We start from the raw sequence: 144179 nt of genomic DNA, 5'->3' as shown, positions 1-144179 counted from the left end.
TTGATTCTTGTCACACGACCTGCGGTGCGCTTGCGGCATTCTGAGAAGTTGAGAATTGCATGCGCGTCGCGACCGCGTTGATCCCATTATGAGCGCGCTTGCCGCGCGGCTACATTTGAAAATAATAACTGACTTGCACGCGGAAAAGACGCAATATGTGAACGGCCCCACAGAACTTCTTAAAGCAAAGCATCGCAAGCGTCTTTTGCTTTTCTGTGAGCACAGCTGTTCCTGTGCACTGCGGTGAAAGAAAGCCACGACTTTTCTCACGCGACCATGCAAGAGACTGACATGAGAAACGTTTAAACCTGCTTGCAAGATTCAATGTGTGCCCGAAACACTTACTGAACTAGAGAGCTGATTGAGACACACCATCTACGATAAATCGTTACACCCCTAATACTTATAGTAATTTAAAAATGTGGTAGCATTGGATCTGGACAGGAAGGATAACTCTGGGAGTTGGAAGGGGTGTGTCGCGATTCTGCCTTCTCACATCGCGATACAGGTTCGTGGACCTGCGTATCGCGATTTCGGTTTCATATCGCATATCGTTACAGCCCTATACAGTATGTATACCCCCCCCCCCCCCCCACATCTTTAATGTTTTTAGATGAGTGCCTTTGAAATGTATTGTAATGTATTGTTTGAAATGTATTAGTAGCATTTCTGATTTAAACATCAGCAGCAAAGATGGTAATAGAGGTGGGAAGTTTAGTTAATTTCTGAGAAACAGTTCTTTCGTTCAAAATTCATTATTTAAAATTCATGATTCAACCTTTTTTTTGCTTTATTACTCAGAAAAGTTCACAGATGTGCCATTTTGCATGAGTTTAAAATGTTAGTTCTAAAAATATTTTGATATAATAGTCTAGTATGTTTTCATTTTCTAAAGGAAAGTTTGCAGGTTCCCATATATCACAAGTTTCTCTTTTTCGTTGGCTAACATTTTGGTGCATTTCTAAAATGATTCTGTATTAGCTTAGTATGTTTAATGTATTGTTAAAATGAGCATATAAATAAAAATGATTAAATATTAGATCATAAGAATTCATCATTTACATACCCTAATGTGGTTCCAAACCTGAATGAATTACACATTCAATAATGATGGCCCCTCTTTTCAGATTTAAATAGTGGCGGTCATAAAAACAATGGATTTATTCAAATATACATTACATATTGAATAACAGGTTAAGTAAAAAATACAATCAGTATTGAATGTAGTGCATATACTCTAGAGTTTATTTTTCTGGCAGACTAATGTTTATGGACATTAAAAGGCCTTTCTGAGGTAAATGTAACATTATGTGACATTGTTTACTAGCGGTTGAAACACTGATTGAATGATTACATAAGACATGATATGGATTTTGGTAAGCTGTACTATATCTTTCAATATACCTTCTGATGTTCATTCATGTTTATTTTGCGCTGTAACTAGTAGTAAAGCTGAAGAGATGATCAGTTCACAAGCGCTTCGTGCTGCCGCTTCGCTTGAACTGAGGCGCTACAGCAATTGGTCAAGCCACATTAAAGAGTGCCAAAATGGTATTTATTGTATGAGTTTCGTAATAAAGTTGACAATTTAAAAGCTGAGACTTTGTTTCATATCAAAAGTAACAAAGCACAAAGCTTATTGCGATTTATTGGATGGGCGTTGCTACAAAGCTTTGTTCATTCAACAACTGAAAACACCATAGACTAAATGACTGATTCTTGGGATTTAAGAATCGATATTGGTTCATCAAAATGAGAATCGATTAAAATCGAGAAATCAATATTTTTAAACCAGCCTTATTAATTGTGTTATTCACTTTGAGTCATTTAAATGTTGAGTCAATTCAATTTAATAACAGTATTGATGGTGCAAAATCGTTAATTATGAAACTAAGTTGAAACAGCTATAAAGCATCTCTGCAGAAAACAGTGGTGTCATTGTCCAGCTCAGTTCTGTTTTTTTTCATCCAATAGTGTCAGTGTCAAATATTAATTACCGAATATTAAGTGTTCCTAACTAAGCAATGCCAATGGCAAGGAACCCAAACTCCATTAGGTGACAGAAATGGAGACGAAAATCTTGGGAGAAACGAGGCTCAGTCAGGAGACCAGTTCCCCTCTGGCCAAATGAGAAAACATGAGCCGCTTTTCCACCATAGGGCCGAGTGGTTCTCATTGCGTAACCGTTCCGTTCTGTTTCGATCCGGGCCAGCTGGTACGGCTACGGTTTCATTTTCCACTGTGGGGATGATAAGTTGTTACCTTGGTAATGCAACGATTTACTGATGATATGAGATGTAAATAATGACAGCGTTGTGGAGGATGATTAGATATTTCTTTTAATTTTATTATTAATTTGTGTTTACATCCCTCAAATATAGTGCTTAGCCAGCAACAGAGAAACTGGTAGCCAGGCAACAGACAAGTGTGACCAATCCTGAGTGGTGACGCCACTTCACGTATTCTACCAACATGATTCAGCACAGTTAGACAACCGTACCAAGAAAGGTTTGTTGCCGTGCCATGCCGTACCAGGCTCAAGTGGAAACAGAGCTGGAACTGTTCCATATCAGTCTACAAACCGTTTGGCCCAACGGTGGAAAAGCGGCTATGGTGTGGTTTCATTCCAGGCTGCATCACAAGTCAGATTTTGGATTGATATCATTCAAAATGTTTCTTCTAACTCTTTATGTTTGAAGATGGTGGGGTACATCATGCCAGCATTTGGTGGGATGAGGAGTTGTTATATTTGATTTTATATATTATACTTGATTTAGAGCCACAGTGCATATGCTGTTGACTTCTTTGATATATATATATATATATATATATATATATATATATATATATATATATATATATATATATATATATATATATATATATATAATATTTCACCCCATATTGACAGAAAATCACAGAATTGTTGACATTTTTGCAGATTTATTAAAAAAGAAAAACTGAAATATCACATGGTCCTAAGTATTCAGACCCTTTGCTCAGTATTTAGTAGAAGCACCCTTTTGATCTAATACAGCCATGAGTCTTTTTGGGAAAGATGCAACAATTTTTTCACACCAGGATTTGGGGATCCTCTGCAATTCCTCCTTGCAGATCCTCTCCAGTTCTGTCAGGTTGGATGGTAAACGTTGGTGGATGCTCAATTGGGTTTAAGTCAGGGCTCTGGCTGGGCCATTCAAGAACAGTCACGGAGTTGTTGTGAAGCCACTCCTTTGTTATTTTAGCTGTGTGCTTAGGGTCATTGTCTTGTTGGAAGGTGAACCTTCGGCCCAGTCTGAGGTCCTGAGCACTCTGGAGAAGGTTTTCGTCCAGGATATCCCTGTACTTGGCCGCATTCATCTTTCCCTCGATTGCAACCAGTCGTCCTGTCCCTGCAGCTGAAAAACACCCCCACAGCATGATGCTGCCACCACCATGCTTCACTGTTGGGACTGTATTGGACAGGTGATGAGCAGTGCCTGGTTTTCTCCACACATACCGCTTAGAATTAAGGCCAAAAAGATCTATCTTGGTCTCATCAGACCAGAGAATCTTATTTCTCACCATCTTGGCAAACTCAATGCGGGCTTTCATGTGTCTTGCACTGAGGAGAGGCTTCCGTCGGGCCACTCTGCCATAAAGCCCCGACTGGTGGAGGGCTGCAGTGAGGGTTGACTTTCTTCAACTTTCTCCCATCTCCTGACTGCATCTCTGGAGCTCAGCCACAGTGATCTTTGGGTTCTTCTTTATCTCTCTCACCAAGGCTCTTCTCCCCCGATAGCTCAGTTTGGCCGGACGGCCAGCTCTAGGAAGGGTTCTGGTCGTCCCAAACGTCTTCCATTTAGGGATTATGGAGGCCACTGTGCTCTTAGGAACCTTAAGTGCAGCAGAAATTTTTTTGTGACCTTGGCCAGATCTCTGCCTTGCCACAATTCTGTCTCTGAGCTCTTCAGGCAGTTCCTTTGACCTCATGATTCTCATATGCTCTGACATGCACTGTGAGCTGTAAAGTCTTATATAGACAGGTGTGTGGCTTTCCTAATCAAGTTCAATCAGTATAATCAAACACAGCTGGACTCAAATGAAGGTGTAGAACCATCTCAAGGATGATCAGAAGAAATGGACAGCACCTGAATTAAATATATGAGTGTCACAGCAAAGGGTCTGAATACTTAGGACCATGTGATATTTCAGTTTTTCTTTTTTAATAAATCTGCAAAAATGTCAACAATTCTGTGTTTTTCTGTCAATATGGGGTGCTGTGTGTACATTAATGAGGGAAAAAAATTAACTTAAATGATTTTAACAAATGGCTGCAATATAACAAAGAGTGAAAAATTTAAGGGGATCTGAATACTTTCCGTACAAAATTTAATTTTCTCAAGGTGAAGCACTATTTCTGTGTGCTAAGTGGAAGGCAATAGAGTGACTGTGTCCAGAGAAGGTGAAAATACTGAGAGGCAGTAAGTGATATGTATGTGTGAACATTTACGAGGACTCATCCTGCTCCTGCTGTGCTCCAGTGCTCCCTTCTGCCTTTAGATTTATGACCCCACGGCTCCTCCTCAGTCCTGATCAGAGCCTAAGCCAGAAGCATGCACACAACAAACCACACATGAGAAATAACATCTGCCACTTCTCATAACCTTCACTGCTTACACTAAAACCGGCACCTTTTCATTCCCCCAGCCCTCCTCACAACGTACCATCCATCTCAGACGCACCCTCACAATACAGTTATTGCCCAGGCTGATCTTAGAGTCACCTCGGCATCTCCTCAAAGACTCTCTAAACAGCCTTTTTTTGCCTTTTTTTTTTTATTTTTACTTTTTTTAGGCCCCAATTGTCCAACACAATATTTGAAGGCGCCTACATATACACTAAGATATTTCTAGTCTCAGCCTCAAATGTCACGCCCATGGACCGTTGGCTGAACGCCTGATGCATATGGCACACTTATCTGGAAGCACTTCAGGAGTTTCGAAGTCGTGTCTGGTTGGTTGAATTTTACAGGATGTCTGGGAGATGTGTGTGTTGCGTTCTTTAACAGTCCGCCTGGAAACAAATGCCGTGATGCAAAACCCCCTTGTGGAAGGAGATCGCTGTAGTGTTCAACTGTGTCAACAAGCGCTTACCAGGATCAACTAAACCTTCACATACTTTTGAAACTGGATTTTCAAAAGTATGTGAAGGTTACGGCTCTATTGTTGCAGTAAACTTGCACAACGTTCTTGAATGAAGCATTTATTAGATGCACGCCAGTCTGTTATTGTTGGGACATCAACTTTATATTTTCACGCCCCTAAAGCTGATGTGAAACAAAATGAGCTGTGATTGGTTACGTTACATGTCAGTCAAACGTCCTCTTGGGCGGTCCTTGGCCAATGAAAGCTACGATAGAGTCCAGACCTTCTGCCGTCTTAACAAGATATTTCCTGTATTTCTGCTGTAATTATGACAAAACTGCTTGTTTTAAAACTTCTTTTATTGATATATTGAATTAAAGTGGTTAATTAATTTAATATATTAAATTGACCACGATTCATTTTGTAATTCATACAGTTATATTCTGTATTCCAGAAATCTGTTCTTCAGTAAAAACAACAGTTATTGAGGGAAAATCCATCTATCCATTCTCAAAACTGCTTTATCCTCTGCAGGGTTGCAGGGATGCTGGAGCATATCCCAGCATCTCGGGCCACAGGTGGGTGATACCCTGGACAGATGGCCTGTCCATCACAGGGCTCACAGATACACATTTGCACTGTCATTCACACTTGTTTTTTGGATAGTGGGGGAAACCGGAGCCCCAAGAGGAAACCCACTCAGATACAGGGGAAACATGCAAACCCCACACAGAAAGGCCTCTTGGCTCAGCTAGAACTCTGGGATCTTTTTGCTGTGAGGCAACAGTGCTTGCCCATCAAGCCACTGTGCTATCCTTGAGGGAAAATATAAAGAAATATTATATATTATAGAGTTATATATTATAGAAATATAATATTAGAGAGAATGTTACCTATTTAGATTTTCAATTTATTAAAGGCGTGGTTCATTGCGATTTCACTTTTTTAACTTTAGTTAGTGTGTAATGTTGCTGTTTGAGCAAACAGTATCTGCAAAGTTACAGCACTGAAAGTTCAATGCAAATGGAGATATTGTCTTTTAAAGTTATTTAATGGCAGTTTAATGCCTACAATTACGACTGGTTTGGACTACAGTGAGCTTCTTTCCGGTTTGGTGAACCCTGCAATTAACATAAACCCTGCCCCCATGAACACGCAACAAAGTGGCATGTGATGTGTCAAAAGATAATAGAACCCATTATAATCAGTGATATTGTCTACACTATATGCGGCACGGAAGACAGCTTCCAGAATCTACTCGAGTTTAATGCTGGATTTGCACAAAGGCTATTACTGAAAGATGTAGCAGTTACCACTTTAAAAGCAGAAGCTGGTGTTTATCGGCCCCAAAATGTAAGTATGTTTTATTGTTTGTACATGTCTTTTAAATGTATAGTTCTGTTGCTATTTTTTGGTTGCATCAAGGATGCAAACAAAGACCAACGCGGTTTGGCTTCGCTAGCCAGTTAGCTAAATTCTATTGCATACTTCTCCAACAAACACCAACAAACTTCTATGTTCATAGACAAACAGTTGTTCATGCTGTAAATTAAACAATACCTTTACAAAAATGCTACTACTCAGGCTACAGTAAAGATTTTAATCAGGATAAAACCATATATTGAAAGCTAACATAAACGGCAGTAGCAATTACATGTGACAGCATATCTAAACTCTTTGACACTAATACAAACGGAAATACTTAGCATTTAGAAACGTCCTTTTAAAGCCATGCTTGCAGAGGTTCTGCTTGACCCTCTTCATCATAACTGCTATTTGGGTATGATTCAGGCTCAATTTGATATGGCAATATAGACGCCATTATTTACATTTCCACCAAAGCACATGTAACAACTAATGGTAATGGGCGTGGCATTTCCAGACGCTTCAGCAAATCACAATACTCTGGGCCAGCTAACCAATCTGAGCCCATTGTGTATTTCAGAGGGAGTGGTTTCATAGAATCAGGAAGTCATACCGGCCGTTCAAATGACAATGGAAACAGCGGTTTTAGAATAAAGGTAAAATACATGAAAAATATGGCGCTTTTTTTTTTATTTTTTTTTATTAAGCATTAAGACATGTTAAACTGTGCCTCATAAACACAATAAAGCCTAGAAAAAAAAAACAGAAAAAAAAACAGTGAACGACCCCTTTAATAATAATTTGCATACTTTTAAGTCATCTTGTGGCCCCCTTGGAAGTATGTTTAAGCCCAAAGTATACTTGTATAAAGTGTAAAGGCCGTCCGTTTTCCACTTTGGTTCGCACATTGTCTGTGTGATGTAATTTTTGTTATTGGGAGGGTCCACATGCAGCCCAGTAAACAAAGCAGCATATCCTGCTCCATCGTTTTTGTTTTGGTTCTTGCACTAAACTTCCGCTACTTTTATCTTTTTGAGCAAACGTCCTGTAAATGGCACAACTCAGTGCTGCCCTATGGAATTACATTTGATCCAAAAATAATGAACGTAACTTTTCAAAAAAACTAATAAAAATATAATTTGAAACTGAATAAAATGTCTTTGAAACTTAAAAAAATAAATCGCAGGCAAAATGTTTGACTTTGTTTTTAATACACTGCATGTTTTGCTAACAGTTTATTTTCTTTCTTTCACTGATCTTTACTTACAAAAGCATTTCCAGAGTTTTCATTTATGCTTCTGAAGTTTTCGTTTACAATCCCAGAGTTTTCGTTCGTCTTTCTGGCACAAATCTCTCGCGGGGGCGGGGACAGCAGTGGTGTGTTCTCATTGGCTACTGAGTTTTTGATTGACAGCTTCTTCTTGACCTGGAAGTGAAGACGTCAGCGTTGTGTTTACAATTACATGTGTGGAGGTGAGCATCTGTAAGCGGATTCTTATTTCATTTAAAGATATGAGTTTTGTTTTTGAATTTTATCTGTATTTATCTGCGGCTTCTACTTTGTCGACATAAACTTTTAGGAGCGTGAGAGATCAAACACGAGAGAAAATGAATGTCTTGAGGTTTAATTGTACATTAAAGGTTATAATACTGAAAATATTGCATAATGTCCAGTGTTTTTGGAGAATATTTGATTATTTATTTGATGATTCTTCTCTATTGTTGGGTCTGATTAGGTTGTGCTGTTACAATTTAAAGAGAATGCTAGTATCATATACACGTATATATTCAGCCGTCAAGAAAGTCTCACTCCAACCAGGTAATCAAGGTTGGCAACCATGGCCATCACTCTATCCATTGTTAGCATATGCACATACACCATCACAATTAATGATCACTCAATTCTGAAGGATTCAAACAATATGAAAATAACATTTGTGGCTTGCTATAAGACAGTATAGACCTCAAAGGGCATTTCAGTACTCCACACAAAGAATGATCTTGTTGCCATTTTTTATCATTCTAATAATTTTATTTAGTTATTTTATTTAGTTAACATTATCATCTAACATATAAAAGTAGATTTTTTTTTTTTAACAATCATCAACACTTTCAATTGTGACTTATATGAAAAAAAACAGTTGAATAAATGTAAATGAAAATATGAATCAATTCAAATAAATTTAAATTCTTTATTGTCACTACAGCATACACACAGGTATCAAAGTGAAAGTGTTGGATGCAATTATGTTGTGAAAGGAACGACCAGAATCCACAAAACATATGTTGTTGGTATGCTAATCCAAGATCAGTATGGACTAATAAGAATAAAGTACAACCTCTTGTGTGTTTGTGAACTGTGTCTTGTTTTAATCTAGAGCTCCAAAAAAATTAAAATATTTGCATAATATCAGGTGTCTGAAGATCAAGATCCCAGTCAGTCAAAGCTGATGTGTCTGAACAAAATAAGATTCTTGTCTGATGGGGACAGTGGATCTCTGGGGCTACCACTCCCTCCTCTGGGTCAGCATTAGAATTTTGTTAATGGAAAAGTTGCTCCACTCCCTGGAAAATAAGAAATCAGATGTATTATAATCTAACAATACAAACTGCTTTGAATTCCCACATAACAAATTATGCAGACTTAAAATATTTATACTTGGGTAAAGTTGGTTTTATATTCGCACATTCGGACATCCATATTCAATAGCCTTGTTAATCACACTACATTGGACATTCAGTGGACATTCACAAGTAAATATGCCATTAAAACAATACTTGCCTATTTTGATCGACTGTGAAAAATGTTGTAAGTTGACAATCGTTGGTTGTCAATATCATGTTGCTGCTTAAAATTCGCAAACATTAAATTATTGTACATTTATTGGAAAGTCTGAATTTATCAGAAGTCCGAATGTGCGAATATAAAACCAACTTTACCCAAGTGATATTTATTTCAAACAAATTATATATAATTTCAGCCATAATTACTTTCATGTATTAGGTTTTGCATTTGGCCATACAGTACTGTGCAAAAGTTTTAGCTTTGTTGTTTTAGCAATGTTTTAATGACCATCCATGTTTATTTTTTGGTCTTTATTACAATGCAAACAGAAAATACAGGAAATATGCACACAAAAAAATCAGAACAAAATTGATTCTATAAGCAAAAATCAGTATTTAACGTGACCTCCTAGACTTCCAGTTTTTTCAAAGGAGAAACTTCTGATCAGATTTTGAAAGTTTTCTTTGCCTTCCAGTCATTTTCCATTCCATTTAGGTTTGAGAGAGCCAGGTTCTCACTATTACTCAAGTGTAAGGAGAGGTCACTAAATACTTGCCACTTTAGCCTGTAGAAGTCTTTTTTTTCCTGTTTTTTAATAATGCTTACAAATTTAAAGTTTTTCCTGGTCATATTCTAATAAGAAGTCTGAAAAAAAAAATTATATGGTCACTACCATTGCTAAAATAACATCTAATGGTGTCCTAAGACTTTTGCACAGTACTTTATATGTATTATTATTAAAAACTACCTTTTCCCCTTTAAATATGATCTAATCCAAGGCTGTATGTACAGTACATAACCAGATCCTGTAATGATTGGGTTAAATCAAGACAACACTGCTGTATAAAGTGGGCTGTAAATGAGCTCTAAAATACCTTTCCATCTGAAAAAGCAAAAGCAAGTAATGTTACTTATATTGATTTTGTAAACGTAAAAAATACTGACTTACCGCGAGAGTATTCAGATAACAACGATGATTGATGATAATGATGATTATATCATTCGTCTGTGCTAGGCCTAAGAAATCATCTCACCATAGTAGCAGCAGACACAGATAAAATAATAAAAACGCCTATCTTTACATCACTAAAATGAAATAAGAATCCCCTTACAGACGCTCACCTCCACACATGTAATTGTAAACACAAAGCTGACGTCTTCACTTCCAGGTCAAGTAGAAGCTGTCAATCAAAAACTCAGTAGCCAATGAGAACACACCACTGCTGGCCCCGCCCCCACGAGAGATTTGTGCCAGAAAGACGAACGAAAACTCTGGGATTGTAAACAAAAACTTCAGAAGCATAAATGAAAACTCTGGAAATGCTTTTGTAAGTAAAGATCAGTGAAAGAAAGAAAATAAACTGTTAGCAAAACATGCAGTGTATTAAAAACAAAGTCAAACATTTTGCCTGCGATTTATTTTTTTAAGTTTCAAAGACATTTTATTCAGTTTCAATTTATATTTTTATTAGTTTTTTTGAAAAGTTACGTTCATTATTTTTGGATCAAATGTAATTCCATACTGCCCTCTGATTTCTGGTAGAGTATAAAAAAAATTGTACTACGCGTGTGTCAAACGCAACCATCCGCGCTCATTAGGGCTGTAACGATATGCGATATGAAACCGAAATCGCGATACGCAGGTCCACGAACCTGTATCGCGATGTGAGAAGGCAGAATCGCGACACACCCCTTCCAACTCCCAGAGTTATCCTTCCTGTCCAGATCCAATGCTACCACATTTTTAAATTACTATAAGTATTAGGGGTGTAACGATTTATCGTAGATGGTGTGTCTCAATCAGCTCTCTAGTTCAGTAAGTGTTTCGGGCACACATTGAATCTTGCAAGCAGGTTTAACGTTTCTCATGTCAGTCTCTTGCATGGTCGCGTGAGAAAAGTCGTGGCTTTCTTTCACCGCAGTGCACAGGAACAGCTGTGCTCACAGAAAAGCAAAAGACGCTTGCGATGCTTTGCTTTAAGAAGTTCTGTGGGGCCGTTCACATATTGCGTCTTTTCCGCGTGCAAGTCAGTTATTATTTTCAAATGTAGCCGCGCGGCAAGCGCGCTCATAATGGGATCAACGCGGTCGCGACGCGCATGCAATTCTCAACTTCTCAGAATGCCGCAAGCGCACCGCAGGTCGTGTGACAAGAATCAACCGATCAGCTATGGCCTTTCCGTAACAAAACATCAAAAGCTCAGCCGAACAGCTGATCATAGCTGTACATGGTGGTTTTTATATCTTATCTCCATCAATATATCTCGTAGTAAAACTAATGCAAGGGCTAGAAATCATTTATCCTTAGCAGAAACATCCTGATCCTCTTGGAGAGCTCAGTTCATGGTTGCATAGCAACGACCGACGCCACGGGAGCGCAAGCGCTTTGGAAAGAAGGAGAAGCGGTGCGGCCGCGCCTTCCACGCGTTTTTAGACGCGATATGTGAACGGCCCCTATTCATAATTCTAAGTTCATGTTAAATTTAACATTTTTTTTCAGTGACAGACAGCCCTATTCAGCTGTTAATTTGAATACAGAAGGTTTTTATTAAAATTTTATATTTATTTATTTTATTGAAATGTGATCTTGTATGTACAACAAGGAAAATTATTGAAATTTGTTCATGTTTTTTAATAAATCTTGTTTGAATTTCAGTTTCATTTTGTTCAAAATATCGTGATACGTATCGTATCGTGAACTCCGTATCGAGATACGTATCGTATCGTGACCTGAGCGTATCGTTACACCCCTAGCGCTCATCCATGGTTGAGTACTCTTTGAAAGCTGTGCGAACACAACTGTGTGAGACACAGAGCAGAGCGCTGAAAGTATACCTGGGCCTTTAGGCTCCCTAGCTGGCCCTTTGCCTGGTGGTTGAGAACCACTGTTCTAAATGGCACTCCTACCCTGATGCTTGTTGTACTGTCAGTTATGGTCATAACAACTACAGACATTGAGGTGGATGTGTCTCCTTAATATTCAGTTTGACTAAAATGTTTCAATTACCAATTCATAATCATTAATCTTTGGTAATTTTGAACATTTGACACCCTTACTGTCAATCACAGTATTTTCTGTATAGATAATTACATGATTACTGTAGCTGGTTATGTTTTCTAAATTAATGAAATGTTTGAGGTGCAGTTGTGTCTTTAAGAGTATGTTCATGAAGCTGAGCTATAGACAAGTTGATGACATTTGATTTCATCAGTCAATCACCATCTGTTGTAGGGTCCATGACACAAAGCTCTTTTCTGATTTTTTTTGTGATATCTATAAATTTATTTTTAAATACATTTTAAAAATCCATTCTCCATAATTATTCTCTATAATATGACTTGAAAAGAACTCTTTTATGATGTATTGCAATATTATAATTAAGAAAAAAAATACATTCTTTAAACCTTATTACATAGTTTGGTATAATCTTTACTATTAGAAACAAATGATCAAAACTGATTTTCTCTTTATTAATATTTAAACTTTTGTCCACAAAATAAAAAGTAATGGGATGCAACCAAAATTGAAGAATATGCAGAATGCGTAAACTTATAGTAGTAATATGTATATATATATATATATAATATAATGTTTCTAACTTTACTAATATACACCAACATATTCTTAATGGTTACACCACACAACATTTTAGAAGTCATTAAATGTAAACTTTTCTTAAAACTTGTATAAACCATTTGAAAAGAATATTAATGCAAAGAGTACATTTATAAGAATGTGTTGTGAACATTTTTTATTCTGTTTCTCTGTTGCGGACACATTTATATGATATTGACCCGGTAATTTGTCATATAACAATTTGACAGGGATACATTGTGAGGGTATTTTTTGGAGATTAATTCATCTGCTGATATATTTCAATCCAAAGCAGTGGTGGGTTCTATTGCCACCTTGTGTTACATAGAAGTCATTGCAGCTGAACATGTCTCAACTGGTCATGATGTATCAATGATATACATACTTTTGGCCTGTTCTATTTAGGTTAGACACTGACATTCGAGTGTTTTCATATATTAATTTGTTTTACATTGAGTTGTATAGCATACATTTGTGTCTTTGTATATTAAAACAGTCTGCATGATCCTCATAGTTGCCATTTGGGATAAAGGTTTCCATCCTGGTGATTATATACAGTCTGTGTTCCATCAACATAATCGTCCTTATGATACCATTCTGTTTGCTGACTCTTAGGCTTTGTCTCAAAACCTAGTGAGCTTGCCTAGCCTAGGGACTGCGTTTTTGGGTATCATAGAACGTTCAAACATGCATGCGATGCCCCAAACTGATGACTATATGAGCAGCTCACTAGCTCTAACTCCTTACTCCTCATTTTGTCCTATTGTCTGTCTTCTATTTATCCTCTTCTCATTGTGATGCAATTGTAAATTTGAAAGTCAACGGCAATTTGAAGTCAAACTTGTATTGTAATACAATGAGTTCAATGCCCCTCTGTAGGTTGAGTCGCTGGAATGCATCTTCGATGGGCCATCCACTGTAGTGAATGAGGAGAGTCCTCCGCCTCCTACTACTCCCCTCTCCAACCCGTACCCTCAAAGTCCTGTGACCGTCCAGGTAACAGTCACCTCTCCGACCTGTGGGCAAGCATCTTTATGTGCTTCTGATGTAGTATCTGTGGCTTGCCGATTCTGTGTTTGTCAAATGGCTGTCAGTCATGTGTGGTCTGGTGTCGGTCATCTCCATGTGATGAGCGTGGCTGGTCGATGCAGCTTTTCATCATTTCATGATGAGTCACATACATTTTATCGGACAGGCTTGATGCTGACACTAGGGGTACATTACAGTACCTCTCGTTTGTCCTTCCTGTTTGTATTTATGCAGTATGTTATTTTGATTGGTGCATGAGGCTGTAATCTACATATTTGGGTTCTAGTGAAATGATCAACTTGTGTTTTTAAATGCAACAGTTGTTTGGCTACGTATGTGGAAGTGATAGCTTTGCTGTTGCATTCGTTATCTGTTGGTGCATGCTGTCATGCATGGAAGCACCTTTGCTTCCACAGCGCATGGCCAGTGTTTTTTGTGCTCTAGATTCCGATTAAATCCTGCATTACTGCATGGAATGGTAATTTTATATGATGATGGCAAATTTCTTCTATACTCCTTTTCTGACTGCACATAAACAAGGTCTTGGGATATATGAGGTGAATGTATAAATTCAGGTCTAGAAACAGTTTGTAATTTCTTTGCCACATGCTTCTAAGAATGAGGCAATGTTGGTATAGGTTTGAGGTGAGGCTGTGTCCTTCAGTCACTTTTCTCATACAAATCATGAGCCTTGAGCTGCCTCCCATTTTCCGTCAGTGACGTCAGTACTGATAAATCTCCCCATGAGGCAAAGTTGAATGGCTTTATCGCACAATCAAGAAAGCATTAGGAGAGCACGACAAATGCGAAGAGGTCAAGGTGCCAAAGTGCAATCCCCCACAACCCAGGAATTTCCACAGGCACAGGAAAGGATTTTACCCTGCCTCATCTCCAAGGCAATGTGAGAAAGAAGGGGAAAGCATCGTCCTCTCTTTCATCACAATACAGCATAGAGACACTGCAGCCGTTTATCAGAGAGGCATAGCTTTGGAGTACTGTCTGCATCGCAAACCTCTGGACTAATTTCTTTCAGGCAGTCAGAGAGGAGCGCAGTCAGTGCTAGCCAAGTCAAGCACCCAGTCTCACTCTCTCAGCTTCCTGCTGACTCATTTTGAGCTGGAAGAGACGAACGCAGGCACCTGCATCCGACTGCACTGAGCTTGCATCCCACCACTGCACAGCCGCGATCGCATCAGCGTGCCAGGAACTGCATCAGCCACAGCAGTGAGAGAGAGAGAAGGTGAAACGAGTAGCGTTACTGGGGGCTGCACAGATTGTAAAGTGCTTTATTTCTGCTGCAGTTTACGTGCGTCAGGCAGCCTGTGTTTTTCTCTTTCCCTGCATGCAGCTCTTCGTAGGTACCTGCACCGTATGTTTTTGTTGCTGGCACTCACTATGTGCAGAAACTGGCTTTGAAATGCCTGCGTAAGAAGAGGTGGAGGGGGGCAGGTCAGAGTCGGGAAACCAGTGCTATTTTACCGGAGCCTGAACCCCACACACACACACTCCAGCCTCAGCCCACAATGCTCAACTCGGTGTGGTATGCAAAAAAGATGGGTCGCCGGATCATGGGTACCCTCAGGAGAACCAAGAGGCGGCGTCTGCACTTGTTGGTAGGTCTGGAACTCTGCAATGAGAAAATGCTGCGTGTCAGTCACGGCATTGAATACTTTTGGTAAAGCAGAAGATAAATGCTTAAACTTAGTTTTGGATGTTGACAGAAGTTACTTGATTTGCCTTGTATACAACAATTTATTCTACATCATTTGCAACTGCATTAATCTGATTTGTGGGAAGTAAGATGTGTTTTTTACCCAAAAGACCGAATCGACCATATAATCACGCCTTAGATTGTGAGCTAGGTGTATTTACAAAGCAGAGTAGCGTCATTTTTTTGTTAGTACGTCATGAAGTCTGAAAGGCACTGATTGACAGACTGTCTCGTAAGGCCACAGTCAATTCCTTTGTTTTGTTGTGTGAGATATGAGCATTGATCTGCATTTACATTGTGGCAGTCACCTGCGTGAATGTGTGATGTCCGGCACGTCAGTGTGTTTCAATGAGAAAATGTGAAGGCACATATCTCTTCCCTCTGCTGCCTGGCAACCTGCGTGCCTCTGTCATGCAGCAGTGCTCGCTGTGTCTTACACACACACACACACACACACACACACACACACACGGTGTGCACTGCACAAAGCGTGTACGTTACAGATGCGAATGGCAGCGGTGCTTTGCCACTGATCCAATCATGGTTGTTGAACACGCTGGAAATTTAACACGTCAGATTTACTGTTATGGTCCCTAGTCGCTAAATGATGCATGTTACATGTTTAAATACCCATGGTAGCTTTGGTTTTGGTACCTACTTCTTGGTTTGCTTGTTTGTGTGTATATACTTTCAGTCCCTATGAAAACACAATTGCTTTGCTATTGGCTTCTACATTTGAATAATTTAAATGTATACTGGACATTAAAACCCAACAGATAACCAGTCATTGTTCAGGTTGAAGAAGTGAGTAAATAAATGGCATTCCAAATAAGGTAGATATAAAATCCAAGCGTATGGATGTCCACGGATGTTCCATTAGCAGTAGGCCTATGTGGAATCTGCATACAAAAACTCCTTTGAAAACTCAACAGATATCCTCAGAATTGGGATGTGATGTGTTCAGGGCTGGTAATCAATACAAATTTCCCAATTCGATTCTGTAGCAGACTGTTTCCAGTAACTGATAACTTCATTTATAAATAATCATTCAAGAATTTATTTTTTATTTTTATTTTTATTTTTTTTTGAGCCATAGCCTTGTTGGCAGTGCTCCGACATATATATCTTATACACAGACATATCTTGTCATCGTTAAAAGATCAGTTTTGTCAGAGTCATGTTCAATACCGCATTTCAGGCGAGTTCAGTTATCTTATCTCTGTTTAACGCGTTTAAAACCAGATGAAACGGCACTGACATTCTCAGCAACACTGACGCTGAAAATGGGAGAAACATTGTGCCAACACGATCCAGTTTGAAGGTCTTTCAATCCACAAATCACCAACATTTACCATGGATTTATGTACAACACTAACTGTAACCATGGTACTGTGGCAGAAATGTGTGATATTCATGTTGAATTTTATAATTATTAAGGTTAATTAAATGAATAATGGAATATAATTTTTGTTGTTATGCTTTTTGTGCATTTGTATTCATACTAAATGTCTTTAGGCTACTGTTGTTTATAACAAATACCACAGAAGTCGTTGGTAATGAGGTGCTATGTGTGGTTTTACCTGTGGATATTGTGATCTTCAAATGTATGATACTATGGAAAACCAGTAGTTAATTTTAACACGACTGGTGTCCTAGCACTTACAGTCAGAAAGTGTAAATTTTAAAATGAGCTATTTTAGTTGAGTTATTTTATTTTAAATTTAGGTTGTTTGTTACAATTTTTAAAGATGTTACTGTTTTTGTTATTGAAAATCAATTTATATCCACATCCCAACTCAATCTGAAGCTACTGTCAACTCAAACTTCTGTTAAATGTGCATTTGTAAAAGACAAAACGTGCAGTAATATTATTATTACATGTAAGGTGCTACCTAAGCAGGTACTGGTGCCACCATCTGTACTCTGAACTCTCAAATGTTAGTCTAGAGCCCTGTAAAAAAACTATTGTCAGTTAGAAAGTTTAGCAAATAAAATGATATTATTACAGCATCATGATTTCCATATTACAATATTTCAGCTCTTTAGAACCTACATTAGACCAACCATGAGCACATAGGGAACCTGAGATGGGAACCTGTAAATCATTTTTGTGCATTAATGTATTAAGTATCACTTTTAATAAAAGTAAATTCATGGGTTATAGTTCTGGTCAAGATTGTCATCAGCAGCAGTTCTTTCATGCTCCCGGAACACAACAGGCTTTCATCAGAGACTGAATACAGAGAAAAGGTGGTGACAGGAATAGCCAAGACATCATTTGTGGATTCTGACTCTGCTATCAACATCTATTGAGAAGCTGACCAGTAGTCTGACCCTGTCAATAGCTGGCCTAATTTGTCTGCCATTGTGTGGCCTATGGAAGATTTGAAAACGGATATCCAGCATTAGGTGCCCATTCTAGCTGAGTCAGATACTACCTTCATGAAGTAGCTGTTTCAGTTGCACGAACACATGCTTTTTGTTATCTCATTCTTTTACTCTTAACATGTTAAGGCGGTTAGATCCATCAGTTACTATTATTGGTGTGGATTTTCCGTGCTGCTCAATGCTGCAGGGTGGTGGTTTAATTGTCAATTAGCAAGGTGACAGGATGGCTCAGTTCTGAGAGGCGGCTCTAAATGGGTTTTGCTGGCATCTCATTATACATGCACAGAGTGTATTCAGGGATAATTTGGAATGTATTATTGATGTCCTGCCATATCTATTGGCAATCTTTTCAGAGGGAGGTGGCGCTTTAGCATTGTTGTTTGGAATGCCATCTTATCCTTCGAATCAATAGTTAAAGCTAAATCCAGACAAGCCATTTCTTCAGTATAATTCAGCGGTGTTTATGTACAAAAGGCTTTATCTGATTACATGAGGGGATGCAACACTATCACAGCGCTTGAACCAGCATGGTGTTGACATGCGAATGATAATGTTTTTGTACCATCCAGTCCCTGCTGTAGGCTCTAGTGCACTAATGAATATGTCAACAGATGAAGCCGAAGAGCATGTTTACTGTGGCTTCTGGTGCGAGACAGGGGACCGGAGCCTGCATGGGAAATCCTGCTGGCTCTCTTAGATGTGCGAGCAGTTGCCATGGCTTTAAGCTCCCAAGAGAGTGGAGGCAGAGCCTGGTGACAAAATCAGCCAACTCATCCGGCACCTGTGGCACATCTACGGAACTGTTGAATGGAAGAGGTTCCTTTTGAGTGTCACTGTTAAAGATTGGGCACTACATCCACAGCAAATGGTAATCCAACTGATCCGGACCTGGAGAATACTTCATTATCTTTCTGTGCTTTTTCAAAAACAAAAAATCTCCCTTTTTGGTCTAATTGCTGACAACTACTACACTTTTGATGGTATGGGAAAGCCTTCTCGGAGGAATGGAGATTGAACTTTATTTTGGAATGAAGCATGTTTGGGTCCGATTTTCACTTTATACCTTCAGTTTCTAACACTTGGAAACATTGTTGGTTGGGCTGTGTGACATTCCCAATTGGACTTGGACAGGCAGCTGTTAATCATTCGATGGGCTTTAAATTTGGCATCTTGGAAGCACATCAAATTGCACAGATGGTTTCACTGGAACAAAGTATTGGCAACTTGTAATTTGTCCCGCTACTGATCAGCATCTTTGAGTTTGCTTCCCCAGCTTCTTGTGGTTGATAAAAGAGCAGATAGCTTTGCGTAGAATACTTACTTTCTTCTTTTCTTTCTAATCCTAATTTTTTCTGTGGTGCATCTGAAGCAAAGCAGTGTTGGATGGTTGTTGCTGTTTTGCTGAGCAAGTCTTGAATGGAATGGAATATCTAGGGTCATGAGTACAGAGTACACTTGGGGCTTTGTCCTGATGAAAACTCTTGATATGGCCAGCACAGGAAGCCACACTCATAATTAAGGAAGTTGTTTGAAAAAGCTCTTAGACTTTGGCTAGATTTGTTTTCCTGTCTTTGTCATCGACACACTCCTGAGAAGTGACTGGCTTGCCTCCATAGTACATTTGCAGTGATGAACTACATTTTCGGTGGAAACACCCTGTACTCCAGGGGAAGTCGAGGCAGCAGCACCAGTTCGGCCCATGGTGGCTCATCTGGACCTAAGCTCAGACAGTGGTCCATACGTAGTTCCTCAGAGGAGACTGCAAAACAGACCCCATCCCGCTGGCGCCGAGTTCTTGCTACCCTCACCCACCTCAATACCTTCACTGACTGCATCATATCAAGGACAAGTCAGGTAAGTTCTGCAAGCTCATGCAGAAGTGCCATGGGACACAGACATCAAGAGATAATGTAGGCTTTCAACTCTGGTTGGCAATGACAAGTTCTCTCTATCAAATAAACGTGCTACGCATATGTTTCAGTGTTTACTTCCACTCTGCAGTGTCAAGTTTTTTTTTTTTTTTTTTTTAATACTATTGACAGTGAGAGTTTTGTTTTTTGTATAATTTTTCCAAGTTATAAAATATTTCATATTTACTCAGATGTTTGAAATTGTTTTGGCTGTTTGTCTCAAGACCTATGATTATAATGACAGATTATTATGAAAGATTATGAACTTTATGAAGAGGAGTTTGTTAAAAAATTAAGCAGTTTAATTTAGAGCACACAAAACTCCCTATATTATGTTATGTTATGTTATATGTTATGTTATGTTATGTTATGTTACGTTACGTTACGTTACGTTACGTTACGTTACATTATATTATATTATATTATATTATATTATATTATATTATATTATGTTATGTTATGTTATGTTATGTTATGTTATGTTATGTTATGTTATGTTATGTTATGTTATGTTATATTATATTATATTATATTATGTAACACTTTATTTTACAGTGCTGTAGTTACACGTTACTACATGTACTTACTATAGTAATAACAGTAAATTATGCATAGTTACAAGTAACTAACCCTAATCCAAACCATAACCCTAAATGTAACTCTATAGTGAGTACATTTAGTTAATTAATAGTACTCAGTACATATTTGAGTAATTACAATGTAACTACGGCACTGTAAAATAAAGTGTACCCTTATATTATATTATTATATTATATCAGACACACCCAAATGCTAAAATACTTTTAAATATCGGTTATTATGAACACTGCTTAGTTTCATTGCATGAATTCATGGATGAAGTCAGAGCTCTGCATTATGTGAATTGTGAAGCAATTGAGGCTCCACTTTGCAGCACTGATGGTTGGAATGCTATTGACAGGAGAGTGTTTGCTGTCAGTTGACAGGCCATGTGATTAGTTATCCTATTAATTGTCTTTAATCACTGAGCTTTACCTTACACTGTGTGATCAGCACATATACTAATAATGCACAGTTAATACAACTACAGTACATGCGGTAGCATAATTTCTTGCCCAAAATCTCGTTTTTTTTTTTTTTTTTTTGTAATTATAGTCAGCTGAAAATGATTTGACAAATAACAGCAGTTTAGCTGAAGGTCAGAGAGATAATTGAACAGTTGAATCCACCTCATACAGTGTAAAAGAGAAACAGTCTCTGAACATGCATGAATATGTAAGTATTATGGCATGACTTTCAATTAACTTTTCATTTAAACTGCTTTAGGGGTGGGCGATATGACCCCAATCTTAAACACCATTTACATGCATGTTATTAACTATGGCAGTAATACACATCACCAAATAATAATTAGGATTTCCAGTACACCAAATTGCTATAAATTGAACAAAACCTCAGATTTCATAATCCCACATATCACCTCATAAAAAATTATTAACTGCCTACTTATAACTTCTAACCTACAGAAGGAGTGGATTCTTGAATGCACCTCCACTTCACTGTTAACTGACAAGTATATCTAACTTTATCAGCATACATACTGTACACTCACATAAAGCAATGCTTTAAAGCAAATCTCAATTTCTTTCTAGAATATAGTTTTATTTGTCTTAAAGCAAAATTTAATTTCATTTCTTTCTCTTTTTTTTCCCTTCTTTTTTTTATATAATGAAATATGACTCGGGCATACCTTGGTGATGTTCATCCTAGTACTACATCACCTGAAGTGATTCCCAGTAGTCATAATATTTGTGTGTGGAAAAACACTGTATGTATTGTTTTAAATTGGAATTCAAATATCCTTTCAAAATAATTTTCATACTAAATTGTAATTTACGTTTACAATTTACAGTTGTTGGTATTGTGTGTTAATAGAGAACATTTTATTGGTTGTGTGGCCAGTAGGTGGCACTGGAATTGCATTGTTTCCTAAGGTGAAATGGCTTGCTGTAAACTTGATCTGAATTCTGACCACATCCTTGAAATTTTGGATTTAAATCTCTCACACCTGAAATGAGCAAAGTTTAAGAAGATTAAACCGTGATTTACAGGAGCCTCAGTATTATTATTAATAATAATATCATTATACTGCTAATACAATTATTATTATAATATTTTTTGAATCATTCAAAGGGTTAAAAGCAGCACTTTTCAGATTACAAATAGATAGGCTGAGTCTCACTACTTCATTCGTAAAGCTAATGCTGTGTGCTTGGCACTGTAACATTACATCATTAAACTGCATTTTAACCTGCTCTTTGTTCATCCTAGCTGACATACATACTACTCTAAATGCGGAAGCAGTGGTTGTTAACAGCTTGGCACACTCAGACTCATCAATTCAAATCCACTTATAAAATCAGCCTCCAATCCAAACGCCCGAGTTGTCATGTCAACACAGCTATTCTAGGCCATTTATCTATTCATAATATCCCCAAAGGATAGATCCTTTGCATCTATACACTTATGGTAAGCCATCTGTCACAAAAGTGGTCATATGTAATATACATTATTTTGTGTTCTTTTGTATGTATTCTTTTTTTATTTAGTGACTGATTGAATGAAAATTAAATTCAGACCACAAACAAAAATTTGATGGACATTTCAGGCATCGAAATCCAGTGTAAAGTTGGCTTAAAGAGATTTTCTATAGATAATATTTTATTCATCCTGACTATGATCACACAGAACATCAGAGAAAAGCTCCCCACAAACGCCATGCTGACTCAAGGAACGCAAGGAGGTCAGATATTCTTAATTATGCAGGTCAGAAGCTGTTTGCTGTATGGATCCCCCTCATGCCAGGTTACAGTCGCTCTGTGTGTGTTGGCGCTGTTTCAGCAGGCTGGCTTTGTATGTGAATCGGAGCTCAGCATTGATTATTCATGCCAGGAAAAAGCCCCTCCACGCCTGATGCCTTTGCCCATTGGAGCTCTCTAATTGGCATGAGAATGCAAAGAGATGAGAGGAAGGGTGAAAGAGAGAGACAGAGCGCAAGAGGATCGTCTCGCACACCAACGCGTGAGAGACTGGGCTGAATTTCCCTCCAATCGTTTGTTGCCAAGGCACTGCACCAAAACACAGCAGCCTTCTCAACGTCGACCTTTTTCTCCTAAAATTTGATTCCGTCTCCTAACGTTTTGTCCACGTGCCGACCATGACGACCTTCTACTCCGGCCATGAGTATGGCTGCCGGAGAGCAGACAGCTGTGAGAAGAGGAACGACTCCCATGCACGAGTCAACCTCAGGCAAAACCCGCCATCCACCTCCATCCTCAAGCAACCGCAACTCCAGCAGATGGTGAGCCAGGAGGGCTCAATCCACCCTGTCTGCTACAACTCTTGCACCCTGCCCTTAAACATAGGAAAGACCAGGACCAAGTTCCTCAATCTGCGTGACAGTGTGAAGAAAAGTCCCACCAAGAGCACGGCCAAAGTGAGTGGGCCAGGGGAGAGGTTTTCCTTTTGGTCCTCTGTGTCATTTGAAAAGGTAAGTTAGAGCAAAGGGATGGGCAGTTCCATGCTTGGACCTGCTTTGATAATTGACTCGGGATGCTCTTCTGCTTCTTGGTGTTATTAAATTTGGTTCCTCCTTTACATTTGTAGCTGGTGTGCTCACATTTTTGTTGGTCTTGATGACTCAGATGTATCATATTCACTAGTGATTCTCTTTAATCTACAACACTGGATGTGGTATTTGTCACCCCTTTAGTGTTTCATTATTTTCCCTTAGTACCTCTGTTGTGTTACTGCATTTCTTTGTAGAAATGTTCCGCATTTGCTTTACTCTCTTAACAAATTTGTGGGTTGTTGCATATTATATATGCATCTTTTTTCCATTTCAAATGTTAGTTAGTCATCAGGATGACGCCACGCTTCTTGTATGCTAATGTGTTGTTTTTCCATGTTAAATTCATTTAGAGCAATTAATCCTACAATTGAAGGTCTATAGTGGGACACTAAAGTGGAACTCCAGTCGATGCTATTGACAAGCTTTTAGTTTCTGTGCAGACTGCGTGTTTAGGGTTTAGGCACCACAGCAATTAAAGTGGCATCAGTGTTGTTTAAAATCAAGCAAACCTAATATAAATCATCTCATTTAATACACTCAAATTCAAAAGTTTGGGTTGATTTTGAATTTGAGTGTCTCTTATGCTCACCAAGGCTGTGTTTATTTGATCGAAAATACAATAAAAACAATAATGTATTTTTGTTGGTAAAGTTTTCAGAAACATTACTCCAGGCTTAAGTGTCACGTGATTCTTCAGAGATCATTCTAATATGCTGATTTAGTGCTGAAGTAACATTTATTATTGAACCAGATGTGAAAACAATGATTTTTTTTTTTTCAGGATGAATAGAAAGTTCAAAAGAAAATAGTTTATTTGAAATAATCTACAGTATATTCTGTTTTGAAGTGTTAACAGTCACTTTTGATCATTTTGATGCTTTCTAGCTGAATAAAACTAAGATTTTATTAGAAAAAAGACCCTGAAACTTTTAAACGAAAGTGTGTAAAGAGTTATAGTTATGTAAATGGATTGCATTGGTTGACTAACTGGGATGTCTCGGGTTTCAGGCAGACCTGTACCAAATCTAAAATAAATGTGCACATTACATTTATTATTAAAAACTGCTGCTCAATAAATTGTCGCTATACTTTTTCTTATTACTTGAACATGTTAACATGTTAAATAATCTTAAATGTCTCACTGTACATTGCTGCTGAGTGTTATGCTAGAGAAAGTCAAACTCCAAGACATTCCCCAGACTGGATGTCAAATATATTCATGGACATCTGCCCTGTCATAGTGTTAAGAGTCATGCCCATGAATTTGTAGCTCATCGTTCTGCTTGTCGTCACACAGATCATTAAACAAGTAGCAAGAGTCTCAATAACAGTCTACGACCACAAACAAATGCAAGTACACAACTGCAGATTGATTACTTTTTTTTTCTGGATAATGGTTTGATTCCTAGAGTTTTGTCAAGAGTCTTGTGCATACCAAAGTGTAGTCATATCAGATCATGCTCCTTTAACTCTTGACTTGACGTTTTTGAGCTTGACTTCTCCTAGGAGAAATTTTTAATATTTCACTCTTGGCAGATGAGAGTTTTGTCTGCTTTATAGCAGATCAAATTTCTTTCTTTTTAAGCATCCATAAATTGGAAGACGTCTTAGATTCAACAGTGTGGGAGGCTCGTAATATGTAAGAGGCCAGATTATTTCTCGAAAGTGAAAGTTACGTGACTTGTAGCCAAGTATAGTGTCCGGTACTCTGAATTTGTAATCTGCATTTCACTGATCCAAGTGCACACACACACACAGTGAACACACACCCGGAGCAGTGGGCAGCCACCTCAGTTGCAGGCAATGAAAGTGGAAAAAAGCGCTGTTCATTTACTACCCCTACCTACATTTCCTGCCGGTACAGAGACTCACCGTCTCCTACACCGGACCTGTAGAAGTGTCTTAAAGGGGACATATCATGAAAATCTGACTTTTTCCATGTTTAAGTGTTATAATCAGGTCCCCGGTGCACCTACCAACCCAGAAAATGTAAAAAAAAAAGAAAAAAAGGAGAACCCAGTAACTTTGTTTTGGTAAGCCTTTCTCTGCAAGCATGTGAAAAAATTAGCCAGTTCAGATTTCGCTCCCTTTGTAACGTAGGGTCGGCGCAAAACTCTTCAGGACAGCAGCACTCAAGAACGACCGTCCCTAAGCTCTTGATATGTCTCAGCTATGTAAAAATTATCACTGATCTGTTAACGGCTATAATAATAAACATATGACTCTCCATAAACTCATGGCATCTTAGCCACTAAGGACGCAGTCGTGTAATTTTATTTATGAAGGGAATGTGTCCAGATAAATTCATATACCAATATGTGTGCCAGTGTTCCTCCATGTGATATTTTTTTAGAACCTGACAGGTGGCTGTGGCGCTAAAGTTTGACGTCATCACATTTTACGTCACAAAATTGGGATCAAATGGAGTTCACTTCTAAACGAGATGACATTAAAGAATTTCTTGAGTGGTTAAATGTACCTATGCTCTCTTCTGATGGAGGAGGAGGTGGCAGGAGGTGACAGCTGCCATCTCTTCCTTACAATCAAGGAAATCCCCAGGACCTGACGGTTTTCCATCAGAGTTTTATAAAACTGTCTCTGTCTCTTGGGATTGGGACACTTCCCCCAATGTTAAATAAAGCTTGCATTTCTTTACTACTCAAAAAGAATTAAGACCCCCTAGATTGTGCCTCATATAGGTCGATTTTTCTACTCAACTGTGATGTTAAAGTTTTGAAAAAAGGCTTGAGGATGTCCTCCCTACTATTGTTTTCCCTGATCAAACAGGGTTTATAAAGAATTGCCAACCTTTTTTCAATACCAGCTGTTAACGTAATGTTCTATATTTTCAGCGACAGGCAGTGTGTGGTCTCTTTAGACACCAAGAAGGCATTTAATTCCTACTAAGGCACCCCTTGTGGCAACTCTGAGAATGCATTGCATGTTTGCATTGTGTTATGACTTGGGGTCTGCTTATGAAGCTAGAAGTGTCTGTGGTTGCATAGAGTAGGTTACCAGGACTTCATCTGCATCCAAGTAGGACTAGAATTTAAATTCTGTCATTAATTACTCACCCCCATGTCATTCCAAACCCATAAGACTTTCATTCATCCTAAAATTGAGGTATTTTTAATGGAACCTGAGAGATTTCTGCACCTCCACTGAAAGTCCATTCCACCAAAACTTTGACTTTTCAAAAATTACATAAAAACTTTTTAAAAGTAGCCCATTTCAATTGAGCGGTTTACTCCAAGTCTTCTGAAGAGACAATATCACTTTATATGATAACAGATTACATTTTTGCTTTTATTCACAAATAAACATTGATCAACACACATCAAATATGGTCAACTACAGCTCAGCTGTACTTGCTTGCAAACAAACCTCACTTACTTACAGAAGCTCTAACGTGACGCACGAGAACAAACCTCATGGTTCTCGTGTGTCAAGCAAGCTTTAGCTTACTTGGTGTGCTCTATGTACAGTATTTGTGGGCATACTTTGATCTATGTTTATATGATTATATGAGAATAGAAGCCTAAATTAAATCTGTTCATCATATAAAGTGATTGTGTCTTATCAGAAGACTATTTTTAAACCGCTCTTTCCATATGGATTACTTTTTACAATGTCTTTATGAACTTTTTGAAGTGTGAAAGCTTTGGTGGAATGGATAGATATTTGGGTGAACTATCACTTTAAATTTGTCGTCTTTACAGTTTTTTTTTTCTTCGCAAAAGTTTTTTTTTTCTTTACAAATTTGTAACAAGCTGGAAATTATAAATACGTAATAGAACTCTAGAGTGACTGCATCTGCAATGGCTTTGTTGATTAGGTCAGGAGTATCTGTACCATGTGCAACTGTGTGGATTATGGCCGTTTTCTCATTCACATACTCATTTCCATTCTCCCCTCATCTGAATACTTCATTGATCACAAACAGAGCGTCTCGCAGCTCCCCCCCAACACACATTTTGATTTGCTTCAATCTTGCAAACATGCTCACACCTACTTGCATCCATCCCCCATGGTTGGTTCCTGTGCAATTCTATGCAATGTTGTGTTGTTGTGTATGTATATGTGACCTGACCTCTCCCCTTCCATGCTATTGTTCAGCAGACAGATGCTGTCCCACCCTCCACTCTCATAATCCCTGTGATCCCAATCTCCACTGTCCCTGCGGAGCCCGCTGTCATCTCTCCATCAACGTCACAGGTCTTTTTTTCTTTCTTTCTCTATTTTCCCACTATCCCCCCCCCCTCTTTTTTTTTTTTTTTTTTTTTTTTGCTCTCTTCCTGTTGGTCATTTTTTCTTGATCCCTGCCATTCCACTGCTCGTTGATGGGGCTGAAGGATTATCGGCCCTAGAGTCGGGTAAAGTACCACGGCTCCCCTCGACTAATAGCATCTGCGTGTCAACCAGCCGGAAGAAGTGGAAAGCCCCACTGAAAGACAGACAGAGAGACTGAGCGAGCGAGAGAGAGTGGATTTAATTTTAGGCTACTTTTGGCTTGTAATAGCATTCATGCTTCAGCATTGCATGTTCTGCAGTATAAAATGCCATGTACGTATGTATGCTGGCAGCGCTGTGTTAATATGGTATGAATGCCAGTGATGGTATATGTAACATCATGTGGAGAGTAAGTGAATATACCTTTGCTGTGTAGAATGCTGCAAGCTTAACATGGCTTTTCCTAGTTACTGCATCTACTAAACGCATCACATTCCAGGTCCAATTTGGATGGAACAGGAAATGTGCTGGAATCAATGTCTTAACTGGACTGTTTTCTCTTACAGGCAAATCCACCACCTGTCGTGGTAAATACAGAGAGCTTGGATTCAGCTCCATATGTAAGTGTTTTTTTCATTTATTTACACTTTATTAACTTTTTATATTTTGAAATTCAGAATTCTCTCAGACCAGCATGTCACATAGTTCTGTCGGTTTCCTTTTTGTAATCAAGCTATTGCCAAGTTACTTAAGTTACTTTTAGCAGAAAAAAAGGTGTAAAACCTTTAACATGAAATGGCATTCCATTTTGCTTAAGCAATGTCATGTATTTTTATGTATTTGATTGGATTGAATGGACTTTCTGTACCAATATTGAAACTGGAATGTAATGCCTAAGTACACTCTTAAAAAATGTGCAAAAATTCTACCTGTAGGGGAACAATAGCTTGTCATTGGCTCAGTACCCTCAATTGGGCATCTTTGTACCTCATTTACACCTAAAATGTTCATTATTAGAATTAAAAACAACTTTGTATTATAGTAGTACCTTAATAGTAGATAACTTTATAGTAGTACCCAGGGTGTGAGCTATATACTATTTTTGGCAGCTGTTACAGAAACATTTTTACAAAAGATTTGAAGTATTAGATAGCTTAGATATTTGCACCACTATCTACAATGACTGTGACACTAATAATTCTTAATTTCTGATAGAAATGCAAAATCAATCGGTAGTTATGAATAGAATAACGAGACACAAACCTCTACATTTAATCGCGTTTGGTCCCATTTATTTTTATTTATCACAGTGCATACACATACAAACTTTTAGTTCAAAAGTGCGCACATTTGTAGAAATACACGTTTACCTCAGATTTCATTAGATAGAATAAGCTGGGCCGTACGCAGGGTTTCATAATTACCGAGGTCAGAAAATGTTGTTTGCTAGGGGGGTATGGGGGCATGCTCCCCCGAGAAAATTTAGATATCCCTGGTGTACATATCTGGACATTTTAAGGCCAACAAATTAGATAACAATAGCTTTAAAACCATGTCTACAAATACATGCACGCACAGTTTTGAGGCAGCTTTAATCGCATGTTTGGTAATTTCATGACTTAATTTACAACAGAACAATGACGGTGCATGCTCGTTGTTTCTTTTGCGCTTTATTTAAGCTATAATAAAGTAATTACGCAGCGCGCGCCGGCGCATTTGCGCATGCAATTCTTGAGTGCGCGCCGCGAGCACAGTATAACGGCTGATTGGACAGTCGTGTTAATTTTTCTGAGTTTTACCAACATAACCAACATGTCATCTGACCGCAATTTACTGTTGTTCAAGTGAAGCTCCCTCGTAGTCACCTGTAGCCTACCTTTTCTGCACTCGTTTGACTTGCGCCTGGTGCTGAGGTGAATTTGGAATGCGCGTCTGAAAGTTGTCCCATTTGTTGTGGTCATAAAGAGACAGTTCTATATAAACGCAGCGTTTTACTTGGCGATGTTTTAAAAAAGATTTTTATTTTTGGTATTTTATATGCTCTGGTGGTGGTTTGTGGAGTAGCATCACCCAGGGGGGATATTTTAATTCAGATAAATAATTCAGCAGAGGCAGGGATACATAGACCAGAAGGGGGGAAATCCCCCCATCCCCCCCTAACAAATCGCACCCTGGTAGTACCTCATATACCTCATATTACTACTCCAGGGTACTAATATACCCCTTTAGGCATAAATAAGGTACAAAGGTGCTCCTTTAAAGGTAGTGCCCCAGTGACAACCTGTATAAATTTAGCATATTTTTCTGCAAAAAATACACTATTTCTGACAGCATGGCAATTTGGCTATTGCAGGGGTAGGCAAGTTCGGTCCTAGAGAGCCGCTGTCCTGCAGAGTTTAGCTCCAACCCTGAAAAAACCCTTCAGCTGCCTATAGCCTTAGTAATCCTGAAGAGCTTGATTAGCTTGTTCAGGTGTGTTTGATTAAGGTTGGAGCTAAACTCAGCAGGACAGCGGCTCTCTAGGACCGAACTTGCCTACCCCTGGGCTATTGCATTACATTATCCAGTAGCTCATGCAGCCTAGGTGACATCAGCAGAAAGACACTTCAGAGACAGAGCAGGTTATTTTGATGAAAAATTATGAAAACAAAAATGTAAATAATGTCTGAGGTACTATAAGTGTGGAAATTACTGTAAATGTGCACTAAGGGAGTCAATATCTTAAACTCATGTTGACAAGATATGTTATTTTCTTCAGTCATGTTTTATTTATTAGACTATGTACTATTACTGGTTTCTGTCACTGACTTTGAGTCAAGTACCAGAGTGGCTCTGGACCTTTGATGGCATAGTTAGCATAGAGTTTGGAATATTATTTCTAAAGCCCATTAGTCAATTGTGGTGTTCATTCAGCACTGACATCTCTTGGGTTTGTTTTCTCTTGAGTCTTCCTGTGGAGTAGTGAGGTCAGTTGTCTTGATTGTGCCACTCAGGGCCACTACGTCTGTTTTTCTCATCAAGCACCACACATTCAACCTCCACTTCAGCCTTTCTGCTGTATCAGCAGTGCCGCAGGATCTGGGTAGTATACAAAACCTCACGGGACTTGCTGCCGTTTTGTCTTATGTGATCGGGGACCATAATTGACTCCATGTGGAAATTATGTTGTGAAGGCAAGTGGGGTGAGAATAATGTTTTCAGGTAGGCTTGTTTAAAGGAAACTACATTATGTAGGTGGTGGTGCTGTGGCTCAGGTGAAATGAGAATTAAATTAGGCTAATGTCTCTATAATTTATTGAATTTGGTCAGATAATGTGAAGACTTGAAGATTTACTAGCTACCAAAAGGAATCTGCACACCTAGTCATAAATTAAATGGCAAATTCAAAGTAAAGTATGTACACTACTGTTCAAAAGTTTGAAAAGAAAAAAAAAAAAAGAGGTCTTATGCTCACTATGCTTACTGCGATAGTTGGTGTTATCAGTGTTACACAGTGTTCAGCCGCACACCGATTACATAATTTGCCCAACGCAGCACCGCCCCCCACCGCCGTTTTAGTAATAAAAATCATTTTTTCAGTTAACAAAACAGACACTACTGTTAAAAACTGAACATGTCTGCTTTTCAGTGTGAGCTGAACTAGAGTCGCAGTACAGATCAGCATGGTGTATGCCGTGCTTATTCGTTTTATTAATAAAGCTGTCTTATTTGTTTTGTTAATAAAAGTTCTGTTTAATATAAGCGAGTTTGTCATTGTACTGTTTTGGTGTTGTGTTTTTCATTAATGAACCCACCATTCAAGCAATTGCCGCCCTCAAATTGCTACTAATTTGGTGCAAAAGAGAGGAAAAACTCCAACATCCACCCCCACCCCAACCTAATCCGGTGATACCGGTATTGCTGGTGTTGTCATACGTCGATTATCTGGTGAGAAAATGTCCTCACCGTCACATCCCTAATGCTCACCATGGCTGCGTTTAATTAATCAAACATACAGTAAAAATGGTATTATTGTGAAAATTTATAAAAATTTAAAATAACTTCTTTGAATACATTTCAATAGATCTAATTTTCCTGTGATTGCAAAGCTGAATTTTCAGTAGCCAGTCCTCAGTGTCACATGGTTTTTCAGAAACCATTCAAATATGCTGATTTGGTGCTCAGTATTTTACTGTATAGTTGTATAAAGTTTACATCTGCTAAACCAAAAGGTGTACAGTATATTGTGCAAACAGTTTAGTCGCTGATTTGAAATACTAAATACATTCAATATAAATATAAAATCTAGAAAACTGCTAATCACAAATAAAGGGAAATCAATGAATGGAATTTTATTTCCTTGATCATTAGCTTAATGTTCAGGGCTTTGTCAGTGTGGCACCATCTATGGTGCTGAGACCAAACCAGATGCAGCTGGCTTCAGTGCTAATGAATACGCAGGCCCAATCCCTCTATGCATTACATAATCAAAGCTGAGTTCTTCTGGAAAATTGCTTTGACTGCAGTCACATATTGGATAGACACTGTGGTTTAAGGGTCATCTTTGTCATTTAAGTGTCACGAGGTTTAAATATACGTCAAAAGAGAATCTTAAAGCAGAGGGCTTAGAAGATTACTTCAAATTTTGTTCTAAAAACAGACAATGAACATCCATTTATGAGCACTATTCATTTATACCAAGCATTTAAGAACAGTGTACACAACAATCTCCAAGCTCACAGTGTCCTGGGCACCGAAATTTTAACAATTCAGAAATAATGAATCATGTAGTACTACAGCACACTTGAGTGTATATTAGCACCGTTTATTGCTTTTGGGATCTGAAGGAGCGTTTGGACCTGGAAATTGTGATGTGTAATGTCAGACTGATTTGCACTAAACAAATCTCATCAAGGTTAATATCGTTAGCTGTTCCTGTGTTCTCATGGACCACATGCAGACTTTTAGCCGTGTTTACTTGTGCTTGTGTGTAAGGGTCTCAGCTGCTTAAAATCAGCTTTTGAAGGGGCAGTGTAATGGGTTTATTCTTATGTTTCATTGCCTGATGTTAGCCGACCATGTCACTGATTTCATTTAATGGCTCTCTGCCTCAGTGGGCTCATCAGTCACACACACTTACAAAGATATATACACACATTTGCATTTTCAACCATAATCATAAACTCGTTCAGCCACTGACCAACTGACGTTATATCAATGCATACCTGTTGGTCAACATTTACACTCATACACATGCACACAGGTGATTTGTAGGTATCATTACTCGTGTATTCCTGCACAGAACATGAGCAGAACATGAACACAGTTTTTTTTTATTCATTGGTTAAGTGAGATTTTACAGAAGTGACAAAAAAGTGTGCACACACAGTACAATATACACCGTTGAGCCAAAACATTATGACCACCTGGCTAAAATGATGTTGGTCCTACGCATGCTGCCAAAACAGCGCTGGTCTGCCAAAGCATGAACTCTACAAGACCCTTGAAGGTGTCCTGTGGTATCTGGCAGCAAGACGTTAGCAGCAGATCCTTCAAGTACTGTACATGTAGGATGCGAGGTGGAGCCGCAGTGGATCAAACTTGTTTCAGCACATCCCACAGTTGCTCAATTGGATTGATCTCTGGGGATTTGGAGGCCAGGTTAACACCTTGAACTCTTCATCATGTTCCTTAAACTATTCCTGTACACAATGTGTGCAGTGTGCATGGTGCATTATTATACTGAAAGGCCACTTCCACCAGGGAGCACCATTGTCATGAAGGGGTGTACCTGGTCTGCAACAATATTTAGGTTGTTGGCACGTTTCAAATATACGTCCACATAAATGGCCGGACCCAGGGATTCCCAGCAGAACATTGCCCAGAGCATCACACTCCCTCCACCATCTTGCCGTCATCCCACAGTACATCCTGGTGCCATTTCTTCCCCATGTAAACGGTGCGCTTGTGCATGGCCGTCAATGTGATGTAGAAGAAAATGGGGTTCATCGGACAATGCGACCTTCTACCACTGCTCCAAGGTCCAATGGTGATGCTCACATGCTTATTGTAAGCACTTTCGATGGTGGACAGGGTTCATCATAGGCACTCTGATTGGTCTGCGGCAATGCAGCCCCAGACACAGCAGACACAGGGGTTCCTACCATAACCATCATTAAAATTTTGTGTGACTATGCATACATAAAAAAATTAATTAAAAAAAACTGCATATATATTGGCAGATACAAGATTATATAATTGTTCATTTCCTTTATTTTAACATTTAGATTATATCTATGCCATTAATGCTTTTGTTATTTATTTATTTATTTTTTTGTACATTTATAGTGATTTAATGCTTAATTTAAATTTAATGCTTAATTCACTTTATTTAAAATGGCTGATTATAGTTTTTAGATTTATTTTTAATTCATTTAGACAAAAAAGTATAGAATTTTATTATCTGCTTGTTCATCAGTTTTTGGCCATAACAAGAAAATTGTGAATCCCTAGTTACAAATGTATTTTCCAAAAAGTATTCATCACTAGGCTGTCTCCATAATCAAAACTGATTTAAAGAAAAGAAAAGAAAAGAAAAGAAAAGAAAAGAAAAGAAAAGAAAAGAAAAGAAAGAAAGAGAAAGAAAGAAAGAAAGAAAGAAAATCAATCAATCAAGTTTACAGGTTTACTTGGTCTGTTTGCATTTAAGTTTTATTTTCCTGAATGGACTCTCATCGCTTGTCTATATACTTAACATGCAGCAGTCTAAACAATCCATGAAATGAATGCTGTTCTCCTGTAAAAGATAATGAATTGTTGAGTATTGAAATATATTAAGAGTCTCTGACATGTTGTTGTGTTTACAGGTTAACGGTACCGAGGCTGACTTTGAGTATGAGGAGATTACACTGGAAAGGGTGAGTGGACTAACTAATACTGCTTTTCTTGCTTTTGTGTCTCCATACTGTAGTTACTACAGGCCACTAAGGGGGCTTTCACACTGGCAGTTTAGTTCAAAACAGAGCATGGTTCGCATGACAAATTGGTAATGTGAAAGCTGTCATGGCGGGAGTGCACTGGGGTACAGAACCCCAGACTACCTGTAAGAGGTGGTCTGAGGTGGAACTGTGGCACGATTTACATGAATGGGAAAGCAACTTGGACTTGGTTCCACACTTGTTCAGGAAATAAAGTAACCTGCATATGCATTTTAGCTGATGATGACATCAGGCTGACAATGGTGATGATTTACCTTGGATACCAGTGAGAGTGAGCCTGCAGTGCAGAGTGAGTATACAACCAGAGTACTTGTGCAGTGTGAAAGCCACCTAAGACATACAGTAGTACTTTGTACAGGATAATCTGCAGGTATGTTTGGGAACAGAAGTAAATAAAGGCCAGGACTTTTTATCCATTATTTATTTTAACCATTGGAAATTGATTGAATCATGAAAAGTGGTCATTAAAGGAGCTTACTGAAGGAGAGAGGAGCTTAAATTGCTCAATTGTGTAGTATCAGCTTTAATTTTAATGTAATATAACAAAGACAGACAGATTTTGTTTCTTTGAAATAAAATGAACCAAAAAGTAATTCACAGTAATCCTGTAAAGTAAATGTGGTTGGTTTTGATTTAGCATTGGTGAATAACAATTTGCACAGCATACAGGACAATAACAAACTGTAGATTAGAGCTAAGCAGTGTGCAGATGAATCTTTTTAGAATTATATATCAGATCTCGCTCCGTTATTTCCCCTCTGAACAGCTTGTGTAGCACTGACTCAGGTTACTGTGTCCTTCTCCCGCAGCCATTCCTAAAGTACAAGCGGATACACAGCCAAAGCTTTACATATTCCTCTGCAGTGACTCCATTTAACAACCCAAAGTCCATCAATTATAATGCAGTCAGAGCCATCAGTGCTCGAAAAAGCATAAGAAACACTCCCAACTAACCAACTCACTCTCTGCAGTTACCAGGGAGGAAAAAAGAACACCATCTTGCCTTCCACAGTTAAGACTTAATCCCCGACTCTGCCTAAGGCCTACCTCCCCCCCTTCTCATGAGCTTTTTTGTGACCCAATTCAGCACTGCTCTGTAGTGCACATTTATTAACTCTGCATAAATAAACAATGCTCCTCCACAAGCTGTTGTCAGCTCAACTTAAAGCCTGCTTCTTAATCGCAATAACGGAATAACTTGTCATTGCAATCCACAACTGAGCTCTGGAGGTGTTTTTTTTTTTTTAGTCTGGGCATCGTTTCTTCATGCTCTTTTGTCTTGCATGTTGGCTTATAGTGGTTACTGTGTTGCCTAAAAATCCACATTATTAGAGCCTTCATCTAAACATGTTTTGAGCATCACTGTAAAAGGCAGTGAAATAATTACTGTTGTATTGGTACTATAACAAATGCTGGTCCATGCATTGTTAGTAACTGTGGGTTGACTTTAACTGTGGTAAGAGCTATTTCACTGTCTAGGCCTGCATCAACTAATCAATAAAAACCAATACAAATACAATACATGTCAATGTGAAGCTAGTTGACAGCAGAGCAAGCTGTAGCCCTTTTTTATTGTGGCATTTATTTTAGGACTACTAACAATTATTTAGATTATTTCTTAATTTATTGGATAAAAATCTTTTTCTGTATTTTCTTAAAAATGCAAATCTAGCTCACTGTTCTTCTGCAAGCAATGTACAAATTAAAGTCCATAAAACAGTTCCAAATGTGTTAATGTTGCTGTGCTATACATGTGCTAAAATGTTTAAAATATAAACATTAAAAAAAAAACTTTCTCCACAATGTTAAAGCACCAAGACTAAATTAACTAAATTATAGATGTGGGATAAATATTTTAATATAAAGGTAAAATCCAAGTTGTAACATTTATGCACTGAGAGAAACTCTGGCACTTTAAACGGCACAATCCATACCATAACATTTTATTGGACATGTGACCTTTGGTGACAACAACACAACATATATGAAGGATTATTAGCTGAAATAGATGGATATTTTTAATTTGTTAATGCACTAAAGTTAGCAAAACAATCTTTTATATATAATTTTCCTTAAATTTTCCTTTACCCTCACAATTAACACATTTGAAATAGCATTTTTTTAACACTACACAATTAATGTAGCAAAATTGAATGATTTGAAAATGCATTGCACAACATGTTAATAACATCAATCTCTTCAGTGTGTCAGTGTCTTTAAGCAAAGGTTTTAAGCAAACCCTGTTGATACAAATTTAGTGTAGATTAAAATTATCCCACAAAATGTGGTTCATTGTTATTTTTGGTTCCTTGATATAATAATAGCCTAAATAAATGAAATGACACAATGTTTTGAAACGTTGCACATAAAATGTAATTTCAAACACATTTTGCATATCACATTGCCAGTTGAATTTAGCCGGCATTGTGTTCCCATAGTCACTGACCAAAGCATAGATTGATGTTTTAATTGATGTTCCTCCAGAATCTAACTTTGTTTCTTCTCCTCTGTTGTGTAGGGGAATTCAGGCCTGGGCTTCAGTATCGCTGGTGGCACGGATAACCCTCACATTGGTGAAGACCCCAGCATTTTCATCACCAAAGTCATCCCAGGGGGCGCTGCCGCTCAGGACGGGAGATTGCGGTAAGGCTACGGTTCTCACATGTTTTCTGGTCTCTTCCTGTTGCTGTTCATACGATTTGATATGATATAGCCAGCGATACGATATTTGCTGATAACGCAAAATTCTGCGTTACGATTCGATTCAGGGGTATATTGATCAATATATCGATATTATGTGCCTTTTTATAACTCACATATGCAACCAAAATATATAACATAAACATTTATTTGAAAATGTAATATCCTGCACCCTGATCGGGACATCCATAAATAAAAAAAAGTCAAGTCACACAGTAGATCAGTAATCTGGTGACAACTTATAACCTGACAACTGTCAAGAAAGCATTTAAGACTTCTGTGCTTAAAATGTGCTGTCAAAAATCTACTGAAAAACAAGTAAATATATTTATGCATAAATGGATACTATAAAATTAAAAGACATTTCTATTAAATGTATAGCACAACTTTTTAATGAGGCAACAATAGGACAGAACAAGATAGGCTATTAATATTCTTTCATTGCGCAAAAGTATCATATTATAAAAGGCTCCAATACAGAGTGGCACAAAGTGCCGATCAATGCAACAGATCTATGCAACAGTTTATTGAGCCTTTTCTTTTAAGTTTAAAATTCACTTACTGAGCACGTGAAGAACAATTTATAGCGCTCTCTACTTCAGTCTTGTGATCTAACAGACGCCCGGTAGAAAGTAACATGATTTAGAAACAGCAATAAACTCTAGCAAGATGAAGTCCTTTTATGCAAAACCATAGACCTTTATCTATTGAAGCAGAAAAAAAGTAAAAGAAGACTCCATTCAGTGGTCTATTCGTGCGCTGCAATGGTGTGTGTGCACTTTTCTTTTGTGTTATTTCTGCAAGGCTTTAAACACGAGCAACTGATAAACTTTAGTGGAGATTCAGCACTGGTCCAATCACGTCTTTCACGAGCTCTAAAAGGTAGTTTAAAAGAGAATGCATGCCTTGGCAGTAATGCATACTGACATTGCGTGAAAATGTGGAGAGTGTGAAAACAAAGGTACCTCTTAGATGTATAAATGGTATTGATTTTTTACATTTTTTAAATTCTTCATATTCTATTCTGTTGCGTAATACGTAAATTGTCTCTAAGACAAGCGTTTGATCAGGGACAGTTGACCACACATTCCTTATAACAATATATTTACTTACATTTTTGCTTTACTAGTGTAATTATGACTTTCTTTAAAATAATTGATCCTTGATTTAATGGTTTCTAATGCAGTGACATCCAGAAATGTTCTAAATGTGACTTAAGTGTCCAGATACTTGGATGTACATGAATACAGTCTTCAGAAAAAAAAAAAAAAAACTTTCTTTTTTAAATGTCTGTTAAAATAAATTCGATATGTATTTTGATATGAGATTGTATTGTATTGACCATTGAGCATTGCAATAGATTTCCTCCTCATACATGTTTTGTGTGGGGATGGATTTGTCCTGGTTTGGAGTAGTGTTACTAAGCGATAGAGCCCTCCAGTGTCTCACTGCTGTCAGAGGCTCATTAAAGCAGCGCTACTGAGGTCCTGACAGCATCACACAGACAGCTCGACACACACAGAGAGAGAGAGTTTAAAGAGCCAGCCCTGCCACCGACTGCTTGCTTGTTTTGTAAATTTAATTATGTGAAAGAGAGAGTTAATGAATGGTACTGTATGTCACAAAGGCTTTGAGATACTTACAGACTGTGTTATGTATAATTGTATAACTTTAGTTTGTTTTGATGGACTTGATAAGTCATTTTTAAAGTTTGTAATTTTTCATGTCCAGTTAGAGCACTCACTAAGAATTGAATTGTAGCCTAGGTCAGCGCTCAAAGTTTCTATACTCTATTCTTCTGTGAAAATGCTGTGTTGAAGTTCTGCATTTATGTCACCAGTTCAATTTGCATGCACACTGACCGAGCAGACAATATTCAAAAGATAGAACATTGTACACCTGGAGATTTTGTATTCAAATCAGCTTAACAAAGCAACCCTCAGCAAGATGTAAAGCAGTGTCCAAAGAAATCAGTGTAAAACATTAGTAAGTTCTGTGTTACTAGCGGCACTTAACAGCTTTGTTTACTCAATAAGATAGTCCCACCCAACCATTGGTTAATCAGAGTTGCTGTGTCTGGCTTGTCTGGATGCTCAAATAGCATTCTGATAGTGTCATAAAGTGACAATGTTTATACATTTCTGGGAAATCAGTTTACTAGTGGCTTTATTTATGGTTGCCTTTGCATATTAAAAGGATACTCCACCCAAGGAATGAAAATTCTCTTGTCATTTACTCACCCTCATGCCATGCCAAATTTTAAATGACCTTCCATCTTTTGTGGAGCACAGAGATTTTTAGAAAAATAATCCAACTCTGTGAGTCCATATAATGCAATGGGTGCGTAACTCGTTGATGCCTTAAAAAACACACAAAATGAACACATATGATCCCAGTTGATAAATCAATGTATTCTGAAGCAAAACGATACATTTGAAATGATAGAAAAAAGAAAGTCATGTAGGAGAAGTTACAAATTCAACTCTAGAGTTTGCTGTTGATGGACAATTTTGCCTTTGTGATGTCTTGGTTCTGTTAGCTGTACTTGAGAAACAACACAGAAGGTAACTTTTTGTCAACAGAGTAACAAAAAATGTAACACCCTCAGTATCAGGACACTTGATGATTCTTGACAGTTGAATAATGCAAGCAGTTAAATGGGATGGGGATGTCCACACACCTCATTGCTACTTGTGCATGTGTTTGACCTGTGCTTTATTTCAATCAGGGTGAATGATGTGATTCTGCGAGTGAACGAGGTTGATGTCAGGGACGTGACCCACAGTAAGGCTGTGGAGGCGTTGAAGGAGGCAGGGTCACTTGTCAGACTGTATGTCAGGAGGAGAAAGTCTGCATCAGAGAAAGTCATGGAGATCAAGCTCATCAAAGGACCCAAAGGTACAGTAACACCAACATACTCCTCATTACTGCTTGCTGATAGGTGCATCTTAGTTTAGACATTGTACCTGGGATATTAAAGGTCTTACCCATTTTACATGTTGGGTCAGTTTTGAATGTAAATGGGTAATCTTGGGTAGGCAGTTTTTGGGATTCTCTATTTTACACTGTTAAACTGTAGGTCAGTGCTTATTTATGTATGTATGAGGTTAATGACATTGATTGGACAATTGCAGCGTGAGGAGCTCGCAACCTCTTCGTGTTTGAGTCTCTTCATCCATCTGGTTAGCATGTTTTCCATCACTGTTTGATGTTTACTTTCATCTTCTGAGAGCTTTTTTTCCTGAGGAAATAAAATCACATAAACATTTCTGCAACTGAATAAAGATCATGAATATTTAATGAGTTTTTATTATTATTTCATTCTACTGTACTAAGAACATTGTGGCACCACATAGTTTCAGATGTTATAAATATAGGAAACAATGCTTAACTCAGGGTTAGAATCAACCATATCTCAAGGTTAAAAATTAGGCTAATGCAGGGTTAAGAAGAGCATGAAAAACCTGTAATTATAATGGTTTGAATTACACTGCATACAATACATCTTGCCAATCAACAATGAAAAAATATTTCTCCGAATTAATGTGCACCATGTTGCAAGTCTTAAAACTTCACAATTGACTTGACTAGGCTCTAATTTTCTAAATTGTTATGTATAAAGTTGATTGTAAGTTCATAGTTGATTATGTATAATTGACTCTTGCTATTTTAAAAAGGATACATAGCATACATCAGAACAGAGTTTCAGATTCAGCCAACCAAATGTGGCATTTTCTAGGTGTTTATTCTTTGTTCTTCATCTAAACCTTTAATACTTCCCAGCATTACACTGAGGAAGCAAGAGTGCTGCTATATCATTTCTTGTGGTCAATATCCGATCAGAGTTAAGAGTGTACTATTTTTCAAGTCACGCTTGAACTAGAGACTAGAGACAATGTCCCCTCCTGGAAAAAATGTGTGTGTGTATAATATATATATATATATATATATACTAAACTAAACAGCTTTGTTTACTTTAGTAGTAAGAGTACTAGTAAGATTGTGCCACCCAACCATTGGTTGATCAGAGTTGCTGTGTCTGGCTTGTCTGGATGCTCAAATAGCATTCTGATAATGTCACAGAGACAATGTTTATACTAAAGCTAAAGTGTTTTAAGAATGCTGCTAAATCATTTCTTGGGGTCAATATCCGATCAGAGTAAAGAGTGTACTATTTTTCAAGTCAAGCTTTAACTAGAGACCATAGACAATGTCCCCTCTTGGAAAAAAGTATATAATATAATTCACACACTCACAGACACATACAATACGCAATGGGGCTATTTTAAGGCCAGCCATGACGTTTTAACAACACTGCAAAGACTTTAAGCTGCTGTTGCTATGGAAATATTCCCCTCCCATGGCTTTGGACAGTTTGTTGTATAATTTATGCAGAAATTTAACTAATAATTTTTGTGTATTCAAATTTAAAGATTACTGCATGTTTCATTATGATTATGTTGTGTGTGTATGAGAGAGAATGTTCATTATGACAGATATCGTTGATGATAATTTAGCTACTATTAATAGCTTTTTTCTCATGTTGTATGGATGATTTTTGCACGTTTTGGGTATAGTGCCAAATGTATTAGAGCTGAATATAAATGTTGCTGTCACCATCAGTTAACCTTTTGTTTTTTGTCTGTATCTTTGTTTATCCCAGGTCTTGGTTTCAGTATAGCAGGAGGTGTTGGGAACCAGCACATCCCAGGGGACAATAGCATCTACGTCACTAAGATTATTGAAGGTGGAGCCGCACACAAAGACGGGAGGTTGCAGATAGGAGACAAACTTCTTGCTGTAAGGAAAAAGTATATTGCCTATTGTTGACCATGTGCTTGTTAAATAGACTAAAGCCTGTGTTTGTGTGTGTTTTGGTGGTCTTAGGTGAATAGCTCCTGCCTGGAGGAGGTTACCCATGAGCATGCCGTGACTGCCTTGAAAAATACCCCAGACGTGGTCTACTTGAAAGTGGCTAAACCCAATAGTGTCTTCATGAATGACAATTTTGCTCCTCCTGACATCACCAACTGTAAGTTCCACTATAAAATGACCTGACTAAAATCAAAGAAGTCACAGTTTATATTCTTATGGTATGAAATAGTGGTAAAAACAGTGAAGGAGTTGTTAGGTAGGCAAATATTTAAAGCACCATATGTTGCAAAGTTGCAAAATAGAATGAGGTAACTTTTAAAAAGTTATGGTAAAAAGTTATGTTATCCATTTATACATTTGACAGTCTCCCTCAAAACATCTCTCATTCTCCACTGCACGTAAAGCCTTGATGAAAACATTTGTAAAAGCTGTGAAATGTGGTGGTGGTTGGGATGGGATAAAGTGTCATACCTCTACAAACCAGACTGTTGCAGTGTGTGAGGCCCATGCCCGGCAGTGAGGGTATTGATCTGTGCTCTGTTCATAGCTCTGCCAGCAGGAGCACTAATAGGCCACAGAGGAGAGGACTAAACTACTATCGATTGCTCTTGTCTGAACGTGCCGCCCCCACAGCCATTAAAGCCTACGTTGTGCCTAAGTGCAGGGGAGGTGAAGGCACCACTGCACAATGCCCCTCCGTTTGTCTTCCTGCTCTTAAACATAAGACTAATGACTCAGAGTAATGCTGAGGGCTATGATCTGCCTGTGGAAGTATTTTTTTTTTTAAGAAAATATACAACTAGAGATGTGCAAAACACAAACAGTATGTTCAAAGTAGACTAGTTGGTTGGTTGCCTGAATGACTAGTCAAACAATTGATCTTAAGGAAGCCCCAATTAGGCTGATTTCACTCCAAGTGGATTTTTTTTTCTTTTTTTTTCTGGGGGAATTTACACAAGATGCATTCTTGTAAATAGCTAAACCAGTGGTTCTCAACCAGGGGGCTAAGGCCCACTAGGGTGCCTCAACAAATTTCCAAGGGGGTGCAGGAGGATCTAAAAATATTTAAATTAATATATTTTTTTTTTACTATATTAAAATAATCTGTAATCTCTAATAATAAGCTAAAAACACATAGGGCCAGATTTATTAACAGCTTGTGCCAGCGCAAACCCTCTTTTGGCATTAAACTACTGTCAGGATTTACTAAAGACAAGCAGTGAAAATTTTGCGCTGAATAGGCATGATCCGGGTTATTTTTGCGGCTGATCTTATTGCATATGCATTTGTAGAAGTTTCTCTATCAGACACAGTTTATGGGAGGAGAATATTGAAATTAATCATGCAAGGTGATTTACTATGGTTTGCACGCTAATTTGCCCTGTTTAGTAAATCTGGCCCACAGAATGATATCAGACAGGAAAATAAATATCTTCCTCAATATATATTGTTTTTATTGAAGAACACACAGTTATGGAATATGCAACATATGGCACTTTTTCACTGCATGGTACTACTCAGCTCGGTACGGCAGGGCTCGGCTCGCTTTACTTTCTGTTTGCTTTTCCATTGCAGTTTAGTACCGTTTCAAAGTGGGTGGGATTTTAGACTGATCATTATAGTTGCGTTGCCTCTACTGCCGTGGATCTGCTCCTCAGCTACCAATGAGTCTGCACCTTGTCTACTGACCACGATACAGCCATTTCTTTTTTTCAAGTTGTGTGTGATGGTAGTTTAAAGCAAGTTGTTTCGCTAACAATGATACTGCGGTGGCTGTTACTGACTATTTGAATCTAGCAGGGTTGGTGTCACGTGTTTCACATCCAATGACGCTGATAGTGACGATTCTCTCTGACCAATCAGTGATCTACAGCAATGGTCGCCAACCCGTTGATCGCGATCGACTGGTCGATCTTTATCACTGTTCCAGTAGCTCGCGAAAATAACAGAAATATGAGTACAAAAATACATTACATTTCTCCAGTCTTTGTACTGTATTTTTGTATTTATTTTTATGTTATTTTCTGGAGCTACTGGGACAGACAGATAAAGGTAAATAGCCCACATTATGTCTGAGGGTGTAAACGGCCGTTAACAAGAGGCCAGAGACGCTGAAGACGGATGCGAAGAGGAGAAAATTCTGTAGCAGGCAGAGCAGCTCACTTTTCACAATGCTCCAAATATAGGAAAAAATATATAAATATTGAATTGGGGGTGAGGGATTATGAATTCATCTCTAAAAGGAGATCAGTCTTCAGGAAGATTTCGATGGCAGTGGTATTTTATTTTCCTCTTACCTCCGAATAAAGTAGCTAATTATTAGCGCATTTCAGCTTTGTTTACAGCGGTAACCAAGGAAACGCTTTATCACTACTGCTCCATAAGCGCCACCTGCTGTCAGAGAGTGAATTTGCGTCTCATTCAGCCTGCTGTTTTTGTTTCATGCTTTTTTTGTGTGTGTGGCATTTATAATTTCACAAAGATAAAGTCAGACCGTTCTGTTTTTGCTTTAAATCTTGAAATTAAATCTAATTCAAATAAAAAACAACTGCTCATGCAACGTGCGTAGCATCTTTGTTTGGATTGTGATTAAAAAGCAGTGGTTCCTTCCTCTAATTTGAAATGGAGTATTTTTGTATACTCCAATACTCTATATGTATTTTTGTTTATTATAATAATATTAATAGTAAATATCTGCAACCAGTATCAGAATCGGCCAATTTGCTTGTAAAAATAAATAAATAAATCAGAATCTACATTGACCACGAAAAAAATACTAAATACAATCTGGGCTGTCTTTTTCTTGTTTCTTGTTCCATGTTAATTAATTCAATAAAAACAAGATTTAAAGGTGCCATAGAATGTGTTTTTAAAAGATGTAATATAAGTCTAAGGTGTCCCCTGAATGTGTCTGTGAAGTTTCAGCTCAAAATACCCCATAGATTTTTTTTTATTAATTTTTTTAACTGCCTATTTTGGGGCATCATTAACTATGCACCGATTCAGGCTGCGCGGCCCCTTTAAATTCTCCTGCTCCCCGCCCATGGAGCTCGCGCTTGCTTTTAACAGCATAAACAAAGTTCACACAGCTAATATAACCCTCAAAATGGATCTTTACAAAGTGTTCGTCATGCAACATGTCTAATCGTGTAAGTATGGTATTTATTTGGATGTTTACATTTGATTCTGAACGAGTTTGATAGTGCTTCGTGGCTAAAGCTAACATTACACACTGTTGGAGAGATTTATAAAGAATGAAGTTGTGTTTATGAATCTCCGTTATGTCTCCGTGAATACAGTAAGAAACGATGGTAACTTTAACCACATTTAACAGTACATTAGCAACATGCTAATGAAACATTTAGAAAGACAATTTACAAATATCACTAAAAATATCATGATATCATGGATCATGTCAGTTATTATCACTCCATCTGCCATTTTTCGCTATTGTCCTTGCTTGCTTACCTAGTCTGATGATTCAGCTGTGCACATCCCGACGTCCTGCTTTTGTGTAATGCCTTGAACATGAGCTGGCATATGCAAATATTGGGGGCGTGCATATTAATGATCCTGACTGTTACGTAACAGTTGAGTTTGAGACTCACTGTATGTCATTTCCATGTACTGAACTCTTGTTATTTAACTATGCCAAGGTAAATTCAATTTTTAATTCTAGGGCACCTTTAAAACAAACAGCTTTGTCATAATTTCAGCAGAAATACTTGAAATATCTTGGCATATATGGAGAACCACAGATAAACGCAATGCAAACTTTTGAGATGCTTTTTTTGTACGACTATTTAAAACATGTCTAACACATAGAGCATAATATACTATCAACATGGTAAATAAAGTTTGTGGCCTAATGGTTAGAGAGTCGGACTTGTAACCCAAGGTCGTGGATTCGAGTCTTAGTGCCGGCAGGGGTGGGGGGAGTGAATGAACAGCGCTCTTTTCCACTCTCTTCCACTGTCACTCCCCGGTCGCCTCAGCAAAAATGGCTGCCCACTGCTCTGGGTGTGTGTTCACGGTTTGTGTGTGTTCAATACTCACTGCTGTGTGTGCACTTGGATGGGTGAAATGCAGAGCACAAATTCCGAGAACGGGACACCACACTAGGATACACGTCGCATCACTTATCGACATGTCAGACTCAGTTGTTAGACCACTGATGGCTGGAATACACAACACACCTTTTAAAATGTAAACAGTTTTTAAAACTCCAGCCATCATACACTTGCAGACTTTTTAAATGGTAACAGAGGAAAAAAGTTGTTCCGAACACAACAAACTCAAGGAAACGAGCACCTCATTGCTAGGAGATGCGTGACAAATGAAAACAGTGTGTGTTCTAAAATCAGCTCAAAATATTCATCAGGATAGAATCATAGTCTAAAGCTGAAAAATCTGTGCCCATCTTACAATATGCAATTTTGTCTGTCAGTTCCGACTGCTGAACATCTGTATCCTGTCTCTGACTTTTAGCAACTAGTGTTAATGTGTTCAGACTGAAAATCTGGGCAAAAGTCACGTAGTGTATTCCAACCTTAATTCGCTTGTTGATCGTTGTGACCCATCCCTAGAGTCGACATGATTTGTCTCTTTTGATGGAAAAGCCAGGGTAAACACAAATTAACCTTAAGGCCTTTAAAACATGATTCATGTCAGTGTTCCCCAGTGTAATACGTCAAGCTATAGTATTACCTTAGGCACTGTATTGTGAATGCAATGCAATACCCAAAGTTAAACACTTTCAACTTTGACTCCATTTGTTGTTGACCTTTCAAAGCCCAGACAACAATTATCAAGAAAATCATGATGCATCAGTGTAGCTGATGGCTGGTGGCCCGATCCTGTAGATAGATGACGTTGTTTGACACATCTTTTAATAACATAAACTCAAAATGCTTATTCTTACTCCAGATTCATCGGATTGGAATTATTTTTATCTTAATGGCTCTGGCCAGTGGTGGCAGGTCAAGGATGTCCATCTGACGCATGTGGTCAAAGCACCACAGGATGCTTGTTTTGAGAGATGCATGCCTGATGCAAGTCATGTGAAAGGAACTTTAGCTTTGTACTGTAGCTTCAAAGGACTTAGTACGGTTGGGACTACAGCTTTTGACCTACAATATCTTGACTTTTGAAGATGGACAGAATAATTTTCCAGTAAGCTAAAGTCTGTTGAATGAAAGTTACCTCAAAGTTATTATACTTACCCCATGGGTGCCACCAGCACATTTACATAATCAACCACCCTTATTCTCCACGGCTAAGCCCTCCAACGGCTGTTGACCCCAGACACACAGTAACACACTTACAGACACAACACCACACCACCAAATCAGACACGCCTTTGTCATAAAAAGCTTCTGATCTCTCAACCTCTTCTGATGTGCCCCATACAACTCTCTTTAGACACACTCGTTTTTAATCCTTAAAAAGGATGTCTGCCATGTACCCCAATATGATGAAGGATGACTCCTGTCTCAAAGTCAAAGCCTGCACAACTCTGTTCATAGCGCTGATCCCCCTTGTGTATGGGGCAATTAGACAAAACCACCCCCATATCGGTCATAATTCGTGACCTATTAGACACAGATGAAGTCTAGAAATCAGTCTAGAAACCACTAGAAGAGAAAAGGTCCCTAATTAGGAGGATCACATGCAGAATACTGCAGCCAAGGTATGTCGGTTCCTTCATAACACATGGAAATGGTTGATGGAAGATCTAAAGAAGAGATACAGGCACTTGTTTCAGAACCTTATAAGCTGCCATGTTGGCTACGTCTGAAAACTTAGTCAGCTGACTTGTTACCTCGCTGCCTTATCAGGCATTGACCTTTGTAGCACACAAAGGTACCTCACGAAACTAATTTCGGACAGACTTCTGAAGCAGCTGTGCGGTTTAATGAATGATCTACGGCAAAAGAGAGCAAGCTTTGGTGATAACTAAGCAAATATTTCATTATTACAATAGTAATTTCTCGCTAGAAATGACATCAGAAGTGTAAAACGTTGGTCAAAAACTTACATTTACACACAAACTGACCACTAACTGCAAATTTCAGATGGCATCTTTATTTTTTTAGCTCAACTGTCACAGAATGGAAAGCACAGGATTGTGGGATATCAAAGGCAGCAGAGGATATGCTGCCTCTAAAAACTGATCAGATGAAGGTATCTCGATACAGGAAGTGAAGCTAATATTGGAATCTGACTTGTCTTGATGCTTTTTTGCCTTGGAATGCATCCTCCGAAAGCAATGGTTTTAAGTTTTCGAGCGGAGCCCATATTTCCTAAAGGGGCTGTAACCAGTCCCTCCAGGATTGCAGAATTTAATGGAAATTCATGCAAACTCCGCCATATTCGGAGAAGCTTTATTTCCTGCAGATTTGGGGTCTAGACATGTCATGTGATGTCATTGCAACGTGCTTTCAGCCACAGCCCACTTCGAAGTAGGCTACGTGCACACGTTACTACGGCAATGCATCTGTCACTCTCAGTCAGTCAACAACCGCAACCCCGCTCCCACTGTAAACATGCATGCTCTCTCTCTCTCTCTCTCTCTCTCTCTCTCTCTCGCACACACACACACACACACACACACACACACACACACACACACAAGCGTGCATGCTCTGAGTGACATAGTTTCCATCAGTCAGTTCTATTTATCAACACTGCCTGGTGCAACATGGAACGAGTGAAAATGTAAATTCACTCTCTGACAATAGGGGCGCTTATGGAACAGCAGTAAAACAGAAGTTTCCAGGGTTAACACAGCAGGCTACTTCACGTTTTTGACACCGCTTGTCACGGAAAAGAAAGGAAGTCAATGTTTTGAAGTAGCCATTCAGATTTGTGATGGTGTTTATCAATCAACACCAAATACTTAAAGACTTTATAGAACTTTATAGTTTTTATAGAACTGTATAGTTGCTTCGTTTCTTTTGCACTTCTGTTTGAAACATTTGTTTACTTTATACATTTTGTGTATTCTTCAAAAGTAGGCTACTGTTATGTTTTAAGTTCTTTTTGTTATATTATAAAAAATACTAACTTGCTAAATAATACTAAAATATTACTAATCAACCCTGTGATAATCAATAGAAAACCTGTAATACTAATCAAGCCTGAAATAATTAATTAATATAGTCAGACCTTTGGACACAATATAAAAGAAAACAAATGTTTTGACATATACTTGATACAGGCTTTTATGGCCCATATATATGATATAGTGAGAATATGGAGGAAAAAAACACCTCAATTTTATTCAGAGGCCAAACTGAGCAAAAATAGCTTAGTTTGGTGCTATTGCTATTTATATGCCCAAAAATGTACAGTATAGCAGATTACTTGCATAAAATGCATATAAATATTATTTGTCACTCTATATCTCCCAATAATATGTCTTTGTAAGATTTTTAAATGCTTAGTTTTATGACGAAAGCTCTGTAATTTTTAGTGTGGAGGGCAAGACATGATGCAATGCAAGAGAGATGAACAAATAAATGTTCGTTAAAAGCCTGTTGTTGTTGTTGTATCATATTTGATACATAAAATATACAAAATTCATTGATACCTTAAAAATATTCAAACTTTTCTAAAAAAGGGGAGCATCATCCATGCATATGTTTCTTTTTCTTTTTTCCTTGTGATGTGTACTGGATATCTCTGATAATTTCGTCCACTTAAACCCTGTCCCTTTCTTACAATAGACTCCAAGCTTGCATTAAAGGGATAGTTCACCCAAAAATGAATATTTTATGTTTATCTGCTTACCCCCAGGGCATCCAAGATGTAGGTGACTTTGTTTCTTCAGTAGAACACAAATGATGATTTTTAACTCGAACCGTTGCCGTCTGTCAGTCTTATAATGCGAGTGAATGGTAACACAATTTATAAGAGTAAAAAAATATGCATAGACAAATCTAAATTAAACCCTGCGGCTCGTGACGACACATTGATGTCCTAAGACAAGAAACAATATCTTTTTTTACCTCTAATATACTCTACTATGTCCAACTGCGTCTCGCGTGTATACTTCAATGAGTACTAGACATTACTTCCGTTGTCAGAGCGCGATCAGACCTCACTAAGCGAATGCTGAACGCAGTTGGGCATAGTAGTGTATTAGAGGTAAAAAATGATATAAATAATGTTCGGTTTCTTGCACAAACCGATCGTTTCATGTCTTAGGACATCAATGTGTCGTCACGAGCCGCAGGGTTTAATTTGGATTTGTCTATGCATATTTTTTTAATCTTATAAATTGTTACCATTCACTCGCATTATACGACCGCAACGGTTCGAGTTAAAAATCATCATTTGTGTTCTACTGAAGAAACAGTCACCTACATCTTGGATGCCCTGGGGGTAAGCAGATAAACAAAAACAAATTTTCATTTTTGGGTGAACTATCCCTTTAAGATTTGCCTCCATCCAAGCAACAACCATTGGTTAGAACCACATTCCTACTGTCTGTTTTTGTCTATTTATTCTACTTCCATTGCATCACAACAATATTACGTGTATCTTTTGGAGAGGCAACCACAGCAACAACTACGAACATTCAGTGCCAAAAAGTGTTGAGGGTTGAAAAAAGTTTCTGCCTATGTAGCACGTTCCAAATGAGTCACTTATGAGGTTTCTTACCAGTTAGCTGGTAAGCAGGCAGCTCATTAGGTTGTGGAAGATAGCTAGAGATGATATAGCTACAGAAAGACTCACTCCCTCAGACCCACACTTACATCCCTGAGACTCATCCATACATCATAGTGGAGCCAGCAGACAAGGATGCTTTGCTCTGCTTGACTTGAAAGACAAATAGCAAATTCAATCATGGCTAGGATCACATGGTCAAGTCTGTATTGCTAATCCAAGCAGCAATATCCTAATGCAGAGAGGGCAGCATGTGGAACGATGGCACACCGGCCTCAGAGAGCCAATCTGAGTCTGAGTTAATGAATGAAAAATAATTCTGTTAAGTGTGCACAATCATTCAGCAGCCTGACTCAGAATGGAAATAACACTGTTTATAGCTTGTAGATGGTGTGTAAGCACGTTTCTTTTTTGAGTGTGCTTTTTGGGCACACTGATCTGCTTTTTCTGGTTAGTGCGTTGCAGAGGGGGGAGACTTCGTGTTAGTAGATTATATTTTTGTCCCCATGAAGAGCCATAAAGCATGCATTTTACCATCTGTTGTGCTTTTTTTTTTTTTTTTTTCGTTCCACTCTGTTCCGCCCTGCTTCGCCTGAGGGTAAAGCGAGGTTTCTGCAGCTAAGCCTCTCATTCTATTATATGCCATAGTGCAGTACTGTAGGAGAGAAAGCTACTGCCACTGCTGCTCCCAGCCAACTGGGCCCAAATATATATCTCACAACCATCAGAGAGCTCACATCAGAGGACAAACAATAGAATAAGATCTGTGATAGACACATAGATGAATAAAATGCCTTAACATGGGTTTTGAAAAAACAAATTGGAATTACATTTCATTTTTATGACTAGCTAATTATATCAATTCACATTTTTTATTTAGATAGCTCTTTATACAATACAGATTGTTTCAAAGCAACTTCACATTAATGTAATAAACAGGAAAATAACAGTGTTATTGTGAAATACTTCAGTTATGCGACAAATTCAATTTCGGCCTTAGAGCAGAACCAGAAGACAATTGTGTCATTATTCAGCTCAATTTAGTTCAATATCTCTAATCAAATGTCACATATCAATATCAATATCACTCATCAATACATTAGGAGAAAGATATTTGCTTACAGCATGGGAAATTACCTTGATCTTTGCCAATGGATAACCAGATAATTCAATGAATTATACATAAATTGATGCTCATTTTATTTCAGCAATTGTATGTTATATTATATCAATCTATTTAATTACACAATGTGTCGAATAATTAATTGCAAATTAATCACACATCAAATTTGGCTGAAAAATAACCCCCAAAAGATAATTTCAAGTCATTGTTGTGTTAAATGATAAAAGCATCAAATAGATGTTTAAAAAATGTAGCTTTAGAAAGAAATATTATATTTGATTCAACAAAGAACTTATTACACAAACTTTTAGGCTACTATGACCATGAGTCCATGACTGTGATTAAATGATGACAAATTTTTCATTTTTTGGGTGAACAATTATTATTTTTTTTTTTATATGGTATAATATATATATATATTTTTAATATGGAATAAATTTTTATTTTTTATGTAATAATACTCTAAATAGGAAACTAAAACTGCCAGTAGGTGGCAGTAAATGTCTAAATGAGTAAGTCATTCATTTATTCGATTCGTTCAAACAGCTGATTCATTCAGGAATGAAGTAAATGGCTCTCTTTATGAATGGGCCATTAAATCATTGGTTCCCCTGATTCGTTCAAAAAGCAAATTAATTCAGAAACACTGCTGTGTTGCTCAGAAATGGAAATAGTTCTGCTGATATAAATAAAAACTCATACAGGGGAATTTTAGGGGCATATAACTGCATTCTATTGGCTCCACCATGCTGTGATGTTGTTGCCCTGTATCATGTTCATCACCATCGACTGTATGAAATATCAGATGACCTATATAGGTCTGGGGCGGGGCGGGGCGGGGCGGGCCGGGTGTGTTAATTGCGTTAATAATTTTAATGTGTTTTTTTCCATAACTAACTAAATTAACGTGTTAAATTGACAGCCTTAATTATATTATATTTCTAAGAAAGAAAAAAAAGTCCCTTTCTTTCTAAGTACATTGTGGTCTTGTATCTTGGATTCTGAGAGCACATATCTGGTCTCATCTCACTAAAGTGGTGTCACACCTCATCAGAGAGAGAGAGCAGTCTTTCATAAAGTGGACACTATAGGGTAGATGGGAGCTTTGTTACCCTGCCTCTCACCATTGCAACGTTTATCATGTTTAAGCATGCATTCCACACTGGTGGCATTACAACTATAATTATCGATGTCAAATATTGACAAACAGACATTAAAAGCTGTTTGAGGCTGTTGGGAAAATTATTCAGTTACTCGTCTTGGCCAATGTAATATCTATTATATCTATCTCTTATAGATATATCTATATATCCATCTCCTTCCCTCATCCTATTTACCATGATTCTGTTATTATGCAATTAGGGATCACACTTATTTCCAATCAACAGAGCTCATATGAGGATGCACCGTTACCCAGGCAGCATTTTATCATGAGCTCAGATAACTCTCTGCTTCAAATGAGACATTTACAGAGAGACAAAGACAGGTAACATAAGGATAGTTTAGGCTCAGTTTCACCCTGACCTCCAGGTCTTTTTCACCCACATGGATAGCTATGTAAGTGGAGCTGCCGTGGAGGCCCAGGTGGTAAAAGCTCAGCCAAAGGTATCATTTACTGACAACGCGTGTCTATTTGCAAACTACTGATTAGCATATAGTTGTGCAATATTGGAAGATTAGGCAAACTTCTTTGCGATCCTGGAACTATTTGGTGCAAGCTTCTAGGGTGATGCAGATTAAGATGTTGCAGACTTGTTTCAGTGACATTGACAGTGTATTAATGTTTGAACCCATTTTCCTCTTTCCCAGCCTATTCCCAACACATGGAAAATCATATCAGCCCTCCAAGTTATCTGAGCCAGCCGTTGCCCCCAGTGCATTCTGGACGCTACTCCCCGACCCCAAAGACCACAGTGGGGGAAGATGATGTTACCAGGTATTGTCTCAAAATTGGCTACATAAACCTACGATGGTGCTCATGCACAGACTATTTTGCTACAATGCAACGAGACGAAATGCAACATGCAATCTGTATGTATACATCAATGTGTTACACATTAAATAAACATTTTATTACACAAAACTAATCATATCCTTACTAGGGTATCAATACAAATTTCCTCATTCAATTCTAGTTCTGCATTTTGCTTACATGTAAGAGAAATTCTGTCAGGTAATGGTTTAAATTATAAAGGAACCTTGGTAAAACTACAGAAATGTTAATTTTTAAAATTAGCAACAATGACTACTGTTTTGCAGATAGTAGTAATCATCACAACCAAAAATATAATGTGTAAAATTATTTTAAAATTATATATTTGTGAATGCTTCATGAAAGTCTTTTTCAGTGATTCATTAAAAGGGCCAGTGCATAATATTCATGTATCAGACTACACCGATGGAGCTGTATGTTATTTTGTACAGCCTGTTAGGATAGAACTCAATAAAAAGAAGTGTTTCTTGACATTATTTTGTGGTACACTGACTTAGTATCACCTTATTGTTTGTGAGTTCAACAAAGGGGAAGCTTCAAGCTGTTCATGATTATTTTTATAATGTGTTACCAGAGCAGGTCAGTGCTCTGATGCTCACCTGTGATGTTCAAGAGGGTGTCATGAATAGATGAGAAGCTGTATGAACTTTGATAGAGTTCACTGGAATATCAAATTCCTATTAACTTTTGCTCCGGTGACAAACATACGTGTTGATTTTACAATCCATTTTAATTTTAAAAAGGCTCAATCAAAAACGGTAAATGGTAATCAAAAACTGGATGCAAAAAATTGTGCGGTTAAAACATTTATCCAGATGCAACAGCAGACCTTTAGAGAAATCCGACCTAAAATGACACGTCAATGCCGATTTAGCGATTTGATAAGCTCCAAATTTAGCCCAACCACGTCATGTGTTGGTTCATTTTCATAAAAAACGCACATCATCAAGCCTCTTAGCCAGCTTGCCAGAAAATGAATAAACAAGATTGTTGTAATCCAACAGAACAAACGATTCTATTAATCTGACCATTTAGGTGCGCAGGAGGATTTGAATTTTAGCACAATCAAGCATACAGTACAACGTAGCCTGAAAGGAAAAACATGTGTCCCATTCTAAATGTTATTGTGTTCAGTGCTGTTGTTGTTGTTTTTTTTTTTAGAGTAAATGTTCAATTTAATAGGCAAAACCTGACGTAATAAAATGGCGTTTGACTTTACAGTGTCAGTATTGTAGGATAGCCACAGGGATTTTTTTTTTATGGTGTAGTAGAACAAAGCTGTGTGCAGTAGAGTAGAACTTGACCAGCAGTGCCTCCAAGAGGCCAGTTATATAAATTGATCCTGCACTCTTAAAGGAACATTTATTGTGGCATAATATCGATTACCACAAAAAATTATGTTCTCAGATGAGACCAGATATGTGCTCTCAGAAAATAATGCCTCTCAGTTTGTAAATCACATATACTGTACAGTAATGCACTATAGACATACAGAAGCATGATATTCAAGGCACTTATATTCACTTAAAGGCTGAAATATGATGCTTGAACATTATTATAGTATGTTAAAGCACATTTATAGCACACATATATATATTTTGCTTCATGTGAAAAGTGATTTATGGATAGTTATATCACATCTTTTTATGAGATTCTTGCATGCATCATACAAAAATTGCAGAGAGGTCGTAGAGGTTGCGGATTCATTGCATTTAAAGGGACTGTATTAAAGTATTAATTCTGATTGCTGAATGAATAGTTTATGTACCATGATATGAGTCTGTAAGCTTAGTAGTTATGTTTTTTGTTTTGTTTTTTTCGGTTATGTAGGGAACCCAGAAAGGTGGTGCTGCATCGAGGCTCTACAGGGCTTGGCTTCAACATAGTGGGTGGAGAGGATGGTGAGGGCATATTTATTTCCTTCATCCTGGCCGGAGGCCCTGCAGACCTGTGTGGAGAGCTGAGGAAAGGAGACCGCCTGGTGTCTGTGAGTATTTCAGTGGCCACTGAAGCTTTACCCTGTTACATTCAAAATAAACTTTTAATTAGGAGAATTTCTAAACAGTATTCACCAGACATACTGAGCTCAGTGTTGAACAGTCTGCAGACCACTATCATACCGTTTGCCCTATTGATGTATAAACGACTGCATCTTTCTTAGGTGAATGGAATAGACCTACGCAGTGCCACTCATGAACAGGCTGCAGCTGCCCTGAAGAACGCCGGACAAACAGTCACCATCGTTGCCCAGTACAGACCAGAGGGTGAGTCTTTCTCAATGTAAGACAGTACCACGTCAATCATTTTGACCACACATTAAAAACAAAACAGAAATCAATCAACGATCAGCAGGAGTCTCTTGGCTGTGTTATTGCAAGAAGTAAAAAGCCAATAAACCAATACTCCAGTTATATAGCCATGAATTGACTCATTTGAGTCATTAAGTCAGGTCAGGGTCTTAAATAGAACTCATAAAAATTTGATTTGGATATTGAATTATCCAAGGCTGACTGTACAACTCGTCCTACAGAACATTATTATACTGTTAACAATGCCAGTAAATTTCTATTGCTCTTTCCTGCATTCCCTTTGAAATAAATTTTTGAGAAGATGTGCTTTTAACTGCAACAGACTCACTTATAGTAAATGTTGCAGTTTCATTGCATTTAAAGGGACTTTGAAATAGAGCTGCACGAAACACCCATGCAATCTTATTTTATTAATGACAACCATTCGTCTGTTTCTATTATACCTTTGACAAAATCATACCGGAACATTCAAATCTGTGTTAGTGCTGCCGCACTGAGCCAGAAAGAGCAGTTTTGAACTACACAGTAGTTATTTCAGTTACAAGTATTCAAATTATCACAGAAGTACTGGGATAAACACTGATGTCGACAATAGCGATCAAAATAGAGCAAAACACCTTTTGAAACTAACTTGGAACCTCAAATAACGGTTGTATCAATTACATCTTATGCCACAAGTGACATATTTATGTCAGAGTCATTCATTCAAAAGATTCGTTCAAAAACACTGATTCATCCAGTAATGAAACACGTATTTATTACTTAAGTCATTGAATTAATTTAAAACCATTTTTTTTAATAATTCATGCAAATATATTAAACATTTTTCCAGAAATTAGAGTCCAGCAATTCAACATTCAACAGCAGCTTTCTGGGAGATGGGTAGTATTGACATTTTTGGCCTTGTGTTTCAGAGTACAGCCGATTTGAAGCCAAGATCCATGACCTAAGAGAGCAGATGATGAACAGTAGCATCAGTTCAGGCTCAGGATCCCTGAGGACCAATCAGAAGAGATCACTATACGTCAGGTATTGGACAAATATCCACTAAAATGCTACAAGGGACTGGTCACCTGAATCTAAAGTCACAATGAAATCAGTCTTATCTTAATCAAATCTTATTTATTATATTTTATTATACATATCTAACAACAGTGATCCAACGGTTCAATCCATTCCTGATGGAAGTCAAGTGCCGCCCTGCATTTTTTCTCATTCAAGAAGCCATTTCACTCAGATAGTCATCAGTGTAGCTAGGGAAGAAAAGACCACAATTTCTGTATCATGTCAACTTTAAAGGCCCATGCACACCAAGAATGATAACTATAACAATAACTATTTTAGTGTCCACACCAACGGACAAAAATGTTCTGTTTTTTCTAAGCGTGCGCTGCAGTTTTGTTGTCTGCCGCTCTATAATGCTGGATCTCTTTAAACCAGGATGGATTCTTATTGGCTGTCAATTTTATCACCCATCAGCTGGACAAAATCGTGATTCCAGTGGACTCTGCTATTCTTTTATATTTAGAACGATTTTTAGAACTATATCTTATTGCTATTTCATAATCAATTTGAAATGAGATGTCTTATATTTACAGTTCACACACATTCATTTAAATCAGGGATGTCAATCTCAGTTCCTGGAGGGCCACAGCCCTGCAGAGTTTAGCTTCAACCCTAATTAAATGCCCCTTATCAAATCCACCAGGTTTATTTGAAAACTACAGGTATGTGTGATAGAGCAGGGTCAGAAGTAAACTAGGGTAGGGACTAGTAGGGACTAAGTTTGACACTACTGATTTAAAGGTGCCCTAGAACTTCTTTTTAAAAGATGTAATATAAGTCTAAGGTGTCCCCTGAATGTGTCTGTGAAGTTTCAGCTCAAAATACCCCATAGATTTTTTTTTATTCATTTTTTTAACTGCCTATTTTGGGGCATCATTAACTATGCACCGATATATAGGTTGCAGCCCCTTTAAATCTCGTGCTCCCCCGCCTCCGGAGCTCGCGCTTGCCTTAAACAGCAAACACAAAGTTCACACAGCTAATATAACCCTCAAAATGGATCTTTACGAGATGTTCGTCATGCATGCTGCGTGCATGGATCGGATCATGTGAGTATAGTATTTATTTGGATGTATTACATTTGGTTCTGAATGAGTTCGAGGCTATGTTCCGTGGCTAACGGCTAATGCTACACTGTTTGAGAGATTTATAAAGAATGAAGTTGTGTTTATGCATTATACAGACTGCAAGTGTTTAATAATGAAAATAACGACGGCTCTTGTCTCCGTGAATACAGTAATAAACGATGGTAACTTTAACCACATTTAACAGTACATTAGCAACATGCTAACGAAACATTTAGAAAGACAATTCACAAATATCACTAAAAATATCATGATATCATGGATCATGTCAGTTATTATTGCTCCATCTGCCATTTTTCGCTATTGTTCTTGCTTGCTTACCTAGTCTGATGATTCAGCTGTGCACATCCAGACGTTCTGCCCTTGTGTAATGCCTCGATCATGGGCTGGCATATGCAAATATTGGGGGCGTACACCCCGACTGTTACGTAACAGTCGGTCTTATGTTGAGATTCGCCTGTTCTTCGGAGGTCTTTTAAACAAATGAGATTTATATAAGGAGGAGGAAACAATGGAGTTTGAAACTCAGTGTATGTCTTTTCCATGTACTGTTAGATTTTGTTGTATTTGGCCGTGCAGTCGTTTGGGTGGCTCGCCAATGTATTAGATTTCTCTAATACATAAAATAAGTAAGCTTGACTAGAGTTCTTGTGGGGAGAAGAATTTATTGAAGGTAGTAGTGTAGCACAGTTCTTCAGCGGCAATGTTAGCGTCAGCCTTCAAAATACCTTAACCCAAAGTTCTGTCTGTGGGACAGAACTTTATACATGAAGACAAAAGGGTTACAAACAATAGAACACTGTTAGGACCTCCCACAGGAGATCGATCTACCCTGTGATCTGCTCTGAGCAATGCTGTTTCTTTGTCATTCACACCCATCAGTTTCTGTGGGCCATACGTCTGTATGGGCCATTTGGTTCACACCTTTACAAACACAGAGTTGATTGCATCTGAGGCACAGTCACAATGTAAATGCATCTAACTAAAGATAATGAAAATACACATAATCTTTCAGTACTGAACTCTTGTTATCCAACTATGCCAATATAAATTCAATATTTAATTCTAGGGCACCTTTAAATGATTTAGCAATTTGTAAAGCTTCTTGTCAACCTTACCACATGCACTCAGATAATGCATCAAGTATCTAGTCTATGTTTTATTTTGACTGTTTTCTGCAGGGCACTGTTTGATTATGATAAAACTAAGGATTCAGGGCTGCCTAGCCAGGGCCTGAACTTCAAATTTGGGGACATCCTGCATGTGGTGAATGCTTCGGATGATGAGTGGTGGCAGGCACGGCAGGTCACTCCTCAAGGAGAGGTGGAAGAAATGGGCGTTATCCCCAGCAAGAGAAGGTGAGAGATATAAAATGAAAAACAAACAAACGCACACACACACACACACACAGGTATTTTAAGGTTTACTTTGTAAACTTTGTACTTGTACCAAATAATATCACAATCACCGGTCCTCCAGCACCATTCCTCAAGAAATCCTCAAGTTTTGACTGTACCTGTGTGTTTAGCTGATAATTTACCCTTTGTAGCCTAAAGTGCATGTGTTTCCACCTGGTATTAAGATGCGTTTTGTTCGATCGGATCACAAGTTGATGAGGGAGACACATTCTCGTTTACACCTGGTGTTTTAATCCGTCTCTGTTGTCCACTTTTAGCCTCTTCTGTCCTGATTTCTTTGAGGGAAGTGTCTATGGGCGGGTAAATGTATGGGCTTTTTCAGATCTTTTGAACTAATGGACGAAATAAGCTCATGCAATTTACATATGAGCACACCCGGAGACGACAGAAAAACATACATCCAACAAAATTTAAATCCGGTCTGGCTAGCGTGCTTCCCATAATGTTTAAGCATTCAGTCAGTAGGTGGAGAGTAGGTGGTCTTTTGTGACTAAAGCAATCTGGTTGAATGCATTTTTGACTATACTGAAAGTAATCAAAAGTTGACAAGCTCAAAACGTTTTAGACCCAGTTTACACCTGTATTTAGTGTCGTCCACTTGTGATCAGATCAACAAAATACATCTTAATATCAGGTATAAACAGGGCATAAGGGATGTCCTGATGAAGAAGATTGCAGTATAACATGGATTAAAAGTTGATAACAGCTATTTTTATATGGGATCCTTTTGTTTTCTCTCTAGAGTGGAAAAGAAGGAGAGAGCCAGGTTAAAGACAGTTAAATTTAACCCCAAGTCACGAGAAAAAGGGGTGAGTGAACCATTTCATATGTGCATACAGTACTACTAAGATATGAACAATATTCTGTTCCAAAACCTAGTGAGTTGCTTTGATTTCTAAGACCACATCCTGGAAATCACTTCGTAAATGATTGACTTGCAACACTTTTCAGTGTCACATGAATAAATAACCACACAACCACACGGTTCAGTTTTGTTGTTAGCAAGTTAATTAGACAATAATGTAATAAAGAAAAAAATACCTAGCACACTTAAATATTGGGTAAATTTGGGATAAAGTTGTGTTAGGATTTTCTATACTTTTCTGTTAATCAAACATTTCTCTCAACTTGTCTGCCATCTTGAATAAAGTTTTGAGCTCACAGTGTGTTCTGGGATTGTATTCTCTGCAAACCAGACACTACTGTTCGAAAGTTTGGGGTCGGTAAAATTTAAACAGTAATATTGTGAAATATTATTACAAATTAAAATAACTGTTTTCAATTTATTGTATTTTGTAATGTAATTTTTTCCTGTACTGGCAAAGCACCTGTCTTCAATGTCACACGATCATTCAGAAATAATTCTTTGCTGATTTGGTGCTCAAGAAATATTTCTTACTGTCAGTGTAGAAAACAGATGTTTTTTAGTTAATATTGAACAGATGTTCTACATAATATATTATGATACTTAATTTTTTGATGCAAAAAATTTGACCCCAAATTTAATGGAAATGTAATGCTCTCCACTGACCCCAAAAAATTGCTTAATTACACTGGTAGTGTATATGTGATGCTGCCTTAGATTTTGGCCAAAACGAGGTATCTTAGAAAGCAGCATAATGTTGTTTCCTTCCTTATGGAACAACCTCAGGATTATGATGTCTAAAATGCTGTAGAAGTAGGCAACTCACTAGGGGTTAGAACAAAGCCTCTTTGTTGTTTTATATTGTGTATCTAGAATGACATTGAAATGCATTTTAAATTACTTTACAAATTAATGTTTGATAACGTTCCTACCTCTGTGAAAGTTTGACCATTTTATATTAACTCACATTTAATAATGCTCAGTCAGTGCATTCAGTGGAATGTAATATTCTGGATGACGTTTACTAATCAGTCTGCCATATGAATGGTCCGGTCTAAATTAACAGCATGCGTAGCTGCAAGTGTTGCAGGCCCAAAAACGGCCACATATAACAATGCTGTAATACATCTATAACTCATTTATGAGACATTGAAGTCAAAACACCAGGTTATCTAACAGCCCGACGAAATATGCATGATAGGAAAACGAAGGACAAATACGCTTGCCATTGATGTCGGACTGCTCGTCCTTATGTATGCCACACCTCCTCCTCTCCTCTCCTTCATCCTCACATTTTCCTCCTTCTACCTACCATGTCATGCTCTCCAGTAACCCACAGCGCTGCAGTGCAAACAACCAGGCTTATAACTGATTACTGCACAAGAATGGAAATGCACCTATAGTCCTGGTGAGTCATCACTGCCGAAGAACAGAGCCGTGTAGTTAGTATTACTTAAATAATTTCACATTCAGGCTCTGTTCACAGCAAAGGCTTTCATACTATATTTGGAAAAAGAAATCAGCCCAACTTGATTTTGTGGCGTGTTGCTGCTGATAAGGAAGCGGCCACAACCAAAGCAGTTATAGGCCTCCCCATGCTTCTGGCACACTCACAACGCTTCTTACCCTCTGCATGCAAATCTGAATGCTCCTCGTGTTCGAGATTTCCTGCTGCTTGCTTTTTTTGAGTCTTTGACTCAAATCCATTTATTTGTCCAATTCAGTTCATCATGCATTTCATGTACAATTCTTACTTTGTGACGTCCTCCACCTATCTAAAAGAAATTGATCATCAAAATGTAACTTGAATCACTTACAATACCAGTGGCGTTTGATTAAGCCACCAGAGGTCCACAAAGCCAAGAGCAAAACAATCATCTTTTTATTTTTTCCATATGGACATTAGACAGCCCTCTTCCCTTTCCCTTCTTTTCTTTTGCCCTCCCCTTCCTTCTCTTCCTCAGCAGTCCCTCAATGACAAGCGTAAAAAGAACCTCTTTTCCCGCAAGTTCCCCTTCTACAAGAACAAGGAGGCGAGTGAGCAGGAAACAAGCGATGTGGACCGTAAGTACAGAAAGCAGCACTCCAGTGTTGGGCAAGAATAGGGCAGCAGGTCATAAGGACAGAGGTGGGCACTGCTCCACTGGACACAGCAAGCATCAGAGCCTACTTTAGACACAGCAACACCAGTGGACAGAAAACGCTTGGTGCCTGCTGTGTCCAGTGGCTGGACCAGGCCTTAGAGTGTCTCAGTAACCCATGTACTCTTGTGGTTGTTGTCTCTCTCGTTGCTCCCTTCCTGACCGCTCCACAGGACAACCCAGATGACATGCTATCCAAAGGCCAGAGTAAGTTCCCCATGTAGATGCCCACTTGGTCACCTCTGGACCAGACCTCCATTCTATCTCTCTTTCTGTCGCATCTCTCATTCCTCACTCTCATCATTCATACTGATCTTTCTTTAGAGGGCACATTTAGTTTTTCCCAAAGTTCAAGAGCTTCTCCAGACACGCTTAAAGTACCAGACAAAACCGTTTTCTCTTTCAGTTGTTGATGGTGGAGGTGAAAGGTTGTTTTCTACTGTCTTCCTCACTGTTCTCTATGGAATCTTCCCTCATTCAGTTTCTGCAAATTTTATTTTCTCATGATGTTCTATTGAGAAAAAATTATCTATTGATCTGATATTTATTTGCCATCATAAACTCTAGATAGTAAAGCTACTATGTAATTACAGTTTACTGTGTTTAATGTTAACTCCTCAAATAGCCCATGTAATGGCTTGACAGCTGCGGTTTTCTTTTGTGTTGGGTCATTCTTCAATTGTGATGGCAAACAAGACAGAACATTTTTAAACAATAAAATGTATTGATATATATTTAAAATTAGTTTAAAATGCTATATCCAGTAAAATGAAAGCTTAATGACTTAATTAAGTTTAAATACTGATGCCACAACCACTTATATCTGTGCTTTTACCAGTATTTGAAGTACATTTCTGGTTTTTCTGGTTCTAAAATAAGTAGGATATGCAACTTTAAGGAATAATTAAGAAAAATAAATACCTTTGTGAATTCAGTTTAACTGCTTTATTAAAATTACACTTTTTAAAAGAAAATTGGCTCCTATTTCCAGCAAGGGAGAACAGTTTTTTTGCTTTTTCTTCTTTTTCTTTTTGGTCATAAATTTATTAAATAAAAAAAAAAAAAAATGAAAAAGACAGGAAAATGGTCTTTGGTTACCTTTATAGTATTTATTCTAAATCAGTTTAAGGTCTCAAAACTTTAAATTATATTATATGGCTCTGAAAGAAATAATTTTCGGATACATTTTGAAGTAACACCACAGACGTAATGTAACACCATAGACATACAACAAGGTCTTCATCTCTACGCTGTCTATAAAGATGCTGCTTTTATAACCGACAAGAGTGATAAAATTATGTGATTATGAATGTCCTAAAGCAAAGGGACATTTAATATTTTTAATAAAAATAGACTATTTCTGGTTGTATATTGTCTGTGGAGTTACTATGGAGTCATGTGGGGTTACCATAAAAGACTGTAACAACACAGACAATTTGCACAAATCTAGTCTTCCAAAATAGAGGCTGCTATCATGATGGTTTCAACGTCTGGGGATATTTTAGAATTATCAGTAAGACTGTATTTATCAAAATTTCATTACTGTAACACCACAGTTTATTTTTTTAAATGATTTAATTAAATTGTACTTGTTAAATTAAATCTAAATCACAATATATAAATCCCACGATACCTCTTTGAGGTAATGCAGGAACATGCAGATTTTGTTACACATGAAATCTCAAAATCAAATAATTAAAAAAAACTTTTAAGTGTGCACATTGTTTTCACCCTACAGAATATAAAACATTCTATGATTTATTGGTTTTAAAGTTTATTTTGACTGTTGCAAATTAGGGGAACACCACTTGCCACTGCAATTGAAGAATGACCCTGTTGATGGATTTTGATTTGAATCAGGACATTCAAAGTATACTGAGTGTTATCCCGTAGCTTTTTGTTTACATCACAACTCATTGAAACCACACTTATATGGATGAAGACACCTTCAGAATTAGTTCCACTTTCTTTGAAAGGAAATTAATTCTCAGACTAGAGAGCATTTTATTGGACAAATCTTAGAATATGCCTGCGTATGCAAGATGGGTAGTAAATATTTTAAATCCATATTAGTCTATGAAGACGGTGTGCAAGAACGTGTGATCACTACCCTGTTTCTGTTTAGATTAATATTTGCTGCTAGGAAGGATTCATTTGTTTACTGCTTTTTTTCTATTTTTATTCTAATTCATAGGTTATTTTATGTTAAAACTAATTTTAGATTTATAAACCTGCTAAGAAACATGAAAATATGGCTGGTAATAGAAAAATAATTGTGATTAAACTTATGATTTCTGATCAGTGTTTAGAAAGCAGAATGAAACAGTAAAAATGTCAAATTCTGTACTTTTAACTATTATTTTATTTGATGCATATTGTTTTATATGAAGCATAAGCTTGCATTCCCCTGGGGGTCCCCGACCACAGTTTGAAAATCTAGTTAACTTTTAAGAGTATATTAGCACATGACCTCAAAATTAACATATATGGACTAAAATTTTGATTTCATGTGGTCTTTAAATTGCACACAGCTGCCATGAAGATTCTTAGAAGGTGTACTGTGTCCCTCAGTGGTGTGTGTTTGTACTCCTCCACTTTGCTGAGACTCGGGATTGCTATATCTCTCTTATTTGAAGTCACCTCATGCATCATCATGTGCTCCTGTTCTTGGTTTTCATCATCCATTCCTCCTCTGTTATGATTTCAGAGCATGTCACCTCTAATGCCAGTGATAGTGAGAGTAGTTACCGTAAGTTCTTCTTTCCATTGTGTCCTTCATCCGTCGGTCTCGTCTGCTTTCGCATTTAACACTGTTCTCTCTCTCTCTTCCTCTCTGCTATGAATTAACATGTATGGGAGATCAATTTAATAATACAATATATATAAATAAATAAATAAATTACCAAACAATGTAATTCTAGACTTCTGAAGAGTTTACATAGCCCACCCCCTTCAACAGAGCAGCACTGCAGTGAGACAGGCTGGGTAATGTTCCAGAAGCCACACAGATACAATACCAAAATCAATCAGTGAGCCCTCCGCCAGCCCCTGACTCAGTCTCCATAGCAACAGTGCACCCCCATCACTTCCCAGCCCTTGCCCCTTTCTGTCAGAGACAGTCAGAGTCACAGTGGTGCTATATCAAAGCCACTCTAAAGATATTACTATGCTGTCTCATGGGGGCCAGATATTACACACCGCTGTGATCAGCACTACAGACTGTGCATTAGAGCAAGGCATTACCAGATACTGCATGATACAAGACACTTTGAGTCACAATTCTATACGTTGCAGCATCTTAAAGGGATTGCAAATGGAACTGCTGTGGCAAAGGCACAAGGGATATTGAATCTCATAAAAATGGCTTTGATCACAGAATTTGCAAGTATGAATATGAATGCAAAAATAAACAATAAAAAATTGATACAAGCAGGGCTAAACTTTTTTTTTTGGGGGGGGGGGGGGGGGTGGCAAGTTCTCACTAGTTCTGCTATAACACTGTTCAGAAGCTTGGGGTATTTACATGGGGTAAAAGTTTTTTTTTGTTTTTTTTTTTTAAAGAAATGCATTGCTTTATTCAGCAAGGATGTGTTAAATTCTGTTAAAGTTAATTACATTCAAATGTGACAGCAAATACATTTAGAATACCAAAATAGATATCCATTTCAAATAAATGCTGTTCTTTTGATTTTTCTATTGATTAAAAATCCTGAAAAAAAATGTATCATGGTTTCCCCAAAATATTAAGCAAAAGTCTTTTCAACTTTAATAATAATAAATGTTTCTTGAGCAGCAAATCAGCATATTATATTGATTTCTGAAGGATCACGTGACACAGAAGACTGGAGTTTTGTTTTCTGTGAAATGTATTAAAATAGAAACATAGTTATTTTAAATTGTAATAATATTTCACAGTTTCAGTTTTCATTGTATTTTTGATCAAATAAATGCAGCCTTGTTGAGCGCAAGATATTTATTTCAAACACATTAAAAAAAATTGGTAACACTTTAGTATAGGGAATACATTCACTATTGACTATTGATTTTTTTTTTTCCTCAATAAACTTCTAATTTACTGCTTATTAATAGTTAATAAGGTAGTTGTTAAGTTTAGGTATTGGGTAGGATTAAGAATGTAGAATGTTATGCAGAATAAGGCATTAATATGTGCTTAATAAGAACTAATAAACAGACAATATTCTAGTAATATGCATGCTAATAAGCAGCTAGTTAAAAGACCCTAAAATAAAATGTTACCAAAAAATCTTACCGACCCAAACTTTTGAACAGCAGTGCAAATAAATAAATATATCTATTTAATTTTGAAACTTTTTTTATGTCATTACTTCAGCATTAATGTAGTTTGCAATGAAATGGAAATGATATAGTGCGATATTGTTCCATGGCAGCAACTCATTCATAAATACATTTTTGCTGGAAAATGATATCATACGATGCAGGACCTGTTCTGACAAGACTTGTGATAGTATAATCAGTATTTGATTGTATCAGCACAGCCCTACAGTACAAAGGCTTGTCCTGTGAATCAAGTCTACATTGAAGTTGTAGTGTGATCTCCTTAGTTGTATTCTTTGTGATCTTTCATACATGTGAATAACTAACACTAACTTATTTCACATTGCTTTTTTGTGGGGAGGGAATAAATGCATAATATTTCATATTTTAAGTACACAGTACACTACATTATGATGCAGTATACAGAACAAGCATGTCACAGGCCCTTACAAATTCTGCCCTGTACTTTAAAGAACAATGTTCATTTACACCACATATCTACCTCTAACTCATAGTGCACAGGCGGGCAGTCAGCCTTAGGTAATCTGGCCTGCTGAGATCCACAGAAAAAGCTCCACTTTAATCATTATGACAGCCTCATACCAACCATGACGGAGGACTCCATTGCCTTAACACTTCATTTGTGCGGCATAGATGACCTCTAGTGGCCACAAGTGGATCTCGCATAGTTGTTGCTATTTCACACATTCAATAATAATGCATGAGCAGAAAACATTGCATTGATTTTAGTGTCTTAATATGCTTGGCTGGATTTGTTTGTCTAAAAATGATAACATAAACCAAATGATGAATTGTACAAAGAGATATTTTTCTAAGCTTAACTGTGTGTGTGTGTGTGTGTGTGTGTGTGTGTGTGTGTGTGTGTGTGTGTGTGTGTGTGTGTGTGTGTGTGTGTTCATTTCTCAGGTGGTCAAGAGGAATATGTGCTGTCTTATGAGCCAGTCTGTCAGCAGGAAGGTAAAATGTTAATTATTCTCTGTAACAGCAATATTAACCCATGAGATTTGACATGAACAGTTATCATTATTATGAAAATGTAACTGATTTCATGAATGGCCTTTCCATAGTGAACTACTCTCGACCAGTGATTATCTTGGGTCCGATGAAAGACAGAGTAAACGATGACCTGATATCGGAGTTCCCTGACAAATTTGGTTCCTGTGTTCCCCGTAAGTATCTGTACACTGTGTGTATGATCTGATGAGATCATATGATGTTACAGTGTCTGCAGTGGATTTTACAGTATAGTTTGCAAGCTTACCAGATTAGAAAAGCAGTTCAGACTGCATTGACATGGTTGAATATGTTTTAAATTTTTTGAGATTTTGAGTTAGATTTTGAGATTTATTGTTTTTGAGTTCTACTAGTAAGTAATGTTAATTATTATTCACAGAGGTCTCTTTAGTAGCACAATGAATCTGACCAGTTGGTCAACTGGGGCTGTTGAACTATGAATGTCTGTGATTTAATTACAGGCATAGTTCACTCAAAAACATTTTGTCATCATTGCCTCACCCATAAGTTGTTCCAAACCTTTCTTCTGTTGAACACAAAAGAAGATAAAAGAATGTTGGTATCCAGACAGTTGATGGTAGCCATTGACTTCCATAGTATGTTTTTTCTACTATCCCCACCGTCTGGTTACCAGCATTCTTCAAAATATCTTATTTTTTGTTCAACAGAAGAATGAAACTCATACAGGTTTGGAACAACTTAAGTGATAACAAAATTTTCAGGTGAACTATCCCTTTAAAAGTATGGATGAGCAGTGGACTCAGACTATTCATGGTGCGGTTTAATTAAAACGTGCATTAAAGGGTTAGTTCACCCAAAAATGAAAATTCTGTCATTAATGACTCACCCTCATGTCGTTCCACACCCGTAAGATCTTCATTCATCTTCGGAACTCAAATTAAGATATTTTTGATCAAATCCGATGGCTCAGTGAGGCTTCCATTGCCAACAAGATAATTAAAACTTTCAGATGCCCAGAAAGCTATGCAGATTCCCAGACATATTTAAAGCAGTTACATGTTAAATGTGACTACAGTGGTTCAAAACACTGCTTCATGAAGCTTCGAAGCTTTTCAAAACTTTTGTTTCGAATCAGTGGTTTGGAGCTTGAATAAAAAATGCCAAAGTCACGTGATTTCAGTAAACGAGGCTTCGTTGCGTCATAAGTGTTTCGAAATTTCAATGGTTCACCACTGGGGGGTGTGACTTTGGCAGTTTGATACACACTGATTCGAAACACAAGATTCGTTAAGCTTCAAAGCTTCATGAGGCAGTGTTTTCTAGCCCATCACTAGATATTGTTGAATAAAGTCGTTATTTTGTTTTTTGGCGCACAAAAAGTATTCTCGTCGCGTTATAATATTAAGGTTGAACCACTGTAGTCACATGAACTGTTTTAAATATGTCTTTAGTAGCTTTCTGGGCATCTGAAAGTGTTAATTGTCTTGCTGGCAATAGAGGCCTCACTGAGCCATCGGATTTGATCAAAAATATCTTAATTTGTGTTCCGAAGATGAACGAAGGTCTTACGGGTGTGGAACAATATGAGGGTGAGTAATTAATGACAGAATTTTCATTTTTGGGTGAACTAACCCTTTAAGAATACAGAAACACCCCATGCTCAGCTTATTTTGACAGTAAAGTTCCAAATATTTTTGCATGTATGGTCAGACAACTTAAAATGATTTAAATAAAGTTATCGATAGAAATTGTGACTTAAAAAATAATTTTACAGATCCTTTTATAGAATAAATCTTATAAAACTCATGGGCCTTTGAATATTGTTGCATAGCATAAACTGGGTGGCAAAGACTTGGTGTACTGAGACGCACAATAATAATAATAATGTAGCGTGTGGTCCTCTCTGTCTCAGATACAACGAGGCCGAAACGGGATTATGAGGTGGATGGGAGAGACTACCACTTTGTTGTGTCCAGAGAGCAGATGGAGAGAGATATACAGGAGCACAAGTTCATCGAGGCAGGCCAGTACAATAACCACCTGTATGGAACCAGTGTGCAGTCTGTCAGAGAGGTGGCAGAAAAGGTGAGGTTATTAAAGGTTATTACCAATACTGAGTCTACATACATAACATTTACCAGGCAACAAAAATGATTTGAATGTCATTACTCAATGTTTACAAAAGATGTTATTTAGGAATTGGAGCTTAGCATTATTTCTGGAGAAATAAGCACAATATGCATGCTACACCTGCACGATTGCTGACGACATAGGAGTATAATGCATATCATGCATCTTTATTGCTAACCAGATGAAAAAAAAACTGTCTGTGATATTCTCTTTAGGGCAAACACTGCATTCTAGATGTATCAGGCAACGCCATCAAGAGGCTGCAAGTGGCTGTGCTTTACCCCATCGCTATTTTCATCAAACCAAAATCAGTAGAGAACATCATGTGAGTAAAAGACAAGGAATCAAAATACATTAATATGGTGCTGATGGAATGGGTGGGATGCTTATTGGATGTCTTCTACTCTAATTGCCATTGTGTCATACAGTATGTTGTAAACTGTACCCAGTCAAATTTCTCACACGTTTTTTAATAGTGGATCACTAATCTATAAAGGTTATTCTGTCCTCCGCAAGCAATGTAATACTACACAGTGTGTAATTAGAGGGCAATGCGGTTTACTCTCTCCTCAGGGAGATGAATAAAAGACTGACGGAGGAACAAGGCAGGAAGACATACGACAGAGCCATGAAGCTGGAACAGGAGTTCATGGAGCACTTCACAGGTCTGTCTGCTCATTCTGTGTGTTTCTCTCATACAATCATCAAGACTACAGCCTACCACAACTCACATTTCTGATATTATAATACATTATATATGTAGCAATGGCAAGGTCATGGGTTTTGATTCCCAGGGAACCAGGGCTCTGAACTGGCTCAAGGAACGAAAACAAATTTGAACAGGAACATAACGAAAACAAAATCAAGTATAATCAATCTGAACTGAAACGCTTATTTGAAATTACCATTAAAGGGTTAGTTCACCCAAAAATGAAAATTCTGTCATTAATTACTCACCCTCATGTCGATCCACACCCGTAAGACCTTTGTTCATCTTCAGAACACAGATTAAGATACCCGGATGAGCCTGTGTTATCTGTTTTTAGAGGTTGTTATCGGGGAATAACATACCGCTGGATGGTGCCATTGACCAATCAGAATCAAGTATTCCACAGAGCCGTGTAATAAATCTTATTAAATTATAAAACTGTGTGGTTTTATGTTGACAAATTAATCTACCCAAAAAAGTTTAGAAAAAAATATTTTTGTTTTTGCAGAAGTTGCATTTAAAATGCACTTGTTTCAGAAATCTAGTGGGTATGTGAGTTCTCTGCTCTCTGAGAAGTTGAATCTCTGAATTCATCCCTTTTAAAGCACCACTGCTAAAATGTTAAAGCTAAAAAAAAGACTACAACAACTCCCTAATAGACCTCACTAATTGACTAGTTTCTTATTGGATGACACTTCCACTATTGCAACTGTAAGAATCTTGGCTTGTCTGTATGAATGTTGGCAGTTTATATTGTATGCATGAATTTATTGGCTGTTTTTCACCTCACTGTGGTCTTCTCTGCATTGCAGCGATTGTTCTGGGGGACACTTTGGAAGAGATCTACGATCAAGTCAAGCAGATCATCGAGGAACAGTCTGGGCCATACATATGGGTACAGTCCAAGGAGAAACTATGAGAGCCTTCAGGAGTTTATCGTCCCCTTTTCTCTGCCTGATTTATTTATTGATTCTGTCATTTTTGTTTTTCTTTTTGATAATCTCAGTTGGGCTTCTCCAACTGACAGCATTAACTCAACAGATTAATTCCTTAATCCAACATACTTCGATCTCTGTTCAGTCCTACATCTTCACCTCCTGACTTTTAGCTCTTCAGTAGCTATTTGAAGAGAAGATGATCTGTCCTCCTCAGTTCTCCACTGCTTCCATGCTTACAGAAAGCAAAGCTATGCCAGACCAGCATCTGTTTACCAGGGGGTTGGAAACGGTACAGTTCCTTAATGTTTAAGGGAGGTTACTTTGTAAGGACAAAGACAGCGATCTGGATTTTCCGACACAACTCTCTTTTTGTTTTACTTGTTCTTTTCTGTGTTGTTTTTGTGTAAATGGTAACACGGAGCTAGAGTCTCAGGCATCGGATTCATTAAAATGGTGAGAAACACACAAAAAGGCAAAACTTTGCACGTTGTAGCTTTTAAGACCAGGTGTTCTTGGGCCCTTCTTTCTCGTTGTTCATTTTCACCATAGTCCTGTATGTTCCGCACATTCATCATCATTGATTTACTTCTTTTTCTCTCTTGACTGTTGTATTGGCATGCTTATTGTTCTCCTCATTCTAATCGTCTGCGTTACAGAGCCATTGTGTTTAGATGATGTCCCACTGCACAGGTGTGAGACGTGTGCCGCCACCGTTAGAATGTTGGAGTCTACAATCAGTGTCTTACACAGAGTACATGTTTTCAACTCATTGATTTACATTTAGGAAAGTCTGCCATTTGTAAGGAACTGATATTTTTAAGAGGCAATAAAATGCCACCGCATATGTGGAAGAAATTTATTGTACAATGAGATCTTAACAGATATTTAACCCTCCATAAACTGCCTATTTTGTTATAATAAAAGTCTATATTGAGCTTTACTTAAGCACTATTATGATGGGAGTTATTTTCTTGACATTGTAAAATGTATATTAGAGCAAGAGATTTAACAAAAGAAATAGTATGAATATATTTTTCCTTTTTCTGTTACCACCCTTTATTTTCCCAAACTGAAACAAACGCAGGACAGCAGGGAGAGCGCAGAGAAAACAGAGCCAAGCTGATTAACACAATATTTGAAGCTAGTTCTGTCACTTCCTCCTCTCTGCCCGCCATTTCAACATCATCTGCTCCAAGTGTGCTGCATCAGAGTCATAATGTGTGTGGAGAAGAACGCCCCCCTCTCAGACACAAACCATCTCAGCTAGAAGAAGAGCTTCGCAGGGCTGACAAAGCTTTGGCCGCAGGAAGCTCTACAGAGACTCCTTTTTTTCTAAACCCATCCTGGAGAGGGGGTCCTGCCTGCTCTTCCTACGACATGATTGTTTTCTATACTAAGACTGCTTGTTCTACCACCTCAACACCTCTGCTTTTTAGGGACATTTTGGGACTGGAAAAAAGAAACCTGTAAATAACCTACTGATCTGATTCATTCCATTGATCAAAACGAACAAGAGAATGGTTAATTCAAAAATAAAACAAAATGTTTCTCATACAGCACAGTGCTGGTGTGAGTCTTCCTTCAGATGGAGGGCTGAAGTATGTTTATAAGGTGTGCCATTATGCACTTCTGAAAGTTGTCACATTAGTGATTATGGTAGAGTCATTATTACACAAGGCAATTTATGGCATATTAAAGGGATAGTTCACCCAAAAATTAAGTTTCTGTCATTGTTTAGTCACCCTCGTGTTGTTCCAAACCTGTATTGTTTTATTTCTTCTGTTAAACATAGACATTTTTTTTGTCTGTGGTCATCGAAATGGTTGCCAGCAATCTTCAAAATATCATCTTTTGTGTTCCACAGAAGAAATGAAGTCATACAGGTTTGAAAGGGTTAGTAAATGATGACAATTTTACAACACTGGCAATTCTTAACTATTTTACATTTTGATGAATTGGTGGTTAATTTGTATGAATTTGTATGAATCTCATAGGTTTTCATATGATCTGCTTACTCCCCACTGACGGTTAGGTTAGGGGTGGACATTCTTGAAATCATGTTTTTGTTCATATCAAATCATCACCTCATAAAAGTTATGTTTTCTCATGAGATTGGGTTGGATTTTTTAAGGTTATCTATCCCTTTAAAGGGTTAGTTCACCCAAAAATGAAAATTCTGTCATTTATTACTCACCCTCATGCCGTTCCACACCCGTAAGACTTAATTAATCTTCGGAACACAAATTAAGATATTTTTGTTGAAATCTGATGACTCAGTGAGGCCTCCATAGCCAGCAATGACATTTCCTCTCTCAAGATCCATTAATGTACTAAAAACATATTTAAATCAGTTAATGTGAGTACAGTGGTTCAATATTAATATTATAAAGTGACGAGAATATTTTTGGTGCTGCAAAAAAACAAAATAACGACTTATTTAGTGATGGCCGATTTCAAAACACTGCTTCAGGAAGCTTCGGAGAGTTATGAATCCAGCGTATCGAATCATGATCCGAAGCTTCCTGAAGCAGTGTTGAAATCGGCCATCACTAACTTTATGGATCTTGAGAGAGGAAACGTCAATTGCTCCCTATGCAGGCCTCATGGAGCCATTGGATTTCAACAAAAATATCTTAATTTGTGTTCCGAAGATTAACGAAGGTCTTACGGGTGTAGAACGGCATGAGGGTGAGTAATAGATGACAGAATTTTCATTTTTGGGTGAACTAACCCTTTAAATGTAGAAGCAATGTCACAGGAACTGATAATTGCTGAACAGCACGATTGTGGTGCATTTATTCATATAGCTGGCTTTTTGTTTTGTTCCACTAACAAAAATAATTTGTTTACATTGTTGTGAACCATGGAATTATGATTAATGTAGAACACAGACTGAAGAACAGTGAAACTTTCCAATGCTTCTTTTAACAAAATATCTGCACTATTGGAAAGGGTCCGTGTACCTTCGTATAATTTGTTTTTTTGTTTTTGTCTTCTAAACAGAAAAACGAAGAAAGCATTCATTTATCACATATTCAACCCTCCTCGTGAGCATAAATAAACAAATCTCGAGTCGTTTTTTTCATATTTTTATTTTCGTTTTAATCACACTTTGTTCTAATCCACCAAAAGGAAAAACAATAAAACCAAAATGGATAAACGGCTTGAATATTCGATTTCTACATGGGCGGGAATAAAACGCCCCTTTCCGCTGATTGGTCAACCAAAGATCAAGCCGCGCCATCAGTTCTCAGCTCCAGAATCAGCTCCGCGCAACAGTAGACTATATATCCGATACATTTGTACGGATTATTACAGAGTTTTTTGCAACTACATTTCATCTAGTTCTCATCAAACAGCCAGACTAATAAATAAACACAACCCGTGCCGGGGCAGAGCCTAGACAGAGCTTTCTTATAAGCTATTCATTCGCGTGCCGTGAAATACTAATTTATCGTAATAAATATTAGCTAATTTACGTGGCATCTGCTCTCACAACTTTGGCACACTTATTAGCCTCAATCTGTGTCCCGAAGCGCAGAGCAGAATTGATTCAAGGGTCAAGTCATCTTCATTTATATAGCGCTTCTTACAATACAGATTGTTTCAAAGCAGCTTCACAGTGATAATAGGAAATTAATAGACAGCGTTTGTTTTGGCTTTACAGCAGCTATTAAGTCTATCGAGCTAAAGTTTTTGATTGAATCACTTTCGTTGTAAGAATCAATAATTATTAACTTAAATGACGCTTAAATGACACATTTTTAACTGAAAACAGAACAGAAACAGAAACTTTTAATGCGTCTTGCCATTCATTACGTGTTTAAGGGTAGACTATAACATTTTGAACAATAAAGCCAGAGATGAATATATATTTTTATATTTATTGCCATCTATTACCATCAAAAAATTAATTAGTAAAATAAGCTATATTTAAAATAGCTATCTTATTAAAGGCATGCCATTTTTAATTTTAAATCTTAAATTTAGTCAATACATTTATATTTTTACATTATTTTGTTTCAACCAAAGGAATCTTGTGCTGCAGAGGTGGCAATGAAGTTGCTTTTAGATGTATTTACACAATTAATGCTGCTTAGAGAGGTCTGTAAATACATTCACACAGCAGAGCAAATACATAATGTAATTACATTAATTTTATGTTTTTATAAAAATTTACAAAAATAAATAAATTACAAGATGAAACGAATATAAAATATCGCCAGTAGGTGGCAGCAAGTCACTGTGTTAATGAACGAGTGATTTTATTCAATCGATTCGCTCGAAACGCTGATTCATTCAGTAATGAAAGGCTGTATGGCTGGTGAATCACTCAACCGATTTGTTCAAAGACTCGGATTCATTCACGAATTTACTACTATAGGCTACTCTGTGCACCTAATGTTGCGAGTCGCACAATGATCTGTGACTTTGCTTTAGAAATTTAGCTGGCAGAAAAAATAAAACATTGTTTTGAGGGACATACTCAGTGTTAATGAAATAAACTCGGTGTATTGCTCAAAACAACAGTCAGGACCGCTGATCTGCACGTCACTACAATGTAACATTCCCTCTGCGCTGTTTGTCGTGCATTTTTGGTGCACAGATTTCAAGAGTTGATCAGCTAAATAAAACAGGCGGTGTGCCAATTAGGGGTAGTTGTGACAGCAGATGCAATGTAAATAAATTAATATTTAATATGATAAACTAACTCCACCGCACGCAAATGTATGCGCAGGCAGAAGAAAGCTATGTCTAGTCTGTAGGGTTTGTGTCGAGCCATTCATTAATCTGGTTGTTTGAGGAGAAATAGACCTAGATGAAATGTCCGATACATTCTCTCCGAGCTGTCCAGCGCGCCGCGTTGCTCCAGCAGAGATTTTTAGAGTTGGTCAGCTAAATAAAACAGCGGTGTGCCAAATACATAGGCTAGGAGTAGTTGTGAGAGCAGATGCCACGTAAATTAATATTTAATATGATAAATCTGCCAAATATTAATATTTAAATTCACGCGAATGAATAGCTTATAAGAAAGCTCTGTCTAGGCTCTGCCCCGGCACGGGTTGTGTTTATTTATTAGCTATTTATTAGTCTGGCTGTTTGATGAGAACTAGATGAAATGTAGATGCAATAAACTCTGTAATTATCCGTACAAATGTATCGGATATATAGTCTACTGTTGAGCGGAGCTGATTCTGGAGCTGAGAACTGATGGCGCGGCTTGATCTTTGGTTGACCAATCAGCGGAAAGGGGCGTTTTATTCCCGCCCATGTAGAAATCGAATATTCAAGCCGTTTATCCATTTTGGTTTTATTGTTTTTCCTTTTGGTGGATTAGAACAAAGTGTGATTAAAACGAAAATAAAAATATGAAAAAAACGACTCGAGATTTGTTTATTTATGCTCACGAGGAGGGTTGAATATGTGATAAATGAATGCTTTCTTTGTTTTTCCGTTTAGAAGACAAAAACGAAAAAACAAATTATACGAAGGTACACGGACCGGAAAGCTGCCTGTCGAGTTAAATTCGTGAAGCAAACGTTTTGTTTTTTCCAGACATTAGTTTCTAAAAAAGAAGAAAAAAAAGTGTTCTGAGATGTCATTGTCAAAACAAACACCTGATTTCACCTCACTTATATATTTGCTTAATAGTACACGCAGTTGAAAGAACTTATAAGCATTATTTCAGCGTTTGATGACTGCTTTATGTATTACGTAAATCCACTGCCGACTCGGGGTAAAAGTAAAAACGGAAAATGTGAGAAAGTTTCAATTAAAAGAGACACACTGCGAGACATAAATTAGCTTTTTTACTCTACACATTGATCTGTATTTTCGCTTTAATCTTGTGACGAAGAAGTGTTATGAATTGCATAATAATCTTGATTTTACATTTTGAAATGGAGCTCATGCGCTTGCATTGGACTTCATGGAGCTCAATAAATCATTGTAGATTTGAAATGTCTTTATTTAATAATATGGCTACACCTTTTGTTTCAATTACGTGACATAACCAATGCCAAATACCCATTTCATCCTTCATCTATTTATCAAACAACATGGCACTTCCGGTCATACAAGCAATCTTTACAGTGATCTTTAAATAAGTCTTATGAGAAGAAGGTGCATAAAACTCCAGTCTGACAGTAGAACATTATGAGTCTTTAATGACGCTGTCACAAGTGGCATAGCAATAGCGCCATGAATATGAGGTCTCTTGTCACTTTCTGTCTTTTATCTGTCGGTTGGCGTCCCTCATTCCCTCTTTCACCTCCTTCACAAACGTATCCCGCAGTCTTGTAGCTCTCCGACCCAACTCTTGCACATCCCCGGGTATCTTTGACGTCTCCTCGCGTATTTGGCGAAAAGTGTCGGATCTGAGCAGCTTGGTCGAGGCGTCTTTCCCGGCTATCTGTGCTTTAGTGATGGCGAAGGCTGTGATTTGCGCCGCCCGTCTGATGGGTCGCGACTCCGCGAGCTTCTCCACCACTTGAGCGTTATTTATCAAGGCATAAAAGATCCGCCGCAGCACCATTTTGAACCTGTTACAAATATATACATTAGATTTTAATGATCTTAACCACGTTCATATTTAATATATGTATAGTTTAACTGATATTTTGTTATGTAAACAGCAAATTACCTTCAAAGGTCCCCAATCGACTACTCTGCACTGTATTGAGCGGGTCTTATCAACGCGATCTGGTGCAGTAGGATTTGCATCACCGTAGTGGTTTACACGTCACAGTGCCCTCTATAGGCGTGGGGGGAGTAATACATTTTAAACAGACAATCATGTCATTAACCTCACCATTACTTTAACTGTATCATGATTAGAGGTTTGATCTAAAGGCAACAGAAAAAAACAAACAAAAAAAAAACCCACTGTAATAACTACTATAGGACAAAAACTAATATGTATAGTCGTTATATTACCAATGTAATGCAATTATTGTGAACACGAGGCTATTCATTTTGAATTGGAGTACTACACTTTAATTGATAAAAAGCTGTCTTTGTGAGGTCAGTCTGTAAAGAGCTGATAGTGTATCTCCTGGAAACACTCCTCAGCGCGACGCACACACGTCCAAGTAGCCTATGCTTCACTTTCAGTGGGAATTGCATCATCCTCTGTGGGGGCGTCTTTTTTACGTTGAGGTGGGCCGAATTAATCAACGTGCTTGGTCTTCAGCATTGGCTAGGTTTATCTTCCATTCTTGTTTTTAGTTTTTCCCTCATAACAGTAACCTGTTTATGTAAAAGTCATTCCCCTCACTGTTTTCTTCATGCTCAGTGCTCTTCATGCCTTGCAGTATTACAATGCCTTTGGCCTTTTTTCACTCATTTCATGAAAATCATCTGCCAGATTAAAATCGACTATTTTGTGGAACACAAACTAAGATATTTCTTTGTCTATATAATGAAAGTCAATGGGGCATAGTGTTGTTTGAAAAAGTGAAAAAGCATAGCTCTATACTCAATACTTTAACATACTTTTATTACAGAAATAATAAAATTTAAGTGAATATACTGTGTGAACTGAATGTTATATTTTTAGACACTTAACTGCATGTAATTAAGTAAATCAAAATGTATTATAAAAGTATCCAGTACTTTACATGTGCTTTAGTCTGCACATCAAAATAGCCTAAGTGTACTTCTTTAAAGCATGGCAAAATTTTATTAAAACATTTCAAATTTAAAGGGTTAGTTCACCCAAAAATGATAATTCTGTCATTTATTACTTACCCTCATGCCGTTCCACACCCGAAAGACCTTCATTAATCTTCGGAACACAAATTAAGATATTTTTGTTGAAATCCGATGGCTCCTTGAGGCCTGCATAGCCAGCAACATTTCCTCTCTCAAGATCCATTAATGTACTAAAAACATATCTAAATCAGTTCATGTGAGTACAGTGGTTCAATATTAATATTATAAAGTGACGAGAATATTTTTGGTGTGCCAAAAAAAACCCAAAATAACGACTTATATAGCGATGGCCGATTTCAAAGCACTGCTTCATGAAGCTTCGGAGCATAATGAATCAGTGTGTCGAATCAGCTGTTCGGAGTGCCAAAGTCATGTGATTTCAGCAGTTTGGCGGTTTGACACCCAATCCGAATCATGATTCGATACGCTGTTTCATTATGCCCCGAAGCTTCATGAAGCAGTGTTTTGAAATCGGCCATCACTAAATAAGTCATTATTTTGTTTTTTTGCCGCACCAAAAATATTCTCGTCGCTTTATAATATTAATATTGAACCACTGTACTCACATGAACTGATTTAGATATGTTTTTAGTACATTAATGGATATTGAGAGAGGAAATGTCATTGCTGACTATGCAGGCCTCACTGAGCCATCGGATTTCAACTAAAATATCTTAATTTGTGTTCCGAAGATTAACAAAGGTCTTACGGGTGTGGAACGGCATGAGGGTGAGTAATAAATGACAGAATTTTCATTTTTGGGTGAACTAACCCTTTAAGATTTTAAGCACACTACAAGTGTACATTCAATACAATTAAGCACACTTCTTTTTCACAAGGGGCTGCATTAGTGTGAGTAAATGATTACAGAATATTCATTTTTGGGTGAACTGTCCCTTTAATCCTGATCACTTAGAAAACTAATATCACACCTCTCCTCAACATCCTGTGCGGTTTGAGGTACCATTGTGCAGCATGGGTTATGTGCTAAAGCATTAAGGGTTTGTTCATATCCCTAACATTAATTGATAGTTCACCCAAAATTGAAAATTCTGTCATACTCACCCTCCTGTTGCTCCAAACCTGTGTGAATTACTTTCTTCTCCTGAACACAAAAGTAGATATTTTGAAGAATATTGGGTAACCAACCAGTTGATAGGCCCCACTGACTTCCATAGTATGGAAAAAAGCATGGAAGTCAAAGGGGCCCATCAACTGTTTTTTCAAAAAGAATTTTCATTTTATTGGGTGAACTATCCCTTTAAGTATGAGCAACAGGAATAGTGATACATTCGCTAACACTAATAAGAGCACAATAATTTAATGAACAGATGGCATGGCTTGATGAAGAGTGAAAAAGAGAGAGTGTGTGTGTTTTAGGAAGAGAAAGAGAGAGTGTGAGTGAATGCTTAAGGTGGAATTCTGCCTACTTCAGCTGCCACAGCCAAACAGGAAAATCTTTAAATAAGAAAAATTTTACCACTGAACGTCTGAATTCACATGCACTTTCCATTAAACTCAATGAGCTCCATGTGAAGTTTCAGCATGTCATTGTGGTCTCACATTTACTGTAACAACAACACTTTCTGCTGTGAGTAAAACACTCTCACGGATTCACCTTTGACCAAACCAAACATAAAGAAATCTAAATGTTCTGAACACAATATCACTTAATGTAATCACTCTTCTCATATAACACTCTGACTGAGCAATGATCTTTGTTTTCAAAGAATGAAATATTTAGGTTACAATATTCTCAAAGAACAGTATACTTGAACTTGCCACACTTTAATTTGTTACTTGTAGGTCTTAATCTGCTACACTCTTAAAAATAAAGGTTCTTTATTGGCAATGATGTTTCCACGAAAAACCTTTGTCATCCATGGAAACTTTCCATTCAAGGATCTTTTATAGTGGAAAAAGGTTATTTAGATTGTTAAAATGTTCTTTACAGGAAGAGAAAATGGTTTGCTGAAAGATTCTTTGGGGAACCAAAAATTGATTCTTCTATGGCATCACTGTGGAAAAAAAAAAAAAAAAAAAAAAAAAAAAAAAAACTTTTGGAACTTTTATTTTTAATAGTGTAGTTGATGCAAAAATTTTAATTCTGTCACACTCTAAAAAAATGCTGTTGGGTTGAAAATGGACAAACCCAACAACTGGGTTGTTTTAACCCAGTGGTTGGGTTAAATGTTTGCCTAATGTGCTGGGCTATTATTTAAAAATTACTATATGGCTGGATTAAAATGAACCCAAAATAGACAATAAAAATCAGACACATAATTACTAGAGGCAACAATAATAATCAAAAGGTGAACATTTATTAATAAGCAATTTAATAAATGTTTATTGTTTAATTATTATTTATTAAACTTATTAGTATATGTTCATTTATTAAACATATTAATAAATGTTAATTTCTAACATATTTTGGGTTAATTTTAAGACAGCCAAATAGTAATTTTAATCAATAGTTGTTTTAAATAAAACTACCCAGTTTGGGTCAAACATTTAACCTAACTGCTGGGTCAAAACAACCCAATTGCTGGGTTTGTCCATATTTAACCCAACTTGGGTTATTTTTAACCCAGAATATTTTAGAGTGCATCATTTATCATTTAATTAAACCTGTCAGACTGTCTTTCTTCTGTTGAACACAGAATTTTTGAAGAATGCACTAGTCACCTGTGTTGGGGAAAGTTACTTTTAAAAGTATTGTATTACAATATTGCGTTACTCCCTAAAAAAAGTAACTAATTACATTACTTATTACTTTTTATGAAAAGTAATGCATTACATTACTTTTGTGTTACTTTTTCTTACCTGGGCTGGGCTTGCTAGTTTGTTTTTTAATAACATCAACAACAACAACAACAAATGTTAAGGCCCTTTCACACCAACTTAGATATTTTGTTGTAAATTGAAAAAGTAATGCGTTACTTTACTAGTTACTTGAAAAAGTAATCTGATTACGTAACTTAAGTTACTTGTAATGCGTCACCCCCAACACTGCTAATCACTATTTTTCATGAAAATACTGGAGCTTTTAAACTTCAAAAAGGACACAATAATAGCATCAATAAAATATCATAAAAGTAGTCCATAACACTCGTGTGCTATATAGTCACACAGGTTTGGATGATATTAGGGCGAGTAAATGATGACAGAATTTCCTTTTTCTTTTTTTCTTTCTTTTTTTTTTTTTTTTTTTTTGCATGAACTGTCCTTTTAAGCTATGTATAAGGATAGTCAGATGCATTGTGTCATGCTTTATATTGCTGTAGCTCCTGTTAATGCTGTTTAAATAATAGATTAGATTGTAATCAGAGAAAACTGCTGTTAAGGTGGAATTGAGGGGTCAGAGAAGGGCAAACCTGCATATCTTCCATTATTCTCCCTCTCTACGATCTCACTCTGGTTGAGTGCCAGACCTCTCCCCCTGCGTGTGGGACCCTGATAACAGGATCTTCTGAGAAAGTGAGGAAGTCCTTTCAGGCCTTGGGTGTGTGCCTCACCAGAAAAAGATGCGCCAAAGGATTGTGTACAGAAACTGTGTGTGCGCAGCAGCTGTAGGAAAAGTTCATACTTGAGGTGTGCGGCCATGGCAAGTATCTGAACTGCTCTTTGAAGGTCGTGGTGTTCTGCACTATGTCAGCAGAGTCTGGTGCACATATCCAGTACACAAAGACCTTGAAAAGAGTCTGCTGCAGCTGTGCATCACATGCAGCACAGGAGACAACTGTCAGCCTTCAACTAGTCGTACAGTAAGACACAAATAGTGTTATTCATAGTTTTGTTAAAGGGTTAGTTCACCCAAAAATGAAAATTCTGTCATTAATTGCTCACCCTCATGTTGTTCCACACCCATAAAACCTTCGTTCATCTTCGGAACACAAATTAAGATATTTTTTGATCAAATCCAATGGCTCAGTGAGGCCTCCATTGCCAGCAAGATAATTAACACTTTCAGATGCCAAGAAAGCTACAAAAGACATATTTAAAACAGTTCATGTGACTACAGTGGTTCTGTAACGGGGCAGCAGACTCAGTGGGATCCATATGCAGCTTTATTAAGTAATCGTAGTCGTACAGGCAATGGTCAGAAAACAGCAACAGGAACAACGTAGAACAGACTGAGACAGGGTCAATACCAGGCAGTGGGTCAGGACAGGCGGCAGACAGAGCAGAATAGTCCAGAGAACAGGCAGGGGTAATACAAGGCAGGCGGCAAACGGTAAACGAGGTAGTCAGGCAGTCCAAGATCATACACAGGATATCAACACACAGGGAAAACGCTCAGTAATGAATGCAATGCAAAACAAGACTTCGCGAAGCATGATGGGTTATGGAAGTCCTTTTATAGTCCAGAGAATGCACTGCAGGTGGGAGGAGGAATCAGTCCAGGTGTGTGTGTGGGAGTTGTAGTTCTTAGGTGGGTTAGTATTCTGGTGACGGCGCCCTCAGGTGGCGATCGGAGGGGACCACAGAGACCGTCTCTGTGACAGAGCCCCCTCCCTGCGAGCGGCTCCTGAAGCGAGGTTGCTGACGACGCCGAGGTCTACCACGAGGCCGGGGGGCCGGACGCTCCGGATGGGTCTTGTGAAACTCAGTGATGAGATTTGGGTCCAAGATGTCGTCTGCATTGACCCAGCACCTCTCCTCCGGGCTGAACCCCTCCCAGTCAAACAGATACTGCAAGAAACGACCCCGGCGTCTGGAGTCTAGAAGCTCGTTGCCCTGATAGGTCTCCTCGCCTTCCACGATGACAGGAGGGGGTCTCTGGTCACGGGTCTCCTCTAGGTCCTCCCCTCCTCTCGGACCACCTGCGGGCTTGAGCAGAGAAACATGGAAAGTGGGTGAGATACGGTATTCAGAAGGTAAGTCTAGACGGAAAGAAACTGGAGTGATCTGTCGGAGAATTTTGAAGGGACCCACGTACCTAGGGCTGAGCTTTCTGCATGGCAGGCGGAGACGGAGATCCCTGGTGGAAAGCCAGACCATCTGTCCAGGCTGGTATGGAGGTTGGGGTCGACGACTCCGATCGGCCTGTTCCTTGGTTTGGCGTACCGCCCTCTGCAGATGAACATGGGCCTCATTCCAGACCTCCTCGCTGCGTAGTAGCCAGTGATCCACAGCAGGTAAGTCCGTGGGTTCCCCGGTCCAGGGGAAAAGGGGAGGCTGATACCCCAGGATACACTTAAAGGGTGAAAGGCCGGTGGCGGGTTTGTGGAGGGAGTTTTGTGCGTATTCGGCCCAAAAGAGATATCTGCTCCAATCTGACTGGTTACGGTGGCAGTATGAACGTAAGTATCTTATGAGCTCTTGGTTAAGCCTCTCGGCCTGTCCGTTGGCCTGTGGATGGTACCCAGAGGTGAGACTGATGTTGACGTTGAGCTTCTGAAAGAACGAAGACCAGAGGCGGGAAGTGAACTGGGGGCCGCGGTCAGAGACGATGTCCTCGGGCAAGCCATAGAAGCGGAAGACATAATTACATAGGTGTTCGGCTGTCTCTAATGCAGTAGGGAGTTTGGGTAGTGGAATGAAGCGACAGGCCTTCGAGAAGCGGTCAATTACAGTGAGTATGGTGGTATGACCCTGGGAGCTGGGTAAATCGGTAATAAAGTCTATGGCAATGTGGGACCAAGGGCGTTGTGGAATTGGCAGGTGCTGGAGAAGGCCTGCGGGTGCGTGGAGGAGAGACTTTGTGGTCTGACAAACCGTACAGTTCTGGATGTAGGTGATGACGTCTGCAGACATGGTGGGCCACCAGAAATGATTGGTTAACAGCTGGACGGTTGCGGCCGTACCTGGGTGTCCCGTGCTGGGAGACGTATGGACCTCTTGAATAACTCGCTGACGAAGTGTGGAGGGAACATAGGTGAGGGAGGCTGGACAGTCGGGTGGAGAAGGCTCCTGCCGTTGAGCCTCAGTAATTTCTGTCATGAGATCCCACTGAATGGGTGCGACGAGAATCGTGGCTGGAAGAATGGGCTCATTGGACGGTGGTGTCAGGCTGGACTCAAACTGACGTGAGAGTGCGTCTGCTTTGGTATTTTTAGACCCTGGACCCTGGTGCCAAAAAAAATAAAAAAAATAACGACAACTTATTTAACAATATCTAGTGATGGGCAATTTCAAAACACTGCTTCATGAAGCTTCGAAGCTTTACTAATCTTTTGTTTCGAATCAGTGGTTCGAAGTACATATCAAACTGCCAAAGTCATGCCCCCCAGTGGTGATCCATTGAAATTTCGAAACACTTTAATGAAGCCTTGTTTACTGAAGTGACTGGCAGTTTGATACATGCTCTGAACCACTGATTCAAAACAAAAGATTCATAAAGCTTCATGAAGCAGTGTTTTGAAATCGCCCATCACTAGATATTGTTGAATAAAGTCGTTATTTTGTTTTTTTGGTGCACAAAAAGTATTCTTGTCACTTCATAACATTAAGGTTGAATCACCGTAGTCACATGAACTGTTTTAAAAATGTTTTTAGTAGCTTTCTGGGCATCTGAAATTGTTAATTAACTTGCTTTCAATGCAGGCCTCACTTATCCATCGGATTTGATTTAAAAATATCTTAATTTGTGTTCAGAAGATGAACGGAGGACTTACAGGTGTAGAACGACATGAGGGTGAGAAATTAATGACAGAATTTTCATTTTTGGGTGAACTAACCCTTTAAGAAAGATTAGTTTCTCAGTACATCAAACGTCAAAAACCAAAAGATGACATTTCATAATAAGAGTAAACCAAGTGTAGCCAGCTATCACACATAAAAAATAACTCATGCTATATAATATGTTATGTATATATTACCTGTACCATCATTTCCCTCTAATTTGAGTCTTATGCAAAAAAAGTTAAATATTACTAATAATAGTCAGCTACCAAAGTACACGGTAATAAGGGACAGTACAAAAAAAAAAAGAAGAAAGAATCTCAATTTCTCACCCACATGTCGTTCCAAACCTGTATGCATTTTTTTTTTCTTCTGTGAAACATAACAAAGAAGATTTTTTTAAGATATTTTAAAGAATGTTTAGACACTATAGTACAGTGTAGGTCAATGGAACGCCACACTGTTTGGTTACCAGCATTCTTCAAAACATCTTCTTTCTCTCTTTCAACAATGAAAGAAAATCATACAGGTTTCGAATGACATGAGGGTGAGTAAATGATTTTCGTTTTTGGGTCAACTATCCCTTTAATAAAGAAAAGGAGACATAAAGATTTAAAATCATCTAGAAAATGATTAACAGTGAAAGAAAAATATAAATAAAAAAAACATTATTTTATTATATTATATTGATTTTCCCCCTGTAATCTGACAGGAAATTTAAAATAAACACCTCCTTATAATTATTGTTTATTTGTCAGGACACGCAGATGTTCTCAGAGTGAGAAAGAAAACTGTTTGTGTTGCTCTGCAGGCCCAGGATTTGTGGGCAGATGTTTATGCGATCAGCGTGTGAACGTTGCACAGGTGGATGAGGGTGAGACTTTGTTATGAATTTCTCTGGCTGGTTCATCCACTGATATCCTGTCTCAGGACTTGCACATACTATGCAGCAATATTTACTGTCAAACAGAGATGGCTGCAGAGGGGGTTGTATTTGTTTATAATTATTTATCTATTGATCTGCATGTCTAACAGCAGACATGGAATTGTTCTCACTAAAATGAAGAATTACAGCAGAACCATGAGAATGTCAGAAGTACTTGTGTGGACATGAATTTTATTTCATGGGAAAAGGTAAAGAAATGAGAAAAGCAAACCAGCTTGCAGTTTAACAGCAGGGCAGTTCATGCAGTCTCAGTGATTTACTGAAACTAATTCAGAGTCTGGGTAAAAGAAAAAGACCATGTTAATGAAGCTTTAGTGTCGACATAAATAACAGTTAATTGTCTTCTTTTTCTCTGGAGACTTGATGCACTGAAATAACGCACTCTGAAAGAAAAGACATCTACTCACAGAACATTTGTTACCCCCTTTCTTGCAATGAAGAAGTACATTACACAATTTATTTACAGTGTTAATCATCGTGAAGAAAAATCTGAAGTTATCATACCTGGGTTATTTATAAAAGTTGTAAGAAATGGCTCAGCCTAGCAGTAGAGATGAAGGATTCACTCTGAACCACAGTAATAGTTAATTATAGGGGCATAAATCAGAGACCACCCATTGTGTCAAAGATTGTAAAGAAAACTGTTGTGGTGTCATGCAAAAATGGGGTTTCCTTAATACTAGCAACATAATAGTGGGTAAAAGATGCTTATGAAACATAAGCCACACTAAACAGTAATCAAGAAATAATATAATTATTGCTATCCACACACACACAAAGAGCTGCAGCTCTCATTATCACTGTGCTCTTGAACAAGACCTAATAACATCATGGTGACTGTCCCTGTCGTAAGCTGTTTCAGCTAAAAAGCGAATTGTTTTCATGAGCAGTATGAATTTGGAAAAGTGTGAGCAGTGAATATATTAATATAATCCTAATAGATGCTTATCTACTGTAATATTAGTCGGTCTGTCTCGTTCTTATCCTGAGGTTACTGTAGTCAGCCAGCTCTGGTCCATATCCAGATCAGATGGTGGACCTGCACCTAGAGACAACTACAACAGCCCTAAATGTAAGCGGAGACCATGACAACTAGACAAGCCCTAGAGACAGACCGCCTGTGAAGACCTTGTCGAATAGACAGCCATCGGCACAGATCCACAGTGAAGACCGTGCACAAGAACCAGAGTCCTCCACATTGACCCGCATGTCCTGATTTTGCAGAGTTAGATGCGTTCCTAGGTCAACATATTTTGTTGATCCTGGAACAACATTCCTGTTCAAAAATTCAGTCCTAATCACATAACCCCTAAACCAAACCCTATAAGTTATGCCTGAAATCAGAGGGAAAATAATAGGCGAATACCACTGATGCAGAAGCACTTAACCCTGGTTGTAAGCCTAAACATGACATAAACTGTAAACTTGTCCCTCAAATCGGATTGGTTGATTGGAATGTTGATCCAGGAACATGTTGTACTTGGTGAAATCAGGTTTTGCGCACTAACCTTATGGCCAGCTTTAACTCTCCTCACTCCAAATTCTGGTGTAATGTATCCCAATCTTCAAACAGAAGGAAATGTATGAAATATTCTGAATGATATCACTCCACAGTATGACTTGTGATGCAGCCTGGAACTATAATCACATCATGTTCGTTCGTTTGGCCAGACTGAGCCTGGTTTCCACAAGAGAAGATATTTTGAAGAATGTCGGTAACCAAACAGTTGATGGAGCCCCATTGACTTCCATAAGCATGGAACTGTTTTCTCCAGAGCTGCTTTATATATGAATTGAACGCATTCCATAATTGATTAACTTTATACACAGTTATTGAAGTAAACTGAACCAACACTGAACTGATTTCAGCTGAATAACACTATTTTCTTTTTAGAGCTGCTTTACAGCAGAATTCTGTTTGTATCATTTATCTGAACTTTCCTGTTTATTCCTATAAAGCTGCTTTGAAACAATCTGTATTGTATAAAGCACTATATAAATAAAAGAGACTTGGCTTATTGCTAATTGACATTTTATAATTTCATATTTTGATAAACAGTGTATTGATAAACATGACAACACACTACATGTAATGGCAACTGTGACAGGTAAGAAACAGTTGCTTAAATGTGCTTCAGCGTTCAGAGAATGAGGTGTCTCCAACATTTGCACACATGCACACTTAAAACTAATTCCGAGTTACCGTATTATTAACAGTATTTTCACAGGTGCTGCTGAATTTTGACGAAAACCCACATTGGTTATGTTCTTTACTTTCCTGAGCTCCTCCTGGAAAATGTCTTAGATTACTTTGGCCCAAATGTTCTTGTTCTGCCTGCTCTGTACAGATGTTGGCATGTGAATCTGCTGAGCTGACACTTTAAAAAATAAAGCAATCTTTTCATTACTTAAAAAAATTAGAATAAACATTCAAGACCTTCCTTATTGTGGGAGAAGTTAAATAAAATGGTTACATGTTATTATAATTTATTATAAATACGTTATTTATTGTTAATAAATTATTATTTATAATTAAAAATGATACATTTATATAATAAGCGTCTCAAAAGAATTAATATCAATTATATGCTAGTTAGTATTAATCAGTTCTATGTAGCTATTCAGTATATGACCATATTTTATACAAAATACTCTCAGAATGAGGACGACAATTGGAGATTAGGCTCAATTTTAAAATATTTTTAATACAACATAAACCTTCATCTGCTCTTGAACCCAGCTACATAGCCTACTGAATAGATAATTCTCTAAAATTGAAACCCGGAAGTGACACCAAAGCACCCGCCTCCCCAATATGAACGCTTCATAGTTCTGCAGGGTCTCCAAGGTTATTTTGTGTTCGTGAGGTGCTCGCGGTGGTCGTGACAAGGGTGCTGCGGTCGTGACGGGAGCTCGAGAGCATTGGTAAGATTTATCACAGATTTATGGTCTTTTAATATAAATGTGTTGTCTGCAGAATGTTACCTACCGGCAATTTCTACTGTAGTATTGCAGAAATAGGGGTGCATGGCTCTTTGAATCATTGAAGTTAGGATTATTCCTCACAGTATTGAATTAGAAGTAAAATGATTAGAATTATAATCTATAATCGCTTTTAATTCGTGTTGCAGCTACTGTAAATAAACTTTTACTTCATAGTTCACGCACGTGCTCTGCAAACCCTTGTCTACTGACCTTCACACAGATTGTGTCAAACTGAAATAAGACAGTGCTCGTTTCGCTTGTAAAATTAATGACAAAACTGACTTTAAATGGCCTCATAAATGTATTTAGTTTTAATATAAATGATTTTAATATGAAATATTTTAATAATAATGTAGTGTTTGCAAGTTCAATTTCCAAACCTTTTTTTAGTAACTTATATTTTTCCATTGTGATTTGGTGCCAGATATATGTGACATTTTCTTCAGGGTCAGCTCTGAACACTTGTCCTTCCCAGAGTTCAACCGAGTTCTTTTGGGTTGTGTGTGACACCTGTTACCACGTTCATGCACCTAAATTATCTCTACTAGTTTGAAAGGCTCAATATTTGCATTGCAGGAGAGTCACACTTGCAAATAGTTTGATGAAAATATGCAGTTATTACCTTGTATGGAGCTAATTCTAGCTAATCTGAACCTAAAAATGACTTTGAGTTGATGCACAAATATGAAGTAATATTTTTTTTTTACTTGAATAAAACCAGTTTATTTAGGTATTACAACATGAAGCACATTAGAGTGTACAGTGTTTTTACTCAGTGTGACCATCACATGATTTGCTACAGTGAGTTTTAATCCTCTCTGCCAGTACTGTAAAGATTAATCATCAATGTCTACACATTCTTGGAAACTTAGATTGTGATACAAAATAGTTTGATGTTAATCTGTAGGGCCAGAAAAATACAGTTATGCATTATTAACGTATGCGTCTAGAGAGGTTATTTTAAAATGTGAGTAAATGACACAAGTTTAGACTAATTCATCCATTTACTTCTCAGAAAATGTGATTCAAGTGGTAGGGTGGCACAGAGTCACATGATAAAGTAGCTTAGTGTATTGCATGGATGGATTAAACCAGCAGCACGCTTAACAAAATCATTGAGAATTTTGGCTAGAGAAGCTGCTCATGGAGAGTTTGTCTTTTTTTTTTTTTTTTCGTAAAAGAAAATTTCACGGGCTTGTACTGGAATATGACTGGCAGTAACAGACTGTCTCTGAACTTTAGTTTGTAGTATTTCCTCTCCTAGTGTGATTGTTATTGTTTTTTCAGTTGTTTTATCCATGATTGATAGAAGTTTTCTTTGTCTAGAGGTTTATTGGGCTCTCTTCATTCCAACAGTAAATCGTATAGTTAGGCACGAGGGCTTATGCACCCATACACTCAGACAGGGTATGTAGTTTCTGAGGAAAGGACAGTAGGAGGTTAAACGTGAAGCAGGCCCCAACGGATGTGAGAATTGGTTTGATCTGATTGTGTGCACGACACGTTCTTTCCTGGTAGGGTGTAGCCGAATACGTTTTCCTATCTCTAGCATGCATGTGTCCAAGCAAGCTCGCACAGGGCAGTACATTTGGCGGACTGCTTCAGTATGACTTTTTAGATTTCATCTAAAGCTGTTTTAAACAACGCTTTTCTAATTCTTGTATACTATTGACTATATATTTATATATATTTTAAAGAGAGAGTTCAATCATAAATAAATACAAATTCTGTCATTTGAGTTTTTAAAATCAATGAAACTTTTCAATGAAAAAACAAAAAACAAAAAAAACTTTATCACAATATTAACAATAATGACCATGAAAATACTTTGTAATTATTAAATAAAATAAGTAAAATGTATCACTTCTGACACACATATAACTTAATTATTTGTATTTTATTGTTAAATGAATTTTATGAGTCATGTACAAGAAATAAAGAGAGAAAAAGCAATAGAGTGCAACAGTGCCCGCCCCCTTTTTCAGCGACGCTTGTTCTGAAAGTATTTTTTCCATTTATTTTTTTCCATAGGGATTTCAAAAAAGTCTTTTAAAGTGTTAGTTCACCCAAAAATGAAAATTCTGTCGTCATTTACTCACCCTCATGTTGTTCCAATCCCGTAAGACTTTCATCTTCACACAAATAACGATATTTTTAATGAAATCTGAGTGATTTCAGTCTCTCAATTTATAGCTATACAACTAGCACTTTAATGCTTCAAAAAGTTCATAAAAAGATTGTAAAACGAATCCATATTAATTGAGTGGTTTAGTCCAAATTTTCTGAAGAGTCACAATCAGCAGAACAGATTTGATTTAGGCCTTAATTCACATAAACATTCATCAATGCACACATTATGGTTAACTCAAGCTCAAGCATGTTCGCTTGACGTGCGAGAACCAATGAGGTTCATTCTCGTATTACGCAGCACTTTTGAGCTTCCGCAAGAGGTTTGTTCTCGCGCATCAAGAAGGTTCGGTTGAGCTTCTGTTTATGTTAGCTGAACATTGTTTATATGTGAGTAAATGCCTAAATTCAATCTGTATATCATATAAAGCGATTGTGTTTCTTCCGAAAATTTGGACCGAACTGCTCAATTCATATGGATTAGTTTTACGATCTCTTTATGAACTTTTTGAAGAATCAAAGTGGTAGTTGTCAATGGAGGGACAGAAATCGCTCATATTTCATTAAAAATATCATCATTTGTGTTCCAAAGATGAACAAAAGTCTTACGGATTTGGAATGACATAAGGGTGAGTGGGTGGGTGAGCATCATGGGTAAGGTAATGTAGTTTTTCACCATGAATTCCGCTATTGAATACGATTATTTTAAAAATAAGTTGAAATAATGCATGCTAACCAATACCATTGATTAACCTCGGAGCTCACATTAGAACTGTCTTTAAAGGAATTAGAAGTTTTGCTGCACTCTATATAAATAAAATCAACTCAAGCCTTTTTTTTTTCTTTTTCTTTCTTGTATACAGTAGCTCAGACTAAAACAGTCAGATAACAAACTGATATATTCACTGATAATCTTTCCTGGTGATAGAGTATTTTCACACTGACATTGTAACAGAAAAATGTGATGTGACACACACACACACACACACACACACACACACACACACACACACACACACACACACACACACACAGAGGTGTCAAGTTAAGGACAAAGTTCAAGACCGCTGTCATATCAGCCAGAAAAACATAAACAAAACATTGTGTAGTGCACCTTCACCAACATTACAATATAATATCTGTTACTGCAGATCATTATACAGCCCTTTTTGTTGACATAAGGAATCTATCTTTGTTTTATGATAAATTTACCTCCTACAGAGTGATCTTAGATTTCTGTGTTCCACTAAACATTTCTCATTCTCTTGCTGCAGTTATTTGAGACCACGATGGATCAAGCCAGGACAACAATTTCAAAAATCGTAAGCCATTCTTCCCATTCAAATTTATTTTGCCATGGTATTATAACAGAATTATCTGAATCAGTTGCCATTTGAGAGATAACAAAGAAAAAACAGTGTCTTTATGAGATTTAAATGTCTGTCTTTAATCAAGCAGATTTTAGGCACTTCAACTGAAACCTCCTCAATGTTCCTGATATTACGTTTTACTTCTTGTGCTGAAAATCTTCTATATTGAAGAGAATAGCTTCATGACTTGCCCTTACATGTTTTCAGAGTGACAAGAACCCAGGAAAAGTGTTTTATTTTGGTGTTTTGTAACTATTTTTTTAGTTCAATGGGGAGCCGCGCTCCTATACTCGCTTTAACCTGACCCAGAACATGGAGGGTGACAACAGCCATGTGGAGATGAAGCTCTCATCTGACATGGATGATGAAATGGAGGCTAACGGTGTTGGGGAAAACCAACATAATCGTCCATATTACCAGAGCAAGCTGAACCAGCGTTCTCCCAAAACTGTCTGCGGATTTGTCATCGCCATTCTGTTCCTCTTCATTATTGGTAAGAAGATGTGTCAGTATATTTTAAAGCTTATTTCATGGCCCTCTGGAATACTTCATTCTGATTGGTCAGTCGTAGAATTCTGTGGTCAGATGCTTTCGTATTATGACCGCTAAACTGTAACCATTTCTGAGCATAAAAATAATAATATTTTTGTCTTTCAGGATACCTCATTGGTTACCTGTCTAATAAAAGCACAGACAAAACTGAAATAAATTCAGATTGTCCGATTCTTAATGAGATTGCCCAAGTGAGAGAACCAGTTTATTCATTGGACTGGAGCGATCTCAGAGCCTTGTTGAAAAAGAAACTGACGACTGACAACATTAACAGCAACCTCAAGTAAATAAACACAACTGCCCTTTTGCTTTTTCCATATAAGTTGAGCAGATACTCAAGTTAAACATGCTTTGTTTTGTCTTTCGGCTTCTCTTTCTCCCTCTTGCAGGGAATTCTCTAGTGCCAGTCACCAGGCGGGAAGCTCAGGTGATGAGGCGCTTGCTAATAAAATCATGGGAAAATTCAAAACTTTTGGAATGACCCCCTGGACCGACGAGCACTATGTGAAAGTCCATGAACCTGCTGTCTCAAAAAACAGAGTGCTGTTTCGTGGTAATGTTGTAGGAACAACCGAGGGATATTTGGCATACAGTGCAGTTACTACAGTGCAGGTTAGTTTTGAATAAGCATGTATGTTGACAACCAACTGACAAAAGAGCCCCATAAAAGTATTATAAAAGTACAACTTGTGCAATAAGTCTTTTGAAACGGGGCTGGATTTCATATGAGGGTATGCAAATTGTTTTTGCAAAAAACAACACTAAAAAGTTAAAAAAAAAAAAAAAATCAATATATGCTCATTTAAAAAATTCAGCTCTGAGAGAAGTGTTAATTTTCTTGAGTTTGTCTCACATATATAAGACTTAAAACCCTTAAAACATGTTTTAAAACATAAAAATGGTAAACGCAACAAGGTGATCAAACACATTCATGTAGCGCATATTCACATAACACTCAGTAGCCCTTTGTTTCAATTGTTTGTAGGTGAATATCCACTTCATCCAGCGCTGTTTGTTCTCTGTGTTCTTAAAGGGATAGTTCATCCAAAAATGAAAATTATCCCTTGATTTACTCACCCTCAAGCCATCCAAGGTGTACATGACTATCTTCTTTCAGATGAACACAATCAGAGATATATTTAAAAATATCCTTGGTCCTCCAAGGTTTATAATATTTGTGAATGGGGGGGGGGCGCATTTTGAAGCCAAAAATAATGCATCCATCTATAAAAAAAAGTAATCCATACGACTCCAGTGGGTTAATAAAGGCCTTCTGAAGCAAAGTGATGCATTTTTGTAAGAAAAATATCCATATTTAGAACTTAATAAATTCAAATAACTAGCTTACGGCAGACGACCATACGCAGAATGCGCAAGTCGACTTGCGCCTAATGAGTAATCCTCTGACGGGATGTATGGCGCAGGATGTAGGAGTATTAGATGCCTCTCGTGTTTCAAACAAATAAAATAGGGCTGTGCAACAAATTTAAGCTCCTCTTCTCTTATATCTAAATCAGGGGTCTCAAACTCAAATTGTCGGGGGGCCGTTTCTGTGATTGACACCTCATAGGAGGGCCATATTATTCTTCAAGCGCAAGAAAGCACAACATTTCAGAAAATTTACTTTCCTTTGCATTATTTCTCATTTAGCCTACTTCAAATTTCATTAGGCCTACTAAAATATTTTTTATACCTATACTATAAATATCTTATTTACCATACTAAATGTAAACAGCAGTGTCTCTCTCATTGTTACAGAGTGTAATATAATTATATAATACTATTACTAATATAATACTATAATTGAAATTTGACTTCTCACATCCAACAAGATATATGGAATAAAAAATCAGTAATTTAGGAACAAAACCAGCAGCACTTGTGGCGTGGAGGGGTCAGAAATAAACAAAAAAACTGGAGCTATATATCAACTTTATTTTGCCAAAAAAATACAAATCTCTCATTGTTACATACATTATTAGTTTTTAACATCTAGTGGAAGTATTTTCCCTTACTTTATGTTAGCTTAAATAACATTAAAATCTTGCACTGAACAACACTGTACTGAACAAATACAATCCCTGAATACATTTGTACACTCTTCTGTTTCTTGACAGACACCTGCAGCGCTTGTGCTCACACAGCTGGGCCACATTTGTCCAAGATGCCGTTTGAGCATCGGTAACGTTTAATGGCTGCATCGGCGCTCATGACTTAAAGTCGAGTGCTTTTACTGTAATTTAGGCAAGCGCGCTCATAATAGAAGCGATTGAGAGCGCGGCTCATGGTTGCATAGCAACGACAGACGCCACTGGAGCGAAAGCGCATTGGAAAGGAGAATGTCCTTCTCCTTTCCAATTTATGGAAAGGAGCCGCTTATGCCGCTTATGTGACGCGATATGTGAATGCCCCTTAGAACGGCGACTTTTTCTTTGCATATCAGACAGGTAGCAACTAGAGAATAATAATAATAATAAATATAGCTGCAAGCAGCAATTACGGGGCCAAGCACAAAAACAGCACAAGAAGCCAGCCAACATGGCTGTGAGCATCAGACCAACAGCAGCAGTGAGCAATTAAAGACCTATTAAGATCATTTTAGGTAAAAGAGCTGAAAAATGATCAAAAATGAGGATTTACTGTTTCATCACTTTCGACCAATAGGTGGCGCTGTGACCAAATTAATGTGGTATGGTCAGAGTGAGGTGATAATGAAACTTGCAAAGTTTGGTGTCAATATGTCAAAGCATTGCAGAGATACAGCTTCAACAGTCGTTTTTGCATCATGCCTCAAATTCGTTGCTCCGGTGTACGAAAACGGTTTGACATATCTACATACCTAGGAGGAGTTCGAAAAAGTATCATTTTAGGCAAAAGAGCTGAAAAATGATCAAAAATGAGGATTTACTGGTTCATCCCTTTCGACCAATAGGTGGCGCTGTGACCAAATTAATGTGATATGGTCAGAATGAGGTGACAATGACACTTGCAAAGTTTGGTGTCAATATGTCAAAGCATTGCAGAGATACAGCTTCAAGAGTCTTTTTACATCATGCCTCAGATTTGTTGCTCCGGTGTACGAAAACAGTTTGACATATCGACTTGAAATCCATAACTTTTTGTCTGCATGGTCTGAAAATGATACGGTTCGATTTTGGTGAAAATCGGAGCAACGGTCTAGGAGGAGTTCGAAAAAGTATGTTTTTAAAGAAAAACAATATGGTGGACAGGAAGTTCAGCCGACTATAGCAAATTTGATATCCGTGTTCTCGGCATGACCCAAGGAATCTACTGAGACCAGTTTCATTACAATTGATTAATATATTCAAACGTTATTAACATTTTTGTAAATTTCATAATAACTTTTGACCACAAGGTGGCGCTGGTCCGAAACTTGTCAGGCTCCTTCAGGGCATTGTGCTGATGACCCATACCAAGTTTCGTAACGATACTTGAATGCGTTCATAAAATACAGCATTTTAGCACAAAATTCAAAATGGCCGACGGCCAAAATGGTTAAAATGGGAAAATTGGATATCATTCGACTCGGCATGACTCCCCGAATCCAACGAGACCAAAGTTATGATTTTTGGACAAACCTATCTGAAGTTATAAGCGAAAATATCCATTTTTCATATTTCCGCACCAGTAGGTGGCGCTGCTCCGAAACACTGCATGATGCCTCAGGTCATGCTTGTGATGACATGTACCAAGTTTGGTCTGAATAAGATAAAGCGTTGCGGAGATACAGCTTCAAGAGTGTGTTTTACATCATGCCTCAAATTCATTGCTCCAGTATACAAAAACGGTTTTACATATCGACTTGAAATCCATAACTTTTTGTCGGCATGGTCTGAAGATGATACGGTTCGATTTTGGTGAAAATCGGAACAACGGTCTAGGAGGAGTTCGAAAAAGTAGGTTTTTAAAGAAAAACAATATGGCGGACAGGAAGTTCAGCCAACTATGGCAAATTTGATATCTATGTTCTTGGCATGAACCAACGAATCAAATGAGACCAGTTTCATTACAATGAGTTAAAAAAGTAAAAAGTTATTAGCATTTTTGAAAATTTTGTTATAACTTTTGACCACAAGGTGGCGCTATTCCGAAACTTTTCAGGCTCCTTCAGGGCATTGAGCTGATGAGCCATACCGAGTTTCGTAAAGATACGCTAATGCGTTCGTAAAATACAGCAGTTTAGCACAAAATTCAAAATGGCCGACGGCCAAAATGTCCAATATGGGAAAATTGGATATAATTCAACTCAGCATGATGCCCCGAATCCAACGAGACCAAATTTATGATTTTTGGACAAACCCATCAAAAGTTATAAGCAAAAATGTCAATTTTTTTATATCTCCGCACCAGTAGGTGGCGCTGCTCCGAAACACTGCATGGTACCTCAGGTCATGCTTGTGATGCCATGTACCAAGTTTGGTCTGAATACGATAAAGCATTGTGGAAATACAGCCTTACTTCTGTTTTCGCAAGCACTACGTACAATTCGTTTGCGAGTTTTTCGAAAACGGTTTCAGGAATCGACTTGAATTCCATAACTTTTTGTCAGCATGGTCTGAAGATGATCTGATTCAATTTTCATGAAAATCGGAGTAACGGCCTAGGAGGAGTTCGAAAAAGTACGTTTTTCAGAAAATTCAAAATGGCGGAAAAATTTTCATGACGGAAAATGACGTCATAGGGTGTAATCGATTCGTCTTGACCCAAGGAATCAGAGGAAAAAAGAATTTTGTTTCTAACCCTTACGGTTCAAAAGTTATTTGCATAAACATAAGTGCAACTTTGGACAGCTGGTGGCGCTAGAGGGATTGAGTTAGAGACTCCAAATTTGCTATGGACAAAGGTCAGACTGTCCTCTAACTGTGTGCCAAATTTCACAACTTTCCCGCAAGCGGTTCTGTGGGCTGCCATAGACTTCAAGAGCGGAAGAAGAAGAAGAAGAAGAAGAATAAAAAAAAAAAAAAAAAAAAAAAAGAACGCCAACAATAACAATAGGTGCCTCCGCACCTTCGGTGCTTGGCCCCTAATAATTTAGCGGGCCGGATTATGTTTTATTTTTGAGATCAGTTGCGGGCCAGGTAGAGAGGGTGGGCGGGCCGTAAATGGCCCGCGGGCCGGCAGTTTGAGACCACTGATCTAAATGTATCTAAAAATGATCGTTTTAGACTTATAATCAATGACCAATGATTTGTTTTGCTCTATCCTCTGCACCTCCGCGTTCATCATTATAATTTGAATTTAGAAAGCTTTAAATATGGATATTTTTCTTACAAAAACGCATCGCTTCTCTTTAGAAGACCTTTATTAACCCCCTGGACTCGTATGGATTATGTTTATATATATTTTTTTAATGGATAAATGCATTATTTTCGGCTTCAAAATGCAGCCCCCCTTACAACCATTATAAACCTTATATCTCTGATTGTGTTTGTCTGAAAGAAGATAGTCATATACACCTAGGATGGCTTGAGGGTGAGTAAATCATGGGATACTTTTCATTTTTAGGTGAACTATCCCTTTAAGCATCTCAAAAGACCTACTGTCTGTTTTACTGACTGAGAAACTGCTTCAGATGTTTCAGTGAGTGAATGGTCCGAACAAATGTGAATCGATTCATAAAGTTTTGCAAACCCATTTAGTCAATTCATTGGAAAGAAAGAACCGACTCAAAATAATGATTAATTCATGAATGGTCTGTAATTCATAATTCATGAATTACAGAACGCACATAATAACTGGTGAAATATTCGCAGGGAACAAGTTTCACAGGTCAGTTGGAGTGCTAATGCTTCTCAAGTTGCGTACAGCCATGATAGCTTTTTGAACAATATTCCCCTCCTTCGTAGTTCTCGCATCTTTTGCACTTTCACAAATTCAAATGGTATTGTTTACTAGAAATAGACAACCAATAGCATTGAGCATCAGTGACATTAAAGCTTGTATGATGTATGTTAACACATTTAAAATGCAAATAATAAATGACATATGAGAGCTCCAGAAAGCTCAAAGGGAAGATTTGTAGTAAATAACAACATGCGTCTTAGACTATTTCATATTCTTATTAAATTACGCTGATTCTGTTGTATAGGGAGCAGCTCTGTATGCCCATTATGGACGAGCAGAGGACTTCAGACGCCTGCAAGAGCTGAATGTTGATGTGAATGGAAAGGTTGTCTTGGTCAGAGCTGGACTACTAAGTTTCGCTGAAAAGGTTGGTGCTCTCACTCAGTCATATATTAAGACTGTTAAAGGTTTAGTTCACCCAAAAATTTGTAAGAAACCTGTAAGACCTTCGTTCATCTTCGGAACACAAATTAAGATATTTTTGATGAAATCGGAGAGCTTTCTGATCCCCCATAGACAGCAAAGCAATTAAGGCCCAGAAAGGTGAAGACATCATTAAAATAGTCTATGTGACTACAGTGGTTGTGTGCAAAAAAACCCCCCAAAAAGTTAAATAAATAAAATATATATATATATATATATATAGAATATAGAATATAGAATTATTTTTTTTTTTTTTTGCGCACAAAAAGTATTCTTGTCGCTTCATAAATTTAAGGTTGAACCACTGTAGTCACATGAACTGTTTTACATTTTTTTGCTACCTTCCTGGGCCTTGAAAGTGGTCATTTTGTTGCTTTCTATGGAGGATCAGAAAGCTCTCAGATTTAATAAAAAATATCTTAATTTGTGTTCCGAAGAGGAATGAAGATCTTACGGGTTTGGAATGACATGAAGGTGAGTAATTATTGACAATTTTCATTTTTGGGTAAACTAACCCTTTCATATTAATATTTACTTAATTATCCTCTGGTTTTCATTTGCTTATTACAGGTTGCTAATGCTGCTAACTTGAATGCTAGTGCTGTGCTAATTTATCCAGATCCTGTTAACTACAAGATTAATGAAGACACTGCTCTTTTTGGCCATGTAAGTTATGGAACCTTTCTCTTATCAGATCATTTGTGCTTTTCAAAGTTTATGTACAATTGATTCATGACCTTTCAAAACTTTTCAAAACTCTTTTCACAGGTCCATCTTGGCACCGGTGATCCCTACACTCCAGGATTCCCTTCCTTCAATCATACCCAGTTTCCCCCGGCTGAGTCTTCTGGCTTGCCCCGCATTCCGGCCCAAACTATCACCATGAAGCAAGCTGCTGAGATCATGAGGTGCAGTTGTGATCCCAAATTACATTTTTCTTGCTATTTACTATCACTGATGCGGTAACTAAAATACTCATTACTATCACTAATAGTTAGGTGTTTAAAATGAAATTGTGCTGTCGAGGAGTTGCCATTATCATTTTCATTTTTGCCTGTTGGATGAAAAAGCAGGTGAAAAAATCCCATAAACTTAGAGGACCTATTATGCTTTTTTATTTTTTTAACTTTCTTTAGTGTGTAATGTTGCGCAAAGGGTCTGCAATGTTACAAAGCACAAAGTCACTCCAAAGGGAGTTATTTAGTATGTCAGTAAGCACTGTTTCTGAACTCCATGATATGCCTTGATTGTAGTCTTAGAGTTTTCCATGGCATACTCAAAATGAAGAGGTGAAGCCTGGTTGAATTGTGTTGGTAGTGTGTTGTCGCCATGTCCAAGAGATGCTGGTTTTTCCACCCAGGATCTAACATAGGTATGGTAAGTGGCGTAACATTTCCGAAAAACGCGCTCGAAGTGGTTGACCAATCACAACACACTGATCCAGCTGACCACTAGAGCACGTTGCACTTTTCGGAAGGAGGGCCTTCATAGAGACCAGAGACCAGTGTTTCTGACAGGCTGGGAAGAGAGGTGCTGCAACAATGTTAAATATGTATTAAATAATGTAATGTAAAAAAAAAAAAATGTTTTTTTTTTTTTTTTTTTTAACTTTCAAATATGAAAACCCATTTTAGTAGACCGCAAAAACTAAATAAAGACTTATAATAGGTTCTCTTTATGATAAATTTCTTAAGAGAACTAAACATTTTGGAAGAATGTTCAAAGTGCAAAGGATATATATATATATATATATATATATATATATATATATATATATATATATATATATATATATATATATATATATATATATTATAAAAAGCTTGCCTGACGCAGCGTATTGCATTCATTCACACTCTCACTAGAGTCTTGTATCTGTGTGAGTGTGAGTGTGTGTGTGTGCTGTGAGTGAACACATCCTATGTATGGGCACTTTCATGTGTGCTGAATGTTGCCAAAAATTATGTCAGAATTATAAAACAAAAAACGAGGTTCATGTTTGATTTGTTTTTGTTTTTGAGTTGCTACTAAATTATGAATTCTGAAAAATATCACATTGTGTTTAATGATGAACGATCTTTGATTAAATTGTCAGTCAATGACGTCACTTCTAAGTACTTGTGCACATCCCTAGTAATAGTAATATGTCATTGACATTTGATGTTCAACAAGGTTTTTAATCTGCCTGCATCGACACCCTTTTATGCAAACTGAGCTGAGCTGGACGATGACATCACTGTTTACTCCAGTGCTGATATAGATAAATTAACTAAATTAAATAACTATTGATTCTTACAATGGAATAAATCAATACTGAATTTACTTAAAGGGTTAGTTCACCCAAAACTGAAAATTCTGTCATTTATTACTTACCCTCATTACACACCCGTAAGACCTTCGTTAATCTTCGGAGCACAAATTAAGATATTTAAGTTGAAATCCGATGGCTCCGTGAGGCCTCCATAGGGAGCAATGACATTTCCTCTCTCAAGATCCATAAAGGTACTAAAAACATATTTAATTCGGTTCATGTGAGTACAGTGGTTCAATATTAATATTATAAAGCGACGAGAATATTTTTGGTGCGCCAAAAAAAACAAAATAACGACTTATTTAGTTATGGCCGATTTTAAAACTGCTTCATGAAGCATCGGAGCACAAATGAATCAGTGTTTCGAATCATGATTCGGCTGAAATCACGTGACTTTGGCGCTCCGAACAGCAGATTCGATACACTGGTTCATTTGTGCTCCGATGCTTCCTGAAGCAGTGTTTTGAAATCGGCCATAACTAAATAAGTCGTTATTTTGGTTGTTTTTTGGCACTCTAAAATATTCTCGTCGCAAATATCTTAATTTGTGTTCCGAAGATTAACGAAGGTCTTACGGGTGTAGAACGACATGAGGGTGAGTAATAAATGACAGAATTTTCATTTTTGGGTGAACTAACCCTTTAAGCTGGACAATGACACTGTTTTCTTTAAGAGTTATTCTTTAAAAATTATTTACCAGTTATCACTGTAAAGCTGCTTTGACACAATCTGCATTGTAAAAAGCGCTATATAAATAAAGGTGACTTGACTTGATTATGTATAGCTAGTGTTTAATTGTAATGCTTAATGTTTTAAAGAACCTAGTAAATTATTTGAACATCTTACCTTTTAGGATTTAAAGGTGATAGAGAGGATTTTTTCGTCGACTGAGAATCCAAAGACTGTTACTGAGTTTTTGAAATGAGCGCATGCGTAAGAACAACACCCCTCCTTCACAGCTCATTTCAAAGGAACGCCTCCCAAAACTCGTGCAGGAGTATTGGAACACGAGTGTTTACCACCGGCATTCGCTGTGTCGTGTTTTTTGGATTCATTATGTCGGACTCACCGCAGGTAACTCATAATCTGCAGTTGTTACTCCTGTCTCCTGACAAAAACATTGCATGCAGCGCCTGTGGAGTGTGGAAAGTTACTGGAGCACGCAGCCACGCTCGTCTCTCACAAGGAACGTCACCGCAGTGATTGACAAGCCAGAGGGCCAATCGCGTAAACGATTGGCTGATGTTTTTAAGGCCCTACCTCGTGCACAGATGATGTATATTAATATTATTACTTTCAGTGCACCTAATAAATAGTCTTTTATCAGTTAGTAAAGACAGTTTCAAGTAATATTGCAAAAATGTATAAAACAAAACATCCTCTTTAGCACCTTTAAGCGGTTATCCTAACTTTAAGATGATTATGATGATTTTAATAACATTCTTTTCAGGAATTTAAATTCTTCTTAATTTTTGTCTTTGGAACAATCTTTAGAAAAAATGTTCTTAAGAAATGCTTTTTTGAAAATACAAAATATTCTTAACTTGATTAACTTTTAGTAAGAAAATAATAGTAAAATGGAAGTTAAAGGGTTAGTTCACCCAAAAATGAAAATTCTGTCATTAATTGCTCACCCTCATGTCGTTCCACACCCGTAAGACCTTTGTTCATCGTCAGAAGAAAAAATGAAGATATTTTTGATGAAATCCGATGGCTCAGTGAGGCCTCCATTGACAGCAAGATAATTAACACGTTCAGATGCCCAGAAAGCTACTAAAGATGTATTTAAAACAATTCATGTGACTACAGTGGTTCAACCTTAATGTTATGAAGCGACGAGAATACTTTTTTTGTGTGCTAAAAAAAACTAAATAATGACTTTATTCAACGGTATCTAGTGATGGGTGATTTCAAAACACTGCTTTATGAATTTTTTGTTTCGAATCAGTGGTTCGGAGTGTATCAGACTGTCAAAGTCATGCCCCCCACTGGTGAACCATTGAGATTTCAAAACCCTTCTAAGCCTCGTTTACTGAAATTTACTTTGGCAGATTGATACGCACTCCGAACCACTGATTCGAAACAAAAGATTCGTAAAGCTTCGAAGCTTCATGAAGTGGTGTTTTGAAATCACCCATCACTACATGGTACATGGCCTCACAGAGCCATTGGATTTTATCAGAAATATCTTAATTTGTGTTCTGAAGATGAATGAAGGTCTTATGGGTGTGGAATGACATGAGGGTGAGAAATTAATGACAGAATTTTAATTTTTGGGTGAACTAACCCTTTAAGAAGAGTTTTATTTTTAAGAATGTTTTGTGAATCCGGCCCCAGAATATTAAATAGGCTTAGAGTTGGGCTTTTTTGACTTGCGCTTCGCAACTATCTACTGTAGCAACCACACAAAACACCCTAGCAACCATTTAGAAACCCCGTAAAAATGCACCAAAAAACACGCAGAATATCTTGGCAACAGCATAGCAATGTCTTGGAAGCCACTCAGGTCACTCTAGCATCCAGGCAGCAAGAATCATTCACATTTTCATCAGAAAATGCAAAACATTTAGCTTCGTCAATGTTGTTTATTATTTCCTTTATTTACGTATTTGTTACATTTTGTTTGCTCCTGTCCTCTAACAGTAAGTTGGGAGGTCGGAATTCACCTGATGGCTGGAGTGATGGGATGCTCCCGAATACCATGTACAGGCTCGGCGACGATCGCGACAATATCACGGTGGAAGTGAACAATGTCCTAGTTCAGAAAAAAATCCACAATGTGTTTGGAGTCATTAAAGGTTATATAGATGCAGGTACTGTATAGTGTTACACAGGGCTTTAAACAGCTGTGCACATCAAACAAGTAATTGGTCCCAGTCCCTGATCACTTGGTTTTTGTCTTCATCCTTTGCTTTAGATCGTTATATGGTGATCGGAGCCCAGCGAGATGCATGGGGCCCTGGATTTGCCAGAAGCACAGTTGGCACTAGTTTACTGGTGGAGTTGGCCAGAACTATTACAGACATGATCAAGAATGGTATACTTTTTTTTTTTTTTTTTTTTTTTTTTTTTTTTAAAGACATACATTTGTTTCTTATCATTATATAATGAAGTATATATGATAATTATTAATTAAGAATAAACTTGTTGATTTTAAATGCAACTTTCTTTTATTCCAAGATGGATTCAAACCAAAGAGGAGCATAGTGTTTGCTAGCTGGAGTGCTGGTGAATTTGGTGTCGGGGCAACAGAGTGGTTGGAGGTATGAATGCATCTCTTATTGCCTTCTGTTCAACAATGACCTTGTTAAATATGGGAGTGAATTCTCTGTTTGACCAAACAACAAATAATACTAACACAAATAAAAGTAAGGAACAATAACAATAATACTTCCATCACAGCGCCAACAGGGGGTAGAAACAGGAGTTCGATGATCGAAACCGAAAAGCACAAATGTATCGGACAAAACTGCTGCGTCTACAAGCGAAGTGACTTTCTGTTTGTTTAAATGGACAACCATTTCTGCTGCACAATATTTGCTTCCAACTAGAGCAACTCTTGAAGTTGCTCAAAAGATTCAATCCTCTTGGAAAGACACCACTTCTCATAAAGTGTCTTTTGTCTCTAGCAAACTCCACGTACGTCTGTTTGCCCTTGGGATCTAACTCATACGCACATAAAAATTGTTTACTTCACCGTGTTGTAGTCAAGAGATTGTTCTAATGGTAAGGCAGAGCAAACCTCTTGTGCCTTACCAGTAAAAATGCACTGCAACAATGAAACAATTTTGTTTTTAAAAAGTTGGTATAAAAATTGCCTTATGTGCAGTTTAAATGTTTGTACAACTCAGTTTTAGCTGTTTGAGTGCTAATTATTAAATAAGTTAAGATTAATTAATTGATTATTAATTTTATTATTTTATTTTCTATTTTGTTTTTCGGCCAAGTGCATCTTGAATTTTCGGTTTCGGCCTCAGCCCAGAATTTTCATTTCGGTGCATCACATCCCGTTTGTTTACTTCGAACCGGAAGACACTCTCACTTTTGACGCAAGGCCTCATGGAGCGTAGAAAACTTGTGGATAACAATAGAGTGAAATAATCAACCAATTATCTAGCCCTGTAAACGTGGAGGGAAAACAATTATCATACCTTTAGCCTACTAAGTAGAGCTGCATTCTTTGTGGTGCGGGAACTCCGGGAAGTTCATTGGTCGATGTGTCAAATCTGTCAAAATGTGACTGTGAAACAGTCCTTATATATGTTAATAAGCAATTCCAAATATAGCCTTTGAATTGTGACACAATGCATATATTTTGTGGTTTTTGTTCCCATAGGGCTACCTGACCTCCTTGAATTTGAAAACGTTTTCTCACATCAGCCTTGATGAAGTTATTTCAGGTTTGTAAAGAGTCATTTCTTGAAGAGTTGAAGACGGACTTGGTCTTGAGTTGGAGCTGATCATCTGACATTCTCTTTAGGTTTTGACTCTTTCAAAGCAACTGCCAGTCCACTGCTGTATGGGTTACTAGAGAGCACTATGAAACAGGTGATGTATCACAAATGCTGAATCTTTGCCATTATTCTTCTGTTTTATCTGTCTTATAAAGAAAAAATAATCTTTTTTTCCGCATACAGGTCTCATCTCCAACTGATGCAACCAAATCCTTGCATGAACAGTTTGCTGGATCTAACTGGGAGAAGGCTGTGTATGTTTGTCTCACACTACTCTCGACGATTTGACTATCATTTGTATACTATTATAGTATTTATTAATATTTTAAATTAGCTTTTATCTTTACACTTTCATCTTTATATTTTAATTTTTAATTTGTAGTCATTTTAAAATGTGCTCTTGTCATTTTTATTAGTTTATTTATATTTAATTAGCTTTAATTAATTTTTATTTTAGTTTTGTAACTTTAGTACTTCACCTTTAAAACATTTAGGCCTGGTTTCACAGACAGGGCTTAGATTAAGCCAGGATTAGACTATTTGTTTCAGTCAGTTGTTCATTTAAATTTCTTTTCATCTAATTTTTATATTTTATTTTATTTCTGATTGACTAGAGCAACACTGTTAAACTCTTTCTAACTTTTTCTTTCTTTTCAGAATGGAGCCTATGGGTTTGTCTCACTCTGCTTATCCATTCCAGAGCTTCTCGGGCATCCCTTCGCTTTCCTTTCGATTTACTTCGGTAAGTATTCAGGTTTAACTGAAGATGTCAAAATAAAGTAAAATACATTCAGGTACAGTCTGTTTCATGATGGATGATAGGAAGTAAACATCTGCCTGATGTGTTTCAGATTTCAAAGTCATACCCGTTTGGCACTTTTGAGGATACCGATAAAAATCTGGAACAGTACACTTCCTTCAACACTCTGAAACTGGCCAAGACAGCAGGCGAGGTGGCTGGGCTGGTTACTCTTCGGCTGGTACACGACCACTTGCTCAAGCTGAATGTGGAAAAGTATACCAGTGTCATCCGCAACTATGTGTCCCAGATCAGGTCTAAATTAGAATCACGGCAAATGGTGAGTCTGCGTTGTTACATGTGGTTTTGTAACTCCAAAAGAACTTGGTGTTTTGTTGAATATCTACAGAGCCCTTTTAGGGATGTGGCGATGGAAAAAATATGAGATTGGAGGAAAATATACAATGCTTTTGCATTTGCTTGCAAATGTTTTGCATTCCTCTTAGAAACTTTGCATTCACGTGGAAAACTTTTGTGTTCTTTTCAAGCGAATGCAAAATTTCTTTTTCAAGAGAACGCAAAAGCATTGACACATGATTTTTACTTCCATCTATTTTTTTTTCTCCTTCACCATGTGCTTTTAGGGGCTCCGTAAATATCTGTTAAGTACAGAAAGGAGCTTAATTTCACTTTTTGCATTTTACTTTAAGTCGGGCCGCCTTCCTTCCACTGTGACGATGCAGTGGCTTCTGTCAGCTCAGGGGTCGTACGATCGTGCTGCCAGTGCACTTGTTTCTGCCATCCGGAACAGTGATCTTGAAGACATGGAGCAGTGTCGCATCCTCAACAATCGCATTATGAAGGTAAATAACATGGCACTCATCAAGCCATTTCATTCTTTCCTGTGTTGATGTATTTCCTATTAAAAAAAGGTAGTTGGGATGGAACTTATCAAAGAGCTGCTGCTTTGCTGCTATTCATAGTGGTAATAGAAGGAAGGTCATTCTCAAGATATTTTTGTTGGACAAAGTTTAGCAGATATGATAAGTCATTAGTATTTCAGTTACGACAAAGATACATTTTTAATTAATTTTGCAATTTTCCTGCAACACCGGATACTAGCCAATTCTTCTCTATCAGAGGAGACCTGCATAAAACGATGCAAAGACTAGACCCACAGAAATTACTACACTTTTATTATCCTTCCACCTTATTTTTAATGTTTTAATTTAAAATTTGAATGTTCAAAACATTTCATTTATGGTTACTGACATTGTAAACCAGTATTTGTTTTTATACTGTTTTAATTTCATTAACTTAATTAATAAACACACTAGTTTTACCATTTACTGCACTTTAAGTTGGTCACACACCAGACAAGAAGCCAGAATATAGAATAAACCAGAATATAGGTTTATTCCACTTTATATATTAAAAAAAATTAGGTTCAATATTTCAAGAGTTTTACCAACGGTTGTGTTTAGTGTTGAGGATTGGTTAGGACAATATGTCAATTGCATTTAAATAATTAAACAACTAAAGCATTCCTGAAAATAATACAAATACAAAATTGAATAGTAAGTATAAACTGTTTGTACATCAAAAAAAAAAAAAAAAAAAAAAAAATGTGGGTCATAGAAATGCTGAAACTGCAGCCTCCGGTATTGCAGTAATACCCTATTCTAATTTTGATACATTTTAGATCCAGTTTATATGTCTATAATTGCTAAGCATTAATTTTCTTAGCTTCTACACTAGCATATGGAGTACCTCAAAGCTAATAGACATGAGCTAAAGCAACAAAATTCCAGCCTTAAAGGGGCTATATGTAAGATTTTCACTTTAATAAAGCATAAAAATACCCCAATATGTTTGCAGACATTTAGGAAACATGCTAAGTTCACCTACTTGTTTCTCAGAAAAACAATGCTACAGCCAGACATTCTACTTTGAAATGTGCGTTCCGTGTTGGAATGTCTGTCTTTGTTTTGGCCTGTGCAAAACTGCGTGCTGCCAGTTTATCCAATAGTATTTCGACATCACAGGTTGCCAGTTGGCGGAAAACACTGTGTATTGCAGCCATGGAAACCAGCAAACGAACTGTGTCAGAGGATCGCAGATTCTACCTGACCTAAAAAGCCTCTGCATCCATCTAAAAATCTCTATGAACGACAGCATATTAAAACACAGATAGTCCTCAAGCTGGCCACCTGCATCTTTGAAAGAAGGGGCGGGGCAAAAAATATTTTGAATTTGGACTGCAGTACCTATTTCGACCACTGGGTGTCATTCCTACGTAGAACCCCTTTAAAGGGATAGTTCACCCAAAAATGAAAATTTGATGTTTATCTGCTTACCCCCAGAGCATCCAAGATGTAGGTGTCTTTGTTTCTTCAGTAGAACACAAATGATGATTTTTAACTGCAACCGCTGCCGTCTGTCAGTGGTATAATGCAAGTCAGCGGGAACTTGGACTATAAGAGTAAATAAAACACGACAGACAAATCCAAATTAAACCCTGCGGCTCGTGACGACACATTGATGTCTTAAGACACGAAACGATCGGTTTGTGCGAGAAACCGAACAGTATTTATATAATTTTTTACCTCTAATACACCACTATGTCCAACTGCATTCATCACTCGATTCGTGAGGTCTGATCGCGCTCTGACAACGGCAGTGATGTCTCGCGCTCATTGAAGTATGTGCACAAACCGATCGTTTCGTGTCTTAAGATATCAATGTGTCGTCACGAGCCGCAGGGTTTAATTTGGATTTGTCTGTCGTGTTTTATTTACTCTTATAGTCCAAGTTCCCGCAGACTTGCATTATACCACTGACAGACAGCAGCGGTTGCAGTTAAAAATCATCAATTGTGTTCTACTGAAGAAACAAAGACACCTACATCTTGGATGCGCTGGGGGTAAGCAGATAAACATCAAATTTTCATTTTTGGGTGAACTATCCCTTTAAAACTCTTTTAAATGTTTCTCAGCTTGCATTCTAGGAAAATACAATTTTAGAAACAGCGCAGAGCAGCAGTTATGACATGTTTATTTTTTTATGTTATAATGTGGATGTTAACATGATGTGTCTGTTGGAAGGTGGAAGGCAGTCTCCTCTCTCCCTACGTGTCTCCACGGGAGAGTCTGTTCCGGCACATTGTGCTGGGCTCTGGTTCGCACACACTGGCAGCTCTGGTGAATCACCTTGAAGCTATTAAAGGAGGTCTTGAATCTGCTGACGTCGACCAATTCAAGAATCAGTTTGCTCTTGCTACCTGGACCATCCAGGGCTGTGCCAATGCATTGGCAGGGGAAGTATGGGATATGGATAATGAAATTTAGACAGGCAGATTCAGCTCACCTCTTTAACAATTTGATAGCTTTGAACCATCATTCAAGACAAAAAAGGAAAATTAAAGTAGAAAATGATATTGGTGCTCTATTATTAACGTGAATTTATGATTAGAGGTTTACCTCAATATTTAAAACAGTAGTTGATCCAAGAATAACAATTCTGTCATCCTTTACTCACCCTCATGTCCTTCCTAACCTCTTCTGTGAAACACAACATAAGCTATTTTGAAAAACGTACTGGTTGCTCTTTTCCATGAAATTACTGGTGATTTTAAACTTCAATACAGGACACAGGAGCACCATAAAATATTATAAAAGTAGCTCACATCACTCATGTGCTATAATTCGTCCTTTGAATCCATCCAATATCTATGTGTGAAGAACAGAACAAAATTAATAAGAGGTTAGAATGACATCATGGCAAATAACCCAGCATTTTTATTCTTGGGTGAACTGTTCCTTTAAGATTTAGTTTAGATTACACAAATTTGGAATGTGTTATTGGTTTGTTACTTTGATCATTTTCAGACACCTTTTAGGAACTACTTTCATAATAACCTGAACAGTCTGGATTTCGAGGTTGATGTTTTTTCTTATACAGGCTACAGTTAGACAATCAGCCATTGTCATTTTAATGTTTGTAACCTGACTTACCTGTAGTGATGACACACCTCCTAAAGCACAGTATTTTTCCAATTTTTCGGTTGAATACGCTTTTTCAGGGGCATTTCAGATCAGTTCTGTCAAATAGTAGAAAGAGGCTTTCCTGTGTGGCTCTGAAATATCTATTTATTAGTTGTTGTTTTTTTTTATTTATCAGTGACAGGGATCACTATAAATAGCATTTTGTAACGCCTTTTTAAACAAATGTATAATTATCGGAAGCAGTGCCTTCCATAATTATGACAGTTATACTGTCGAAATGTGAAAGCAGCATCTGCTATGGAGATAACCTTGTTTTCAAAAGCTATGACCAGAAACTACCACAATGCATTTCTTAAATAATATAATGATAATAATAATAATAAACATTTTTCAGAAAAATACTGTTGTTTGTTAGTCTCTGGCATCCTCCTTTTGAATCAATGTTATACCTGATCCAGAATAATTATCGGGAGCAGTGCCTTCCATAATGCGAAGAAGATGATGGTAGATTTTGCCTACCGATGTGTTGATATCGAGGGCAGTGCCCCTCATATTTCACTGTGGTGTGGATGTAATTATCGGGAACAGTGTTTCCCATGATGATGTACAAATCGTCTATATTCACACACTCTTACCATACTAGTTATCTGTTGTAAGTCATGTAATCTATGGTCAGTTTCTCATGAACAATCAAGTGCTGTTACCTTCTTCTGCCTTGGATTAATCAAATGTGGAGTGGGTGAGGATCACAGTAGAGACTGAAATCTAGAGAAACCTTCTCTGTAAGATCCTGCTATGGGCTTCTATAAGATTCTGTTCTGTTCTCTTACTCGGTTTTCATATTTCTTTTATTTCTGGTGTATCATTTACTTGTATGTGCCTTGTATATTTACAGTATGAAGCTTTAAAGATTGAAATACTTTTTTTTTTTTTTTTTTCCTCTCTCTTTTCTTTGTGTGCATTTAACTTCACTCAAATTGTATTCAACTTCATCAAACTGGTGTTACATTTAAACTATTCAGCTAATTGGTTATCTTTTGATACCAGTATCATCTGTTTATTATCATATCATATGGCCGTCAAAAGACATCAATATGAATTGAGTTGCAAGTGGAAAATAATGTTTATGCGCTGAGAAAGACACTCATGTGTAACTTTGAAATACGTCTTGTTTCAACAGAAAATGTGAACGAGATGAAAATGGAGATTAAAGATTATTCTAACAACGTCTATTAGTTATCACTTGCAGTTTCATGATTGTCTACATGTCCATATCGTTCTGAAGAATGCTATGTAATGTCAGTAGTATTGTTGTGGACGTAATTGGTTTATAGTATTAAACACGCACTGATTCTTAGTTTTATGATAAGTCTGCAAGTGATTAATAAAAAGAGAACAACTCATTTAAACTGTGAAGACTCTTTTGGATCCAAGTTAACTGTGGAGTGCAGTACTAAATTGACACTAAAATTAAGTTCTTTCATCACTTGTTTAACCTCACATTTTAACCAAGATGTCTATGACTCAATTAGTCATTTTTTGAAAGAAATATTATATAAATGTTATAATATATAATAAAAATAAATAAATAAAAATTCTGATAATGCAATTTCCATTAGAGAAATTGGCTACATTTCAACTAAATTTACAAATAGTAGACGGTGAAACCAGTAAAAGTTGTAGGGGTAACTCTTTTTCACTTTAAAATAATGGTCCAGACTCCAGATCACCGGTAGTTCCTACAGAGTGACCAATTAACCTGACTAATTATGATGCATTTTCTGACCATGTTAAAATAAACTAAAAGTAAAAAAGGGGCCGTCTGGACCATTATTTTAAAGCAAAAAATATGTTTTTCACTTTAAAATAAATGGTCCAGATCACTAGTAGTTCCTGCAGAGTAACTAGGTAACACTTGAGTAATTAGTGATGCACTGTATTAAAAAGATGATTATGTCTCAGATGCACAATAATGTTGTGATTAGTAATTAATGGGTAATTCTCTATAATTTGTAGCTAGTTGATAGTTATTAATGAGGTTAATCTCATTCAGTAATTGCTGATTACTTAAGGAACTATCAATTTGATATTGCTTACTGATTAGTTAATCATGTTTCCATATTACTTAAAGGTGCATTATGTATTATTTTTATGTCCGCTAGAGGTCGCTAGAGGCCTATTTAAAAAAAAGGCTTAGCTTGATGACGGCAAGTTTGAGTGCGGAATCTTGGGACATGTGGTCTTTACCTCAACGGACGGTGCAAAAGAATAGGGATAGGACTCATGTTCATGAACATGCTCGCATCCATGAACATGAAGAAATCATGTTCATGGATGCGATTATTAACGTTATTGTAGTATGAAGCAGAGCAGGACCGAGTGTTGTTGGAGCTGAACGAGGCCGCTGGAGTGACTGCGCAACACACGCAGCAGAACTTTTATTATGCCGCTTCCGCTTTTCCGGTCACGAGTATGAAGTAACGCGGCTCTGTTTATCATATTAGATACATTTGAGTGTGTTGAAAATGTTATAACGTTACTCTGTGTGTTCGCTTGGTGGCTGCGGTGAGACACTTGTTGCACACTTAAATAAACTAGATCAATTTTAGTATATCATATTAAATGCTGGATGACTTGTTGATAAATGGCATGCAATTAGTTTTAAAATGTATTGTATGATGGAGAAAATGCTGTATTACTATTACTAAAAATAAATTATTATAAAGCTGCATCTGATTATGCTATTAGCTACTTCACAAAATGGTGTTTTTCTTTGAGGCATGGTAAAGCATGGTACTCGCAAAAAATCAAGAAAATTAGATTTAAACAATAAGACTAAACGTGTTGAGCTATCTAACAATTCATTGTCTGTCTATAAATATATCAAAACAGTTGTTCCCTTGTCTATTAAAACGTGTATTATATTAAAGCGTCTTTGATGTTTCCATGGTTTCTACAAAATAAAACTGAGGGTAACGCGGGTATGACGCCATTGACAGGTGACTCCTCACGTCCCGGAGCCTTGGTTAAAATTGCAATTTTCTCATGATTTACAAATAGTTGGAAACATTTCGGATATTGTAAGTACTCAAGTGAACAAAATATATGACACTGGCCTAGTGTTTTTTTTATATTTTACTGCAAAATTCTTACATATTGCACCTTTAATAGTAGTAGCTCAAGTGTTAATGTAGTAGGCCTACTACTCATTTGTCCTGCATTACTTCCTGCATAGTTACCTATTAATGACGGACCATTATGTCTACTATTTAAAATTTGTTAAATATGTGCACACAATTTATCTTTCATTGTATAATAAAATCTTCAGTAGTCCTATTTGTGTTTATAGGGACCTGTCTGCAATTCTTCAAATGGCCACATGGTAGAACTAGAGTACTTTGAAGAATTCTATTTGAAGCTCTTATGACTGCTATAATTTATTAAACCGAGGTTTTGTCAATTTAACTCACCTTAACAGCCGTAAAATAGGTACTGTTTCTTATGAACGCAGCCTCGTGATAATGGTCTTTATACTGAAGGTGCTTTTCAAAAAGCATCTTCCCCTAACAATGTACAAATATGCCCTATCAAATTAGACTCACAATTATTACCAGTTTTTTAGCGGTAAAACTGTGGACTAGAGTTTAAAATTAAGTTTAATAACTTTATTAAGTTTAGTGTCGTTCATTGACTTGTGGAGCGCTGTCATAATAAAAGTGTCCTGTCCCTTTAAGAGTGGGTTGTCAATAGATGCATATGTACAGCGTGAGCGAGATTGAGTAATCAAGCTCGAGCGCTGCTGCAATTTAGCGACAGAAACGCGAGGCAGAAATGAGTGAGAATGCGACAGCGGTTATAGAGCACAATATGTTACACACTGAAATAAATTCATAAAACGTAGGAATTCCGTTGAACTTTGGGTATACACACAGCACAGGACCAACTTCGAGTGAAGTTTTGATCAGTCACCAGACACCTGGCGTTATCGAGTGAACACCGAATCTGACAGGTAGGACTCAAAGACAGCGTGTATATCACAGATTATCGAAACATTCCTTCCACGTTTGTGAAAATCAGTTTCACAAGAGCTTGGGTTTTATCGGATAAAACAAATTAAGAGGAAATTGTTACGTTTCCTCATATCTCAGTCCTCGCGCCGATCTCAAGATTTCACCTGAGGAAAGTGAGTGGCGGGAACTTGACTTAAAGATTCATCCTAAGTCTAGGAGTAAGTCTTTATCTGCGTTCATATGATTGAGTTTTGACAACAAACGCGTCCAATGGTAATTTAGTAAGAGGTGTTCGGTTTACCATAACAATGAAACTCATCATGTAACTTAACAGTTCTTGTGGAAGAAAAATTCCCATCTCTTTTTACCCATTTCTCTGTGAGGAGGGCTCAAATGTTTCGTACTTCAAGACTAAAATCAAAATTGATGTACATAAACCGTATGACTTTTGCTGGTGTCACTTTCCCTACTTCAGCACGCAGAGCTGGATGAAAAAGTCGCCACTTCATATGTCGAGACCTTTTTTCCTGTCAGATAATCGTCGTTCTTGTTGCATCTTGATTAATTTGTGACATAAGAAGCAACAGGAGCAGCCTCATTGCTGCATTGTTATTTGAGTTACTGACTCTTTTCTGTGAACAAAGAAAGACTTACTTTGTGATCAGTGCTGAATTACAGTCATGCAGGACAAAAGGTTGATTCAGAGGGAGAATGTATGGCTGCTTTAGAGCTCAGGGTCACACATATAACTGCAGTTGTTGCTCTTAACCTACATTGTAGCAGCATGTAAAAGTGTGAGCAAGTTGCGTAATGACTGGCATAAAAAGTGTCATTATTTGTATAATGGCAGCACAGCGTGACTCATCCAGGCCTGCAGGTAAGGGGTGTGCGTTTCTGAGAGAAGAAGATGCCTGCTGCAGACCTTCAGTGTGTTTGCGAGGTGATGAATGGTTTGAGGTCGCCTATGCAGTAGTTTTTTGCTTTTTTTGTTTGTAGTGCAAGGCTCTCTAATGCTCTGCCTTTCCTACTAGTGCACAGTGCATAGGAGATAAGCACTGTTGTTCAATAAACGTAACCCCTAGGCTGTGTATCTTGGTCTATGTGTGATAAGTATCCCTACATGTAAAGGCAAGCCAGGCTGCAAAACCCGCTGCCGCCCAGCTCTTCTTTTATGCTCGTGGTGAAAAGAGTTGACTGAAGACAGACACAGATCCTCTCGCCCCAAGGAAGATTTTGTTCTTGATACCTGGGGATCAATGGTTTGATTTGACATCTACATTTCTCTGGAACTACACCGTTCCCTCAGTGTCATTATTATTTTGTCTTATACTTTTGACAAACTGTCTTGCACGCTTGACCTCACTGAGGTGCACCAGATGTTAAAGTATCAATCAGTTTCAGCTTCACAGTGACTGCATCATAATTTAAAAGAAAATCACATGGACATAAGCCTTTAAAAGGGGATTGAAATTCACAGAAATTCGGGAATCAAGCTGATAACCAACACCATGCTTGTGTAGTCAGCAGATTGCTGATTCAGGTGACGGCTTTCATTTTGACAGGCTCAGTGATCCCTGGATTTCCTCCACTGGCTGTGTGCCCAAAGTTAATAGCAGCATCCCTTCACCACTTAGAAATGCGGCCACATGCCAGTCTTCTCTATGACAGGCTGAGTCCAAACTGGTAACAGTTTCTGATGAGAGATCACAGAATAAGCTGCTTGCATGAGTTGTTGGCTCTGTTGAAAATCACATTGAGCCCTTCAGCCAATTTTTGTATGCGTGTGTACAGTGTGTTATTATAAGTGAAGCATTTAGACCAGTCAATTTCACAGCAGTTCGGACTCTTAACTGCTCATTGACTTGTGCACAAAGTCCAGAACAGATCAATGCTTTACTGGATTTATTAGCTCGTTGTGATGTGTGCCTGTTTTTCTCCCTCTGCGTCTGCTGTGGTGAATTATTCATAACCTGTTTCATATATCATGTTTTATTTGAGGTTTTGCCCATGATGTAATTGTGGTGTGTTAACGTTTAGCAGTGCCCACTCCCAGCTCTCAGCCCCCAATGTTTACTCATGGTGGTGCGCTTTACGTCAGTCGTCTGCTTGTGTGTTAATAGTGCTTTCATTAATGTTGTTCTCTTGTGCAGAGTAATACCTCTGCCAAAAACATTTCTAGTTGTGCTTTGACGTAATCTTCACTATCATAGCTCATATGCAACCGTGGGTGCCGAAAATTGCCACTGAGCATGACAAATGCTTTGCGCTACTGGCTGTTAATGGCAGGACATGAGAGATGACAGAGAGCTATCCAGATTTCACATCAAGGCAATTTTCTCCCACATCCCATTTTAATTTGAAAGGTTACGTTACAAAAGGTTGTGATATTCAGTTATTGTCAGATCTGGGCAGCACTAAGTTGTTTACTTGTTTTACATAGTTTAGTCTAATTCACATAGATTATTATCTTGTGTTGTAAATGTTTATTACAACCAAGTTGAAATTATGTCTTAAAGGGTTAGTTCACCCAAAAATGAAAATTATGCCATTAATCAATTCAATGGAAAGGATTCCGGAAGAGAAAAATAACAAAAACTATGACATTGTCTGCTGAATAAAGTCATAGTTTTTGTTATTTTTGGACCAAAATGTATTTTTGATGCTTCAACAAATTCTAACTGACCCTCTGATGTCACATGGACTACTTTGATGATGTTTTTACCTTTTTGGACATGGACAGTATACAGTACTTACATTTTCAATGGAGGGACAGAAAGCTCTCGGACTAAATCTAAAATATCTTAAACTGTGTTCCGAAGATGAACGGAGGTCTTACGGGTTTGGAACGACATGAGGGTGAGTCATTAATGACATAATTTTAATTTTTGGGTGAATTAACCCTTTAAAGGTGTAATTAGTGGGACAAAACCTCTAGTTGCAATCTGTGCAACTAGATTGCACAGATTTGTTTGATAGCAAGCTGACTGCATTATTAACCTCTGACAATTGTTCTTTGTAATTATGTCCATTCGTTTGTTAACTTTATGTATTACTAACCAAAACTATGGGGTAAGTTTAGCCTTTAGAAAATATGTTGTGTTGTGTCACCAAATAGAGATGAATATCCGGTTGCCCTGAGGCAACGCATTGATTTCTTTCATTTTACACTTGAATGGGTTGTCATGTCATTTTTTTTTTTTTTAATGACTGACCATGGGAACACGCATGTATTGTGGACGGAAGTGTTTTTGTTTGTTTGTTTGTTTTTCCAAAAGCATTCAGTATAATACCTCTTTGTATCATTAGCAGTGCAACCAGGATGTTGAATAAGCTTTTTCTTATTTTATCAGATTAGTCTCCATTTGCCATGATCAAGTGAATAGGTGCAGGAGACATACTTCCAGTCTGTTGACTGGTTAGTCAACCATCACCATAACCAGGGTTCCCGCGGGTCCTTAAAAGGTTAGTTCACCCAAAAATGAAAATTCTGTCATTTATTACTCACCCTCATGCCGTTCCACACCCGTAAGACTTGAAATGAGCGCATGCGTAAGAACAACCCCCCCTCCTTCGAAGGAACGCCTCCCGCCTGTTGCTTCCTATGCAGGCCTCATGGAGTCATCGGATTTCAACAAAAATATCTCAATTTGTGTTCCGAAGATTAACGAAGGTCTTACGGGTGTGGAACGGCATTAAAACCATCTGATAATGCGGTTCATAAATTCTCATCCATGGAATGCGCCACTTCCGGTATTTTGCTGGTTAATTGAAGTAAATTGCAATCGAGCATTTTCTAAAAATCAAGTACTCGAATTTAATCGAGGAATGTTAATCACCCTAATGTTATTGCAATACTCAGCATATTGCAAAATATTATTTCATGGCTAAAGTATATAATATCATATAAAATACTAAAAGTATTTTATATGATAAGTTTAATAGGTCTTGAAGAGAAAAATCCCACTGATAATCTGCACGAGTGCAGTAGCTCAATATAAAAATAATACACATCCGATCTTCTAAAATCGCTTGAATGTCCAAACTGGCAAGCCTTAAAACACATACAATTGACAAAGTATTGTGAAGACTAAAGTGAAAATGATCTCACTGAGGGCTTGCGCTGTCTGAAAGTATTCACTCAGCGTTTCAGCTCGCCTCTGTGTTGCTTCCATGGCGCTGACTGGACGGGGTGGAGTAGGGCTGGGCGATATATCGCATGCGATTCTCACGTGCATTTCGTCAGTAAAGCCGGTTCCCTGATTACCGCTAAATCGCCATCACCTGCTTTCAAATGGAGCACCTTTTAATAGACAAAGCCGTAGTTCACGGACAAGCCACGCAAAATCGCGTTCAGTATCGAAGATGAATCGCCTTCGATACTGAACCCGATTTTGCGTGGCTTTGCCCAGCCCTAGGGTGGAGTCACGTGACTACATACGCGGTAGTATGTTTTTAAGGGGAAAGTATTAACAGGAATTAAAAAAACGAAATGACCAACATGGTTACGTCGGTTAGAGGTTCTGAATTTCGGTTTTGATTACTTTTCGATCAATCGCCCAGCCCTAAGTGTGTGTTAGCGTTACCTGTAGATTTCAATTTCTGTACAGTCTAATCTCTAACATTAATTTGTCATAAGATACAATCTGAGATCAAAATAAGTTTAATTATTCCAGCTGCTGTGAGAAAAGGCTATAAATGATCCGCCACCTGCAGCATCCTTACATGATGTAGCCTACTAGCTGGGACTCGTTCTTTTTGTAAACAGGCGTGACGTAATGACGCAAAGATGAACGGCGACATGCTCGATTTTCCTGCAGAAATCCACCAGTACTGCCCGATTAAGAAAACATTATTACAAGTTTAACGTTGTAAATCGGGCTAAAGTAAGGAGATTTTTAACCAAAAAAGTTACGGACAGCAGCTCAGTGCTTCCCACACATAGACTATACTTGGGCGGGCCGCCCACATATAATAACGGCCGCCCAAGTATATTTGGAGACACATTTTTGCTTTTATTATTTTTATCCTCTTATACTTTTATATCCGCGCAAGATAATGAAACCATCCGCGATTAACTAGTTGTTTCATACCTGCTCGTTATGTATGCGTCAGAACTGTTTACTCCCACTAACATTCAAACGGGCGCTGCATTTTGCAAAGTCACAAGGCGGCACTGTTGCGAGTTCTACTGGTTCTACAAGCTCACGCGACAGCGCTTCAGACTTCAAAGTGATTCTCAATCAATGAAAAGTGCAGATTTATGCCAAGCGATTGCTAAAGAACTCAAGTTGATGAATTATTACAATGTCTACTTTATGGCCTTTATATAAAATGATTTAGACGATTGTAAGAATCTGAAGGCTCAGCCTGCAATAGTACAGACATTTCACAATAGAAGTGTACCTGTGTATTTATGGGCTTGTTTATAATTTAAAAGTCACAAGCTAAGTTTTTTCTTATTCTTTGGGGCATTAATGGTATTACACATTAAATTGTATTTAATTTGATTTCCATTTAATTCATAGTAAATTATTGTAGTCTCCCCACAGGAAGAAAACACTAAGAACATTATTTAACACATATTATTCATTTTATAAATTTTACTAGTGTCCCATTCACTGAGAGAGACACTATATGACAACAAGGAGAACATAGGAAAATGTAAACCATTTAAATGCTGTAATTTCGCATAATTTACAATGCATAATAATGCATAATATTAGTATGTAATTAAATGTAATATGTTATGTAATTAAAATTAATTTCAATAAATAAAAATACTGTTAAAAATCACACATTATTTGTTTGTCACATGTAGTAGACCATTTTTGTGACGTGGGTAATAGGAGGATTTTTTGCACGGCTACCACCGCAAGTATATTTCAAACCTGTGGGAAGCACTGCAGCTTTATCATTAATGAAACAAAAGGACAGCAGTCTCATAAACTCTTGCTGTCTAAGGGGCCGTTCACATATCGCAACATTTGTGTGTGCAGATTTATTTCAAAAGTAGGTGTAATAGAAGCGACGTGCGCCTGTGCTGCGCATCTTAACTTTTCAGGAATGCCGCAAGCACACTGCAGGTCATGTGACAAGAACCAACCGATCTGCATTGGCCTCTCCGTAACAACATCGAAAGCTCAGCCGAACAGATGATCATATCTGTACAGGGTGTGTTTTTATAAATGTATCCATAAATATATCTAGTAGTAAAGCTAATGCAAGTTATATTCATACATTTTATTCAAGAGTAAAAATGACATTACTGAACATTACTGAAAATTACTGAACAACATGATGGTTATTGATGAATGATGAATATTGATACAATTTAAAAGATACTTTCCTTTAAAAGAAAAAGTTTGATTGATGTCTTTCCAAATATATTTCTGAAATCCAAAGCTTTGTTAAAAGAACAGACAATGCTTTTTTCTTTTAAATATAATTTTTATATATTTTATTTATTACATGTCTCTGTATTTTGATTATAAAATGTGAAAACAAGATATATGCTTTTTGGCTGCTTTATTCAACTAATGTTTGTAAAACATTGTATTACTTCTACATTGTATGTAGCTACATCCCATACATTGTATTACTTTAGCTACATATTTCAGTGGTGCATTTGCAACATCAACAACAAAAATGAGTAGTGAAGTTTTTTTTTTTTTAATGTAAAAAGTTTTCAGTAAAAAAAAAAAGTTCAATCATATAACTTATAAAGGTAAGTAAAATAGAGCTGGGGTAATTTAACTGACTACTTAAACCCAAAACAAAAACATCCTGTATATTTTTAAACATGCCTGATAAAACCTAAACACATATAGCCTTCATATTTTTATTTAAAAAGATGAGATGGTCTACCTGCTCAGGTAAGAGCCAAGTGTGGAGTGTATTATTGGAAATACAGTTAAGTGCAAGATGTGCAGAACCAAAATGTCATATAAATCTACTACAAGTTCAATGTGTTATCTCCTATTTTAACAAAATGTCAAGCAAAGCCAGAAAGGCAAGCCAGGCAAACATAACATCTTTTACCATCAGACCAAAATACGACTGAAATGTCTCTCTACATAGCTAGAGTTTAGTCCTTAAATTGAATAAGAAAAATCTAGGTGTTGTCCTGCAGCAGAACATTTTGTGCTTTGTCACTTAGATTGTAAGACCATTCTTAAAATGTGAGTCACTTTATAACACCAATCTACATCTTCACAAACAATGACACATTTGCATTGAAATCCTCCTGCTCTGTCTCATGGAGCATGTTGACAGATTATACCACTTTACTCTTTTCAGGTCATTTTTTGATGTAGATGTGGCATCCAGGTTTAACCTTTTGTGCAGTAGTCTCATATATCATGTTGAGACATGATAATCAGAACACATGCATTGTTTCTCTGTTGTGAATTAGAATTAATTGTGCATATTGTTTAGGGTCATCAAAAGTACTGTTACTTCAGAACTAGGGCTGCACGATTTTGGAAAAAACTGACATTGTGATATTTTGTTTTTTCTGAGATATATATACAGTACAGTCCAAAAGTTTGGAACCACTAAGATTTTTAATGTTTTTAAAAGAAGTTTCGTCTGCTCACCAAGGCTACATTTATTTAATTAAAAATACAGTAATATTGTGAAATATTATTACAATTTAAAATAACTGTGTACTATTTAAATATATTTGAGAAAGTAATTTATTCCTGTGATGCAAAGCTGAATTTTCAGCATCATTACTCCAGTCTTCAGTGTCACATGATCCTTCAGAAATCATTCTAATATGCTGAGTTGCTGCTCAATAAACATTTATGATTATTTTCAATGTTGAAAACAGTTGTGTACTTTTTTTTTTTCAGGATTCCTTGATGAATAGAAAGTTCAAAAGAACAGCATTTATCTGAAATACAAAGCTTCTGTAGCATTATACACTACCGTTCAAAAGTTTGGGGTCAGTAAGAATTTTTATTTTTATTTTTTTTAAAAGAAATTAAAGAAATGAATACTTTTATTCAGCAAGGATGCATTAAAGCAAACAAAAGTGGCAGTAAAGACATTTATAATGTTACAAAAGATTAGATTTCAGATAAACACTGTTCTTTTGAACTTTCTATTCATCAAATAATCCTGAAAAAAAATATTGTACACAAATATTTTGTACAATTGTACACATTAAATGTTTCTTGAGCAGCAGATCAGCATATTAGAATGATTTTATATATATATATATATATATATATAAAAAAAATAGCTCTATTTGGAAAGAATGGATCATTCTAGGATGATTGGGGTTATTTTGTAGGTGAGTGAATACGATTAGAAAATAATGAACAAAATACAAGCATAGATAAATATAAGAGAACAAAGATACAAATTAAATAAATAGTGCTTTATATATTTCAGCTAAGTTTAACAGCATTCAGGTACAGAAACTGAATTATCAATTGTAAAATAACACTGCATAGTCTTCACTGTATAAATTAAATACAATTAATCCGGGTTAAAACTACAAAAGTGATATGTCTCTTTGTCTTGTTGTTTGATTAACACGTGGTGCGGATCAAAAATACTGTTACACATCCGGTTTTCTTTCTCAATTGTATAGTTCACCTAAGCAATAATCAATTGTGTTTACGAGAATAGACGATCTTTTACGTACATTTTAACTATTTTTCTGCATGTATGTGTCCGTTCAGGCACAAATAGACGCGGAAGAGAATTGAGTTCAGAATTGAGCTCTTTCGCGTCTTTGTGCGTTCAAATGGTTTAAAATCTCTTTAATGTTTAAACTGACAGGATGTTCAGATGATAAACTTTCATAGTATGATGGTCAAACTTTGCAATTAATCAGCTTGCATTTTGAACCGTGGTGTCTGGTTCGTACAGATTAACGGTCCCTACTAAACATTGCACTTCCTGCAATGTGACTATCGCGGATGCGCACATCGCGATTTCGATGCTAAAACAATATATCGTGCAGCCCTATTCAGTACTAAGTTGGTACATAATGTTGTGTAGACTGCTTTTTTTTGATGACATGCTATTTAAATGTATTTTTTACTTTATAATTATTATAATCATAAATAATTAACTCATTTAACTTATTTTTTCCCCCAAATAGTTAAATTAGTTCAATAAATAAATGGTAAAGTAGTTAGAACAGTTTTTGCTATGGTACCAAAATTAGTACAGAGAACTTTTTTTTTTTTTTTTTTTTTATTGCACCTAAAAGGTCAAAGTTGATGCAAGTATAGATTTTTTTTTTTTTTTTTTTTTTTTTAAGTCCGTTAGAGTAGTTTTCCATCAACTGACATATGAAAGAGGAGCCAAGAGTGGTCCTCCTCCCTTGTAAAGATGACGTTATGCAGCTCATCACAGATGTAATGAAGAATTACTCAGCACAGCTCCCTATGATTCAGCATTAATAGTGTAGGTGTGTAATGTTTGAATATCATCATCCTAAAGAAGTTGATGAATTTCCTGCTGTCCCACACAGTCTCAGAGTAGTCAGGCTGTTGCTTTACCCTCCATTGTTCATGATACAGTTGCTGAATCTTGCATTCACTCTGTGTTTATTTAAGAGCCTGAAGTTCGTTTTTCAGATACATGAGCACCCTGTCAACCAACTCCCTGCCTGTGGCTCTGTTTCTTATTTGTCTACACTGCCTGTCAATAGTTTCAAGCGCTGTCTAACTTATGAGTGAAGCTGTTGTTCATGCTGACTTCCTTATATGATTCATACGGTTCATGCTTGTCAATTGTGACGTCATGGACCAAATTCAAACAACAGTGGCTTGCTATAACAATCCTTTGTTCAGCCTGGTTCTGATTTTCTGTTCAGTTGCAAAATTTAAATGCTGTGGTTTAGAAAGTGTTAATTTATAGGGCCACGTGTTATACGGCATGTTGTACCAGCACAGTACCCTGGTTTAATATAATTTCAGTACCGGATCTGTACTGCAATTCAGCACAGTTGAAAAAGTTAAGTAAAAGTTAATGTGAGATTCATTAAATGGGTCAATGACATGTAAGAGTGCCCACCATAAAGAAGAGTAAAACCTTTTAATAATCTAGTTTAAAACTCCTATTTTGAAAGCTTTTGTACAAAGATAGATCCAGACCGTTGCCATTGACCTAATATAAATAATATATGTTTATATTTTGGTGAGGAAAAGTGTTTCTAGATTCAAAGGGATGGCAAAAAATTGAGAAGCACTGTTTGCATGAATACTCAGGTTAATATGTAAAAAAAAGGTGAGGTGATGTGGCTATCTACTGTTAGAGAATGCTTAAAACTCTCTATGGTACAGTGAATGACTGCTGTTATTGTGGCACAGTGAATGCAGATCACAGAGCGCCATGGCACTGTGCCCTCACTGTGGTGCCATGATGTCAGTGGCACTCAGTGCTTTGAAATGTGCACAGGCACGCAATCTCTGTGTGTTGTCATATTGTCTGGAAGTTGTGCTTTGTCACAAGTTGGAACAAACAGTGATCGCCTACAGAGATGAGAAGATTAGTGATAGTTTGGTAAAGCAGTTTCCTCCCACAATGCCCCAAACACAGCCCTTTCCCTGAACTCCAATTACATAATGTTTGTCTTTCGGCTGAAAAAATCAGTCATCTGCCATCAGTCCCCACAAGAAGTTACCCAGGACTGCAGAGGAAATGTACCGCTGTGTATGTTTGTGTGTGGACAAAAGTATTCTTTGTGAACAGGAGAGTAGAATGGGCTGGTGTGTCTGCCTGTTCCTTGCTGTAGGTGGAGGTTTGGTGGCCATGTGAATCAGACTGATTCAGGACATGGCGCCTGGTGGCATTCCTAAGCTTCCCACTGACTGGTGACTGGGCACAGACTCCGCCCATTGACCACTATCCCTCCCAGCCATGCCATTGCCCGCCTGCTGTGTCATGTCTGACATCATTGAAACGCATACACGTACAGTGTGACAGCCTACGCAGTGAGATCTTGGAGTGCTTCCATTTAATACATGTGTTATAGATACTACATTCCTCTAATGTCACAGGTCGTAGATAGCTATATTTGTTTCAAACTATTTCTACAGAAAGTCATACTTTTATGTCTATGGTGACCACCTATCGAACCCATCAACTGATTATAGTCTGATAACGGTTGGCACACCCTTAAATTTGATGTGCAATTCAGACAATAAATGCACTTATATAACTTGGGCTGTAGTAGGGGTGGGCGCTATACTGGTATGAAAGTGACTACCGGTACTATGTTGTGCCATGATATAGATTTTGCTATACTGTGGATACCGTTAAATATTCATGAATTCCACTTTTGCATTTATATTGTTTTGTAACTTTCAACACTAGTAGTAATGAAGATACAGTTGAGGCTGAATGCTTAACTTTTTGTCCTCTACTGTGTCCAACGCCTTACTACACAGGCATTAGTAATCAAACACAGCATTGTAACGGTTCAAATTAATAGAGAACAAACCGCCTACTCAAAAACACAACAGCAACAAACAAGCGTGCATATAGGCAATAGGGGTGGGGGAAAAGTAGATGCATAGATGCAACAATTCTGGATCGATTCTGAGCTTTAGTTTTTAACCTCAGATGTGCGATGAAGCTGCGTGTGCTTGGTGCGTGTCCACTGGCACGGAGTAGAGCGAGCGTTTTCAGTTCATTCTTACTGAAGTTGATTCATTGCACAGGGTATGAGAGAGCTGTGAGAAACACGTACTTTACTTGATGTTACTTGCAGTTTGTGGTCTTGCCCGCCGGTAGGCCTATTTTACTTACAAATGCTCTACGAAGGCATCATTTATGTTGTTTAAAATGCCTTAGGCTTATATATTAAAAATATGAAATTCACTGACAGAAGGCTGCTTTCGATTTCAAATTCTCACGTGCGCTTTGTGACGAGCGCTCACGTATATGGCTGTGTGTGACTAGTGCTTAAATGTAGGACAGAAACTTCTTATATTTCAAAAGAGATCTGTGCATTAGTCTGGATGCAGCTTATTAGATCCCCCCTCTATGTCATCAGTAATAATCAAACAACCGTAAAACTGAGAAAGTGAAAAATCACTCACAGCTCTTGAATGGAAAAAGTTCTGAAAGCACTCTTTGTTTATTGCTTGTAATGTTTCGTTGTTCTTTATTATTTACTAGGCGACTCGCTCGCTTGTTTTGAAACTTTTATATATATCCCTATATAAAATTATTAACATACAGTTGTATTAATGTATTTTTTAACTTGTATTTATTTAAAAAGTAGGCTACTTATAATTCCATATGTAATTTAAAAAATAATGAATACATTAATTAAAAAGAGAAAAAAGTATCAATAATCCTTTTGGAATCGTGTGACTCCTAGAATCAGAATGGACCCTTCGCTAAGCCCCGCCCTCCTTAGTTACTGTTGCTACGCCTGTCAAGCTTTCGAGCCTGGCTAGTCATTTACAGTGCGTATGCACCGGTGTCAGACATTTTCAAGGAGATAATTAGTCATTTTTGGCGAACAGGTGAAATATCTGAGAGAGCAAGACAAAAGGGACTGCAGTATGCATTCGAGGGATATATCCACGACATATGCAACCGATTAGAAAATAATTTGATCAAAATTGAAGCTAAAGCTCCGAGCGTGAGCAGCAGCCGCCTCATACGCTGACCATTCAAATGGGAAACACACAATTTGAGGAAAAGCTTTGTTCATCCACAGCAGGTTAAGTGAAATTTGTGAAAATAACATAATTATAAATCAAACAGCTTATCCATAAGTCTTGTGGAATAAATACATGACGTTAGCCTGACCACTTTGCAATGATAACATTCTCCCGCTTATAATTTTAGCATGCCAGGCTAACGTTACTCCGTCTTGCCTTTAATCATATTATTTCACGTTCAAATATATGCATTATGAACAAAGAACCGTCATTATTTCCAAGCAATGATGTGCTGAGTTAGCTAGCTAGTTACCCGGGCTTACTGCATATGCATTCATCAATATTACATCATTGTCGTCATGATAAATAACACACAATTACTGTACTTGCATTATTGTTAAGGGTAGGTTTAGGGTTGGGGTAGGTGTAGATGTTAATAAAGCCATAAACCACGTTAATATCACGCTGGAAGCACAATCTGATAGGTAACTTTAGCATTTTGTCAGATTTTGCTAACGTTACCCACTGTTTCAATGGGAGGTAACATTAACGTTAGTAAAATCTGACAGGGTAGCACAAATTGTCAGAACACCGGCACTTCTCCCCTTGGGTTTTAGGTTTTGAGAAGGGAAAAAAATTCCTCCACCCCGTTTAAACTGTTAGGATACCGGGTATCAGATTAACACAATGCGTAAGCACGACACTTCGGCATGTTCCCTCACTCGAAAGCTTGACAGACCTCCCGCGCCTAGTAACGGTTGCTAAACCACGATTGGCCTGTGGCGGTTTTCGGCGTGGCTTAGCGAAGGGTCAATTGGATCAGATCGTGAGGTGCCTAAAGATTCCATTTCCCACCCCTAGATAAGATACATGTATTGTCTGCAATTTAACTAAGGTTTACTAAAATGTGATTCCAATTTTTTTTCTCATATCGCGATATAACATCAATATCGTCTGGACAGTGGAAAATATTGTGATATGAATTTTAGCTCATATCGCCCACCCCCAGGCTGTAGCTGCCTCAGTTCAAGTGGCAGTGCACAGCTCATAAAGAGGAAGAGATGGTCTGTGCATATGAATGAACATCAGAAATTATGTTAAAAGAAACAACTTACTGAAATGTTTCATATCTCATGTAATCGCTCAGTGTTTTAAGTCAAGTTTAGGAGTCTAGATGTGGTAACTATGTCAGTTTTAGGAAGAAGTTTAATCACATTAAATTACAAATGGGGATGTGCGCTAGAGATCTGCTACGGGTTCAGGTTAAAGGGATAGTTAGATAAAAGAGAAAAAAGAATTTTATTTTTTATTTTATCATTTACTCACCCTCAGGTTGTTCCAAACCTGTGTAAATTTCTTTGTACTGCTGAACGCAAAGGAAGATATTTTGAAGAAAGTTTGTAACCAGGCTGCTTTGGGCCACCATTGACTTCCATAGTAGGAAAAAAACATACTATGGAAGTCAATGGTGGCCCAAAGCAGCCGGGTTGCAAACTTTCTTTAAAATAACTTCCTTTACATTCAGCAGTACAATGAAATTTATACAGAACTGTTTTGCACATGTCCTGCACATGAACTGTCCTGCTCTCACACACTCTTTTGGTCACAACACAGTACACGTCATTCGAACCTTTAGCTATGAGTGTGATAAGACGAAACGTTACTGAGGGAAAACTTATTATAACAGGTGAGCCAGGGTATAGCATAAAATTTAACACACACCTCTAAAATTACAACACAATAATGTGTGTGTAGTGAATGAGTGTAAACTGAGCACAACAAAATCAAATAGTCGTGTTGCGGTCTCTCAGAAATCAGAGCTTTATCAAGAGTAGCCTACTATCAACTAATTAATAACTAAATTTTCTCCTATTTGATATATTTAAATGTTTTAAACTTTGTATGATATGATACACAAGCGTAAACTCTATGAATGAAATGAGCACAACGTATTCGTAAATCAAATAGGCGCATTTATCTTGTGTCTCTCAGAAATCAGCTTTGTCCAGAGCAGGCTACTATCATCTATAACACTACCTACATCATACACATTTTGTATTATTTGATATGTGTATGTAAATGTTTAAAACATTGCACATGTGATACATGATTGAGTGCAAACTATACTAAATAGCGCGAGTCAAATAGCCATGTTGCCCTCTCTGGGCGTCTCTCTCTTTTTTTTTTTTTTTTTTTTTTTTTTTTTTTTTTAGTCTACTGCTTGATGTGTTTGTCTATTTAAACGTTGTACGATATGATCTTGTCATTTTAACCAATAAATAGCTCAGTGGTGACGTGCAGTGTAGGTCTTACAAAGCCGTCATGGCTTATGATAGCAGTAATGCAGGTACATCTCTACAGTGATGGGTCCGGTTCGGCCTTATAAATTAAAGGTACTCTAAGTAGTATTTGAACTACTGTTGAACACTGTTGATATTTGAAATCAACCCAAACAAACCCTCTCCTCTCTTCATTGCTCCGCCTCCAAAACTCGCACTCCAATTCTAACCACCCTGCTACTAGTCCGTCTCGATGGCTGCTGGCATGCGAGGCAAATGCACAACCAATGATGCCAAACGCCTCATTCTCTAGCGGTTATCAATGTGCAGTAGTTTAAAGGTGGTACAGAGGATGTTTTGTTTTATACATTTTTGCAATATTACTTGAAACTGTCTTTACTAACTGATGAAAGACTATTTATTAAGGCCAATTCACACCGCACCGACAACAGCCAACAAACGCCAACAAACTCGTCTGTTGGAGTTTGTTGGATCGGTGTGATACCCCTGTTGGCGTCTGTTGCCGTTTGTTGGCGTTGGTCGGAGTCGGTTTTCACCCGACTGAACATGGTTAATCGGCGTTTGTCGGGTCGTGGAATGTCTGCGCGGTGTGAACAGTTTTCCAACAGACGGCAACCAACTCTGACGTAATCTGACCTGTTCACGAACCGTTGCCATGACGATGAGGGAAGTCCCCTGCAAAGACAGCTATTTGATCGCGCCCGCGCCTCACGCACACGCAACAAAGCACTGGAAACGTGACATCGCAGCTTGTTCGTTATAAAAAATAAAATGGTTAAAAAATTAAAATATACAAAAGGTACAATAGTCCATAGTGCAATCCGTGCCATTCAGCAAGAGCAGCTGCTCCACTTCACCGAAAGAGAGAGGTAACGTTATAACCACCATGAGAGCAACGCACCTTCAGTTTCGTTTTTTTAATGATTCGTTTTGACTTGTTTAGCTACATGGTTTTATATGCTTATGGGTCTTGTTAATAAAAAGTTTAAAAGTTTAAAAACTGGTATACCAACCGGTTACAATAGGTTACGATCAGATCGATGGCTACAGCGCTTCGGATTTCAGGTTAGTATTTTTGTTTTGCCTCAATACTTTAATACAATGAAAATATATATGATACTATATTATTAATATTGTAAACTAACCTGACAATATTGTTAACATGGTTACTTGTGTAGTTGTGGAATTTTCCCAGTCAGACGTCACTTGTTGGTCGGTGCTTGTTGGGGCGGTGTGAACATGACAGTTTTTTCTCATAGAATTCTAAATCCAACGGCCAACTTGTTCGTTGGCGTTTGTTGGTGTTTGTTGGCGTTTGTCGGTACGGTGTGAATTGGCCTTTAGGTGCACTGAAAGGAATAATATTAATATACATCATCTGTGCACGAGATAGGGACTTAAAAACATCAGCCAATCGTTTACGCGATCATCGCGTAAACGATTGGCCCTCTGGCTTGTCAATCACTGCCATTGTGAGAGGCGTGCGCGGATTGGCCCTCTGGCTTGTCAATCACTGCCATTGTGAGAGGCGTGCGCGGATTGGCCCTCTGGCTTGTCAATCACTGCCATTGTGAGAGGCGTGCGCGGATTGGCCCTCTGGCTTGTCAATCACTGCCATTGTGAGAGGCGTGCACGGATTGGCCCTCTGGCTTGTCAATCACTGCCATGACGTTCCTTGTGAGAGACGCGAGGCTGCGCGCTCTAGTAACTTTCCACACTCCGCATGCAATGTTTTTGTCAGGAGACAGGAGTAACAACTGCAGATTATGAGTCACCTGCGGTGAGTCCGACATAATGAATCCACGGCTTTAGGTCGCGCACACACTTAACGATTGTAAGGCCGATTATGAATGTAAATTGATACTTATGACTGATCGCGCTCAAACGCGTCCAGTCAGAGCCAGTTGTGTTCAGTCTGCGATTACAGTCGGTGTTCAAATTCCTTGTGAAAGTATATAAATCTGCTTCAGGAGCAGGAAACAATCGCTGTATGTTGAGCTCAGTCTTAGAATGTTTTAGCTAGTCGTTAACTGTGTGCCCGGCTTAATAACACAGCGAATGCCGGTGGTAAACACACTGAAGGAGGGGGGTTGTTCTTCCGCATGCGCTCATTTCAAAAACTCAGTCGACGAAAACATCCTCTGTACCACCTTTAACTGCACAGCTCTCACTGTCTGGCCTCTGTTACACGCAATGCGAGTGGACGACTGTTTATCACAGCTGATGCGCAACAAAATGCTGATGAACAAACGACAAGGAAGCATAAAAAATGAACGTACAGTACACAAGAGTAAATGCAAAGTGTTTGTTGTTAATCACAAACAGCACAGCAGCTCCAGACAATCAAAATCCAGTGTTACTTGCATGAGAAGCGGGATCAAAGCAGTTTTCAGGCCTTCCCACTTAGCTCTCTCCAGCACTTGCAGCTTTTCTAATATAAACCGGGCCCTAAAGTGCTTGCCCAGGCATAAACCTTAATTCCAGTGATATTCTTTTGAGCTGTTTTGTATTGTGTCCCATTTCTTGTTCTGCAGTTGTTTTTTTCTAATTTTCAAATCTCCCTCTTGCTCGTTCTCTCTCCTCGACTTTCATATGCCCCCTAATGCTGATTGGTTAGACATTTGTTGTTGGTCTCGGCCCGACTTCCAAAGAGTGTATTTGAAATATTACTGAGTCCCAATTTAACAGTATCGGTCGGGTTCGGGCCGGGCTCAGTGATCTCTGGTTCGGGCCGGGTTCAGTGGTCTCGGGTACGGGCCGGGTTCGAGCTTAAGTTTAAAGCCCGCGCAGACCTCTAATGTGCGCCATGACTCGTTTCATTAAAGTTTAATCTAGAGCTGCATGATTCTGGATAAATTGAGAATCACTTTTTTGTATTAATTGCTGAAGCCAATTTAAAATTAATTAATTAATTTGAATTAATTATTTTAAATTATTTTTAGTTTTGAATTAATTTTTTAAAGACTCGCTCAAATACTTCACTTGTTTCAATACTGAATGAATCAGCATTTTTGAACAAATCTCTGAATTAATGATTCAGTGACGATATTTTTTTTTTTTTTTTTTTTAAGTGACTTGTTGCCACCCAGTGGTGTAACGATGTAATGATACAACCATTATTTGAAGGGCCAAGTTACTTTCAAAAGGTGATTTCCTCTATTTTGATCTTTACCATAGACATCAGTGTTTATTTCTGAACTATAAGTCAGAATACTCTCTAGCCTTGCTCTTCTTCAGAGTGGTTATTACTCTGATCTCACTGCAAGTGACACAGCGAAAATGCATGCAATCTGAGGTCGGTGAAATGAAATGGTTTTCTGCTCCAGATATAGGGTACAACAAGGCTAAAGGCACCCCGGGGTAAAAGGCGCCTTTGATTTTATTTTCTTCTAAACCACTAGATTGCACAAAAAACTTGCCATAGCACTTAGCATGTGGAAATTTGTCTGATCCTTGATGCGATTGCGGGCAGCAGTGCAAAGTTGATCCTGTACTAATTTGATCTAATATGTTTTTTTTTTTTTTTTTTTTTTTTTTTTAGCAAATTAGAATAGCTAAAATGATTGAATATATTTTGAGACAAAGGTCTTAATGATTTTCATTTCAAAGCAACAGTTTTTCAATACTGGAAGAATATGTAAATGTATGGTATTTGGCGTAAAAAGCGCATCTGCTGTTGGGGCTAAAGGCACAATAAAGAACATTAATAATAAAAAGGTGGCTGACTTTCACATTTGTTGACATGACATGGTTAGATTGAGATGGTAAATATGTATGAAGTCTACCATATAGATAATCACCTTATTTATAATGAAACCATCATTTTAAAGTATATTAATCATATCATAATAAAATATAATTTATTGTTACTACTATAATCTATATTAAATTATGCAGTCTCCTTCAATGCTATCAGAATCTTTACTTTTTAAAATTATTTTCTGCATTTTTAAAATATATTTTTATATTAACATTTTAATGACAGAATATTTATTGAACAAAAATTAATTTTATTTATCAAAATAAACAGAAAATGGTACAAACTTTGCTAAAGTGATTGTTTTGAACAAGTATTAACTTAGACATGATTAAAAACAAATTATTTTAGCTAAAGTATTTGTATTAATAAATACAAATACTTTAGCTAAAATAATTTGTTTTTATTAATACTGTGTGCCTTTTGCCCCATGCTGGTGAGCCTTTTACCCCATTGTGGGGTAAAAGGCCCACCTTGCCTCCTCATATTAAGATTTTTCACAATCTTTTGCTCCATCAATGTTCAATATAAACATGTTTTTTTTCTGCAGTCATACATTATGGGCATAGTGAAAAGCACATTTCTTCTTAAGGTGTGCTTTTAGCCCCATTGTACAGAAGCTCTAAGCAAGGAGAAAAGGTGAAAAGAAAAAAAAACTTATGGTGGAGAGTGGAAAAAAAGAACTTATTTCGACATGTCATTTTTTCGAGACATTAAGACGATATAGTCAATGGCTATTTGCACTGTAAATTATTTATTAAAATTATTAAATGGATGCTGCCTTGTTTGGAGAATAAAAACCCACCCAACACCTTCCCCTAACCCTACCCAATAAATACTTTTAATATTATTAAACACTCATTAGGCAGTTTATTTACACTTTTAGAACATTTTCATTATTTTCATCTCAGCCAAAGGCGGATTTGAACCCGTGGCTATCACGGTAAAAGTGCCACTGAAGACGTTGAATTCCGCATGTCATTTTTAAACTTGAATGGCCCAACCAGACATTGGTGGGTGGAACTAGTGTAAATAGCATTTACCAACAAGGGACGCTATTTGCACTTAAAGGCTTAGTTCACCCAAAAATGAAAATGATGTCATTAATGACTCACCCTAATGTCGTTCCACACCTGTAAGACCTCCATTCATCTTCGGAACACAGTTTAAGATATTTTAGATTTAGTCCGACAGCTTTCTGTCCCTCCATTGAAAGTGTAGGTACGGTGCACTGTCCATGTCCAGAAAGGTAATAAAAACATCATCAAAGTAGTCCATGTGACATCAGTGGGTTAGTTAGAAGTTTTTGAAGCATCTAAAATACATTTTGGTCCAAAAATAACAAAAAATACAACTTTATTCAGCATTGTCTTCTCTTCCGGGGCTGTGTATATCCACAGTGACGCTGCTGCTTCTTCTACGGCGGTTGGCATCCAGCTTATTGGTGCATTACCGCCCCCTTCTGCCCCGGACTGTGACGCGATTAGGACATCCGTGACATCCACACCTACGCACCATTTTAAAAAATATAGCAATACCAAAATACAAACAATGTAGAATAGCTTTAATACAGCGTGCGTCTCCCTCAGACTGTAAACGAAGCTCGAGCGCACTACATAACACGTCATCAGCGTCACTGTCTGGAGCAGAAGGGGGCGGTAATGCACCAATAAGCTGGATGCCAACCGCCGTAGAAGAAGCAGCGTCACTGTGGATATTAGGGATGGGCGATATGGCCTAAAAAAATTATCGCGATAATTTCAGGTATTTATTGCGATAACGATACCAATGACGATAATATATACATATCAATTTGACGGACAGTAAAAAATCTATCATAATCAATTATTACCCGTCATTTTAATTTTTATATTATAATGATAAGACATTTGATAGCTTCTGATTTCGTACACATTTTCATTTTTATTCATGAACTTGCAGGATAAGTTGATAGGCTTTCATCTTGATAGGCTTTTCATTTTGATCTCGCTTTCATCTTGAACAGCTTCATCCTTTCCTCTTTGCAGAACGAAATACATGAAAATATGTTGAAAGACACAGTAGCTTACCGAAATCGTCAGTGTTGCAAGCATTTTCACTTAACATTAACGTTATGTTAACTTGTACCTCAGAATTCGTTTGATAGTCAGCAAGAAAAATAACAAAACGAACCATTTAAAACAAAACGAACTAGATTAGAAACTGATTTATGTAAGTATAAGTATCACAACTTTATTATTATAAAATATACCTAAACCGAGTGCTTGCCTGTGTGGTGAATCATTTTATTCTGGAGACTGAACTCGCGCTTTGCTGCCACACTGGAGCGCACTCGCCACCTACTGGACAGGGGTGGGAATTACATTTACAAGCTACATACTACATCAGCCTCAGTAATCTGTCAAAATGACGGACGGCCTTCATATTTTTTTCCGTCATTGCTAAAAAAAAAAAAAAAACGTTAACGCGAACTCTGATATATATAAATATATATATATATTTCACACGACCGCGGTGGCGCGGTTGTCATGCCGACCGTAAGAGCCCTAATTGTATCAAAAAGTAACAATCCCAACTATGTCTTCAGATAGTTAACAAAATATAGCTGTGACGCAGCTCTCCGTGTACGCGCTTCGGATGAGTACACACAAATCTCCTCACAGTGCGCGCGAGTTCTCTTTTGCGTCTTACAGTTGAATGTTTAAAGTGGCAAGGTTTAAATGGGTTTAGTTTAAACACAGATAGCAGCGTGAGATGTTCAGGTCTCACCTGCACTCGCGCGCTATCAACACCCGGGTGATGACGGCGTGAATGACATACGGCTCACTCACTGAACATTTGTTTATAGTGATTATTATAGTTTGCTCCGCATCTGATTTTCTATAACCAAACCAGTTCCAAATTGTGGCGGTAGCTCCTCGCTTAACAACAAACTGCTCCTCAGCCTCACATCTTTTTAGTCGTGCTTGTTTTAACTCCGTGCGTGAACAGTGAATCGGTCTCGCACGAAACTACGTCAACAACTAGACTTATCGTAATTATCGAGAGGAGACAAATTTTTATCATGAGGAGAATTTTCAACGGTATTTATCGCAAACGATAATATCGCCCATCCCTAGTGGATATACACAGACCCGGAAGAGAAGACAATGCTGAATAAAGTCATAGTTTTTGTTATTTTTGGACCAAAATGTATTTTAGATGCTTCAAAAACTTCTAACTAACCCACTGATGTCACATGGGCTACTTTGATGTTTTTATTACCTTTCTGGACATGGACAGTGCACCGTACCTACACTTTCAATGGAGGGACAGAAAGCTCTCGGACTAAATCTAAAATATCTTAAACTGTGTTCCGAAGATGAACGGAGGTCTTATGGGTTTGGAACGACATGAGGGTGAGTCATTAATGACATTAATTTTGATTTTTGGGTGAACTAGCCCTTTAATGTAAATAGATGTAAATAATACTACATGGAATAAATGCCTGTAGGGTATTTATTACCCCCTTTTATGGTAATATGTAGCATTTATGGGCTACATTAATTTAACTTTAATAAAGGTTAACCTGGAATGAATGCATGCCTGGCATGAATGCAAATTCCCGTGATAAACCTCTGGGATTTTGGAGCACCAACTTGTAACAGTAGGTCAACATAGCTGCAATGCCTTCTTTAAAGTGCCCCTATTATGCCTTTTTTTTTTATTTTTTATTTTTTTTATAAATTTTCCTAATATTGTTTTGGGAGTCTCCTACAACAGGTTTGCATGCAAGGTCAAAAAACACTTTGGTTTTCTCATAATATACATTTAATTTCACCTTGACTCGTAAACGATTTGTTAGAAGCAGTTTGAAGAATCAGTCTCTCTAAACCCCTCCTTTCCGTGAGCCTACACTGCTCTGATTGGTCAGATGGCCCATTGCCGTAACTGAATGACAGCTATCAATTTGCAAGACATTGTATACAATGTATGGACACAAAAGATGGCATTGATTTTACCATATCAATTTGAGCCTGAGTCCGACAATGAAACATCTGAAGTAGTCAATCAACTTAGAAACTGTTTCGCAACCACGACTGGAGCAGGACTTCTCTATGGTAAGTGTCACTTTAGTTTGCGTTATTTATAAAACATGATGGCAGCGTCACTGTTATACTTTATGTAGGTGCACAGAATGCCAAGCGAAGCTGAAAACCTCTAACATAAGAAAAACATTTAGGCCAGATGTGTACAGACTTTTTCGTCATAACTATTAACAAAGTAAAAAATGGCTATATCATTGTTTGACAGTACAATGGGTGTTTACAGAGAATACTTCAACTAGTTAGCGCGGACTAGCATCTTAATATCCTATTACAATACAGACAGAGCTCAATACTACTGCAATAATAAAAACTCAGAGGGAAAAAAAGTTTGTTTTACAGTCATGTATGCGAGCCGAGCCCACAGCTATTTTCTAAACTCCCACGTTAGCCGAGCACAAACGTGAATAGCTGATAATGCATTACACTTTGTAAACAAAAGTCATGCTCCATCCTTGATCATTACTCCAAGTAATAAGACAGACAAGCTGCATTAATCGACACATTTTTAGACAATATTGGACTTTCATCTGAATAGCAGAACTACAGAAACGTGAGTTAGTCAGTTAGCAGGAGACATACAGACTAGGGTGTACGTTACACAACATAACATACAAAACTACGAATTTTGAACGATCATTAGAAAATATGATCATCAATTATTTACAGGTTGAGATTCAGAGGAGCAAGCTGGTCCAAATAAACTGGGAATTGATCCATATTTTAAGACCAAACATTTTGTAAATCCTGCGTTAAACTCCCCGAGGTTTGAGAAGCAGTTGTCAGTAAAATGACTGGAACACAACAAAAGATTGTACTGCTGTGGTATTGTTGAAAAAAATGAATTTTCCCTGGTGTCTGCACGCGCAATAAGTATAATACAATATCGAAAGAGAAAATGCTGCTATCGTCACTTAGTGTAAATAGAATGTATCGCTATTTTCACTTAGTATAAATAGCATCTACAGTATAGCTATTTGCACTGTAAATTATTATATTTATTAAAGTTATTAAATGGATGCTGCCTTATTGGGAGAATAAAAACCCACCCAACACCTTCCCCTTAATCCTAGGGATGGCTCGATACCACAATTTTGACTTCGGTACTGTACCACAATCTAACACCGAAATATCGATATTAAATCGATACCATATGGGGTCTGAATTTTGGCGCGGGTATTGCGCATAATTTTACTCAATCTTGCAGGTTTCGCATTTATAAAGCGGGAAATTACCGCTAATGTTTATTACTAAATTAATCAACATACAGTGGGTACAGAAAGTATTCAGACCCCCTTAAATTTTTCACAGCCATTTTTAGGTCTCTCCAGAGATGCTCAATTGGGTTTAAGTCAGGGCTCTGGCTGGGCCATTCAAGAACAGTCACAGAGTTTTTTTGAAGCCACTCCTTCATTATTTTAGCTGTGTGCTTAGGGTCATTGTCTTGTTGGAAGGTAAACCTTCGGCCTAGTCTGAGGTCCTGAGCACTCTGGAGAAGGTTTTCGTCCAGGATATCCCTGTACTTGGCTGCATTCATCTTTCCCTCGATTGCAACCAGTTGTCCTGTCCCTGCAGCTAAAAAACACTGTTTTAAAAAACACTAGCTTCACTGTTGGGACTGTATTTGACAGGTGATGAGCAGTGCCTGGTTTTCTCTACACATACCGCTTAGAATTAAGGCCAAAAAGTTCTATCTTGGTCTCATCAGACAAGAGAATCTTATTTCTCACCATCTTGGAGTCCTTCAGGTATTTTTTAGCAAACTCCATGCAGGCTTTCATGTGTCTTGCACTGAGGAGAGGCTTCCATTAGGCCACTCTGCCATAAAGCCCCGACTGGTGGACGGCTGCAGTGAGGGTTGACTTTCTACAACTTTCTCCCATCTCCTGACTGCATCTCTGGAGCTCAGCCACAGTGATCTTTGGGTTCTTCTTTACCTCTCTCACCAAGGCTCTTCTCCCCCGATAGCTCAGTTTGGCCGGACGGCCAGCTCTAGGAAGGGTTCTGGTCGTCCCAAACGTCTTCCATTTAAGGATTATGGAGGCCACTGTGCTCTTAGGAACCTTAAGTGCAGCAGAATTTTTTTTTTTGTAACCTTGGCCAGATCTGTGCCTTGCCACAATTGTCTCTGAGCTCTTCAGGCAGTTTCTTTGACCTCATGATTCTCATTTTCTCTGACATGCACTGTGAGCTGTAAGGTCTTATATAGACAGGTGTGTGGCTTTCCTAATCAAGTCCAATCAGTATAATCAAACACAACTGGACTCAAATGAAGGTGTAGAACCATCTCAAGGATGATCAGAAGAAATGGACAGCACCTGAGTTAAATTTGAGTGTCACAGCAAAGGGTCTGAATACAGTTGGTCACTCTGATCCTTGAGTCCTTGAGGCTTGCATTGTACCACCGCCCTAAAGTCTTGACTGGCTTCTCCAACACCGTTGGAAAAGGTGTTTCATCATGTTTAATCTCTGGTCAACCAGTTTCCCTCTGACGTGGGCATAATTTTGGGGCATAATTAAAAATGCGCAGTTTCTGTGCGTGTCCCCTTTAAATGCTCGCGCTCCCCGCCCCCAAGCTCACAACTCTATAATACATTGCATAAACAAAGTTCACACAGCTAATATAACCCTCAAAATGGATCTTTACAAAGTGTTTGTCATGCAGCATATCGGATCATGTAAGTATATAGTATTTATTTGGATGTTTACATTTGATTATGAACGAGTTTCATAGTGCTCCGTGGCTAACATCTATGTTGGCGAGATTTATAAACAATGAAGTTGTTTATGAATTATACAGACTGCAAGTGTTTAATGAAATTAACAACATGGGTCTGGTCTCCGTGAATACAGTAAGAAACAATGGTAACTTTAACCACATTTAACAGTGCATTAGCAACATGCTAACGAAACATTTAGAAAGACAATTTACAAATATAGCTGCGAGCAGCGATGGCGGGCCTAAGCCCGGTGGCACCGCCACCCCGGTGGCTTCAGGGCAACTGTGCACAGCGGGCAATAGGCACTTAAAATGGTTAAACATCAAAGGTCTATGTCAAATTCACTTTCAAATATCAAATTCCAGAGCATGCGTTTTTCAAACAACCCTTAATAGCTGACTTCCTGTTGGCGTGGTGTTTAACTTAGAGCACGAAAGTTGTTCGGCCCGATGAGGTCTATATGTGTACCGAGTTTCATACTAATATGTGCAAGCATGTTTAATATATGGACCAAATTTTCAGACTTTTTTCAAGGGGGCGCTGTCGAGCCCCCCTGCCACGTACCACCCTCTGCGGCGTCCTAATGGCCGCGGATTCCAATGTGTGTGCCAATTTTCAAGAGTTTTTGAGCATGTTAAGGCCCCCAAAAAGCCCCGGAAGACGGAAAAAAAAAAAAAAAAAAAATAATAATAATAATCCTTAGAAGAACAAGAGGGCCCTGCGCGAATTTTCGCTTGGGCCCTAATAATCCTTAGAAGAACAAGAGGGCCCTGCGCGAATTTTCGCTTGGGCCCTAATAATAATCCTTAGAAGAACAAGAGGGCCCTGCGCGAATTTTTGCTTGGGCCCTAATTAAAGCTGCAAGCAGCGTTGAGAGGGCCCTCGCACCCGGGCTCACCGCCACCCGTTGGCCTCAGGAAAACAGTGAACAGTGGGCGTCATGCATTTAAGTGAGTGAATACAGGAGAATTATGCCAAAGTCATTTCGAAATGCCACACTTCCTGCGGCCAACAGGTGGCGCTTTTACCGTCACTGAATATTGCCATGTTGATGTCTTCAGGCAAGGACTATCATCGAACATGTGAAGTTTGAAACAGATCGGACATTGTATGCCTGGGTTACAACAACTTCCTGTTTCTTTCGTGGCATTATTTGCAAACATTAGCAATCAGCCAAGTGTTGCATAATTTAACGTGTTTCTAGCATGTTTGGTACTTCGTGGCATCATGAAATGTGAATCTGGTAGTGAATTACAGTGTAAAGCATGCCATTTCCTGTTGCCAGCAGGTGGCGCTATGGCTAACTGAATATTGTCATATAGATGTCTTTAAAGTACAACATCTGGAAAATGCAAAAAACTGTGAATTAACTGTGAGATGTTCATTAAAGTACAACGTCTGGAAATGGCAAAAACTGCACAAATTTTGCAAAGAAAATTCTAAATATCTCACTTCTAGCTGGTTTTCAGATTTCACTCCAAGAGACTTTTTTGTAGGTATTGGGCTGTTAGATGTGTGTACCAAATTTCATACCTGTACGTGAAACGTAGTGTCAGGGGCACTTCGTTGAAATTTTTTAGGTGGCGCTATGGAGCCATTTTGCCACACTTAATTCTGAAACCCATATCAGACGTAAATTTTCACCACTTCTAACGCATCTGCAAAGTTTCATGAGTTTTCGAGTATGTTTCGGCCCTCAAAAAAGTGATTCACCTTACATGGCGAAACATCAGACTTTGTCAGTCCGTCACGGACACGCCCTTCAACGAAAACTCAAGATCTTTGCAATTTAACATCTCAAAGGCCTTAAGATTAGACTGGCCATATATGATGGTTCTGGTTTAATCTCTATGAGGAGTTAATCACAGTGTAAAACATGTTATTTCCTGTTGCCCCCAGGTGGCGCTATGACTGTAACTGAATATTGTCATATAGATGTCTTCGGGTCAGGACTCCAATAAAACGTGAAGTTTGGGGCAGATCAGACATTGTATGCCAGAGTTACAACAACTTCCTGTTTCATGGCGAAACATCGAACTTTGCCAGGCCGCCACGGACACGCCCTTCAGTGAAAACTCTAGATCTTCGCAATTTAACGTCTCAAAGGCCTTTAGATTAGACTGACCAAATATGACATTGATCTGATTAAAGCTCTAGGAGGAGTTCGTCAAAGTACAACATGTGGAAATGGCAAAAACTGCCAAAATTTTGTAGAGAAAATTCAAAATATCTCACTTCCTGTTGGGTTTACAAACTTTGCACCCAAGGACTTTTTTGTAGGTATTGGGCTGTTACATCTGTCTACCGAATTTCATAACTGTACGTGAAACGTAGCACGAAGGGCGCTTAATTGAAATTTTGTAGGTGGCGCTATCGAGCCGTTTTGCCACACCTAATTCTAAAACCCATATCAGATGTAAATTTTCACCACTTCTGACACGTGTGCAAAGTTTCATGAGTTTTTGAGAACGTTTAGGCCCTCAAAAATGCGATTCATTTTGGAGAAGAAGAATAATT

At 37.7% G+C, this 144179-nt stretch overlaps 3 protein-coding genes across 29 annotated transcripts in view; 2 read left to right on the top strand and 1 right to left on the bottom strand.

Annotated features, from left to right (window-relative positions):
* The window catches only part of dlg1b (discs large MAGUK scaffold protein 1b), a 138574-nt gene extending 64979 nt beyond the window's left edge, over positions 1-73595 (top strand). For 4 of the 27 annotated variants that reach the window (XM_048195768.1, XM_048195772.1, XM_048195790.1 and 1 more), the window contains 22 exons: positions 13751-13867; positions 27636-27734; positions 28316-28369; positions 34595-34645; positions 37245-37369; positions 40155-40324; positions 42090-42226; positions 42314-42458; positions 53904-54030; positions 55918-56074; positions 56249-56351; positions 57311-57425; positions 59728-59904; positions 60707-60773; positions 62794-62893; positions 65678-65719; positions 68194-68244; positions 68355-68456; positions 70175-70347; positions 70608-70717; positions 70966-71057; positions 71914-73595. In XM_048195768.1, coding sequence (XP_048051725.1) covers positions 13751-13867; positions 27636-27734; positions 28316-28369; positions 34595-34645; positions 37245-37369; positions 40155-40324; positions 42090-42226; positions 42314-42458; positions 53904-54030; positions 55918-56074; positions 56249-56351; positions 57311-57425; positions 59728-59904; positions 60707-60773; positions 62794-62893; positions 65678-65719; positions 68194-68244; positions 68355-68456; positions 70175-70347; positions 70608-70717; positions 70966-71057; positions 71914-72020 — 2421 coding nt within the window. In that variant the 3' untranslated portion in view covers positions 72021-73595. Of the gene's footprint in view, positions 1-13750; positions 13868-14894; positions 15514-15630; positions 19854-27635; positions 27735-28315; positions 28370-34594; positions 34646-37244; positions 37370-40154; positions 40325-42089; positions 42227-42313; positions 42459-53903; positions 54031-55917; positions 56075-56248; positions 56352-57310; positions 57426-59727; positions 59905-60706; positions 60774-62793; positions 62894-63143; positions 63178-65677; positions 65720-68193; positions 68245-68354; positions 68457-70174; positions 70348-70607; positions 70718-70965; positions 71058-71913 lie in introns of those variants that run through there. The other 23 variants (XM_048195783.1, XM_048195785.1, XM_048195788.1 and 20 more) reach the window with 19 other exon arrangements.
* Positions 73596-77986: 4391 nt separating this feature from the next.
* On the bottom strand, positions 77987-78581 carry si:ch211-162e15.3 (protein NCBP2AS2). The gene has a single exon (XM_048195766.1). The coding sequence runs from the start codon at positions 78572-78574 to the stop codon at positions 78260-78262; it is 315 nt and encodes a 104-aa protein (XP_048051723.1). The 5' UTR covers positions 78575-78581; the 3' UTR covers positions 77987-78259.
* Positions 78582-90111: 11530 nt separating this feature from the next.
* tfr1a (transferrin receptor 1a) lies at positions 90112-113561 on the top strand. Its single transcript, XM_048195765.1, has 18 exons — positions 90112-90247; positions 93709-93756; positions 94069-94297; positions 94462-94639; positions 94746-94968; positions 100466-100588; positions 101215-101310; positions 101413-101552; positions 105599-105768; positions 105873-105992; positions 106136-106218; positions 107292-107355; positions 107436-107503; positions 107593-107663; positions 108067-108151; positions 108261-108488; positions 108859-109011; positions 111253-113561. Exons 2-18 carry the CDS (start codon positions 93724-93726, stop codon positions 111493-111495), a joined length of 2307 nt encoding a protein of 768 aa, XP_048051722.1. The 5' UTR covers positions 90112-90247; positions 93709-93723; the 3' UTR covers positions 111496-113561.
* Positions 113562-144179: the final 30618 nt, after the last annotated feature.

This window comes from Megalobrama amblycephala, linkage group LG7 (genome assembly GCF_018812025.1).
Source record: "Megalobrama amblycephala isolate DHTTF-2021 linkage group LG7, ASM1881202v1, whole genome shotgun sequence".
Lineage (NCBI taxonomy): Eukaryota > Metazoa > Chordata > Actinopteri > Cypriniformes > Xenocyprididae > Megalobrama > Megalobrama amblycephala.
The sequence above is the reverse complement of the archived record's forward strand: the minus strand, read 5'-3'. Positions and strand labels throughout refer to the sequence as shown.

Excerpts from the sequence above, each read along its gene's own strand:
- si:ch211-162e15.3 (XM_048195766.1), bottom strand. The coding sequence starts at position 78,574 with ATGGTGCTGCGGCGGATCTTTTATGCCTTGATAAATAACGCTCAAGTG.
- tfr1a (XM_048195765.1), top strand. The coding sequence starts at position 93,724 with ATGGATCAAGCCAGGACAACAATTTCAAAAATC. Across the intron at positions 94,640-94,745 it reads AACATTAACAGCAACCTCAA|GGAATTCTCTAGTGCCAGTC; the intron begins GTAAATAAACAC and ends TCCCTCTTGCAG. Across the intron at positions 109,012-111,252 it reads TCAACAATCGCATTATGAAG|GTGGAAGGCAGTCTCCTCTC; the intron begins GTAAATAACATG and ends GTCTGTTGGAAG.